Raw genomic sequence first — 126,123 nt, forward strand, 5'->3', positions numbered from 1 at the left:
TCAAATCTCACGGGGGAACTGTTTCCCCAGATGATCATGATCGAATCAATGATATGGACGAAGAAAAGGACCAGGTTCTGAACCCGGCCGAAGCAAGAGCACTTTCATGCGAAGGACCCTTTATAAACGTTGAGCTCATCTTCTCAGCCCTGGAAAGGCTCCCCCTGCTCCTCCCACCTTGCTCCGCCCAAGTCGCAGAGCAAGTGTCTGCAACACCTGAACAGGTAACAATCGCTGTAAAGACAAGGAAGGACTCTGTCTCATTTCTGGAGTATCTCCCCCACCCCCTCATCACTCACCTCTGTGGCAGCAAAGGGGTGGATTTTCCACCAGTCACTAAATGGACACAGGGCAAGGCCGGGATGTCATTTCATCGGAAGCTCTGACATCCGTTATGTCCCACCCAGCCCTGCCCCCGGCCCGGACCCTCCGGTTTTCCTGGCCACAAGCTGGGGGCAGCACAGCTTCCCCGCAGGGGCGGGAGCCACGGCTGTGCTCCCGCGGCTTCCTCGTCGTGTCTGCTAGGCTGTGTGCAGCCACAGAAGAATCTCTGGTAAACATTATAAGCCAAAACCTCTACAACAAACTCAATTAACTTTCTCCATAACAGAACTCATTAAACATCTCATAAAGGGCCCATTTTGCTTTTGCATCTCAGAGATCTTGCTTTCTGGGGGAGGAGAAGTTTCTGAGGGGCCTGGAGGGAGACCTCTCTAGAAAGTCACTCCTCCAACTCCCAGAAGTTAACTATCCTGACTCCAAATGCCTTCCAGCACCTCTTCCGGGCACCTGGCCCTGGTCACTGACCCCGATTGCCATCATGTCCCCCTCAGAACTCCTGCAAATGGCATCTGTCTTAGGTCAGCTTCCCCAGAAGCAGAGCCTGACGCCAGGATTCATTAAGGGGAGACCAAAAGGACATGGGGCAGCGGGCCCGGGCAGGGGGAGCCGAGGAAGGTGTGATTGCAGGGAGTCCGGGAGGGTGGCTTTGACCTGATCCTATGGGGTAAGTTACCCCGTGCGTTTTCCTGGCTTGGGGATAAGACGCCAGGCTTTCATAACCCTCACCTGCCTGCCTCTGGCCAGGGGCCGTCCTGGGCATGCCAACTCCCAAGTATCTCTGGATCTCTGGGCCTGCCCAGGCGTCACACGGCTAATCTCAAGGCAAGCCTCCAGAGACTGGTCATTGGAAACGGAAGTGTCTAGGAAAGCAACACACAGATCCTCGGGGACCCGAAAGGACATCCACTGTCGGCCACAGACACTCCTCCTACTTGGATGTTTCATGAAGTGAATATACGCCCTCATCTCAAGTCAACCACAGGCCTGGGAGCACCGGGCTTACATCAGACGTTGATTTTCTGCATCCCGGAGCCTAGCTGACCCTCAGTCTCCAGTGATGCGTAAATGAATTAATCATAAGAGGACTGGCCCCGTGACTGTCTGGGGTCAAGGACCCACACAGGGATGCCCTCCTGGCCCAAACCTGCCAGCCTCTTGTCGCCAACTTCCCTTTCCCCGTTGTTTCTCAGCTGGATGATGAGGGCCTTGGGTGACCCTAGGTCTTATACCCCTCTTGCATCGCAGCTGCTAGGTGGGGTCTCTGGACCAGCAGCATTACATCACCTGGGAACTTGTTACAAATGCAAAAATCCCAGCCCAGACCAAGGATCAGAAACTATGGGCGTGGGCCCCGAAGCTTAGACCACACCCAGCCCCTGAAGAATAAGGGCCTCAGATCCCGCACAGGGCTAGGGACACAGAGGGCACAGTTGAGACGATTGTAGCTGAGGCATCTGTAGTGGCTTGTGTTGGGGACAACAACCCATGGTCAGACCCTGCCTTTCTGCCTCTCCTCCAAGGCCAAGGCTCATCTCACCCATCGTTCATTTTGTACTTATCCACCCCACACTCCGTGCCGGGCACCGTCCTGGGTGCTGGGTCATCGGGAAGAACCACACAAGGTCTGGTGCCAGGTGTCCTGGTCACAGTGATTTCGAAGGAGGAGCAGAAGCCCACCCCCCGTCAGCTCAGGTGAAAAGGGAGTTTGTCATAGGAACGCACAGCACTCTCAAAGACGCCAAGGACGAGACGTACGTACACTGCGCCTCCGGAACTGGGACTGGGGATCAGGGGCCGCCCGTTCGCCCTGCGTTCCAAGAGCAGCGTCTTTCAGCTCTGCCCACTCTCTCTCTCTCTCTCTCTCTGAGACCCAGTTCTTTACATTTCTGCACTCCGCCAGCCGTGGGGTCTTGGCTTTGCCCTCAGTCTCCCCTGGAGGTCAGAAGATGGACCTTGAAGTTCCAGTTTCTAAACAATGACATCAGCGGAAGAAGGACCACCTCGTTTGTGCATCTTCCCTTTCTAGGAGCATGTGATGCTTTCCTGGAAGCTCCCACAACTCCTTGAAGGAAATGGATCACATGTCCACTCCTTAACCAGCCTTGCCGGGGCAGCAGGACCGCAGCAAACCTGCCACAGACCTATCGTCTTTCTCCCAGTGTTTCCCAAAGCCCCACACTACTGCCCGGACCATCCCTCCAAGCGGCTCTTCCTGCCTTCCATCTCCCCTCACCTGTGTCATACTACAAAAGGCTGTCAGACCAGCCTCCCAAGAATGTTATTTTCTGCATGCCACTCCCCTGCTCAAGAACCAACTGTGACTCCCCATTACCTACTGCATTTAATTGTAACACCTTTGTCTAGCCTGCAAGACCCTTCAAGACCTATGACCATTAGACACACCTGTCTATTGACAACTATCCCTGGCATATCCTAATGGCTACCATTTGGTCAAATCGGATTATTCTTGCATAGTGTCCAAACACATGCCAGTTTCTACTTCTTGACTTTTATCAAGCTTGTCCTTCCACCTGAAATGCCCTCTTCTCTTTTCCATCTAATAAAAACCTACCCATCCTTTAAATCTGGTTATAGTTGGTGCTGACACAAGAGCGGCATCCAGGATACCACACAGGCACAATAGATGCGCGACTTTGACACACAGTGTCATGGGTTCAAGTTCCATTTCTACCAGGACTGTGTGACCTAGGCATGCCAACAACCTGCCTGAGCTGTTTTCTCATCTTTAAAATAGCAACAATAAGACATAGCTCATGGTGCTGCCTGGAAGTTTAAAAAGGCAAAACACACAATAAGCGCCTGGCACACACTAAATCCTCGATAAACAGTACAGGTAATGAGAAATCTCCCAAATAAGCAAACTTTGGCATTACTGTTGCAGCTGCTGTTAATACTGGGAACCTTTCTTTTCCCTGGCCAACTTCTTGACCTCTTATCTCATCTGCCTCAAAAGCTGGAGTCAGTCTGCCTCTCGCCTCTGGGTGACTTTGTTCTTGGGTGTGGAGGAGAGATGCTTCCTAACAGAAGTGCCCAGGCCTGTGTTCACACTGGGCCTTACCTATGAGCCTGGATGAGGTGTGTGGTCTTGGAAGCGGGTTGAGTCCAGCCTCCCCGCACCTCCGGGCGGTTTGCTCCCCTTACATGATCATCGCTGGATGTCCTTTGCCCGGGGTCTGGCTCCCGGTCCTGCTCAGCCAGGTGACAACTGCAGACTCTGAAATTCACTACCTGTAGCAACCAGGTAGGACCAGTTCCTATGAAGCAGCACTGGGCAAAGGTGAGACCCCTTCTTAGAAAATCAAAGGTCAGCTGGATAGTCCTGACTGTGGTCCACCTTTCGCGAGAAGACAGAAGCTGCCCATCTCGGAGCCATCCCAGGATGAGGCAATGGCTCTCATTTCTCACTTTTCTCTCTACTGCCAAGGTCAAACCCCAAACTCGGAGGTTGACAAAGGACAAACACAGTACTACCTCCAGAGACCTTGCCTGAATGGGAAGATGCAAGATTTATGAACGTGTTCCCAAATCCCAAAAGCACCTCAGGTGTCCTTATGACCTCAGCGCCCAAGCCCACACGGAGAGCCTTTCTGTGTGTTTGGAATAGAGGTGAAATGGGATGAGGAGGTGTAGTGGACTCATGGTTGAACCAGAACAGAGCCCAAGGCTTCTAGCTCTCTGTGAGACCGTGGGCTCATTGCTTCAGCTTTCTGGGTCTGTTTTCTTATCTGCAAGGGTTGGATCACAGCAGAGATGGCAAGCAGATTCCACCTCCCCTGCCAGCTCAGGCTGATCAGTAGTGAGTATCTGCTGTGCTGGGTGGAGAAGGCTTCTGTAGCTGAATCTAGCGTTGGCAATGTTGCTGCTACTGCAGCTAGCTAGCAGGCGTTACGATAGTCCAGACAATGTTTGTTAAGCACTTTACACAGATCTCATTTTATTCTCACAGCAACTCTGTGAGGTAGTACTGTTTATGTCTATTTTGCAGATAAGGAAATGGAAGCTCAGAGAGGTTACGTAACTTGCCCCAGGACACACAGCTAGAAAGTGAAAGATCCTGGGTTCAAAGCCAGCCAGTCTAGTTTTGGAGCAGAAGCTTCTTAACCTCTGCACTTTGTGGAGTGCTCCAATCCATTAGTGATGTCTGCCACGGGTGCCTAAGTGGTAATGATGGTGCATGTGCTATGAAGAGCTAGCAGTGAAGTTTGTACTTTTTTAAATTACTCACAGTTAATGTACTATGGTATCTCAGAATTGAATCAGTTGGGGGACTGGTGTTATTTAACTGAAATGTGATCACTGGAGTTTGTGCATAGCAGAACCGAGCAAAGTGAGGACCTTTCCAAAAGGAGCCCCTGGAGAAAGACTGACTCCAGAAACAAATCAGTCAATGAAGGCTTGGTTCTCTGTTCTGCATATCCACACCCTGCCCTGACTCCAAGGCCTTTCAAGTCCCGCCTCCTCCAGGATGGCTTCCTGGTTTTTTCTATGTTCTCCCTCTCTTCCTAGTCCTACAACTACTTCCATTCCAAAGCACCTGGTGTTCTTGAGGGGGTGATGGTTGTTTTCTTCTGTCTCCCCATCTCAAGGCGCACCACTTCTGGTGTTGAGGGTACAGAGGGTGATGTTCGCAGCAATGGGGCACATGAGATGATCTCTAGGTGGTACACAGATGAACAATTCTTTTCTTGTAACAATTTTGCTTATTTATTTTTATGGCTATCTGCTATGTGTGGGAACTAATACTGGCTTTCCATTTACAGTAATGATAGAGAGGTTCTTTTTAAATAAGTGCACTTATCTGAGAAAGGTAAGTTGGTTATTCGTATAGATTGTACGAGAACATAGCGAAACTCCTGAAATGCCAAGCAAACGATGAAGACTGGGGAATGCTATAGCCTGAATGCACCCCACCAGAACCCATAGGTTGAATACCAGTCCCTAGTGTGATGCTGTTTGGAGGTGGAGACTCTGGGAGGTAAGTCATGAAGGTGGAGCCGTCATGAATGGCATTAGTGCTCTTATAAAAGAGATCCCACGGAGCTCCCTCACCCTTTCCACTGGGTGAGGACACAGCAAGAAGACAGCCGTCTGTGAATCAGGAAATGGGCTCTTACCAGACACTGCATCTGCCAGAGTCTTGATCTTAGACTTTCAGGCTCCAGAACTATGAGAAATACATTGCTGTTTGAGCCACCCTGTCTATGGTGTTTTTGTTACAGCAACCAGAATGGACGAAGACAGGAAATAGGGCTCTTGGCAGATTCTGGGGGGAAGGAGTTTGTCTCACACAGGCCCCCCCCCCCATCATCATGCTCTCTGTGACCACCTGGCTCAGCCCTACCCCCCACCACGGTCCCATCTCGAGCCTCTCCTACAGTGACCAACTTGTCTGTTTGCCCGGGATTCTCTTAGATTTAGAACTGAAAGTTCCAGAACTCAGAAAACGCTCAGTCCCGAGCCGGCCAGGATGGCTGGTCAGCTTAGTCTTTGCCTACATCCTAGCTGTCACCTCCTACAGTACCAGACCCGCCCCGTCCTGTATCCTGAGTGGAGGGTGCTGGGGAAGGCCCAGCGTGGCTGCATGGTTTACCCCATGACGTGGTCACAGAGCTCTGTGCCCAGGAGACTGTGACGGTTTGTGTGTGACACAGTGAGGGCACAGCCCAGCATGTGGATTTATCAGGACTCTTTCATGGGTGCTCTGGCTTAAGGTAAGGCACCACGCCATGGTTCCAACCCCGCTCCTGAGAGGCGGTCTCTCTCCACGCCTTGCCTGCACTGCCCCACCCTTGAGCCACTCTACTCGTCCTCAGTTGTCTCCCCCTGTGGAGAGGGAGCAATTCCAGACTTAATTTACATTGTTTCCCCCAACTGCCTTGCAAACAGATCTCTGACTTTATTAGGGTTAGCACTGCGCCCAACTAAAAATACCTCCACAGTTAGGGTTACTAGGTGACCCCGTTCTGTCAATAAGATATAGGGGACATTTATAGGGTGGGCCACAGGAAAGCTCTCCTCGTGATGCAGATGCGACAGGACATCACAGGGGTCAAAAATGGAGGCTTGGGAATGAGATTAGCTCCGTCCTAATCCTGACGCCCTGCATGATCTTGGAAGGGTTGCCAGATTTGGCAAACCAGAACACAGAACATCCAGTTAAGTGTGAGTTTCAGATGAACAACAAATGATTATTTAGTATACATGTGCCACAAATGGCACGTGTCCTGTGTTTCATCGGGCAACCCTAGCGAGTGCCTTGGCCTCACTCAGCCTCTCTTCCTGGATCTGGAAAGGTAACCTCATTAAGTGAATTCCTAATCTGGTGAAGAGTAAGTGATAGGACATCCCAGTCCCAGGCACATAGTCGGTGCTCCGTACATTATTTACTTTACGTTGCCACACCCAAAGTCTTGGAGGTTATGAGTTAGTTTTAGCTCCCTTCCACATACAGGAAAATGTTTATTCAACATTTATTGATTGACTCATTGAGTGATTTTCACAGAAAATGGAGACCGGAGCCTTCTGCTTGGTTAGAACTCGGGAGATAATAATGAAATTGTGGTTGAACAGTTACCAGCCCATTTTTCTAGTTACCAGCGTAGAAAAACCAGCCCTTATCCAACTCTGCCAATGGCGACAGAACCCGGATTATTGCCTCACTGGGTAAGAGGAGGCCGGAGAGGAGATTGTGGGAACAAGGCACAGAGCTGAGACCTGATTCCACCGATAATTAGTTCCCTGGCCTTGAGCAAATCATTTCAACTTCTGTGAACCTCAATTTTCTCACCTGTCAAATGGGGATAAATGAGGGTTGCTCAGCCTGCCACACTGCTCAGACAGGCGAAATGAAGATTGCCCCAGAGGGAGGAAGTGAAAGCGTTTTGGGAAATAAATGTGCCAAAAGATATCCCTTATTACTGGTCATCTCTGAGAGAGGTGGGCAGAAACCACGTGGCTTCAGAGGGTTTATCAATCACTCTCATCGGCTTTGTGAATCTCTGTCCTTCTCCGTAAAAGACTCCGGAACTTAACGAGGGCCATTGCTATTTGTTCCAGAGCCTAGCGCTGGAACATTATGCCATGCCTGGCATTACTGAATGAAGGAAATAGAATAGTAAGGATTCAGGGGCAGAGCACTGAGAAACACCCAGTGCCTTTAAGGTCCTCAGTTCGGGTTCTCTAGTGGCGCTCTGGAAGAAAGTGAAGCCTGGAGGGGTTACATGCCTACCCAGGATGATCCAACTTGATAACAGAGATCTACTGCCAGCAGCATCCTGTATCCGGAAGGAGCACAGCTTTTGAATCGGAATAATAATAATGGTGATAGTAACAGCCAGCTTTGAACTAGGGTGGATCAGGTGACCGGCTTGCTGGGCAGAGTTTTAACAGGTAGAATCTCCTTCAATCCTTAAACCCCACTAAGAGGCAGGAACTGTTATCCTCACTTTGCAGGGGAGGAAGCCGAGGCACAGAGAGGGGAAGTCATTTGCCCGCGGTCATCCCGCTGAAAGCAGAGCCAGGCCTCACATGCTGGTGACCGGAACTCCCACAGCACAAATTCTCCACCATTCTTTGCGCCTCCTTCTTCCCGGAGCTGGAGGCCACTTGCATCAGGGCTCCACCCCTTCTCGCTGGGGGGCCTCCCGCTGGGATGGAACCCTCTGAGTCTCCGTTCCCTCACCTGTATAGTTGGTCAGTAATGGTGCTCCCCCAGCGAGGCTGCCCAGCACTGCAGCCAAACGCAGGGACCCTGGAGCTTGACCAGCTGGGATCAAATGCCAGGACTGCCATTTACCTGCTGTGTGACTTTGGGCACGTGACTTAACCTCTCTGAGCCTCACTTTCCTCCTCTATAGAAATGGGAACTATGATAAGAGTGCCTACCCCATGGTCTATTGTGAGGATTCGATAAGCTACTCCCACATCTGGCACAGTAGCCTCACAGCTAAACACAGATTGCATTGTGCAACCAGCACACAGTGGGTTTTGGAGAAAACACTGTTCAGGGCAGCCCCCTCTCACCTTCCCTGGCTTCTCAGGTAAAGCTCTTCCTTCTAGCACCCTGCCCTCCCCCAAAGGAGGAAACCCCATCTACCTCTTCTGAATATAGTCTGTGGACGAAGAATGTGCATCTCTGCTGATCAAAAACACATTTTCCTACATGGCAAACTTGCTCAGCATCTTCATTTTAAATGCTGCAGAAAAAGCTAACTGTCAGATGCCTTTAAATATTCAGAATATGGAAAAATTTTTTTGACGTATCAATGCTATTCGATTGATCAGGTAATTTTCATTGTTTAAGAACAAAACAAAATATTTTGCTTGAAATGTAGTGCCTGGGAATCAGAAGACTTTTAATCTGGATTCGTTTTCGTTCCAGTGGCAACAGTAAGTGCCTCCTGGGGAACTGTTCTCCATCCCAGCACTCAGCTTTCTTCTAATTAGCGCCGAATAACAAAAGTATAACAGTAGCACCTTTCCTCCCAACTTTTCTAACAGCCTGTCAGAGACAGAACAGTGTGAAAAACAGCTCGGGTTTCTGAGCGACTTTGTCATTTTTTTTCTATTGAGAATAAAACACACCCACCCAGGGAAAAGGCCCCGAGGATCTCACCGCAGGAAAACGGGCCCAGGGTGGAAGCCGGGAGGTATGGGGGCGAGAAGGGAGGTGTGAGGCAAGGCGGGGGGTTGCACCTGCACCCACCATTCAATCAGAAAAGTCTGACTTGCTGCGTGACCTTGAACAGGCCACCTTCTTCCTCTGGAGGCAAGTTCCCTCCTCTGGAGTGACAGACGGATGCAGGGATGCTCAGACAAATAGAAACAAATATATCAGTACAACTCTGCGCTAGCACACCTGGATACTTCTAGGCCTGTTACATGCTTGGCCTCAGTTAATGTTCACAATCGCCCTGTGACGGGGGTGCTGGCGTTCTCCCTGCTTTCCAGATGCGTATCTGAGGCCCAGGACCACGACGTCAGGAAACAGCAGAACCAACGTCCCAGTTCTCCCCTCCCTGGCTTCATGCTGTCCCCATCCCTCCCAGTCCTGCCGGGGAGGCTGAGAGTTTGAGCCCACAGAGAGTTTTCTGTTGCCCTGGCTTCCGCAGAGACTAGCATAGTATTAGAAATCCTTCATTCAGGAATTCCTTGGTGGTCCAGTGGTTAAGGCTCTGTGCTTTCAGTGCCGAGGGCCGGGGTTCAATCCTGGTCTGGGAACTAAGATCCCACAGTCTGCGAGGCACGGCCAGGAAAAAAAAAAAATCCTTCATTCATTCAATACTCATGCACTCAGGCCTCATTACTGGACCCTGGGGGTTCAAAATGAATACGACAGGCTCACAGTCTGCAGAGGAAACCAGACATGTAAATAACTCATTCATTCATTCAACAGATATTTACTGAGCATCTACTATGTGGGTGGAATTTCTAGGCGTGGGGGACAGAGCAGTCAAAAAGATGGAGTTTACCTGGTGGGGTAGAGGGAACTGACAGTAGGCTGACAAACTTCGGATAATTTCAGATGGTGATAGTGGCCATGAATGAAATAAAGCTGATAGGAAGGGGGGCTGCCAGGAGTGATAAGCGAAGGCCTGCCAGAGGTGGCAGCACTGAGTGCAGACTTGATTTGTAAGGAGGGAGCCACGAGAAGATACTGGAGAGGGTAATCCAGGCAGCGGGACCAGCAAGGGCCACAGCCCTGAGATGGGGACTGGGCTTAATGGGAACCAGCTCTGTGTTAATCACAGCACAAGGGCTAAGCACCAAGAGGCAATGGCAGGAGAGTGGAGGCAGGAAAGGGAGGACCTGCAGTGATCCTTCATTAAAAGCTTCTCAGATGGAGCTAGGATAGTGTTTATTTTCCTTGCTTCCGACCGTGCACCTTTCTTGTTCATTTATCTACCCACCCATCCATCCTTCACTTCTTTATCTATCCATTCTGATCCAAGCCCCCAGGGACCTGGTGCACCCACCAGAAAGCCAATGGGAGAGAAGAGTTGGCCTCTGAACTTGAGGACACTATAGTCTAGTTGAGGAAACCCACAGCAACAACAATACCTAACATTTACTGAACACTTAGCGTGGGCGAGGCTGACTAAACCCTTTCACAAAGGAGTCAGTTGGTCCTCTTTTGCTGGGTTGGGCAGAAACTCCAATTCTAATTTAGGTAAAGAGGGGATTTATTGGTTTACACAAAGAAAAGTCCAGAGGCTTTGCGGCGGGGTGGGGGAGTTGCTCCATCAGAAATCAGCTTTCTTCCCATCCCTCAGCTCTGCTTTGCTCTGTATCAGCTGTCCTTCAGGAAAGCCCCCAGCAGCTCCCATCTTACAGCTTCCAAGATCAGGTTCATGGACAAGAGCATCTCTCACTGAAATCTCCCGGCAAAACCACTGTAGCTCCCATTGGCTCTGCTCAGGTCACATGGTGTCCCATGAGCCAATCGCTGTGCCTGGAGGAATATGATTCTCTGATTGGTCAAGACTGGAGTCAGGGATGGCTCAGCTCCCCCCACCCCGAGATGTCCGCTGAGAAGTCAGGGTTTAGTGACTGGACAGCTGTGAGTGGATTCCTGCTCTCGCCCGGACTGTGAAGGCTTGTTTCTCACTGTGAAGCCTTGTCTTTTGAACCTTCTCAACACGAGAGGGGAGCAGACATCATGACCACTTTTTACACTGAAGAGGGGAAGGCTCCAAGATTTTAAATGGCTTTTCTGAGATGAAATGACCAAGAACGGGGCAAACCAGGGGGTAGAAGCAGTTATCCTTACTTGTTTTTTCCCCTAAGTCAGTGGGTCTCAAGACCGGGTAGAGGGCAGGGATTGGTGGAGAATATTGCCTTCCAGGTAGGACTGCCACATTTAGCAAACAAAACTATAGGATGCCCGGTTGAATTTGAATTTCAGATAAACAAAAAATAATTTCTAAGCACATTCCAAATAATACCTAAGATATGCTATAGATAAAAGTATTCATTGTTCATCTGAAATTCAAATTTAACCCTGTATTTTATCTGGCAACTCAACCCCCAGGGGATGTTTGGCAAGGTCTGGAAATACTCTCTATTGTCATGCCTTGGGAGGTGGGGGACTGTGCTCTGGAGTTTCGTCTCGTGGATGGAGGCCAGAGATGCTGCTACACACCCTGCAATGCCCAGGACGGCTCCACAGCAAAGAATCATCCCGCCCAAACTGTCAATAATGCTGAGGTTGAGAACCGCTGCCCTAAGTGATGTGGCTGCCCTACCTCTCCAGCGCTGAAGATACAAATGCAGCGGACAAAGCCGCAATTCTTGGACAACCTAAGCGAACCCACATGGGCATTTGTGAGAACACTGTGTCCACAGTCAGCAATGAATGAGGCAGAGGAATGAGGGCGTCACAGCCGCAGCCATTAGCTTCATCCTAAATGGGACCTTCAGTTTCACTATTTGGGTTCCAATTTGGAAATGCTCAGAGGAAGTTAATGAGAATCTTTGAACTGGGTTTTGGCATCCACACCCTGGCAGGCTGAGATAAATATGATCTGCTGATGCTCATTGGAGAAAGGAGAACATTAACAGGAAATTAAAAAGTTGTGCTGTTCTATTTGTTGTCAGAATCTCCAAGAGACGGCTCTGAAAATGAATCACCATTTGCTAAGAAACGTGCCCCAGCCTCTCCCTCCTGAGTTCATCACCAGCCCCTGTGGTCAGGATGGATGTGCTGTGCCTTGTTCCAGGGCTGGGCTGGACGGGGGAGGTGGCAGGTGAGGACGGTCGGGTCCTCCCTTCCCACCCAGCCCACCTGGCCAGCTCTGCATGGGGAGGAACAAGGAAGCCGACCTTTTAGGCTGGGTTGGCGTCACTGTCTTAGGGACTGGAGAAATATTTATCCCGTCTCCAGTCAGACCTACTAATTTTGCCCCATGTTTCACAATGCGCAAAAGCGCCTGCAACATCGTGGATTGTGGCCACAATGTTTCAAACCGGCATCCACAGCCATCCCCAGGTTGCTAAATGAACTTTTTATTAGTTGGGGTTTTTTTGTTTTGTGTTGAGCTGTGTTTGAAGAAGAAGGAGATGGAGGGACATATTGGTTTTGTGTGTGTATGTGTGTGTGTGTGTTGCATGGACGTAGCTTTGTCTTTGAAGTTTAAGACCAGTTGTAAATTCCTTGAAGTTTGTCCTATTTCCTTTTATATTAGCATGTTAACAAGCTTTGGAAAACTGACAGAGCTTACAGGAAAGCACAGCTGGGTTGATCCTTCAGCCTGGGCTTTAATTCAAACCAGAACCCTGCCATGGCGCTGTGGCCGGGCTGGTGTTTACAAATGCAGCAGGAAGAGCCCTCTGCACGGTGATGAAGCCATCAACCGCGGATGCTTGCTCTAGACGAAGCCCCAGTTGGGATTAATTAAGAAAGGAAATGCCACAATGCTCTAAATTACTTCTCTAGAGGAAATCTTAGCACCAGATGAAGTTCAACAATAAAAATGGAAGAAGAAAAAAAAAAAGAAAAGAAAAAAAGAAAACACCTCCCAGAAACGTGTTTAATATGACTTTCAGTCTTCATCAGTGAGGGCAACCGAGGCAATAAGCTTCCAATTCCTTGCATGGGAATCATATGACACTTACACGTGGCCAGAAAGGAGAAGGCACTGAATACGTGGCAAAGGTTTCCACTTGCAGTTTGAAGCAGACCTCTTTGTCCAAGAATACATTTTGAAAAAAAAAAAAAAAAAAAAGAATACATTTTGAGCTCCATTCCTCAAAGGCTCTTTGGTGGCAGGGAATCAAGGTCAGACATCTTTTCATCTTGTAACAAGTCCAGACGAAGGATCTTCCTACCTGAGGATCACAGTGCCCTGCTGGCACAGCGGGGGACTTTTAAGAAAAAAAGTGGCCCCACTCACTATTTGTCTATTTGCTCATGACAGGTCTGATGGGGTTTGAGGACAGAGATGTGTAAAAATGAAGTAGCTCGCATGGCTGCAGAAGTTAAAGGTCAAAATTTAAGTGATGCTGGAAACACGTTTTCCAAAAGAACTGGTCCCACTCTGACATTACGTCTGCTGCCATCAGCCACCCTGCAGACACGCCCTCCTCTCCAAAGGGCATCTGAGTTAAGAGAAAAGGTCCCTCTTCCTCCCAACAATGAATGGCCCATGCATCCCACCCACCCTGCCGTGTATTTCCATTTTGCTGCTTTCTGTTCCCCTAACAGAAAATGATGTCCAAGGCACCTCCCACACACATCAGAAAGGGCTTCAGGGCAACGTGGTTGATTTTTATTTTGATGGGATTTCAGGAAAAATAAATAAGCCAAATGTAAACACTGATGGCGAACGTATACTTTCCATACAGCCCAACCTCAGCCAACATGTGCTGGGTTTTCACGCACCCTTGGACTTTTTGATTGTTACCAAATTCCACGTGCACCTGGTTATGGGACCAAAATACTCCGCCAGAAAGAGAAATAATAGCATTAGAGATCCAAGCTCACTGGAGCCGTCACGTTGAAGAGGCACCTCCTCATTCGAGGGGACCAGGAGGGGAATTCTTGTTCAGGCGAGTGGCTCCTTTATCACAGCTTCTACCTTCGAGGGGTTACAGGAGCAAGTGGCTGAGCTGGGGCTCCCGAATCAGACAGCTCTGGATTAGACTTGAACCTTCCCTTACCGGCTGAGTGACAACTGACCTTCTCTGTCTGTGCCTCATATTTAAAAGGGTGGTGATGACATAATCTACCACGAAGGGTTATTTTCAGGACTAAATGAGGGCATGTGTGGGAGTCCTTCCCAGGGCCGGCCACTGAGCAAGTGGCAGCCACGACAAGGCAAGCCCCCGGACAGGGGCAGAGTCCACGGGCCCCGGCCAAGGTCAGACTTTCTAGGAATAAGGCCGTTTCAGTGTGCCCAGAAACCTGGGGGGGATTCTAATTTTTCCATGCTGTTTACTCTGAATTATGAATCAAGGAAGGTTAATCTGGGGCCTATTGATGTGAAATGAAATTGGAGCGGGCTACTTGCGCTTCCCTTGCCTTCTTTTGCCCACCACTGAGTTGTTTTTCAGTGTATGTGTGTGTGTATGTGAAATATCTTTACTCAACTTTGTATTGTAAAAGTCTCGCCTGTGCATAACGATTTCAAAACATTGTAGGAATGTAAAAGATTCCCTCCCACTAAATGCTTTAACCCTAAACGCTCAAGATAACCACTTAGGGGGAAAGGGGGAGCATCTTAGGCTCTATTGATACTTCCATAAACATACACATGCAATTTTGTTTTTAAAAAAATGAGGGCTTCCCTGGTGGCGCAGTGGTTGAGAATCCGCCTGCTAATGCAGGGGACACGGGTTCGAGCTCTGGTCTGGGAAGATCCCACATGCCGCGGAGCAACTAGGCCCATGAGCCACAACTACTGAGCCTGCGCGTCTGGAGCCTGTGCTCCGCAACAAGAGAGGCCGCGACAGTGAGAGGCCCACGTGCCGCGATGAAGAGTGGCCCCCGCTTGCCGCAACTAGAGAAAGCCCTCGCACAGAAATGAAGACCCAACACAGCCAAAAATAAATAAATAAATAAATAAACATTTAAAAAAAAAAAAATGGGATCACTGTTTTCCGTCAGTCATACATCTTGAACTACCTTCACATCCATCCATGAATTTCTCTCATTTTTTGCAACAGATTTTGGTTTTTTTGAAGTTTTAGAATTACAGAAAAATTGCAGGGATAGTACAAAGAGTTCCCATATACCCTACCCCCTATTAATGATAATTTCTCCTATTTTTAGGAACTTACGTTAGTATTGTACTTTTGCCATAATTAACGAACCAACATTGATACGTTATTATTAACTAAAGTTATAGCTTATTCAGATTTCTCTAATGTCCTTCTCCTGGTCCAGGATCCCACGCAGGACACCATATGACATTTAGTTCTCGTGTCTACTGAGGCTCCTCTTGGCTGTGGCAATTTCTCAGACTTTCCTTGTTTTTTTGTGACCTTGGCAGTTTGGAGGAGTGCTGGTCAGGTATTTTGTAAAATGCCCCACTGTTAGAATTTATCTGATTTTTTTCTTGTAATCAGACTGGCATGATGGGTTTGGGGGGAGGATGACCACGGAGATGAAGTGCCCTTCTCATCACATCCTATCAAGGGTGCAGGCTATCAATGTGACCTATCACTGTTGCTGTTCACCTTGATCACCTGGCAGAGGCCAACTTCATTTTTAAGCAGCTGCAAAGCGTTCCATTGTTGGGAAGTATAATCATTATTTTAAACCAGTTGGGGGTTAATGAAGATAATGCATGTATAGCTCACATATACACCTATATGAAACCACGCCTCAGGGCACATCCTTGTAACCATATCTTTGCTCAGTATTTCAGATGTTACTGTGATATGATTCCTGGAAATCAACTGCTTGGTTGTGAAGGACAAGCTTCTTTTAAATTTTGCCAGATCCTGCCAAATTACCATCAGGAAACAGTGTTCCCACGTATCCACCCACTAACAGGTGCTAGTTTCCCTCATCTTCCCCAGCAACAATCCTTCCGTCTCTTTCATCTTTGCCAGTGTCGTGAGGGGCAGGGCGGAGATAAATAAAGGACATGCTCAGTCTGTTGGCTTCCCGGGAATCTGACTACTTAGGTTGGTACCCCAAAGTCTAATTGCAGAAAAGAATAAGTTGTTGGAGCCTGTCCCCAAAGAAAATCCTCTTAATGCTAAATATCTGGAAAACATAGGAGAAATATAAGAAATAAAATCAAATTGTATTTTTAATCTAAGAATTCCAAACCATCAAATCTCTATTCCTAAGCGTTTCTACTTTTCTAAATGGGGGCCGTGCCTGTGGGATGCGGGACACATTTGATCTTTCTTTGTTATCCTCCTTAATTTTAGCTCCGCCTCTAAAATGAGTTCCCATCTGAAAGGTTTGTATCTTTGAAACCCAGGACCCGTCCCTGATGCGGAGAGACCTGGTTTTCCGTGTGTACGGCTTCTACTGTGGTCCAAAATTTATACAAATCTCAGGGAACCAGTCCTTTCAAAATTGAAGATTTGACATCTATTTACACGCTGAACGAGAACCAAGCTATATCCACTTTTAAATGTTTATATCGGCTCGACAGCTGCTCCAAAGCAAAGGCAACGTGGGCACCCTGGAGGGCAAGCCCAGAGACGGCCAGCCCGACACCCCCCGTCCACTGTTTGACACGTGCCACTGGGGGCGAACAAAATGAAAGTCCCTGCACTCCCCCACCCCGACCCCGGGCCTCCCTCGTCTCTCTCCGGGATTACGACCTAGGCTAAGAAAGCACCCACCACCATCACCCTCTCTGCCCTGCCTCTAGGATGTTTTTCTTTACAGCCCTTACTGAATGAGGTGAATTATGCTGAATCTATTTACTTGTTTACTTGCTTTCTGTCTGTGTCCTTGCTAGAAAGTCTGTGAGGACTGGGACTTCATCTTGTGCACTTTTGTATCCCTGATACTTAGAACAGTGCCTGGCACACAGTCGGTGCTCAATAAACATATGCCCGCCTCCAAACCATTCCCCACTTGGCAGCCAGCGACACCTTTCCAAAATGCAAACTGACCCAGAGGCTCTCCCACTCAGCTCACAACCTGTGTCCCCCCATTGCTCTGAGGGGTAGATTCCAGCTCCTGAGAGTCTCTGGGTCCTGAGGGATTTGACCACTGCCACATGTTCATGTCATCACTCCTCCTTCCTGTGCTCCCGACACAGAGAGTATGTTCGGTTCTGGACCTCAGGGCCGTGTTCTTGCCTGGACCCAACTTCTGCACAGGCCAGCCCAGCCTCACCCTGTGCTGCCAGTGGGGTACCACCTCCTCCAAGAAGCCCTCCCTCTGCCCCTTTTCTGTGTCTCCCAATATGCCTCCCACTCCTGTCCCCTTAGCCCTCTCCAAGTAATCAGGGTCAACAGGGGGGCCAAGGACCAGGGGGATGTTTCTCTGGGACAAATCTGAGATACACAGGAGGCACTAAAACATGGAGGTTACAAGTTAGAACTCTGGAGTAGGAAATGGGCTCAGCTAATCCCAAGGCACTTAAAAAAATTTTCTGAGCCTCTGTTTCCTCATCTGCAAAGTGGAAATAATGATTTCTTCCTTGTAGGATTATTAAAATTAAGGTTTTTTTTTTTTTTTTCAGGTATTTATTTCAAAACATCCAATATATATGGCGATGGAGGACACGTTCCAGAAGGACGACTAATTCAAACCTGGACCCACATCTTGGTTCCAAGCTAAGTAGCTATTACTTTTGGCCGCTGGCACCCATTCCCCCGTTCACCATATTTTGGTAATAGATCCTGCCCGCATGATACATGACTCAGGTGAGACCAATCAGAGTGGCTTATTTTGTGGGCTCGGTATTGGTTCAGAGATGTGCATGTGATTTAAGCAGAGCCAGTCGGAGTCCTTCCCTGGGAAATGTACAGGAAGGTCGGGAGAGGGAGCCTTGTTTCCAACACTGTGACACATGGGGGGCAGGCTGCTGGGGAGTGTTCCCAACAAGAGGAGAAGCAGAGAAGGAAGACGAGGTGGGACGGGGAGAGAGCATAGTCCCAGCTCTAGTTCTTTTCTTTCTCACCTGCTTTCCCTTTCTTTGAGCTTCGCAGTAAATGTCCCCATTCTCTGAGCCAACACATCCCTTTTGGTAAAACAAGCGTTTATTAGGCTCAAGACGTGAATGACTGAGAAAGTCCCAAGCCCATACCATTTGAAGCAGGTCACTGAGACTCAGTCTCCTCATCCTTAAAATGGGCACTAATTCTAAATTCTAAACATGATTCTGCAAAGGTTCCTAGACAGGACCTGGGAATACACTGTAGCCCATCTACACGGGTTCATTTATAATTGGTATTAATTTATTATTTTTATGATGAGATCTTAAAAGCCTATAGTGTGATTTTCAAGACTTGTTGTATTGAATCAAAGGGGAAAAAAAGACAGTAATGTTTTTCTTCCTCACAAACAATTTAATGGTACTGGGACAATTTGGAAACCTCAATTTCATAGCTTCAACTAAAACGTGGGTTGTCTTTTTGTTTGTACCCCAAAATACCTATGACTGGAAGTTCTTAAGAAGACAAGAGCTCCCTCATGGCTGCCACTTGCTGGATGAATAATTTACTGAAAGTCAGGGAAAAGCCGGGGACACTGGGCCAGCTTCAAGCACAGCGACATCCTCACTCCCTAAGACAGTGAGTCGTTAATTACATTGAGAGTGCTTCTCAGCCAGGACGATTTTGTCCCCCAGGAGACATCCTTCACTGTCTGGAGACGTTCTTGGTTGTCATTCCAGAAGCATGCTACTAGCATCCTCCGACATGCGGCACGTGGTCAACGGAGGCCAGGGATGCTGCTAAACGTCCTACAGTACACAGGACAGCCCACCACCAAGAATTACTCGGCCCCAACTATCACTAGTGTCATGATTGAGAAACTCGAGTGCAGGTTAGTTATCCTGGCAGCCAAATGTTCAACTTAGCCTTAAGACAATGGCCATCAGTCAATTTATCACAACAGAAAGGATCAGAATAATTCCAGTAGGTGTAGTGTAAGTGGGGGAAAGTTCTTATCCCAAGACGCCCTCAGATCTGAAAGCAAGTATAAGCTAGAGGCAGAAAAATAAAGCCAAACAAAGAATAATGTCTACTCTGGCTTGGGCATTTGCCATTTCCAATATGGCAGGCTTTCCCACTCCGCAAAGCTCTCATACTAAATAAGCTTAATGGTACCAGCAAAGACTGGAACTTGAAAACCTGGGGTTCATTTCACAGGTATAACTGAGAGCCTGCTGTGAGTCAAGTTCAATTTGAAGAACTTTCAGGACTGGCAAGGTGGGGAGGCAGTGGGAGAGAAAAGACTCTATTGCTATTGGAAATGTTATTTATCATAAACTTTCCTGACTAACATGACAGTACTTATCAAAAGTCTTACTATGGGGACTTCCCTGGTGGTACAGTGGTTAAGAATCCACCTGCCAATGCAGGGGACAGGGGTTCGAGCCCTGTTCCGGGAAGATCCCACATGACATGGGGCAACTAAGCCCACGCGCCACAACTACCGAAGCCCATGCGCCACAACTACCGAAGCCCACACGCCACAACTACCGAAGCCCATGCACCTAGAGCCCGTGCTCTGCAACAAGAGAAGCCACTGCAATGAGAAGCCTGCACCGCAACGAAGAGTAGCCCCTGCTCGCCGCAACCAGAGAAAGCCCGCACGCAGCAACGAAGACCCAACGTAGCCAAAAATAAATAAATAAATTTATAAAAAAAAAAAGAAGAAGAAGACTACACCGTGTTGGTGGGCAAAGAGGGAACAAAAAGTGCGCATCAGGCAGATGGAACACCGCGTGCAAAGCTGAGAGACAGGAGAGGGTTGGTCTCCTTGGAGGAACCAGAAGTGGCTCAGTGCTGCTGCAGTGGAGAGTGCAAAGGGAAGGATGGAAGGGTCAAGGTCAAAGAAGACGTACGGAGGCCAGGTCGAGTGGAGTGTATAGTTAAGGAGCTTGACTCAATCTCAAGGGCTACGGTGAGCCATCGAAGGCGCTGAAGCTAGGAAGTGACGCAATCAGATTTACCTTTTAGAGAAACAGGCAAGGAGACCCGTTAGGAGACAGCTGTGGTTATTCAGCAGTATTTAAAGATCCCAAAGTAGGCTGCAGGTGTCACAAACCTGCAGTCTCTGACCCACCTCTGCCTGTCCTGCTGCCGCTCTTGTTTCGGGTCTAGACACCGTTGTGTTGTTTTGGTTTTTGTTTTTTAATGTCTTCCCCAAGCATAGCATCCGACCATGGCCCCTGAGGCTTTTCAGTTTGCATTTGAGGAGCTGAGAAACTCGGAGGGCAGTTCCAACTGCCCGGCCTGCCCCCTGCCCCTCCGTGCCCCTCTGCAGCCTGGCTGGGCTTGTTGCTAAGCCCATCCCTCACGAGGCCCCAGCCTCAAGAACAAAAGCCCCAGACCATTTCCAGTAATACAGTTTCATGCTCTGAAGCCTTTCACCACCCTCAGAGTCTTTTGATTCCAAAAAGAGAATGTTCCTGGGAAAGACAAAACAAAGTTCAGCATTTCTGTTTAGTTCCAGTAAGCGCTTTGAGAAGTCCCAGCCCTCCTTCTGACAACTGTGCTTCCTTTGTGAGTTGCAGCCACCAGACCTAATTGGTTTTTTTTTTTTTTCTCTTAAAATTGAGTTTCCTTTGCTGAAAAACTTTTTTTAAAAAATTATTAATCCTCTCTCCCTCTCTTTTTCCTTATCACTTCTATTCTTATGTGACTCTGCTTTGCTCTTGCTACTTTCTGAAGCCAAATAACTGGGCTTCGGGAAGTACAGGAGGGGACAAGCAGAATGCTGGCTTGGGTGTCATGCTGCCTATAGAAATGAAAGTGGGCACACTCTTGGCTTAAAAGGCATTTTGCCCTGGAAACAACCCAAGTGTCCATCAACAGATGACTAGATAAACAAAATATGGTATATATGTACAAAGGAATATTATTCAGCCTTAAAAGGAATGAAATTTTGACACATGCTGCAACATGGATAAACCTTGAGGACATTATGCTAAGTGAAATAAGCCAGACACAAAAAACACCAGTACTACAGAATTCCACTTATATGAAGTACCTAGAATAGGCAGATTCATAGAGACAGAAAGGAGAAGGGTGGTTGCCCAGGGCTGGGGGAAGGGGGATGGGGAGTTGTTGTTTAATGAGAACACAGCTTCAGTTTGGGAAGATGAAAAAGTTCTGGAGATGGATGGTGGTGATGGCTGCACAACAGTGTGAAAGTACTTAATGCCATGGAACTGTCTACTTAAAAATGGGTAAAATGGGGCTTCCCTCGTGGCACAGTGGTTAAGAATCTGCCTGCCAATGCAGGGGACACGGGTTCGAGCCCCGGTCCGGGAAGATCCCACATGCCACGGAGCAACTAAGCCCATGCGCCACAACTACTGAGCCTGCGCTCTAGAGCCCGCGAGCCACAACTACTGAGCTTGCATGGTACAACTACTGAAGCCCGGACGCCTAGAGCCCGTGCTCCGCAACAAGAGAAGCCACCGCAATGAGAAGCCCACGCACCACAACGGAGAGTAGCCCCCGCTCGCCACAACTAGAGAAAGCCTGCACGCGGCAATGAAGACCCAACGCAGCCAGAAAAAAAATGATAATAAATAAATTTTTTTTAAAGTGGGTAAAATGGTAAATTTTATGCTACGTGTATCTTACCACATTTTTTAAAGTCATTTTCCCTTGACAGGTTTTCACTGAGGAGTCAAATGTAGCTCAGGGCTTGTCTTCTGTGCAATTGCTTCTCCTAAGGGTAAGCGCAGGGCCGTGGAGGTGATGGCTGTTGAAGCCCTTGTTGCAGACGCTGCTGTGCTGTCTGTCCAGCAGTCACCCTCTTTTCTTCCACGGACAGCGCTCCAGTTTTCCTCGAAGCCTTTCCCACCCCCCCCCCACACACACACACATACTCCACGTCAGCCCACGTAGGGGAGTGGAGCTGGCCCCATCTCCACATCCAGGACTAGGCACGCCTGACCCAGGGCTGGCCAATTAGCATAATCCATCTCCTTGGTTATACAAGAGGTGTAGGAATGGGTACAGGACCCACCAGGCTGGCTGATCAGACCAACAAAAAGGTATTGTCCCCTTCGAGCCTGCATAGAAGATGCAACCATAAAGAGAAGGCTTAGTTGAATGTGTTGCCAATGGGAGAAAAAGAGACAAAAGATATATAAAGATCAAATCCTGATGACATTGTTTGAGCCCCTGGATCCAGCCACACCTGAAGCCTATTACTCAACCTTTTAGGGACAGGAGCCAAAGGAATCCCTCTTTTGCTTAAGCCAGTCTGAATTGAGTTTCTGTACTGACAACTAGTAGAGTCCTGTCTCAATTCCTTTCAGCAGCCCTTTGAGATGGGTGCTATAATCATCTTTCTCTATTTTACGAATTAGGAAACAGGTTCAATTTGCTTAAGTAATTTGCCCAATATCACCCAGACAGAAAGTAGTGGAGTCAGAATTCTAACTCCAGAGCTTGCATGTTTAATCCCGGTCCTGTGTGGCCTCATGGGATGATGTGAGGAATGTGGTTCTAGAATCAAAGAGTGGTACAAAGAATGTCTTGTGGCCTTGAACTCTTTACCACCTCCTCCCAGGTCTTCTCTGTCCAGTTTCTTTTGTCCTAATTTCCTTGTCTTTACGGCATAATCATCTTTATTTCTTCCCTCACTGGTCTTTTCTCTTGATTTGTTTCCTTCCTTTCTTGACCTCTTTCCTCAACCATCAGACTCCTGGAATTCCCATTCTGAGTACCTCTTGCTCTGGGTTTAGAGGCAGAAATCCTCTTCTGTGTATCAGAACTTCTTTAAGCCTTCTCTGCCCCAAACTCAGGGATGAGCCAGGGCAGGGGGAAGGTGGGTTGTGAGGGGAAAGAAGGTATGTCACTTAGAAAGTAAGTGGAGGTCAAACTCAAAATGCTTTAAATTGGGATTCCCCTGGTGGCCTAGTGGTTAGGATTCCAGGCTTTCACTGCTGTGGCCCAGGTTCAATCCCTGGTCGGGGAACTGAGATCCTGCAATCCTCAAGGCAAAGCAAAAAACAAAACAAAACAAAAAAAACCTTTAAACAATAAGAGGGGCTATTACTTCACAGAACTAGGATGGTTTCAAGATTGGCTAATCAGTGTCTCATAACATATGGCCCAAGGATCTTTCTCTCTTCCCATTCTGCCATCTTTGGACAACTCCCTCATAGTCACAAAATGGCTGCAGTTGCCCAGGCATTATCTCCTCACCGAGCTTTATCTGGAGGTAGAAAAAGACTGCATCTTCTTGACAATTTTCTTTCAAAGTCAGGAAACCTTCCTCAGAAGTTCGCTCAGAACACATCCCTTTACTTCTCATTAGCCAGGATTGGGTCCCAAACCAACCCCCAAACCAATCCCTGGAAAAGGGAATGGGTTTACCAGACAAGTCATGATTTACCACAGAAACCCAGTTACTATGGCTGTGTAACAAATGACCGCAAAATTTGGTGGCACAAAGACATCACTTATTATTCTAATGGATGCTGTGTCAAGAATTTGGATAGAGTACAGGAGGGCAAGCCTGGCTCTGCCTCAGGATGTCTGGGCCCTCTCAAAGGCTGGGGGCTGGAATCATCTGAAGGCTCGTTCACTCTCTTGTCTGGTGGGGACGCTAGCTGTTGGCTTGAGGCCTCAGTTTTTCTCCACATGTAACCTACCCACACGGGCTTGGCTGGGCTTCCTCACAGCATGGTGGCTGGGTTCCAGGGGTAAGTGTCCTACGAAAGACAGTGAGAGCTCTCCAGCCATGCCACCTTTTTTTGACCCAGCCTCAGAGATCATACGGCATCACTTTCACTGTATCATCTTCATCGAGGCAGTCACAAAATCACCCAGATTCAAAGGACCGAGAAATAGACATTGCCTCTTCACTGGGGCGTGGCGAGATTCTGGAAGAGCGTGTAGGACATAGCTGTAGCCATTCTGAGACGGTATCAGAGTTGGAGCCTCCCTCCCGTGAAGCACAGCCTCGCCTGGGGTGCTATTGGTAAGGTGGACGACGGGTGAATGATTGTCCAGGAGGTAACCGCATCTGCTACCAGAAGGGAGCCAGCTCGTGCACTGGGCTCCAGCCACAAGGACCTTCTTGCGCTCCTCCAGCATGCACGTTCCTCCTGCTTCAGGGCCTTGGCACCTGCAGCTCCTTCTTCCTGCAACATACTTTTTCCCAGCCTTTGCGTGTCTGATTCCTCCCCATCTTTCCAAGTGCAGCATCAAGGGCATTTCCTTAGACAATCTTTGTTTAAATTTTTTTTTTTTTTTATTAGGACTTCCCTGGTGGTCCAGTGGTTAAGACTCCGTGCTATCAATGCAGGGGGCATGGGTCTGATCCCTAATTGGGGAACTGAGATCCCACAAGCTGTGCGGCCAAAAAATAAATAAAGACAAAATAAATAAATTTTATTGAAGTACAGTTGATTTACAATGTTTTGTCAATTTCTTCCGTACAGGAAAGTGACTCAGATATATAAATATATATATACATTCTTTTTCCTATTCTTTTCCATTATGGTTTGTCACAGAATATTGAATACAGTTTCCTGTGCTATACAGTACGACCTTCTTGCTTATCCATCCTATATATAATAGTTTGCCTCTGCTAATCCCAACCTCCTATTCCTTCCCTCCCCTCCCTCCCTCCCCCCTCCCCCTTGGCAACCACAAGTCTGTTATCCTTAGACACTCTTTTTTTAAAAATTAGTTTATTTATTTATTTATTTTTGGTTGTGTTGGGTCTTCGTTGCTGCGCGCGGGCTTTCTCCAGTTGCGGCGAGCAGGGGCTACTCTTCGTTGTGGTGCGTGGGCTTCTCATTGTGGTGGCTTTTCTTGTTGTGGAGCACGGGCTCTAGGCGCGTGGGCTTCAGTAGTTGTGGCATGTGGGCTCAGTAGTTGTGGCTCGCAGGCTCTAGAGCGCAGGCTCAGTAGTTGTGGCGCACGGGCTTCATTGCTCCGCGGCATGTGGGATCTTCCCGGACCAGGGCTCAAACCCATGTCCCCTGCACTGGCAGGCAGATTCTTAACCACTGCACCACCAGGGAAGTCCCTCCTTAGACACTCTTGATGACCTCCAGACTAAATCAGGTCCCCTTTCTAGAATTACCCAGAATTACCCAGAATTACCCAGCCCTTCTCATGGTGAGCAGGACCTTATCCTTGGGGTGTACAAGGTCCTGGTTACAGGTGTGGCCTCTGGAGCCAGGGAGCCTGGGTTCAAATCCAGGCCCTGCTACTTACCAGCTGTGTGATGTCAGGCAAGTCACTCCACCCCTCCTGGCCTCAGTGCCCTAAATGGGGATGAGAGTAACCAACCTACCGATTGGGTTTCTATGAAGATTAAAGAGGGAGCCGGAGGTACAGCACTTAGCTCCTGACATGCAGCGGGTGCCCAGTTCACTCCTGCTCTGTGTCTGTCTAAAGCCTCCTCTCCCCTACAAGCTGGGTGTCTGATGTACTCACTTCCTTCTTCTTGATCTCAGGCTTGACCCAGCAGCCCACACAGTGGTGGCAGTAAATCAATATTTACTGAATGAATTAATCAATAAACAAGTGATTCTACAACAAGAGTGGATCTTCTTCTCCAGAAATGACCTTGGACTTGACTTTAAGGAGAAGCCCAGATGAATGTACGTGGGCAGACAATGCATTCTTTTTTTTTTTTTTAAATTATTTTACTTTTGGCTGTGTTGGGTCTTCATTGCTGCACGGGGGCTTTCTCTAGTTGCAGTAAGCGGGGGCTACTCTTCGTTGTGGTGCGCGTGCTTCTCATTGCAGTGGCTTCTCTTTGTTGTGGAGCGCAGGCTCTAGGCACGCGGGCTTCAGTAGTTGTGGCTCGTGGGCTCAGTAGTTGTAGCTCGCGGGCTCTGGAGCGCAGGCTCAGTAGTTGTGGAGCACACAGGCTGAATTGCTCCGTGGCGTGTGGGATCTTCCCGGACCAGGGCTCGAACCCATGTCCCCTGCATTGGCAGGTGGATTCTTAACCACTGCGCCACCAGGGAAGCCCAGACAATGCATTCTTGCCCATCGTGTGAATGCACAGGAATACGTGAAGCTCGGGGCGGGGGGTGCGCGGGGGTGGGGTGCAGTGCAGGTGTATGTGGGGAGGAGAGGGCTGGAGCAGGGGCACCCCACTTTTCCTGGGGAAGGGACGGTGGTGGGTGGAGCCTAGTCTGAAAGGTGATCTCACTTCAAAAGGCAGAGGCTGAGTGGCAAGTGGAGACACGTCCTGCTCCTGCACCTGGTGGCCCTCCCAACTCCCATCTCTCACCCCAGACTCACTGCCCCTTAAAGTGGGGGACGGCAGAGGCAGCTGGCACCCCAGGGTGAGGGGCTCTTCCTGCCCCACCCTCGCCCCAGACCAGCACTCAGAAGTGATTATCCGATGACACCTCCCGGCCATAAAATGAGGAAAGAAGGCCTTTTTCACCAAACAGGTTATTCCACAGAGGGAAGGTTTGTGAAATGGACAGATAAACATCTGAAGGGAACCAAGGGCTCTTACTCATACCAGGCTCTTGCCTCCCCTCTTCCTCACACACCCCTTCCCGTGCCAGCCAGTGATGGGCACAGATCCGAGGAGATAAAGGCCCCGGGAGAAGCTCCAAGAACAGATGGGGGAGGACCTGGGAGGGCAGGTTAACCTGGGTGCGGGCCTGGGAGGTTGCGGTCCCCAGTGATGGGGGGGGGAACCACATGTTCCTTCTTTGATTCCATTACTATGTGCAGGCACCAGGGACAGACATGACTGGTACACGAGGTATAGGGGGATGAAAGTCCCCACTCCCATGGCCTGTGGAAATCTCAGCAGGCAGGCGGGTAAGGATTCGGGGAGATAAGCACCGGCCTGTTACGAGTGCCAGAGAGCCCAGCCGGGAAGAACCGTCCTCACCTTGGCCCCAGCCCATGGCCGCTCCAGCCACCTCCTCCCTGCCCTGGACCCTCACTCTGTCTTGGACAAAACCACTGGGGAATTTGAACCCTTCACGCTGAACCTTCCCCCTGGCCGCTCCTCTGAGCAATAAGATGGTAAGCCTTTTCCAAGAGGGGCAGGGAAACTTAAGAGCACAGTTTTTTCAGAAGCACTGAAAAAAAGAAGCAGAAGCCCGGAAGGGCTGCAGCAGACAAATCAGTGTTGCCTTCACCTCCCCCTTCAACGGACACCCCCCGCCCACCTCCCCAAGGAGGCTCCCACCTACCAGCACGGGTCAGGGGAAGTGTCCCATCTGCAGATGAATAAGCAGAGGCTCAGCCACGTTAGGAAGGGATTTGCCTAAAGGTGCAGGGATGTTTTGGGACCACAGGTAGTGGAAGAGGTGGCCACCGGGCAGGAGCTATTCCAGAGGGATTTGTGAGTTTCTAAGGGCAACTGGAAAGTGAGTGAGAGGGACAGAGGAGAGTCACGGCTCTCCGGAGGTCAAGTCTAGCCAAAGGGGGTTCAGAACTTCTACAGAGGAGGGGCCCAGGGGTAAGTCAGATGGAAGCGAGGCTGGGGTTTGTCTTAAGACTGCACTTGCAGAGGAAGCCGTTTCTACTTAGAGAGTATGTTCATTGGCAGAAGCTGGGGGAAGGGTGCCAGTGGTGAGTGCGTAAGGTAACATCCCCAGTAAGGTTCTGGGGATGAGGACACGGACATCTTTGGGAGTCATTCTCCTTCCTACCACAGAGGCTGGAGCCTACGTGTGCATTTATCCTTTGTCTTATTGGAGGATTCTGATGCTGCTTCCAGCTTTTCCCTGTTTGACTGGGAGTTCCCTCCTTCTACCCTTTCTCTGGGGGGCCGAGAGCGATGGCTTAATCAGGGATGGTCGGCGTCTCACGTGGGTCAGGGACCTGCGGCCCCGCCGACACCCATTCTCAGCTTCTCATGCTCCAACCACGGGGGCGGCCTCAGGCACGCGTGGCCTCAGCAGGGTGGCCAGAGCGGGCACCTGACCACCTGGGCAGGCCCTGAGATGAGCAGTGGAGGAAACCGAGGCCCACTTGCCCACAGCCTGGATGAGAAAGTGCCGATGTTCACTGTGGCCTCTTTCCTCTGAGCGAGCGGAAAGGAGAAGCCCGAGGCGCCAGGGGTCACGTGCCGGTGGCGTCCTTGCAGCTGCCCCTGATGCTTCTCATCCTCTGATGAGCAAGGTGACAAGAAACAGTCCTAGGCCTCGAACTTCAAACCCCGTGCGGGTCACAAAGTTCCCTTCATTGCAAAACACTTACGAGCACATTTGATCACATCCCTCCCTTGATTAAATGTCTTGGCTGGCACCCCACTGCTCTATGGATAAACTGCTACGTCTCCATCGTGTGTCCCAGTGCGCCCCAAACAAGGGCCTTGCTCCCTGTTTTCCGGGGTGATGGCATTTCCTCGCACTCTGAGAATGTCCAGTCCCCCCACCCCGGGCTCTAAGGCCCCTTCTCCCTCCTGGGGACCCTCCCAAGCCCACCTCTTTCTCTTGACACTGACTTTCCAACTTCCCTGACCCACCCCCCACCCCACTCAGTTCCTCTCGGTTCCTGTGCCTCTCCCAGCCTCAGGACGCTCACCCACTCTGTTCCCTCGGCCCTCATGCCCTTCCAGTGTCCACCACCCGGCCAGCACGAGGTGGTCCTTAGAGAAGCCGCTTGACCCAAGCAGGGTGGGCCCCACCATGCCCTCTCGTCACAGCCGACGTGGCCCTCCTGACACTCATCCCAGACATTCTCTGGTTTACTGTCAGTCTCCGCCCGACAGCAGCTGGATGCCACGAGAGCAGGAAACGGGCGGGCCCTGCTGTCACTGCTGCAGCCCAGAGCCCGGCGCACGGGAGGTACATTTCTCGTGCAACTGATGAGCTGTGATTGCTGGGGGTGAAGAGAGGAGAAAGAGAGCTATCTGGGGCTCGAGACAGGGGGCTGCTGTGAGTCCAAGCCCTAGTTTTCCTCCCGTATTTGCACATCTCCTAAGGAGCTTTGGGCCCTACTTGCTCTGCTCTGAAGAACTTGCCTCTCTTTCTATCCATCAAGGTCACTGCAAAGTGCTCTGGCATCAAAGTATTGAGCGCCTACTGTGTGCCAGACACACTGCCAGGCTCTGGGGGGACACCATGCAGAGCAGACACAGCCCCTGCTCCTGGGGAGCTTAAAGATTAAAGGGATAAATGCCCACATAAAGTCATACGTTGTGACTGGATGCTATGAAACAAAGGGACGGGGACAAGCCATGTTAGCCAGGAGGTCAGGGCGAGCCCCTCCCAGGATCTGGGTGTAAGCCGACGTGTGACCGTGTAAAGGAAGCAGTCAGGGAACAGGTCCGAATGGGGGCGGGAGGTGAGATACTGAGCTAATACAGGCCAGGTGCTGTTCCCAGAACTTCCCACGAATTCGCTCATCCACAAGGTGGGGGTCTGTCTATGGGCTGCAAATAAGACAAGCACAGAGAGGTCAAACAATTTGCCTAAGGTCACCCAGCTTGCAAGCGGCAGAGGCAGGACTCAAATGCGGGCTGCCTGGCCCAGCGCCTGTGTCTTAACCACTGAACCATGGCACCCCTGAGGGGCAGGGCCCAAGCGTTTGGCTCAGCAGGTGCACGTGTGAGGGACCAGCTGCCTCCCAGCCACTCCCCTGCTCGATTTTCCCAGAGCAAGCGAGGCAAGGCTTCACCTTGGATTTGAAGGCACCCGTCTCCCTGGAAAGGAGCTTCTTGTCACCACAGGATGGAAGGGGGTGAAGGGATCGACTCATTACAAATGGGAAAACTGAGGCCCAGAGAGCGCTGGGAGATGTGGGTCCCGATCTGCCCATCAGTCTGTGTTCCCCTCACCTCACCGGCTGCTTCTCTCCTACTTTGGTCCCCCTGGGCCCCTGCACGGAGCCTGGTACCTGGTAGTGGCTTCTGGATGAATTCAGCTGGATTCAGGTGAGCCAAGGACTGACTGATGCTAAAACACATCCTGCCCCACGTGCAGTCCCATGAGGTTTTTGACTGTGAATTCCAAATGCACGCATGTGGTCACCACTTTGAGTGCATCTGTGTGCGTGCACGTGTGTGGGTGGGTGTGTCAATGACTACAAGTGAGTGTGAGCGCGAGTGTGCATGTGTGTGCCCACGTGCCTGAGGGCACTGTGAGAATGGGGGCACATGCGTGTGTGATGTGTGAGGGGGGGGGTGTGTGCGCGCGTGCATTGCACGGCCTGTTTTCCAGGGCTACCAGACAGGTCTTGGGTGTGAATGGGCCAATTGCTGATCCCAAAGGAAGAGGAGGGAAAGAGCCTTCTGTCCCGTGCAGAGTCTGAGCGCTGGGAGTTGATACTCTAAAGAGAGCATTTTGAGGGGAAGGGACTCCTTTCCTCACTGCAGATGCCTTGCATGAGGTTTCAAGCATGAGTGAGAATGTGGTTGCTTTAGGACTGACCCCACAGACGGTAAAACGTTGTTTTCTCAACCATGATTGATCAAATCACCTGTGCTTTACCTCCATCATTATTTCCTAAATGTAGAAAAGCAGGCTTTTCTGGAAGAGGGACCGTGAGCTCTGCTCTGGTGTAGAAACCGGTACAACTATGATGAGCAGGGTTTAAATAAGCAAAATCATAGAATGGGTTCAAGAAAAAGGACTGAAAAAACACAAGGGTCATGAGTTGACAGAGTGATTAATCAACAGGTTTCCTCTGAGCACCTCCAGGGATGGTATTTGTAAGGAGAAAGAAGCAGGATTTATTATTACTGGGTTATAAAAGTCAACCGCTGGGCTGATGAGTGTTGAGAAATGGATTTAAGCTCTTTGGTACTGGTTTCCTCATCTGTAACGTGGGGATGCTGGTAACATTTCATAGGGCTCTTCCGAGTCATAAAAGGAATACAGAGAGAGAGAGGTGTGCATGTGTGTACATAAATTCATACAAGCATACATGCCTACCTAGCAACATGCCTGGCTTGCGGCAGAGCCTTCACAATTAGAGATTATTGATATTTCTATTAGAAAAAAATAAAACCAGAACCCAAAATCATGGGTTTGGAGTGCTAACGGTGTTTTCACCAATATGCATTTTTCTAAATGAAAAATGTCCATCGGGGGACCACCCCAAATTACACTGCGGTTACCAGCCGCAGTTGAAAGACCACCCCTGGGGTCATGCCTCTCTTGGAACCCTCGACCCAGGGGAGGCAGGTGCCCGGCTCCCAAGAGGATGCTCTGGCGGCACCGCCCTCTTGGGTCTCGCCTGAATCCTCTTGACGTGCCCTCACCAGAGCCTGTCCCGTTCCTTTCTCCCCACTCCGGTGCAGCCAGCCCTAGCCCCGAGCTGTCTGCTCCCGTTAGCGTTTCCTGCTGCTGCTGCTGAGACGCCAGAGCGGACTGAAGGCCCTGTCAGGTCCTTTCCCACTACACTGAGCAGGCGGATGGATCATTTCTGATTTCTCCCCACCTCGCTGGCAAATCGGAGCTGTCAGCACTCAACTCAGAAAGCTGCCAAGGGGATCATCCATGGGGAGGCAGGTGCTGTCAGGGCGAAGGGCAAAGGGCACCCCAGTCCCCAAACCCACTGGTGGGGTCCAGCCCCGGCCGCCAACAAGGAATCTGGCCAATGGGGTCTTTTGCTTTGGGAAAGCATGAAGGGGGCATTAAGGTTTCAGGCAAAATGTGTTGCAGGTGAGTTAGCCTCATCCCAGCGGAAAATTCTTCCCCATCATTGGAGCAGAGTTTTCTAAATCACTCCTCCTTCATCAAACAAATCTCTTCATGTGCCTTTATGTCTAAAAATCACATTTAAATATTTGATCCACTGCCATGAGCCAAGAAGAAAAACTTCTACTGATGGATGCTATTCTGATGAGCTATTCGGAGAATGTGTCCTCACTATTCACCCGGCACGATTATGGACCTGCCTCTCCCCACTTGTGCACTTTCAAGAAAGTAAAACAAATAAATGCCAAAGAGCTCAAAGTGCATGGGCTGCTGGCAGGGATTAAGGGGCACAGTTCACAAGGAAGTCGCTGAATGATCTATTTTATCCAGATTGGGTCTATTGATTTTACTTGGGGCTTTTTTTTTTTTTTTTTTTCAGTAAACATCATTACATGGCAATGTGTGTTTTCATTTCTTTTGGGAGAAATGAAAGACATTTGTAACCAAAGAGATTAAATGACCAGGTTTTAAAAAGAATTTTTTTTTCTTTTTTTAAGTGCCAGGAACACAGGCAGGGACAAACAAAACCAGCACGCCACGGAGGTGCCCAAATCTCCTAATCTCCCCCCAGACCCCCCAGTGTCTGCCTGTCACGGCGAGAAGAAAGCTCTCCAGTGGCAGCCACGTGAATCAGCTTGAACACACTAAGTAAGACCCCCGGGATGAGATACCACACTGGGACATCCACCAGTTTCTTCATTTAATTCTGGTGACCAAACGTGAAATTTCTGTCTTCCTCCAAAAGGGTCAGCCTTTTGTGGCATTACTAAAATTCACAACTGACCAGAAAATCCATAGGGAAAGGAAATGCTTGTTTAACTATGTTGGATGTGGCTGAAAGAACTTGTCCTTTTCCTTTCTTTTTTTTTTTTTTTTCTGATTTGATCTTTTGGATGTTGAATAAACTCAGAACTCACCCTGCTTGGGAAACTGTTGGCCTGCTCCTGGTAGGAAGAGCCCCAGGGGTGCATCAGCTAAATTCTTTGCCCACGGCCAGCATCCAAGGTACCTGGCAGACTGAGCCACCTGCCTGGAAACAGCTTTAAGTCTGAACAAGAGCAGACTTCCTTACTGTCATCGGTTAGGTACACCCACCCCTTCTGCCCGTTTGAGAAAAGTTATGGATGGTAGGGATGTTTGCTCATCTGGGGAGCCCTGGGCACAGCACCAGGCTGGGGGGCACAGTAGGTTCCCAATAAATGGTGAACCCATGGCATTCATGGATCTGCCAGTATCCAACCCCTGGATACTAACTGAGAAGGGAATTTCCATCTGCAGCCCAGGAAACAACCACTCTCAGCCTGTCGTGCTGGCCCCTCAGGGCCATTGCCGTGTGATCCCCCTACCCGGAACACATCCTCCTGGCCCCTTCACCTGCTGTACTCCGGTTTTCCTTCCTCTCTGAACTTGGTCATCATAGCTTCCGGGAAGCCCCCTTCTAACCTCCCTGGGTGATGTCCTTCTGCTGGGCCCTCCAGCACCATTTCCTCTCTTTCACAGGACTTGAGGTAGTTGTGGTTTTACATTTATTTATGTCTTTGACTGATGCCGGTGTCTGTCTGCCAAACCAGACTACCGCCCCCAAGGGTACAAGAACTGCCTCCGTTTTGTGTCCCCCCATATCTGCAGCATCACACGTTTCCAGGCACTCAACAAAGATGCACGGTGTGAACACGTGATGTTACTCTGTCTGATGGGAAAACAATATAAAACCCACGGTAAAACAACCGGATCAATAAATGGGCATAATAAGGAAACCCAGAAGTCCCAGCTGGCAGGTAGGTGGGACGGGATGAGGAGGCAGGGCCCTGCCTTCTGTCCCAGGAAACTCAGAACCTCCATCCTCCCAGAGCCCAGGGGCAGCCCCACCAGGAGCAGCCTCGTTTCCCAGTGCCGTATCTCACACCTGATCTACATACAAGTTTCCGCTCCTTATCAGCACGTGGCCGACAGACACGCAGCTGAAACACAGGTGGACCTGCTCCAGAAACTGAGGCTGGGTAGAAAACGTGCCAAAACAGGGCCGGCCACTGCTGGGAAAGCTGATGACTAAAAGAGGCTGTCTTTCTGCTCAGAGGCAACATAAGTCCTGGGCCAGACAGGGTCAGGGACTCTCTGTGCTCTAGCAGGAATTATTTGGCAGCAGGAAGTCAAGAAATAGTCATTGAGGTCCTACTGTATACCAGGCACCGTGCTTGGGCTGGAGAAACAGGAGTGAACTCACTAAATCACAGACCAAGAAAAAAATCAGATGCCCATTATCAAATACACAAGTAAATGAATAAATTATAGTTGTGATAAGGGTATGAAGGAGAGGTATAGGGTGCTAGGAGAGCATATAATGGGAGTAGCTGACCTCACCTAGGCAATCAGGGGAGGCTTCCAGGAGGAAGTGACATTTAAGACAACACTTAATGGATAGCAGTCTCAACTCCATTCTCCTTTACTTACTCCCTCTATCAAGGCTGCCGGAATTAAATACCTACCTTCTCAGCCTCTGTTGCAGCAGGGATTGCCATGGGACAATTGTGACTAATGAGATGCAAGCTGAAGTCTGTTGGCTCCACTGTCCTACTTCTTCCTGCGTTAAATAGGGATGGGATGTCTGCAGCTCAGGCAACCATCTTGTGGCCCTGAGGGAAAGGCCAAGAGGATCCCAGAGATAACAGCCCTGAGTCACAGAACCAATACCCAGAAACCAACTGCCTCCAGACTGTCTGTTTTTATGTCATTACAACTAAACAAAAGCATTCCTAACTGAAACAGGCCTCAAAGATGAGTAACTGTTAACCAAACAAAGAGTGGCAGGATGAGTGTTCCAGGCAAAGGAAACAGCAAGTGCAAAGGCCCAGGGGTGGGAAAATCCATTGGAAGAATGTGGAGAAGTTCCAGATATGGTTGAAGCATAGAGAATAAGGAGGAAGATATTGGGGTCATTTGATCGAGGCTGGGGAAGTAGACAGATCTCAGAGAACATGGTGAGTGGTTGGGACATTGTCAAGGACCTCTGTAGAACTCCACAGAAGGGTTTTTTCGACAAAGGAGTGCCAGGACACCAGATTTGCTTTCTAGGAAATCTCTCTCCAGCAGGTTATGGGGAATAGACTGGAAGGGTCAAGAGGGAATGGAAAGACCAAAGAGAGGATTCCTGTAGTTGCTGAGATGAGAGAATGGTGGCCTGGATCCTGGTGGTGGTGGCAGAGGTGGTGGAAAGGGACAGAAGTAAGGCTTCAAACCAGTGGTTCTCACCCGGGGCCGGTTTGCCCCTGATACTTGACAATGTCTGGGGACGTTTTTAGTGCCAGAATTTGGAGGAGGTGCTATTGGCATCTCACAGGCAGAGGCCAGGGACGCTGCTAACCCCCCCCCACAGTACACAGGACAGAGACTGAGCCAGCCCAAAATGTCAGTAGTGCTGAGGGTGAAAATCCCTGTTTAAATATGTTTCTATTTAAGAAGAAAACTGGACCCGTGCTGGAAAGGTGGGAGGCTGAAGAGAAAAGACCCAAGACCAGGCCTGGTTAGGAGGTGGGTGCTTTAGTCCCGGCAAGAATCAGCATGGGCTGAGACTGCAGGCTAAGGTCACAAGGATTGAATCGCCCTCCTGGAGGCTGAGAATTCAGACGTCCAACTAGAAGGCACCCATGGCTGGGCTTGCCAAGGATGGAATATAGCTGGGAATATTTTACGTCATGCTGGAGCATCTGCCCAGCCCCCCGTCCTTGTAGAGGGGTCCCCACTGCCATATCTGTAGTCTGTGGCCCCATCTCTGGCCAGAGCTGACTGGGCACGGAGGGGACAAGTCACTCAAGGGTGGCCCTGATTTTGCTTTGGGGAACTCCATTCTAGTGAGGCGGCCAGTCTGAGGTGACCCAAGCTCAGTCAATCAGAGCCTCTCCTAGGAATGTGAAATTTGAGCAGCCTTAAACAAGGATGGGAAATGCTGATTTTATCCCAGCAGAGGTGCCCAAGGGATCATCCCTCAGATTTGCTCTCTAAAATCCCAGAACTCTCCCTGACTATGGTCTTTCCTGAGTTTCTGTTCTGAGTTGGAGTTGGAGGCTACTAAAAGGCCTTCCAATAATTTTTTTTTTTTTTGTTAGTGGGTGAGTTTCCTGCAGCTGCTGTAACAAATTATCATCAACTTCATGACTTAAAACAACACACATTTATGATCCTATGGTTCTGGAGGTTTGAAGTCCAAGATCAGTCACTGGACTAGAGTCAAACGATGGCAGGGCTGCATTCTTTCTGAAAGTGGCAGAATCCACTTCTTGCCGTTTCCAGCTTCTAGAGGTTGCCTTCATTCCTTGACTTATGGTCCCTTCCCTGAATCACCCCAAACTCTGCTTCCATCTTCACATCTCCTACCACTGACTCTGACCCTCCTGCCTCCCTTCTGATGACATCAGCCTCACCTGGATAATCCAGAATAATCTCCCTATCTCAAAATTCTTAATCACATCTGTAAAGTCCTTTTTACCATGTAAGATACCATATACACAGGCTCTGGGGATTAGGGCATGGACATCTTCAGGGACTATTATTCAGCCTACTAGAAGAGTCTGTTTTTATTGCTTGCAACCGAAGAATTCTGACTGATACAGCAAAAGTCACAAACCTAAGGTCTAAAGATATTGCATTTTGTTTTTAAATTTGAATTAGAAGGCTTTAGGAACAGCTACAACCCCACAGTTCACTGAAGCCCTGGGACATTTTTTTGCTTTCAGTTATTTAAGTTACCTGCCTATCCCCTGAGGGCACTAGGTTTGCCATCCCTGTAGTAGATTTATGGCTATGGGTTCCAAAGACTAACTCCATCTCACTACTTGAATACTTTAGGACTTGGCAGATGGATACAGTGGGATCAGTGTCCCTCTTGGAAATTCCAGCCAAGGATAGAAGGATGTATATAGACAGAAGGATGGATGGTTGGATGGATGGATGGATGGATGGTGGGATGGATGGTGGGATGGATGGGTGGATGGTTAGAGGGATGGATGGATGGATGGATGGATGGATGGTGGGATGGATGGGTGGATGGTTAGAGGGATGGATGGTGGGATGGATGGGTGGATGGTTAGAGGGATGGATGGATGGATGGATGGATGGATGGATGGATGGTGGGATGGATGGGTGGATGGTTAGAGGGATGGATGGATGGATGGATGAATGGATGGATGGATGGTGGGACGGATGGATGGATGGTAAGATGGATGGATGGACGGTTAGAGGGATGGATGGATGGATGGATGGATGGATGGATGGATGGATGGATGGATGGTGGGACGGATGGATGGATGGTAAGATGGATGGATGGACGGTTAGAGGGATGGATGGATGGATGGATGGAAGGATTGATGGATGGATGGTGGGATGGATGGATAGTGGGATGGATGATCAGATGCATGGATGGATAAGTAGAGAAAAAAAAAAAAGATTATCAGGGGTTTACCAGAATGAGGCCCAATAAGCAGGAAAGATATTGAAGAAAACACAAATAGAATATGTTTATGGCATACACAGAAATAAAAGGAGATGGAAACTTTGCTGTTTTGGTTTGTGCTGGAAATAAAAATTCTCTTCAACATAAATCTCGGTCGGTTTTGTTTCTGCAAAACAAACAGGCTGCTGCTTACAAGCTCATTACAGAGAGAATCCACGCCACCCACCCACAGCCTCTGCAGTCCATTTGGAAGATCCGGTCCAGTGAACCAAGAACGCAGAAAGGAGACCGGGAGTGGGAAGAAGATGGCATCAAATGCTCTCAAATAACTATAAAAAAACCCGCGGTTCAGGGAGAAAAAGTAATCATCCTGTAATTGACTGTTTACTAATGGAATCTATTAATTTATGGCCACAAAAGAATCAGCTAATTTGTGGTTAATGGCATGTAAAAGATAAACAACATCGATTAACTCTCTGGAGCACCACCCCAGTTCTTGAGGATCTTCCTGCACAGACAGCTCTCGACTTGGGAGAGGGAGGATGGTAGTGGTCGGTGGTCAGCTGGGAGGGGAAAGATTCGGGAGGGAGCGGTGAGTCCCAACCCCCAAAGGAGCCTTATTCACCTTCTGGGGTTTCCATTCAAATGGTACATTCTCCCCTCCGGACCCCAAATCACCCCTGCTGCTCTTCCACAAGATCCCACACGCACAGCAGGCCCCAAACTGCCATGTCCATTCCCACCTCTGGGCCTTTGCTCCTGCCGAGCCTGCTAACTGGGCTGCCTTCCCTCCCTTTCCTGTGAAAAATAACAGATTACTGATAGCTAACTGAATGACTGTTCACTCGCGTCGGACACCACGCTAAGTGTTTCACACACATTATCTGTCTCAAGGGTTCCGCCACACCCCACGAAGCTGGTCCCAGTCTCAGCCCCATCTTACAGGTAAGAAAGCTGAAGGTTTAGAAAGGTGAAGCCATTTGCCCAAAATTGCATCGCGGACGCACAGTGGGTCTGACGCTGGAATCCAAGTAAGATCCCAGAATCCAGGCTCTAGACCAGCATTTCCCAAACCTGACTCATTCTCATTACGATATTTTTCGCCATTTCTGCAAACCATTTAGGAGCTTTCTTTAAATTGACTCTTCCCCCTCCTTTTTTCTTTTTAATTTTCACTTCATCCCTGTCCATATTATCCAGGTCTGATAAGTTAATAACATATTTGTTTTGAACACAGATTTGGAGTAAACACTTGACTACTAAAATACAGATTTGCCTGGTTCCTACCTTATAATCTTGTAAAGTACCAGTGGTACAAGAACTATACAAATCCCAACCATGTATCCCAACAAACCATCATCAAATGGCTATGCGGGGCTTCCCTGGTGGCGCAGTGGTTGAGAGTCCGCCTGCCAATGCAGGGGACACGGGTTCGAGCCCTGGTCTGGGAGGATCCCACATGCCGCGGAGCAACTGGGCCCGTGAGCCACAGCTACTGAGCCTGCGCGTCTGGAGCCTGTGCTCCGCAACAAGAGAGGCCGCGACAGTGAGAGGCCCGCGCACCGCGATGAAGAGTGGCCCCCGCTTGCCGCAACTAGAGAAAGCCCTCGCACAGAAACGAAGACCCAACACAGCCAAAAATAAATATAAATAAATAAATAAATAAATAAATAAATAAATAAATAAATAAATAAATAAAAGATTACCATTAAAAAAAAAAATTAAAAAAAAAAAAAAGGCTATGCGTGCAGTTGACCATAGCCGGCATCCTGCACGCACTATCGAATTTTACCCTCTGCAAACCGTTGCCCGATACAACCCACCCTTTGAAATGCACTAGAAGCCTCCCTTGCCTGATTTGACTCCTTCAGTCCACAGACATCCTTCCCTTTGTGGACAGAAAATTCATGTCATTAGCAAACCACAAAAAGACAGGATGAAAATAAGGATATAGGATTTGTTTCCTCAAGTAAATTGTAAGATCCTGGAGGACTGAAAAAAAAAAAAAGGATCTTCTATATCTTGAAGGCTGAACTCTGGGAAACAGATGGAAGAACACAGTCAGCGACCAATACAGCCTGGGGAAGTGGCTGGTGGGGCTACAGCGTGGAGAGCAGCATGACGTCGCTGCCACGGCTGGGTCTGGGCTGGCCTGAATCCATCCTCCTCCTTTTGCCAGCAATGCTCAGGATTCACCTGGGAGCACATTCTCCCTTCTCTCAGCCCAGGGCTCCTGGGTGGGCCTGCGACCCGGGCCTGGACAATTGGTGCTGAATGTCCCCTAAGCCACTGCCAGTGGTTCAGAAATCGGCCTGTGACCCAAAACTGGCCGAGGGAGTCAGGCCCAGGACTTTCGTTCAAATTGCTAGGGAAGGAGAAGCAACCTGTCCTGCTGAGCGTGACTCTCAGGAGGCAGGCCTGGAGCTGCTGTAGTCATCTTGCTCCCACAAGGAGCCTGAGATCTAAAATCCCCATGGAAGAGGCAGACACATGGAGAGAGGGCAGGGCTTGGTGACATTGTTTGAGAACCTGGATCAAGACATTCCTGAAACAAGATCTACCCTCAGATTTTTTTAGTCAATCAAGTTTCTTTGGGCATAAGCCTTTTTCGAGTTGAGTTTTCTGTCACTTGCAACCAAAACACCCTGGAGGAGCCAGAGGAGCCATTGACTAAGAGTCAGGAAACCAGACTCTGACTGTACCTCCGTGCGATCTTGGTGAGTCATTTCATTTTGCATGACCGTGACCACTCCTTTAAGGCTGCTTTCCACCCCTCCTCCCCCATCACTTCCCGTCCCAGTCCAGCCCCATCACTCCCCAACATCACACTCTGTGTTCCTGACCTTGTTTGCTAGTCATCTGTCTCACTTACTGCTATACCCCTGGCGCTCAGAACAGTCCCGGCACACGGGAGGTCCTTGGTAAATAGTTGTTGCACAGTCCTGCCTTGGTTTCTCCACCTGTGAAACGGGAGGGAGGTGCTGCATTTTCTCTCAGGAACCTCCCAGCAGGGCTGTGCTTTGTCTCCACTGCTGCTTCCCAGGCCTCTGGGAAGGTGGGGAGAGGGTCTCACCCACAGGCACTGGAGTGTCTCCAAGCTAACCGCCTCTTACTCACAGGGAAGGAGGTGGTGTGACTTTCCTCCTTTGCTCTTTCCTCTACCCACACAATCTCGTTAACCAGGAAGTCCCTCTTGACATCTGACCCAATCCTTCATGCTGCAACTCAAGTCCTTCCTCAGGCCTGTAGTTCAGCAGACATTCCAGGCCACACAGAGCAGAAAAGAACCAGTTTAAAGTGAAAATGAACCCTGTGAAAAAATAAAAGTTCCTTTGCCTCGACGATGCCCCCATTTTCTTCCCACAACCGGTTTCTGACTTTGCAGAAAGTCCCCTTCTTGTGTACACCTATGAACAAAGCTCTTCTGGACATGTGGGTGCAAACGACAAGAATAATATAAATAAACTATCTGTTTAATCATTCCTATTGTCAAAACAATGGCTGGGCCAAAATACCTATGCTCTGATTCATCCAACTGACATCCCTTGGGAGGGAGGAGGCTGGAATTGAGGGAGTAAACAGTTCTAAACCCATTTTCCAGATGAGCTCAGAGGTTCTGCAGTGACCCCGCAGGAAACAACAGAAGTGAAACCACTTCCTTCCCCGGCCCAGGCGTTCCATCTCTGCTCAATTTAATGGAAGGCGCGCTCACCGCCTAGGATGCAGGTTTCATCATTGATTCGTTCATTCCTTCACGAGAATAAGAAGCCTGCATTGAGCCCTGCCGTGTGCCGGGCTCCTGTCACCCTCCCCCACCCTCTGGGCGAAGATGAGCAGGAATTATCTGTCCATTGGCTGGGTCGGGGAGATCTCATGATGTAATGGTTGGAAATATTCTTCCTAGCTTGTTCTTTCTCTTTTCATTGCATCTGTGGTCTTTCTTGACATCCAGGAATTTTGAATGTTTATATGATGTCATCATTTTGTCTTTCTTTGGGGGGTCTGGCTTTATATGCTTAGCACAGGCTTCACTGGGGAGTGGTTTTCAGGGTCCTGTTTAAGGTCATCCTATGATCAAGCAGGGGTGAAAGGAAAAGGTCCTGATCATTCCTTCATTCTAGAAATGAGGGGACGGAGGCTCCGTGGCGAGTTAGCAGCACGGCCCAAGGTCAGCGGCCCTGGCTCTGCCCAGTGCTCTTTCTGCTACATGGTTAGGGACAGATTCCTAACAAAAATTAAGAAAGACAAGAGGGCTTTTGACTGACCGGCTGCATTGCCAAGTGATCGTCACAGCTCCCCCAAAATCAAAGGCCATTTTATTCACTGTACACGTGTGACATCATCTAGCTCAGTCTGGATATCTGTCTAACTGTCCACTGTGGCAACGAGCCCTAAAAATCATTCCCCCAAAAGACACCACAAAGGAAAAGACAAAATGATTCAACACAAACATTAAAAACTCCAGGACATCAAACACCACCACTAATAAAATTTTAAAAACACGTAACAACTAGGAAGAATAGTTCCAACATATATGACAAAGTATTAAGACTCTCAAAATATACAAAGCTCTCACAGATCAATAAAAATGGCTAAAGAAAAATGAGAGACAAATCTCAAAAGTAGAAATGCACATGGGCAATACACTTATGAGAAATGTTTAAATTCATTAGCAGTCAAAGCAATTCAAGTGAAAACTATAATGAGATAACTTTTCATGCCATTCAGAGTAGCAATATTAAAAAGAACAGAAACACACAGTGATGCAACTCTCAGATTACTGGAGGGAAGATGGCCTTGGTCTTTCTGAGTTTTGTAACATGTATTAAAATCCTTACAATGTGCATTGTTTTTGTTCTAGCATTTTCTGTTTCTAAGGAATTACTTAGAAACTATGGATAATGAAGGAAATTTACTCCCATACCATTTATATGGGAAAAGTCGGAAGCAGTCTATACATTCAGCATCAAGGAACTGGTGAGGTATGCTACAGTACAGATTTCCAGTAAAATAGGATGGAGTCAAGGAAAAGAAGGATGCTTCATAAAAGATAAGGACAGTATACTGAATTCAAAAATCAGGGTACAAAACACTATGTATACATCATTCCAGATCTGAAAAACACACATATATCTACAAACATATGTGCACAGAAAACAGTCTGGAAAAAATATTCACCAAATTGTTAACAGTGTTTTTCTCGAGGCGGTAGAATTATTACTTTTTTTTTTTTTTCTGTGTTTCAATTGGTATCTACCAGGACTGGCAAAGTCGCAGGGGAGTGGGAGAGAAAAGACTCTATTGCTATAGGAAATGTTATTTATCATAAAATTTCCTGACTAACATGACAGTACTTATCAAAAGTCTTACTACGGGGACTTCCCTGGTGGCGCAGTGGTTAAGAATCCGCCTGCCAATACAGGGGACACAGGTTCGAGCCCTGGTCCGGGAAGATCCCACATGATGCGGGGCAACTAAGCCCGTGTGCCACAGCTACTGAGCCTGCGCTCTAGAGCCTGAGAGCCACAACTACTGAGCCCGTGTGCCGCAACTACTGAAACCCACGCGCCTAGAGCCCGTGCTCCGCAACAAGAGAAGCCACTGCAATGAGAAACCTGCGCACTGCAACAAAGAGTAGCCCCCGCTCACCGCAACTAGAGAAAGCCCGCGCACAGCAACGAAGACCCAACACAGCCAAAAATAAATAAATAAATTTATTTTAAAAATAAAATAAAAATAAAGCTGCTTTAAAAAAAAAAAAAGTCTTACTACGTGTGAATCATTTCACCAGTAATTTTTCTTCTAGGAATTTACCCTAAGGAAATAATCAGAGATGTGTGCAAAGATTTATGTACAAGGATGTTCATTGTAGAGTTATTTACAATAGCAAAAAGTTGGAATCAGCCTAAATATCCAACAATGCGGAGTTGTTTAAGTAGGTGTTGGTTTGCTTTCCTAGTGAAGGGCTCTGCAGTCATTTAAATTGATGTCGACTATCGAATGAGACGACAAAATGTTCTTGATGTACAGCAAAAAAAAAAAAGTTTAAACTGGCACAGGCCGTTTGATAGCAATATTGTAAAATACTATACACAATAAATTATGAATATTTATGTACAAGAGAAGGCCGAAATATATCATGTTTGCAGTGATAATCACTGGGTAATGGGATTCTGGGTAAGTTTTATTTTTTCTTTGTATTTTCCTACATTTTGCCATATCATGTACATGTTGTCTCTCACAGTCAGACTTTTTTTTTTTTTTAAGGGGAAAAAAAATCCCAGGAACATTTAGATGAAAACAGACTTGTCATTTTTGTCTGTAAATTCCAATTTCCAGGCCAGGCTGGTAGGTGTTGACAATCGTGTAGCTACTTGGTGTTCCTGATTAAAATAGATCCCCTCTGGACATCCTCTCTCGATGCCACCTAGAATCAGTCGTCCCCACGAAGCCATGCCCAGCCCATCTACAAATCTTTAGAGGGCTGAGAAGAAAATTGACCTGTTTTTAATACATATTCGGGGACAGAATCCGGTCAAATCCAGCTGGCGTTCACTGCGTCTGACACTTGCTCAATCACCTCTGTGTTGTGTAATGATGAAGAATTAGCTGTATTCCCAGAAAGCCCATTATCAGGACAGGACAGACGTTTCCAAATACGTGTTCTGGGGCTCATACCTTTTTCCTGTGGGGATGATCAACCCATTTGCTAACGATAATTAAAGTCACAGAAAGCCTGCGACCGCTTCCCTGTTGTCTGGATGTAGAACCCAGAGGATCCCGACTCAGACAGAGAGCTCTAAAAATCTAAGTGAACCTCCCGCTGATGAGGACCAGAAAGGGGGGCAGGTTGCAAGGGGAGAAGCTACAAAACAAGGGATTAAGTGACTCACCCAAGATTACTGTCAGCCAGGTGGAGTGGGAGGAAACAGGGCAAGAAGACCCAGAGGAGGGCCAGGCCAGGGAATCAGGGACAGTGGGCAGCCAGGGCACCTTCTAGAAGGAAGCAGCTGTCCTTGGCAGCTGCCTTAAATACTGGATTTGGAGGGAGAATTTCTGGGCTCACCAATGGGTTCTTGGGGGTCCTAGCAGGGCAGCTCCTGGCGGTGTTGACCCTCCCTTTCTTCCTTCTTCCCTTCCTTCCTTCCTCCCTTCTCCCACAACTATCTACCAAGCACCCAGCATGTGTCAGCTCTCTGCTTAGTGTTGCATTTACAACGATGAGCAAACCCAGAGAGATGCAGACAGACCCCTGCTCAAATGGCATGTACCATCTAGCACAGTGCTGCCCATTCAAAATGTAATGCGAACCACATATGCGATTTAACATTTTTTAGTAGCTACAATTAAAATCATTTTTTAAAATAGGTAAAATTAATTTTCGCCATCTATTTTAACACAATATATCCAAAATATCATTCCACAGGTAGTCAACATTTTTAACTTATTAATGGGATATTTTACATTCTTATTTTCATACGAAGTCTTTGAAATCTGGTGTCTTCATTTGGTCCAGCCACATCTCAAGTGCTTAACAGCTGCTGTGTCTAGAGCAGGGACTACTGACATTTGGACCAAATACTTCTTTGCTGTGGAGGCTGCCCTGTGTATTATCGAGGCTTTAGCCGCTTCTCTAGATGCCAGTAGTATCCCAAACCTCCAGTTGTGACAACCGCAAATGTCTCCAGACACTGCCAAATGTCCCCTGGAGATGGAAGCAAAACTGCCCCTGGTTGAGAACCACTGGTCTGGTGGCCACCACACAGGTCCAGCGGGAGAGACAATGCAGTGAGCAACCGTGACGCACTGGGGATGCTCAGACGGGGAGCATGTCGGCAGCGTGACGGAGGATCAGCATCTGACCGAGGCTGGTCCAGGGAGGCCCCCCAGAGGGCTAGGGTCCCGGCCAAGACCTTTCTCAAGTGTGACAACCATATACGCCCCAGAACGCTGAGCAGACCCATCTCTGCTCTAAGCCTCGGTTTTCCTGCCTGTGAAAGAGGGACAGAAATGTCCATCCCACCTACACATCACCTATGCACAGGAGCTCACACATGATTTTGGATGTGAATATAATTAGTGAAGAATAAAAGCGTGCTTTAGACAAGACGCATTAGCACTGTTGTTCTCATGGGGATACGCAAACACTCTTTTTTTTTTTTGGCTGCGTCGGGTCTTTGTTGCTGCGCGTGGGCTTTTCTCTAGTGGCAAGTAGGGGCTACTCCTCGTTGCGGTGTGTGGGCTTCTCATTGCGGTGGCTTCTCTTGTTGCAGAGCATGGGCTCTAGAGCGCAGGAGCAGTAGTTGTGGCGCAACGGGCTCAGTCAGTTGCTCCGTGGCATGTGGGATCTTCCCGGACCAGGGCTCGAACCCGTGTCCCCTGCATTGGCAGGTGGATTCTTAACCACTGGGCCACCAGGGAAGTCCGAGATTTTTTCTTTTTTAATATTAAAAACTATCTGTCATCTGTCACTGGATTTTATGATTATTTAATCTGTGTTTCTATAAAATGACCTTCCTCCAGAGCAGACTTCTTCACTAGACAGTAGGCCCATGAAAAAAGTTTTAAAGAGTCTTTTAGAATCAGAAGAAACAAATGACCTTTTAGGTTGAAGAAAATGTTTTAATATTTAATATTAATGTATTTATTTTTATATCAAAGCAGTCATAAAATATATATATATATTTTTTTTGGCCACGTCATGCGGCATGCAGGATCTTAGTTCCCTGACCAGGGATCAAACCCGTGCCACCTGCAATGGAAGCTCGGAGTCTTAACCACTGGACCACCAGGGAAGCCCCGCAAACACTCTCTTCTCTGCTTCCCTCAAAGTTCCAGGACCTCATTCACAAGAGGGACCCAGACTCAAGCCTTCTTGAGTCACTATTACTTACCCAAGGTGTGACCTTGGGGAAGTTACTTAACCTCTCTGAGACTGTTACCTCATCTGTGGTATGAAGTCAACAAGGGCACCTACCATGAAGGGCTGTCATAGAATTAAAAGAAGAAACAGGGACTTCCCTGGTGGCGCAGCGGTTAAGAATCCACCTGCCAATGCAGGGGACAGGGGTTCAAGCCCTGGTCTGGGAAGACCCCACATGCCGCGGAGCAACTAAGCCCATGCACCACAGCTACTAAGCCTGCGCTCTAGAGCCCGCGAGCCACAACTACTGAAGCCCACGCGCCTAGAGCCCGTGCTCCGTGACAAGAGACGCCACCGCAATGAGAAGCCCACGCACTGCAACGAAGAGTAGCTCCCGCCCGCCTCAACTAGAGAAAGCCCGCGCACAGCAGCGAAGACCCAATGTAGCCAAAATATAAATTAATTAATTAATTTTTTTAAAAAAAGAAGAAGAAACATACACAAAGGGCTTCTCAGACTGCCAGGCACATAATACAGTAAAACTGAACCAGCATCAGCTTTGATTGTATGTGTTTAAGCTGATATTCCATACAGCTATCCATTCATTCATTCCAGTCATTTATTGACCATTTCCTGCATGTTGCCGCTCTTTCAGGCACTCAGGGGTATGCATAGTGCTCCTGAAAACGGACATTTTCTCTGCTGGGGTGGATCAGAAAATACACAAGCAAAGTGATAAATACACTGAATAACTTCAAGAGGGGATAAAGTTTACAAAGAAAATAAAACAAGGTCGTGAGAGAGAAAGTGCCAAGGCCGGGGGTGGGCGAAGGCCTCCTGGAAGAGATGACCTCTGACCTGAGGCAGGGAGAAGGTGAGGGCCTGCCTGGCAAAGATCTGGGGAACTCTTCCCAGGAGGAACCAGCGAGGGGGAAAGCCCTGAGGCCGGCACAAGCCTGGTGTGTGTCAGAAAGGGAGGAAAGGCCGCTGTGGCTGCAGCAGTGAGGGACGGGGCCAGCGAGAAGGACAGGCCAGTTCACCCGGGCCCTACGGTGTGATTAGTGACCGCTGACATTTGCTGAGTGTGCACCGTGCGTTCGCTCATTTCACTCTCATGACAGCCCTGTTAGGAAGACACTACCATTGCCCCCAATTTACAGAGAAGGAATCTGAGGCCTGACGAGGCTAAATTTCTTGGCCAGGGTCACTTAACCAGCACAGGATGGAAGAAAATGAGAGTTTGATTGCAAGCAGTCTAACTTCAGTGACCTGACTCTTCTGTTAAAAATAACAGGCAGGGGCTTCCCTGGTGGCGCAGTGGTTGAGGGTCTGCCTGCCAATGCGGGGGACGCGGGTTCGAGCCCTGGTCTGGGAGGATCCCACATGCCGCGGAGCAACTAGGCCCGTGAGCCACAACTACTGAGCCTGCGCGTCCGGAGCCTGTGCTCCACAACAGGAGAGGCCGCGATAGTGAGAGGCCTGTGCACCGCGATGAAGAGTGGCCCCTACTCGCCGCAACTAGAGAAAGCCCGCACGCAGCCCGCACGCAGCAACGAAGACCCAACGCAGCCAAAAATAAATAAATAAATAAATAATTTTTAAAAAAATTTTTAAAAAAATAAATAAATAACAGGCAAAAGAAAGCCCCTAGAAGTTTCTTCTGCCCTCAGTGTCTCCCCGAAAGCAGGCAGAGCCTTTGCTTTCCAGACGTGTGTGAGCTGGTGGTGGACAGGCTGGCATTCCTGACCCTCCCTCCATGCCTCTCAGAGCCTGAGCTGGCCGCCTGGCAGGGGTCACGGCTGGGTGACTGCACAGTGCCGCCCCCTCAAAGCTGATGGAATGAAGACGACAAGAAAGAATCTGTGTCTCTGCAGTCAGGCTTAAGAATCCAGGACCCTCAGCCTCCCTGTTCGAAAAGGCAAATGGAGTCAGCTAGTTGGGTTCAAACCCAGAGGCTCTTGTCCCCAGACCAGAAAATCAGGGCGAGGAAAACCAGTGAGAGTTCGGACCTGGTGTTTTAAAGCCTGAGTCCTTGGCCCACACCTGGCTGCCTCCACGGCCTCTGGCCGAAAAGATAACAGCAGAGGCTTTGTGTGATGGGAGGCAACACCTGGCAGAGAGGCAAGGTGGGAGAAGCCCAGTGTATTCTCTGCCTTCACGGCTGTTCTGCTCAGACAAAGGCAAAGTTGAAGGTTGTAGGGGGAAAAATGTAACAAAAACAAAGACCTCACACCTGTCAAGGCTAACCGGGCTTTGGAGCTGGGCTGGGTGGATGCAGGCATTGGACTTGGAGGGGAAGGACAGAGGTGTCACTTCCCAGGGAAAGTGGTAAATCAAAAGCGTGAATGGATAAAGAAGATGTGGCACATATATACAATGGAATATTACTCAGCCATAAAAAGAAACGAAATTGAGTTATTTGTAGTGAGGTGGATGGACCTAGAGTCTGTCATACAGAGTGAAGTCAGAAAGAGAAAAACAAACACCATATGCTAACACATATATATGGAATCTAAAAAAAATAATAATAATTGGTTCTGAAGAACCTAGGGGCAGGACAGGAATAAAGACACAGACGTAGAGAATGGACTTGAGGACACGGGGAGGGGGAAGGGCAAGCTGGGACGAAGTGAGAGAGTGGCATGGACTTATATATACACCACCAAATGTAAAATCGATAGCTAGTGGGAAGCAGCGGCATAGCACAACGAGACCAGCTCGGTGCTTTGTGACCACCTGGAGGGGTGGGATAGGGAGGGTGGGAGGGAGACAGACGCAAGAGGGAGGGGATATGCGGATGTATGTATACATATAGCTGATTCACTTTGTTATACAGCAGAAACTAACACACCATTGTAAAGCAATTATACTCCAATAATGATGTTAAAAAAAAACAAAAAACAGTTATAATAGTTGAAAGACAAAAAAAAAAAAAAGTCTTATATGGAAGGCTCCAGGGCTGGAGCTGAGGATGTAGGGCTGCCTACCCCTCCCCGAGCATCTCTCCCGAGCTGAGGGCCTCAGTTTCCCCGTCTGCAGCAGGGGGTGATAATACAGTGGCTTAACATGTGCCAGGGACTTTGCTTATATTATTCCCTTTAACCTTGATGGCGACTCAACAAGGTGAGTCTTTTTGATTCCTTTTGTAGATGAGAAAATTCACTATTCCAAAATTTAAGGGAAGTTCTTAAACCCAGTTCATCTAACACCAGACCTGTGCTCCTTAATTTCCCAATGCTTAGGAAATGCTCCTAAATATATCAACAACCACAACCATACACTGTGGGCACTGGACAGAAGCTGAGCCTATCAAAACCCTTGACTTTCCATCAGGCCTGGAGAGAGGAAAACTAATTTCTGTCCTCACAAAACAAAGAATGTATGCAAGCAACGGCCTGAGGTCATGATCTCAGCTTCTCTGGAACAGTCTGAGAAAATAAATACAGACCGAGAGAAGCAGGGGCAAGAGAAACAGCCCTGACTGGATTGGGTTCTGGATCTAGTATCCCTGGTGCCCCTTAACTTCCCATTTCTCAGTTTCCTTACAGAAGCTAACAAATTCCCCTTCCTGGTTTCAGCTGGTTTGAACTTGGTTTCGGTCACTTGAGACCAAAAAATCTCAACTGATAAACCTCAACATGAATGGACCTTGGCAGGATTTGAGCAAACCTCCTGTAAAACGAGTTTTTGAGATAATGGGGGAAATTTGAACGTAGACTGGATATTATGTGATATTGAGAAACTATTATTGTTTTAGTTAAGTGTGATGGTGGAATTACGGTTATTTGAAAAAATACTTATCCGTTAAGGATACATACAGAAGTATTTTGGGGTGAAATGATTCAATGTCTGGGATTTGCTTTAAAATATTCCAGCACCTCTGTCCCCACTCCCCTGATAAAAGAGGGAAGGAAATATGGGAAAGGAAAGTCAGAATGATGACAATTGTTGAAGCTGGAACAGGTGTATGGGAGTTTCTTATCCTATTCTCAGGTTTTAAATAGTCCATTCATGAAAAGTTAAAAATAAATAAGAAAGGGACTTCCCTGGTGGCGCAGTGCATAAGAATCCACCTGCCAATGCAGGGGACATGGGTTCGATCCCTAGTCCAGGAAGATCCCACGTGCCGCGGAGCAACTAAGTCCGTGCGCCACAACTATTGAGCCTGTGCTCTAGAGCCGCCAGCCACAACTACTGAGCCTGCGATCTAGAGCTTGTGAGCCACGACTACTGAGCCTGCGCGCCTAGAGCCTGTGCTCCGCAACAAGGGAAGCCACCGCAATGAGAAGCCCGCGCACCGCAACGAAGAGTAGCCCCCGCCCGCCGCAACTAGAGAAAGCCCGCGCACAGCAACAAAGACCCAATGCAGCCATAAATAAATAATAAATAATTTTAAATAAATAAATAAATAAGAAAGAAAGAATGGAAAGAAAAGGCTGCAGCCTCCAGAGAGAAAGCAGTGATTCAGCATCCATGGAAAAGGAGTAGGAAGCAGAACGCCTCATTCATTCATTCATCAAATTAACCACCCACTGAGCCCTGTACTGGACACACAGGGGCAAATATGACATTGGTCTCCTTGCCCTCAGGGAGCTCCCAGCCAAGCAGAGACCAGATAAGATGACTAGAAGTAAATTATCCCAGGTTTGCACAACTCACAGACAAGCCAGGCACTGTGAGGGCACGATGAGTTTTTGTCTCTCACGTCCAGTTTGAAAGGGAAGGATTTTGATCGGCCCAGCTTCTGTTCAGTGCCTAATCACTGTGGCCAGGGGGCGGGGCTGGGGGGCCAGCAAGGGCTGAGTAGGGACCTGGATGAATCCCGCCATGTGAGGCCCGTGGCCTGTTTGCAGTGCATGCAGGAAGGAAGAGGGACCTAGAGGAAAGAGAGACCGAACAGCCTTTGCTGGGGCCTTTGCCTTCTGGGAAGAAGAAAGCCATGTTGCTCAGGAATCATGACAACTCACGATCCCAAGAGCTTACCAGCCGCTGGCGTGGTGTTAAGTGCTCCATGTACATTATCTCACGTGATCCTCCAAATGCAACCCTCTAAAGCAGAGACTGACACTGTCCCTACTTGGCAAAACCGAGGCCCAGAGCAGCGGAGTAGCTCTGCCTAGGGCTGCAGCGTTTGCACCTGGTCACTGGGTCTTCCACACCCAAACTCCCGGCCTCTATCTTCCACTGCTGCACAGAGGTAGCTTTGCAAGGGACCAGACGTGTCCAGATGCTCTCATCAAGGTTTCTGCCCTCCACTTCCCTAAATCCTTCTGCAAGAAAAAGTGTCCTCGACAAATAAGCAGAAGAAGCGGGTGGGGCTGGTGGGGCTGAGGGACACCCAACCCACGGCTACCATGTGCATTTCTGATGCACAGACAATTCCCAGAACTGGCCCGAACTGCTGAAAGGATAAGCAGGGCAGTGGCTGCAAGGGGCAGTTGCAATGCTCAGCTCTGGGTGGAGAAACTCTAGTCCCTTCTCTTTAGCCCTTTCCCTTGGGGAATCTCCTGATGGGGCGGAGGATGTGGACACTGGAGGCTTGGACCATGGAAGGTACGCTCAGACCAGGGACCACGGCTGCTTCTCCTGTGGCAGTGGCACGTGACCGGAGCTAAAGCTCTCCAGCAGGCTTGCCCTTCGTCCCCTTACATGTCCCCATTTGTCCAGGGAGAGTCCAGAGAGAAGCAGTTATGGAGAGAGGAAAGGAGCTTGCCCAACTCCGCACCAAGTGACCTCATAGCTGTGAGCATGTTTGGTGGTGGTAAGGGGGATAGGGTTGGTGTGGTGCGTGCGTGGGCTCTGGAGGCAAAATGCCTGGACCCCTGTCTCAGCCTTGCTGCTTTCTAGCTGTGCGATCTTGGCCAGGTTAAACAGCCTCTCTCTACTTCAATTTCTCTGCAAAGTGAAGGTAACCCTAGTGCATCCTTCACACGGCTGCCGTGGGATTACAGAAGCTAATCCATGGAGCACAGACGCAGTGGTTGTAGTAAGTGCTCCATAAAAGATCCCACTATTATCAGTACCCGCGTGAATCCACATTTCAGCACTGAGCCCAGGGGTCCGCAGAGATGTCGTTACCTGAGGAACAAATGAATGAACTAGCTCATTAATCAATGTTTTCTGGATGAAGCTGCTTGTTCATCTATTCAAAAGTACATTCAATGCCAATGTTTGGTTAGATAGATGGGATCATTCTTTCTTTCCAAGTCTGAGTCCTTGGGAACAGCTTAAGTTTCTCTAGTTTGCCCCCAGACTAAAACACAGGATGACAGGAGGGCCTTAGGAGTGCTAATTGTGGTAAGCAGAATTCTAAGCTGGCCCCAGGATTTTCTTCCCTTGCGGTAAGTCCTGTGTAAATGCCTTGCCTTGAGTGTAGCAGGACCTGTGCATATGATGGGATGTCAGCCCTGGGATTATGTTACATGACAAGGCAAAGGTGACGGAATTCCCTGGCCGTCCAGTGGTTATCACTCCATGCTTCCAGTGCAGGGGGCACAGGTGTGATCTCTGGTCAGGGAACTAAGATCCCGCATGCCGTGCGGTGTGGCAAAAAAAAAAAAAAAAGGAAAAAAAAAAAGGCAAAGGTGAGGGGATTTTGCAGATGTAATTAAGGTCCTGGAACAGTTGACTCTGAGTTCATCAAAAGGAGATTATCCAGAGTGGGCCTGACCTAATCAGGTGAGCCTTTTAAAGGAGGGTCTAGAGATGAGAGATAGAAGGAGGCAGATTCTTAATAGCCCCAGGGCACTCCTGTTGCCCTGGAAGAAGCCAGCTGCCATGAGTTCCACAGCTGCAAGGAAATGAATTTGGCCAGCAACCGCATGAGCTTAGGAGGGGACCCCGAGCGCCCGAAGAAACCCCAGCCCCCGCCAACACCTTGACTGTAGCCTTGTGAGGCTCTGGACAGAGGACCCAGCAAAACTGGGCCTGGAATCTTGATCCACAAAAACAGTGAGATAATAAATGTGAGCTAATAAACAGGTGTTGTTTTAAGCCCCCGGGTCTGTGGGGTAACTTGTCAGGCAGCTCTGGAAATGCACACACTCATCATTTGTTGCCATTTCTCAGGGCTCACTCCGCCAAGTATGGTGTGCTGAGAGCTTTATGTACTGGATCTCCCGTGATGTTCTCAGCAACTGGAGTAAGTGCCCGTGATCTCCCTATTTTACAGATAGGGAGCTGAGGCCTAGGGAAGTCCCATGAGTTGCCTACAGCTAGCTGGCAGGAGAGGCAAAATTTAAATTTAAAATTTAAATCCAGGTCTGCCCCCAGCACCTGCTGTCAGTTACTAAGGCTTGCAATATTTTGACATACGTATGAAAATATTAAGTGTTTAAAGTTCTGAAAGGGTGGACATTCACACGCTGGTGATCTGGATGGTGAGATGAGAGGGGATGCTTTGCTTTTGTACTCGTCCTACAATTTCTCATTTCTTTTATGGTAAATATTATTTTTTAACAGGAAAAGGTAAATAACAAATTTTTTTAACAGAAAAAGAAAGGCAAGAGCGCTCAGCATCCACGGTGACCATCTCTGAGTGGTGGGGTTACAGGCCACTTTTTAAACTTCCTTCTCTGTTACTAGCTCAAGTCTGTACAACAATCTCAGCTGTCCACAAGAAAGGTGTGGCTGGTGCAGTTTTGAAAATGCGCCAACCAGAGAGGACCAGGGAATGCACTGCAGGATGTGAAAGCAAAAGCAGAAAAGGGGACTCTGCCGGGGCCTGGCCCCAGACACTCAGTGCGGAGAGGGCCAGGGTCTAGAGCTTGAGCAAAAATAGTGTCTTGTTCTAACAAGAGCAAATTCGCTGGCCAACTAGAAATGTGGCTTCAGGTCTTCCAAAAGAGGTAGCTGTCTCACTCTCCCAGCAACTGGGCTTTTATTAAACACTTGCCGCTTTTTCTGCAAATGCTGTCATCCGAAACTTGGTTATTTTCATTGGTAGCTATTCCTGTGGGCTCCTGCTGAGAGAACGAAAGCTGCTAAGAAATCAGGGCTCCCAGCAACTTTTCTCCGATGTAGGGAAGGGTAAGGAAAGGTGTGTTCACCAGCTCCCAGCAAGCAGGCTCTGGATAGAGATGACATTTTGATTTAAAGCCAATCATTAATTACTAGCTCTGTGCTGGGCCTTCTCCATGGAGTCTCTCATTTTACCCTCCCACATCTGTATGAAGTGAGCCTAGCATTGTTCCCATTTTACAGATGGGGAAGTGGAGACTTAAGGAGACCAAATAATAATACTAATACCAGGACTTCCCTGGTGGCGCAGTGGTTAAGAATCCGCCTGCCAATGCAGGGGACATGGGTTCGAGCCCTGGTCTGGGAAGATCCCACATGCTGCAGAGCTACTGAGCCTGCGTGCCACAACTACTGAAGCCCGTGTGTCTAGAGCCCATGCTCCGCAACAAGAGAAGCCACTGCAATGAGAAGCCCACGCACACCAACGAAGAGTAGCCCCCAGTCACCACAACTAGAGAAAGCCCTCATGCAGCAAGGAAGACCCAATGTAGCCAAAAATAAATAAATAAATAAAATTTAAATTAATAATAATAATAATACCATGTTTCATTAAACCGAAGACATTCTATAATTTTATGTGCCACACTAAGAAAAAAAATACACCCAGCTATCATTGTAAGACAGTATTGACTATAAGATGAATCTTGGTCCTAGAGACGTTAAAATATGCCTCTAGAAAACCCATGGCTAAATGCAATGTGGTATCCTGGGTCAGGTCCAAGAACAGGAAGAAAGAACATTAATGGAAAAACTAGTGAGATCCAAGTAGTTTAGTTAACAGTATTGTACCAATGTTAGTGTGTTCGTCTTGACAAACGTACCGTGGGTGTGTAAGATGTTCATATTAGGAGAAGCTAGGTGAAAGGTAGAGCGAAATTCTTTCCACTATCTTTGCAACTGTTTTGTAAATCTAAAAGTATTCTAAAATACAGTTTATTTTTTAAAAATTAATAAAATATAGTAAGAGCTAACACTGATACAGTACTCATGCCTGGGCACTAGTGTGGTTTCGATAAAAGGGCAACACATAGACCAATGGAACTGAATACAGAGTCCAGAAAGGGATCCACACATACAATGTCAACTGATTTTCAACAACACTGTCAAGGCAATTCAGTGAAGAGGGGCGAGTCTTTCAGCAAATGGTGCTGGAACAATCGCACATCTATATACAAAAAATGAGCCTCAATCCATACCTCACACTATATACAAAAAAAATAAGTTAAATGGAACATAGGTTTAAATGTGAAACCTAAAACTATAAATCTAGAAGAATACACTGGAGAAAATCTCTGTGATTTGGATTATGCACAGGCTTTTTTTAGATAGAACATGAAAAACAGAAACCATAAATGAAAAAATTGATAAATTGGCCTTTAATCAAAATTTTAAACTTCTGCTCTTCAAAAGGCACTGTTACAAAAATGAAAAGACAAGCCACAGATTGGGACACTATAGTTACAAAAGATACACCTTATAAAGGACTGGCATCCAGAATATATAAGTAACTCTCACAATAGAACAATAAGAAAACAAGAGACTCTATTAAAAATGGGCAAAATATGTGAACTGACATGTCACCAAAGAATATATATGAATGTCAAAATTAACAAACGAAAAGATGCTCAATATCACTAGAACGGTTAAACAAACAAAACAACCCACCTGACAATACCAAGTGCTGACGAGGTTGTAGAACAACCAGGACCCTGTCACAGTGTTGGAGGGAAGGCAAAACTGTACAGCCACCTTGGAAACCATCCTAGATCTATCCTCCATATTTACCCAAGATAGATGAAAACATACGTTTACACAAAGTCCTGTATGTGAATGTTTATAACGGCTTAATTCATAATCGCCCCAAACTGGAAACAAACTGAATGTCCATCAACAGGTGAAAGGATACACTAGCTGGTATATCTATACAATGGGAAACTATTCAGCTATAAAAAGGAACAAACTACTGTACACACAGCAGCACGGACGAATTGCCACTGCATTGTGCTCAGTGAAAGGAGCCAGACTCAAAAGTTAGCTACTGTATGTTTCCATTTCTATGACATGGCTACAGGAGGCAAAACTATAGGGACAGAAAAAGATTATTAGTTGCTGAGGGTAGGGGTAATGGCTGACTAAAAAGTGACACAAGGAAACTTTCAGGGATGATGGAAATGTTGTATAGCTTGGTTGTGATGATGGTTACACAACTGCATATGTTGCAAAATTCGTAGGCCTGTACACCTAAAAAGGGTGGATTTTATTGTTTGTAAATTATGCCTCAATAAATCTGACTTTAAAAAGAAAAGTAAGATCCATCTCATAATTGTGTGTTATTTGACCCATGTAATTTGGGGGGGGGTAAATTTGAATTCATTATCATCATTTAAAAATCAGCAGATTTCATCTAAAACTGTCTCTATCCACTTTTTCTGGATAAATCTGAGGCTCTGCTAACACTGAGCTCCTCTTTTTCACATGACAAATATCAACTAGATCTGATTTGTAGGCAGCTGGAGACAGAACACGAGTTCCCCCGTCTGCCACAATCCCCACCACTCCCTATTGCCTCTCTGCCTCTGAAGCCTACCGCATGTATTTAAGGACACCTGTTCATGGGCATGTAAGTGTGCGACTCTTGCTTTAAACCCTGCATTCATGATGGCTTCAGAAAAAGAAAAACAAGGGACTTCCCTGGCAGTCCAGTGGTCAGGACTCAGCGCTTTCACTGCAGGGCCCGGGTTCAATCCCTGGTTGGGGAACTAAGATCCACAAGCCATGCAGCATGGCCTAAAAAAAAGGCAAAACAAAAAAACTCCATAACATAGACTGCTGGATGCTTTCCCATTATCCAGCTTCCTTCCTCATCTCAAACAGAAATCCTGAATCATCAAAGCCTAAGATGAGTTTGGCTGAAGGACCACATTTTGATGCCTCCTTTGCGAAGTGTGTGGCCAATGTTATATAAGCAGAAGTCAGCGGGTGTGGCATCCATGAGAGTTCTTTAAGGGGCTGACTCAGCTGGAAGGTAGCCCTTTTGCCACTCCCCATTCCTCATTCTTCTTGACTGGAATATGGATATGATGGTTGGAGCACCAGCGACCATCTTGGGACTAAAGGGAAAGGCCAAAGGAAGCACAGCCACCTCGGCTCTGGCACCAGGGAGCCTGTAACTGAATGCCAGCAACTGCCCATCCCTGGGCATTAAGTTGGAAAATAAAGTTGACCCTAATTTCTAACTGATAACAGTAGTAAACGTTAATGGTGTTTGCTGTGTCCCAAGGATGATTCTAAGACTTTTCATATAATAACTCAATCTCTACCACAATCTCATTAGATAGGTGCCCATTTTACAGATGATGCTTACCCATTTTACAGTCCTTACCCATTTTACAGATGAGACAACCAAGATGCAGAGCCCAAGGTCACACAACTAACAAGTGGCTTGAGCCAGTAGTTTAACTGTAGCCCTCTGGGTCCAGAACTCACGTTCAGGATACTTAAGTCTAGGCATGGTGAAACAGGAAAAACTGGTACAGCTAAGGATCAGGAGACCAGGTGCCCATTTGGGTGTCCCAATAAGCTGCATTGTCACCATGTCACATACTCTCTCATTTTCCCCCTACAGTGATGGGGCTGATCATCCAGGCTCTTATGAGGCTGTTACAAGGCTCCTCTGAGTTCCCAAATTTCAACAGTTTTTAAAAATACCAGGAGCAGTGCAACTAGGAAGCATTATTCTCCTTAAGCCTCATTAATCACAGCAGAAATGCAAAGCTCCTTTCCTGCCACACCCCTGCCAACGTCCTCTGAGGGAAGGTCCACACCCTCTTTCAAACACATTTGCTCCTGGAAATCCCAGTTCCACCAAACCCACGAGAAGACTGGCCATATAGAATTTCCTGCATAAGCAGGGAAGACAAGCCCTGCTGACATTTTTTGAATCCCTAGATCCAGCCAATCCTGAACCCCCCAAATTAAAAACATGGGTCCAGAGTTATTCAGACCCAGGCTCAAAACCAGCACCTGCTACTTATCAGCTGTGTTATGTGGTGTGATGGCCAACAGGCACCCCCCTTCTTCTAATAACAGTGTCTGACTTGCTTTGGAGAAACCATTCCTCTTTTACTTTTGGTCCATGTGGCATGCGGGGTTTGACCTTATCCCCTGGCCAGACCAGTCACAATGATTGGGTCATAAATGGGTACATGACCAAGCTGACCAATAGGAGTCAGCCCGGGGGTCTGGCTGGGTGCTCTGTCTGCTGAGTTTGCCTGGCTAGAAACTGCATCTAGAGCTGCTGGTGGCTAAGAAGGGAGCATTGTGGAAATCAGGGTCAAGGGACAGACAGAGATTCTCCCCATGTCCCTGAAGCACCCGGGGGCTGACTTTTCAGTGTCATAAGCCAATTTATTCCTTCTTTGTTTTTTTTTTCCTTCCAGTTTTATTGAAATATAAATGACATACAACACTGTACAAGTTTAAGGTGTACAACATAATGGCTTGACATATGTATACATTGCAAAATGATCACCACAATAAGTTAAGCTAATGTCCATCACCTCATATAGTTACAAAAATTTTTTTTTCCTTTGTGATGAGAACTTTTAGGATCTACTCTCTTAATAATTTTAAAACGTACCGTCGGCAGTGCTGACTATAGTCACCCTGTTATACATGACATCCCCAGGGCTTATTTATCTTACAGCTGGAGGTTTGTACCTTTTGACCACCTTCATCCATTTTCTCCACCCCCTACCCCCCACCTCTTGCAACCACCAATCTGATCTCTTTTTCTGTGAGTTTGTTTTTTTTAGATTCCTTATACAAGTGAGATCATACAGTATTTGTCTTTTTCTGTCTGACTTATCTCACTTAGCACAATGCCCTCCAGGTCCACCCACGTTGTCACCTTCTTTTGTTTGCTTAACCCAGTGAGGGTTCACTTTCTGTCACTTGCAACCAAGAGTCTAGACTTGGATAACATTCTGCCACTCAGCCAGACACCAACTGCCTCTTCAGTAGCATGTGATTTCACAAGCTCACTGACACATCTGCTGCAGACTCTCTTTAGAGGCTGAGCTTCAGCTCTCCTCGCTGGAGGCAGGGATGAGCCAGCTGTGCCCACGAGGCTCCTTCTCATAATCCCCAGAGGAAGGTTAAGGACCTATTTCTGCAACATCAAAGCAGAAATTGCAACTAAATGTGTCAGGTTTTGCCGGAGGAGATTCCTCCACGCGCAGAAGCACCAAACTTCCAAGCAGCAAACCTCCCTCCTGTAAGAGGTCACTGTGCACACAGACCTGACCAGATGGGCTGCCACTCACTGATACATGCGCCTTTTCAGGTGCTGAATAGGACTCCTTTATTCAAGGCCTTTTAAGGAAGACACACCCTTTTTCTCCTGGCTGTGCCCTTACTTGGATGAAGTCCCTTGGCCAGCTTCATAGATAGCGAAGCAAAGGATTGTTCCTGTGACCTGGCCCAGCTCTGCTGGGGATAGAAGGAGAGATGACAGCTGGTGAGCTCCATTATAGCCCATGATGACCAAGTCCCAGCACTGCCAACCGGGTGCCCCAGCCCACAGTTCCTGTTCAGCCTGCAAATTCTCTCTTAAATCTTGAAATTGGAAGCCAGCATCATTCACACAACAATCTGTATTCCTGCTCTCTCATAAAGCAGAGACCTGGCAACATCAAGCCCAGGTGGCTGCCAGCTTTCCGGGGGCGGAGGTGCCCCAGCTGGCCACATCCCCCCTGCCCCCCCTCATCTTCCTGTCCGACACCCATAGGAATTTGGACCTGTGGTCTAGATCCCGCCCATTCCAAACTCATCTCGTCCCTTTCAGCCCCAAACCCACCAGGCTCAGTGTCATGGTTCTCTCGGCTACTCCTTAAGCAGCTCCAGGGCCTTTGCACATGCTCCCCTACTGGACCACTCACCCCCTTAGCCTCCTATGGCCCAAAGAGTTTTCTGCTTAAATGCCATCTCCTTAGAAAGACTCTCTGACACTGTGTTCTTTTCTTCTTTCCCTTCTTTTTTTCATTTTCTTTATCTTTTGGTCTTTTGTATTCCTTCCTTCTTTCTCTCCCTCTTTTTTCTCTCTCCCCTTCCCCTCCCACCCTTTCTCTCTTCCATCCTTCGTTCCTATTTTTTTTCTCCTCCTTATCATTATCGGAGGCACTAAAAGTATACATTTCCATTCATGTCAGCCCACTATGGAAACACTCAATCGTCCCCACTCACATTCATCTAATAAAACCAACATATTCCACTTTTATAAGGAAACTTGCCTTTTGCAAAGGAATCCCTGGCTTTTCTCTGAAACCCCTCCAGCTTCCACAGGCGCCCAGAGCCTCTGTGCTCCCCAGATCCTGGCGTCAGGACCCCGAAGGAGGCGAGACCTGCCGAAGACTTCCCACTCCACAAACAAGGCAAAGGACATTAGTATCTACGGTCACCTTCATGCCACAGCCCTCCCACCAAACACATCCAGAGAAAAATGGCCTCCAACACCCACTCACCCCACCTGTGTACTGTTTTCTCTCTGAAAACAGTAATGGGGCTCCCAGCTGTTCTCCTGCCACCTCAGGAGACAGGAAGACCCATGGGGTGGACGTGGGTGAGGGTGGCAGGATGGCGGGAGCCCAAATTGAAATGGTGGGGAGTGGGGGCCCCCTTTTCAGCAGAGCTCTGTTTAAAGGTGAGAGCTGACTTCACAACTCACCCCCTTTCCCTCTTGGCCACACTCTCCCCTCCTGATGCACAGAGTAACCGTCAGAGGCCGGGTCCCCCTCGGAGCGGGCTTGCCGGTCCAGCGGGCGTCACGGCGGCCGGCTGGGTCCCCCCAGGGCTGCCAAGGAGCCCGCGCGTGGCCCGAGCTCCCTCCACGGGTCCCAGGAAAGAGAAAGGTGAACGCAGCCAGAGCCCTGGCCAGCCCCCCACGCACGGCCTCCGACAGAGGGGCTGGTGGGCCTCGCTGGGCACCCCCATTCCTCAGGACCCGCCGGACCTCCAGGGCCGGACGCACCCATCGGCTCCCTGGCCCGGCACCCGCCAGGACGACGCCTGGGTGAGTCACCATCCTCGGAGGTTCAAAGAGGCGCAGTGGACAAGTCCACCGGAATTTCCACAGCACCGATGACAGCCGCCGTGACAGCGGCCCGGTGGGCAGTTCCCCGGGGCCGCAGAGGGCAGGCGCGTGACAGGTCCCCTCAGTTCCTCGGATCCCCACTGACCTGCCTCGGTGAATGGGTTCAACAGCAACCCCACCACCAAAACGTATGTCCACCTGGGACCTCAGAACGGGACCTTATTTGGAAATAGGGTCTTTGCAGATATGATGCAAGTAAGGATAGAAATAAGATCACTGTTGATTAAGATGGACCCTAAATCAAACGAGAGTGTCTTTAGAAGAGATAAAAAAGGACACGCAGAGACACCCAGAGAGAAAGGCCAAGAGAAGATGAGGCTGAGCCTGGAGAGATCTGGCCGCAAGCCAAGGGACTCCAGGATTGCCAGCATCTACCACAGGCTGGGGGAGAGGTATGGGTGGGTTTTCCCTCAGTCTCCAAGAAGAATCAATATTGCCAATACCTTAATTTTGGACTTCTGACCTCCAGAACTATGAGAAAGTAAATGTCTGTTGCTTTAAGCCACCCAGTTAGTGGTAACTTGCTATGGCACCCACAGCACATAAATTAACTCAGGGAGCAAAAGAACATTACTCCATATATTTCTGTGGGACAAAATGACCTTTTAGCGGGTGGAGAAGGGTCAGCAAAATTAGAGCTAGAAACAGTACAAGATTTGCTGTTATCCTCATCACCACCACCATCACCATCACCATCATCATCACAGGCTACCATCTAGTGAGCACGTACTAAAGGCTGTGTGCTAGGCACTGTATATCCCTCCTTCAGTCTTCCCAATGATGCTGCAAATCAGCTTTAATTGCTTCCATCTTTCCAGACTAGGAAACTGAGAGATTATCCAGGAGTTCTGAGCTCAGACAGCGTCCCCACTCTACATGGTTACTAGCTGTGTGACCTCTGGCAGATTCCTTACCTGGCTGATTCTCAAATCCCACACAAGGGTGCCCACTTCACAGAGTTCTCCTGGGGGTGAATGAGACGATGCCCCCTTAAACGATGCAGCTGTTATCCTGCTCTTGCCCCATCAGCTGCCAGAGGAGGAAGGGGGGTCCTTTCTGTCTCCAGCCCCACATTATTAACTCCCTTCCCACCCCCAGAAATCTCCTGAGTGCAGGAACCAGGAGCTGTAAGGCCCCCTAGGAAACCCGGTCACTTCCAATTGCCCCAGGACCCCCTGCAGACCCTCCAAAACCGGGATCTAATCAAGTCCCACACCCCCAAGGTCAGGACTGGCTACATAATTTGCAGGGCCCAGTGCAAAATGCAAATGTTAAAAATTATTAAGAATTTCAAGACACTGACAGCAAAGCATCAGCAGAGCAGGGTCTCTGTGAGCACAGGGACGGGGTAACCACACAGGTGACACGCTCTTGAAGCGGGCCCCGCCCAAGGACTCTGCTGACCTTCACGGTTACCCACAGGACTCTTTGCTGTTCCTACATGTACTTGGGCAACACCTGCTTTCTCTCTGTGACCCCACCCAGGCCAAAGGTCTGTGCTGACGCTGTCGGGGCGAAAACGAATCTTCCCAAGCGGTTGAGAGCGGAAGTCTCCGGCACATGGTCGGGCTGTGGGAGCTGGCACAAGAGTAGAGCCACTGATGAGACCATGAAACCTCAGCAAACCTGTCACACACCCCATCGAAAAATGTAAGTCAACACTGATGCGGCCTTTTCTACGTGGGGCTTCAAGCTGCGGCGTGCCTAATCCTGTGTTTGATTTGGTCTGATTAACCTGATTCGACACGCAGAAAGGGATAGTGGGTGAACCCCAAGCCTGCCCCTGATTAGGGCCACATTAAACTTTCTGTGAAATCTGTATGAAGAAGTAGCCAATATTGGTTCTGCAGTTTTACCTGAACAGGGAGCACAGCTGCTGAGCAAGCAAACAGAAAGGTCGTCGGGGAGGGGAGACATAGTGAGGAATTAGAGGCTCCCAGCCCTGGAGGATCAGCAAGAGAGGCAGGGAGAGGGACCGTTACTAATAATAAATTGCAATTTATTGAGTTCCTTCTATTTATCCAGGCTTTGGGCTATGGCAGGAGCTGGCAAACTTTTTCTGTAAAGGGCCAGATAACAAATATTTTAGGCTTCGCGGGTCCTACGGTCTCTATTGCAACTACTCAACTCTGCTGTTGTACACAGACAGCCGTAGTGCTACACACAAGATGTAAATGGATGGGTGTGGCCGTGTGCCAATAACCCTTTATTTACAAAAGCGGGTGTCAGGTAGGTGGTTCCACAGGCCGTAGTTTGCCGACCCCGGACTAAGTGATTTAGATATAGTACGTCACTTTGTCACCTCCCCAACGTCTGCTTCCCACCTCCTTGCCTCACTAGCACCTACCCTCGTCTGCCCCCACCACGTCTACTTGTTCACTGCTACAAACCAGCACCTGGAAAAACAGATGTTTAGTAAGGATTGGTTAAATGAAGTTAGTAGTTCATCCCCAACTTGCAGATCAAAAAACTGAGGTTTAGAGAGAGGAATTAACTTGCCTAAGATCACAAAGCTAGAAAAAGAAAAACCTAGTTCTTCAGAGATTTTGCTCAGGGAATTTGTTGTTGTAAAACCTAGGACATGCAAAGGCAAATGCTTACAGAGGCCAAACAGGAAATGGGAATGAATGAATGAAGGGGGCCAGGGGTAGGGTGACAGGGGTGGTGGAGACGGTGGCCAATGAGAGTCTTACATTCCGTCTAGAGGGGTCACTGCTCCTCCGCTCCAGCCAGTGGTGACCATGTGCAGCTCTGGGCCCAGCAGGGCCAGATCTTATGGTTTTCCTAGAGAAACCGGAAATCCGTGCTTTCATATGAAATACTCCAGTTTGCAAATGTTGACAAGCGTTTGTTTTTCTTTTTTCCTAAATTCCTTGCTGGCCAAAAAAGGCATGCCATCGCTTTGTGGCCTCTGGCTTCAAACTATTAAATGCTTGAAAAGTTTTGTCCACGAACCTTTCTTCTTTGGTGTACCCGTCAAGCTATGCAGCCAGCCTTTGGACTGCCAGATGCACAGAATTAGAAACTGGCACCAAGACTGACCCACGGGCTCCAGAACATTCTCTCACCCTCTTAACATGTAGAGAAATCAGAACCAAAGTCATGCTCTGGTCATGAAAACAAGTTTCCTTTTCTAATTTTAAAAAAAATACTTTATTATTTATTTATTTATTTTGGCTGCGCCGGGTCTTAGTTGTGGCACGCGGGACTTTTGTTGCAGTGTGCAGGACTTTTAGTTGCAGCATGCGGACTCTTAGTTGCAGCATGCATGTGGGATCTAGTTCCCTGACCAGGGATCGAACCCGGGCCCCCTGCATTGGGAGCACGGAGTCTTACCCACTGGAAGTCCCTCCTTTTCTAATTTTTAACATTCTCCTGAGAAGGCAGCTAGGGTCCCTGAATATGTGGAACCCCCTGTAATTCCCTGTCCTTAAATGAAGCCCACACCTACGTGGGCTAACTTCACAAGAAGATGCTGGGTGCCTTCCCACTTCTCCAAGTGAGAATACCTTCTCCTGGGTGGTGGATATCTTGCTTTATTTCTGCCCAATGCTCCTCCCCAACTCTGGTAAATGACTCCCTTCTACCTTTGGGGAGTTTGCCCCTCTCTCCATGTAGTTCTGGTTGGGCTGTCCATTATATACTCCCCTACCACTCCCCTTAATGAAAAACAGTAATCCAGGCCTGGCCAATCACAATGCACCATCTCCCTGGTCATTCTGATTGGCTTAGGCATATGCACATGATCCAGGCTAGACCAATCAGAGCCCCGCCCTGGGATTTTATAGGCAGACCCTGAGAAATCCAAGCTCTCTAGTGCCTCTGTGATGGCCATGGGCAAGTTTGCCTTGTGTGTAAGGCTGGCTCTGTCAATGTCTATGACCCTCCCCACCTTTGCCCAGTTGCAAAGGAAGGTGCCTCTGTGGGAAGATATCAAGAGATCAGATAGAGACAGAAAGAGAGAGAAGAGCTTAAAAAAGGGAGAAAGAGAGCGCTCTGATGGAAACATATGAATCCATGAATCCATCCTTGTGTTTCCAAATTCTGTGAGCCAAACAGTGTCCTTTTTTGGCTTTAACTAGTTTTAATTGGGTTTTGTCCCAGAAACCAAAAAACTCTCCTTCTAAATGCCCCATCAGTGCTAATAATAGTCTAACTCTAGCCTGCTTCTCTGAGGGAGTTCAAGATCAAAGATGTCAACTCCTTCCAGAAATCAGTCTCACAGTAAGAATTAAAGAGAGATGGCCAATTGGCTGGGTCCCACTTCAGGGTTTTAAGAATACCAGTACTTCATAATTGTGTCCACCAAAATATTCCTAATTGCAGAGAGAAAAGCAAACAAGTTATCTGAGGGTCTAAATGAATTGCCTGGGGCAGGCTTGACATTTTTTTGAAGTCCTGTGTTTTAACTTAAAAATCTATGAAACCGTTTGTCATCCTACTCCACGATATATTGATACTTGTATTAAATTGACTTAAAAGGGTTTCTAAACAGCTTTGAAAGACATGCCATGTTTAAGCTATGGCTGTACCCTGGCACATAACTACCTGCCCCAGACATGACCACTTTGGGAAGCTGGCTAAAAGTTCTACTGGTTTTCAAGCCTAGAAGCAATGCCAGACAGGACCCCAAGGTTTATTCTCTAGAACAATTCAGGTCTGGCCCACACTTGCATGCCCTACTCAGCAACCCCACAGCTCACCGGCACACCCTTCTATGGAGGCAGTCTGGTGACAATCAATTATTCTTTGAGGGAAGGTTTCATCATGACAACCTAAGTTAGTATCTGAGGAATGCTAGCAGCCTCTGTGGCTCCTTAGCTAGCCCATCCTCTAGTCCAGCTCTGCCCCCCAATAACCTGTGTGCCCTAGCCTGTGTGCACCTCCTTCTTCTCCCCTTCAATCAGATGTGTGAACACAAAACTCCATCAAAATAGCATTATGGGGTGCCATCTACATGCATCAATACTATTTCATCCACCCTCCCTGGGAAGGCCCTAGAGATGCAGATGAACTGAACACAGTAAGTCTCCAATGAGATTCCAGGCTCCTGAGCCAGTGGTGACCCTGCTGGGAGATGCATGGTGGAGACGGTTGGTGTTTAGCGCTGTGAGTTCACAGGGAACCGAGGAGCCCTTGCTTCCCATCTGCTGAGTGTTGTGTATATTCGGGGCAAGAGATTGGAACATGAAAGACACCTACTTGGACTCAGGGGAGAGGGGCTTCTATTCTAGACAGATCAGAGTGCCTATAGAGAGGCTCAGGATCTTTCCATCTGCAGAGAAACACAGGAATGATTCTTTACCTTGCATTTCATTTATTCAACAAAGTTGGTGAAATTTTATTGAGCACCTACTGTGTGCTCAGCACTGTCGTAGACACTAGGGATATAGTGGAGAATACGACCAAGTCCCTGCTCTCAAGAAGAATACACTGTAGCACTAGAACAACAATATACTACTCATAGTAATAAAATAGTACTCACGTAGTGCTCACCCTGCACCTAGCTCAGTTCTAAGTTCTTAGTCATTTAATCGTCATAATAACCATGTTTTACTACATCTCCATTTTGTAGTCAAGAAAACTGAGGCTCAGAGAAGTCAGGTAACTTGCCTAGAGTCACAAAGCTGGTAAGTGGCAGAGCCAGGTAACAGAACTTAGAAAGCCTGGCTTTGGTATCTACCACTCACTAACACTACTACTACACTAATTATTCTTGTTATACCAATAGTTTAAATCTCATGAACTGCTGTCATGCCCCAGCACTATCCCAAGCACCTTATGTATATTCGAACAGGCGTTGAGCATCTATTATTTGCCAGGGACAACAATTTTATGAGAAAGTTTTATTATTTCCGTTTTTTTAGCATGACTGCATTTATTTTTTTAAAAACTAAAAAGTATACACATGTATTGACATTTGAATGTGTATTTGTATAAAAGAATACCTAGAAATTGGTCTTATTTCCATTTTTTAATGCAAGTAAACTGAGGCTTACAGAGGATAAGGAATTTGCCCAAATTCTCAGGGCTGGTAAGAGGCAAAAGGAAGACTAAAACCCAAGTGTTCATGACCCATGCACTTGACCATTTAAATACACACTCTACAGCCTCCCCAGGATATAATTTTGGTTATTTGGAATGTTTAAACAGATGCAGTGAATATTTAAACAAATCATCCATATTAAATTTTAGGTTGCTGCCCTTCAATTATGGCATCTCTCGGCTCTCCCATCCCGGAAACTGATATTTTCTTATTTGCTTGCCTGGAGGGCCACTAAAATGAAGATCAACACAGCTCAGAGAGCAAATACCAATTTTCACTTTTGGAAAACAACCTGACATTGCCTCCAGGATAAGGTGGTGCCTTTTGCTCTGAACCGGAAAGAGGAAAAGAAAGAAAAAAGAAAGCATTTCGTAAGTGACTACTCATGCCTTCTCAGCAAAGCGTGCCCTTCTCCTCCCGGCATTCTGAGCCTGGCAGCTGGGAGGGCTGTCTGCCTCACAGGCTGCTAAGCCTGAGGGTGAAGGCAGCTCGTCAGCAAGCCCTGGAATCCCCGTGGAGGGACTGTCCGCTGCCTGCCGCAAACAGTGAGGTGTCGCTCTGGACCCTGTGTTTCGGACATGAGTGGAAGGGAGTCAATTCTCCCTCCCAACTTGCAACTTCCTTTCCTCGGGGAGAGCAGGGTGACACCTACAGCTCCCCCCGCCCCCGCCCAGCTGCAGGCCGGAAAGACCATGTTCCTTGGCCACTGAGTGGACCCCCTGTGTCACCAGGCTGGAGAGACTACTGGGCATAGACTCAGACGACGTCATTATCTGACAGTGGCAGAAACTTTCATGGGCTTAGAGACATTCCAGGTCATACAGCTCCTTCTTCCAGGGGGGCCTCCCCTCCCGCTTCCCGTCCCTCTTGTCTGGCCAGCTCGTGCCCATCCTCCCAATCTTAACACCTGCTGTTCCGTCTGCCTGCAGTACTCTTTCCCCAGACTCTCCCAAAGCTGGTTCTTCCCCCTCATTCAGGGCTCCACTTAACAGGCGTCTCCTCAGACAGCTCCTGCCTAACCCCACCCGAAGTGGTCCCCTTCTGCCACCTTACCCTGCTTTCTTGTCTTTTTAGCACTTATCCCTGGGTGAGAGTATCTTGACTCTTTCCTGTCTGCCTCTCCCCCCAAGAGTCAGGATGAGAAGGAACTCTCATTCCTCCCCAAGTCCAGGGATCTTGCCCATTGTAAGGGTTAACAGTGCACTGCTTCACTCTCATCTAAAATACCTCAAAAGATAGATGATTCCAGGCTTGCTGGAGCCAACTCACTTTGTGGAGGATCCAGGGAGCCGGAAGTAAAAAAGAATAAGTCTCCTTCTCCAGCCAGCTTGAAATAGACCTACGGGAACCAAACCAAAACCCAACAGAATATGGAAACCAGGAGGGGAGGCTCTGTCTGCCTCAAGGCCCCATCTCACCCAAGAAACCACACTCTGCAAACCTTCTCAAATCCCAGATCTGAAGGGAGGCAGTGAAGGGCAGTGGTTAGAAAGCTCTGGAGAAAGAAACACAGGTATGGGTGCCAAACCCACCACTGCAAACAACGTGCCCTGAGGCAAGCCCCTTGGCCTCTGCGCCTCAGGGGCCTCTTCTGTACAACGAGGCTTTAGGGAAGATGATAGATAATAGGTTTCAGTGCACAGAGTGAGCCCTCAATAAACCACGGGTATTGACAACAATTGTTAAAATCTCTGCCTCAGAAGCCTCCAGGGTCTTTTCCCTTTTCCCTAACCCTAACCCTGCTTCCATTCTCCCTTTGGCTCTGCCTTTATGAGAACTTAATTCCGATGCATCTGGTTGGCTCTTGTAGGAGGGTTTCAAGTCTAGTTTGTTAAGAGCTATTTGAAGTACAATTTACTACTGGAGTTGGGATTTGGGCTTTTCTTTTTATGAGTTTTTTCTTCCCCTTTCTTCTTTTTCTTTAAAAAAGAGGTGGGGGGGGTCTTTTATTTTCTTAAGAGAACTCATGTTTTGCCAAGGAGAAAACAATAAAAACCGTCCAGCCTCCAAACTGCAGCAGTTAGGGCTGTCCCTGAGTTCAGGAGAAGGTGTGGGCTGAGAACGTGGTGGAACCCTCGCTTGGGGATGCGGTTGTGGAGTAGGGGGATGCGGTGAAGGAGGTGTGGGGTGCAGCAGAGGACATGGTTCAAGGCCCAGGAAAGCAGAGCCCCAGACCGCTGGGAGGAAGCCAAGATGGCCCAACGGCTACTCCCTTCACTCTAAAGGCTGCACCGTCCCACACGGGGAGATGGCACAGCCTGCCCTCGCCTTGGGGACCTCACAGGCCAGCAAAACTTTCGCAGCCCGACTCCCTGCCTGCAGCCACCTCCACCTGCCTAAGCCAATCAGAATGCTCCCTCCCGGACTTCCACCATGATTGGTTCAAGAAGTTCAGACCTAAGCCAATCAGCATGTGGCATTTCCCTGGCCGCGGGCATTGGTCAGAGGTGGTCCAATCAGCATGGAGCTCTGGGCTTTCGGTCCAAGGATGGAGAGAATTCTTTCTCTCCCTCTTGCCTTCCCTCTTATTTAAGGTGGCACATTTTATAAGAATAAAAAAGGTAGAATTCAGACCCAAGTCCATCCAGCTCCAAAGCCCATATAAACTATGCTGTCCACGACACCACCACCACAATTACACTTGGTACAGAAATGCTTTGGTACCTAGTCAAGAAGACACACCCCCAAATGATAGCGGTGATTGTAGTAACTTGATAGGATAATGGGTGGTTTTGTGTCTGTTTTTCTACATAGCTTCTAAGAAACAGTCCAGTAACAAAACAAAAGTTGAAAGCAAATAGAAACTTTACAAGTCTCTTGAAAATGCCCAAGGGAAGGATATTGTCAGAGCGATGAGCAAAATTCTTTGAAGTCCCTCACTATCTTTGTGCCTCTCAGAATTGTCCTCTCAGTATTTTTGTAGATCTATTGAGAAAAAGTCATCTTTCTCTTTAGATTGCAAAAAACCTCTGTGAGCCCCTGAAGGCTGCTTCATAGTCTAGAAAGCAGAAGAGAGAGAGAATACTTGAGGAAGTGAGAGAGAAAGAGCTTTCAAAAGCGTGCGCGCACACGCGCGCACGCGCGAGAGAGAGAGAGAGAGAGAGAGAGAGAGAGAGCACTGGTGACATCACTTAAACCCACGGAACCAGACATGCCTGAAGGCAGATCTACCTCCTGGATGTTCTTGTTTATGGGAGCCAACAAACTACCATTTTTGTTGAAGGTCGTTTTTGAGTTGGGCTTCAGTTAAAAATCAAGAAAAAGGAGAATAACCCAGTGGCAATATCAGCGTTTTCCTTAGCCAGTTGTATTTTTAAAAGAGGTCATGTGTTTATATGTTGTTTTTTTCCAGTCCTATGTAAAATGTGATTTAACCAGTTTTATAACAAAACAAAGCTTTTTTTAAGGTAGAAACTGTTCCTCTTCTTTGGAATTGCTGTTGAGCTCTTTCCTGAAAGCCTGAGGCTCAACGTGCTCAGAAACCAGCCCTCTGAGGCAGGACCTGTCCCCAAGCTCCAGGGTCCCTCTGGCCTCAGTCTCTCCATCTTCAACAGAAGGCCTGATCTCCACGGGAGATGGTACAACTGAAGGCTTGGGAATCCTCCTGAATTCAAATTAATTAAAGCATGGAGCAAGCGGCAGATGAAAGAAGCTTGTAGAACTCTTCAACAATCCTAATGAAGAATTTCCCCTTCAATTACAGGATAATTTTCTTCTCACGGCATTCGCAGCCATCACCAAGCAGTTTTCTGGGCCGCTTTCCATGTGGCTGGACCAGTCTTACTGGAATTCCTGCATTTTTTTTTTTTTTCTATAAGAGACTCAGAGGAAGGCAGGGGGATGAAAAGAAAGGAAGACAGTGGGTACATTTTAGGAATGACTATTTCATGGGATTTGAGAGGCCGTTGGAAACAGAAACAGATGGAGACAATGTGAATCACTGCAGCTAACAGGTTTCCTGCACATCCTGGTAGAGAAGGATTTCCTTCATTTCTATGCTGCTCCTCTACCGTCTCCCTTCATTCTCACACACCACTCCCAGGCCGTTGGTCACTTCTAGACGAAATCAAGACCTTTCTTCTCTTGTGGTCTTCGTCCTTGTTCCCGTGCCTGAAATTCTCCTCCCCTCAACACACACACATCACCGGCCTAACCAGGTTAACTAACTCCTTCTACTTCAGACTTCAGCTATCAGTCCTTCTTCAGTCCTTCCCTGGCCTGCCCCAATTAGATTAGGTTCCCCCATCCTATGCATTCATAGTATCCCATACTGCTTCACAGCACAAAGTACAACTGTAATTAATTAATTACTTTTCGCTAGTTCTTTTTTTTTTTAATTAGTTAATTTATTTTTTATTTTTGGTTGCATCGGGTCTCGGTTGCAGCACGTGGGATCTTCGTTGTGGTGCATGGGCTTCTCTCTAGTTGTGGCACACGAGTTTCTCTCCAGTTGTGGCGTGCCGGTTTTCTCTCTCTAGTTGAGGCGCACGGGCTCAGTAGTTGTGGCGTGCGGCCTTAGTTGCCCCGCGGCATGTGGGATCTTAGCTCCCTGACCAGGGATCGAACCCGCGTCCCCTGCATTGCAGGATGGATTCTTTACCAGTGGACCACTAGGGAAGTCCCTCGCTAGTTATTTCTTATCTCTGTCCCCTACTAGTCCTGAGCCCTGTGAGGACAGCTTGCTGCTGCATCTCCAGGGCTTGGCACATGGCAAATGACTGATAAATACTTGAAAAGGTAAACCTTTAAAAGAATGTATTAAGCATCTAGTACAGGAGGTCAGCAAAAGTTTTCCTAAAGGGCCAGATAGTAAATATTTTAGGCTTTACTGACTAAGAAATAACATGGAGGCTGTTAGGTTAAGTTCTCATGTAACCATTTAAAATGCAACCACTGAAAAATCCAAGAGCTGTTCTTAGCTCATGGACTATAAACAAATAGGCAGCTGGCCAGATTTGGCCCATGGGATGTAGTTTGCTGACTTTTGATTAAGTATATGCCAGGCCCTCTGCTGGCTTGGGTGTGTGGCAGAGACTGCTGTTTATCCCTTAGTGTCACCATTCTCCTCTTCAGCAGGAACAGAATCCCTGCACTTCAGGTGGGCACATGGTATCTTGGAATAAAGACTACATTTCTCAGCCTCCCTTGCAGCTAGGCATGGCCATGTAACTAAGCTTACCCAATGAAATGCAAATGACAGTATCATATGAAAGCTTCTGGGAACCTTTCCCAAAAGGGAGCTAAGATATAGCCTCTCCTCAATTTTTTCTTTGTCCTTTTCTCTTTCCTGGTGGTTGGAATGTGGAAGTGATGGCTGGAGCTCCAGAAGCCATCTTGGTCCATGAGTTATCCTCAGGAAAGGAATCCCTATGTAGTAGGACAAAAATACAGAAGGGTTCACTCCATGGAGTGCTGGTCACATCAGACATGGATTCCCTTTCTGGTGATCTTGTAAGCATGTGACAGACATAAACACTTCTCTTGTCCAAATTTCTGTGATTTGGGGGCTTTAAATTCCTAGCAGTTCATTCTAGTCTTAACAAGAGAGGGGGGAGGGGGAGAAGGATACCAAAGTAAGTAGGGAACATTCCCTTCTCCGTTCATAGCCTAATTAAGAGAAGACAAAAAGGCACCTAGGTCTAACCAGTGGCCCAAACTATTGTAAGTGCCCAGTACAATTTACTGGGTTAGCTCTCAGGGATCGGGGAGGTTTCACAGAGGTAAAAAGTCAGGCAGGAAGTTCCCCGTGTGTCAGATGATTTAATGAAAATGTCATAAGCTAGGGGGCTCATGAGCCAGATATGTATATATGTCTACTGAGAACATTCTCTTACATAACCACAGCATAGTTTTCACACTATTCAGTTTTAAATATTATATAAATGTTGCACATATTAACATGATAATAGCACATGATTATACTATTATCTTACCAACACAGTAGTACACGTACTATTACCTAATATACAGTCCATGTCCCCATGTCCCAAGCTGTCCCAATAATGTCCTTTGTAGTCCCTTGCCTGGCACCCAGCTGTCATATCTCCTCAGTCTCCTTTCATCTAGGACTATTCTTCTGTCATTTTTGGTTTTTGTCTTTTAAGACATGGGCATTTTTGAAGAGTCCAGGTTAGTTTTTGGTAGAAAGTCTCTTAATTTGGATTCGCGTTTTTTAAAAAACGTGAATTGCTATCAACCTTTAAAAGTCTGACATTTATCTTTAAATCTGAAGGTCTGCTGTCGATGAGAAGTCAAAAGGGTATAGCTGGATCTGAGGGGTGATGGCCCCTTGAGACAGATTTTGGCTTTTCCTGGGAACCCCAGTCATCCCCACTCTTGCTTTTCTTTCCCCAGCTCCTCTGTACCCACATCTGCAAACCCTGTTTTAAAAGAAGAGCCAAGGGCTTCCCTGGTGGCACAGTGGTTAAGAATCCGCCTGCCAATGCATGGGACACGAGCCCTGGTCCGGGAAGATCCCACATGCCACGGAGCAACTAAGCCCGTGCGCCACAACTACTGAGCCTGCCCTCTGGAGCCGGCGAGCCACAACTACTGAGCCTGCGTGCCACAACTACTGAAGCCCGTGCGCCTGGAGCCCGTGCTCCTCAACAAGAGAAACCACCACAATGAGAAGCCCGCGCACCGCAATGAAGAGTAGCCCCCACTTGCCGCAACTAGAGAAAGCCCACGTGCAGCAACGAAGACCCAACACAGTCAAAAATAAATAAAATAAAATAAACATTTAAAAAATTTTTTTAAAAATAAGAGAAGAGCCAAGTATTGTGAACACATGTTCAGGGACCCTGGAGGTCTGAGAGGAGGGAGACAAAACCTCAAGGTGGCTGGAGATTTGGCTGGGGAAGGAGGAGCTGACACCAGGTCTGGCCACAGAATCTGCGGGGCCCAGTGCAAAATGAAAATGTGGGGTCCTTTGCTCAAGAGCTGCTAAGAACTGCCATCACACCAACCATTACAAGATGCATAATGAGTTGCTTCAACTCATTTTCTCCCTCTGCTGCCAGACACGTATCCTAAATGACTTAGTTGAATATTCTTGAATAATTTACCTTTTGCTTAAGTTCACTGACAACACATGTGGATACACGTGAACTTTTCATTGACTAAGTCATGGTGTGTTATTTTCAAATCCAGCGGTTTTCAAAAATTTATTTCAGGTGTGGAGACATATGTAATGTGACCTAACCAAAAAAAGAGCAAGTAATGATATATAAGGAATGATGTGAAAATAAATACATAAATATGAATTTCCAGATGGCAACAGCAGAGCCTTTAAGCAGCACTGGGCCCTTCTGAGTGCTGAGCCCTGTGTAAATGTCTGTGCATGAAACTGGCCTGGGTAAACAGATGATAAATGGCCTTAAAAATCAGTCCAAGAAGTCTGAATTTTCTCGATCACCCATTTGGAGGTAGGGTGCTTCAACTGAAGAATTTTATAAGTGGGAGAGCTCCAAGCTCAGTAGGGCACTGCAGTAGTTGATGATGAGGAAAGCTTCATCTTTGCACACCAAAGGTGAGTGCCCTATCGTGGCACAGTCAGAAAATGATCCCAGGCCAAGGCCACAGAAAACAGGCCAGCTGTTGATGGGGAGTTCGGAAGGATTCTAAGAAAGCAGCCCCGGGACTTCCCTGGTGGTCCAGTGGGTAAGACTCTGCGCTCCCCATGCAGGGGGTCAGGGTTTGATCCCTGGTCAGGGAACTAGACCCCGCACGCATGCTGCAACTCAGAGTCTGCATGCCACAACTGAAAGATCCTGCATGCCACAACTGAAAGATCCTGCATGCCACAACTAAGACCCAGGGCAGCCAAAATAAATAAATAAATAAATAAATAAATAAATAAATAAATAAATAAGGATGGAAGGAAGAATAGAAGGAAGGAAGAAAGGAAGCCCCTTCTCAGTGCTCAGAGGCAGGAATCAGAGGGAAGCTGCCCTGCCGTGTGTCCTGTACCTGGGGCCTAATACCCTCCGATCACAGTGAGGATCTGGACCATCCGAGTCTGCCAGCCCTCGGAGAAGACGTAGTGACGGGCAGACTGGGCCCCAGAGATAGGAAGGGAGTTGCCAGGGTGCCAGGGTCACACTGCCATCGGCTAGGGTGAGAATGGGAGATGTCCGCGGTCAGTACGCCAAACATTCCCCAGACGTCGGACATCCCAGTGCCCTTCATAGCATTCCCCCCATACCTTGCCACCTACACTGTATTTACTTATTTTTCTTTTAAAATGACTTACTTTAGGGAGTTAAATGTATTTTGAAAGGAAAGTTTATGTCACTGCTGTTAACCAGTATCACTTGCCCTTCCTGGTGACTATTAACTAAACGAATACAACAAAACCGAACAATATTGTTAAATCCTAGCTAGACAAGCAGTGCCAGCTGAAGGGTCTAAGTTTGAGGCCCTTTTTGTTTTTGTTAAAAATAATAATAAGTAAACAAGGAGAAAGATTAGCAAATGTTAGAGAAGCATGAGGACCGACTAACCCCAAACTGAAACTGTCTCCTTGATATAATCAGAAGAACCGGAAAAGAATTTGAAAACAAGAATAACTCTTTTGATGGAATGCCATGTCACTTAATACCATGCCTGTAAACCACCTAAAACGATCTCAGATAGATTCTGTAGTGTCTGACACACACGCTTTGAGAAATATGGCTCAAGGTCAGTGGTTCTCAATGTGTTCCCCGGATCACCAGGGAACTTACCAGAAATGCAGATTGTCAGGCTCTGCCTGAGACCTCTGAATCAGAAATAGGGAGTGGGCCCAGCGGTCTGTGTTTTAACAAGCCCTCCAGGTGATTCTGATACACACTCAGGTATGAGACCCACTGCTCTAAGCCCTAAGGGAGAGCAGTGACACAGCCTATCATTCATCTAGGACCAGCTCTCATTAGGCAAGAGGAAAACCCTCTCTGTGCCTAGCTGTCTGTGTCCACAAGCCAGAAGGAAAGTAAACACGTTCATCTCAGAGGGCTGCAGTGACACAGGTGTCAGGGCTCGGCACCTGCCCAGCAGCACCAAGGAAGCTTTGCATAAATAGTAGCTGCCACTGGGACTTCCCTGGTGGTCCAGTGGTTAGGACTTGGTGCTTTCAGTGCTGGGGCCCAGTTCGATCCCTGGTCAGGGAATTAAGATCCTGCAAGACTTGCAGTGCAGAAAAAAAAAAAAAAAAAAGTAGCTGCCATTAATAGCAATAACAGTCGTAGACAAGTGAGATCCTAAGTAGGAGAGGAGGAATATTTCCTTCTCTGCAGTGTGTTGTTTGACCTGTTAACACTAAGCATGTATTCCTTTTGAATTTTTTCAAAAAATTTAGTAAAATAATTAGTTAAAAGAAAAAACATATAAAATAGTATAAATATGATCATTTGTATTAAAAATTAAATTCATATGTGTTGTTTGTGCATGTGTGTACTACGTATTTGCATAGGAAAATCTCTGTAAGTATATACATTTAAATGCAAACACGGCTACACTGGAATTTCTGGATAGTTATTTCTTCTTTACATTCTTCTATATTGTGTGATACAGTGTTTGATTTGGGTTTTGCTTACAGTAGGCATGGATTTTAGTTATAACGTGGTTATATGGCGGGTGGATTTTGGCCCACCAGGGAAACTTGGCAATAACTGGAGACATTTTTGGTTGCCTCTACTGGGGGGTAGGGGGTGGCGCTACTGGCATCTAGTAGGTAGAAGCCAGGGGTGATGCTAAACACCCAGCAGTGCACAGGACACCCTACAGAAGAGAAGGATCCAGATCAAGCTGTCAATAGGGTCAAGGTTTACATGCCCCGGTTATAATCAGAAGACAGCTATAACGCATACTCCATTCTGAAGTCCCACAGCTGCTCTTAACCGGGCACGGTTTACCCCACTAGCTTGTTTCACCTTGTTTCACATCAACATTATGAGCTGAAAGTCACCCTCCTATTACAGATGAGGAAACTGAGGCTCAGAGAGTTATATGCTTTGTCCCGAGTCCCGCCATCATGCCCCCACCCCCATCCTGACTCTCAGGAAGTTTCCCCTGCAAAGGGACCCCCATGTATCTGTGGGCTTGAGCCCCCTCTCTGAGCCCATCAGCGACCAGTGCCCAGCCTAGGCCTGGGTGTAGAATCCTGCAGAATCACTTCCCCAGCTCCTCACAGGGGCTCCTGGTATCCTTTGCTCTCTTGTAAAGAACAAGCTTTGATGTCGGCTTTTGGGTCAGGCATTAACCCCGCCTCGCCCCTGTTCATATATGTCCCCCAGCTCCGTGTGACACCCTCCTGGGTTATCAGCTGAAAGGCCGGGGATGCAGCCACCTCTGACTTGTTTAGGGTTTAAATCTCAAAGATCACAAGTATCTCTTGCCTCAGTTCTTATTAAATTTACATCATTTTTTTTCTTCTTCACTCCATTGCTCTTCAAAACCAGGACCAAGCTGTTGGCATCAAAAATTAAACACTGAGAAGATCCCCCCAAGAAATCTAGTTCCACACTGCCCCCTCACCCTCACCCCAGCTCTCCCTCTCAGCCGGTCTTGTAAAACATCACTGTGGCTTTTAGCAAGGAATTCTACAGGTCCGATTTCTTCTAAATGATACCCCTTACCCAGCGGATCCAGGACACGCTGCAGAGTGTTCCCCTAAAGACATACCGCTTTCCCAAGGGACAGGGTGGGCCCAAGTTTCTCTGTGCGTCATTTTTTCAGGGCAATTGGTTCCAAGAGCATGGTTTGTGCAAAGCCCACCTGACTGGCAGCGGTAAACAGCCGCCGCCCAGGGAGTTTTAGGAACAATAAAAGGAGGGAAGACAGGATGAGACTGGAGTGTCTCTGGGCTCAATGTGGTAATAATCATTTCTAAGAAAAACAACAAATTAAACATTTAAAGGAGCTTCCTGCTGCATGTTTTAAGATCTGGTTTGACTGGAATTACTTCAAAAGGCACACAATATAAACATTTCAGAGTGTCTTTCCCGGCCTCCGTCCCACCCACCCATACTCCCCAGAAACACATACAAACACACACACACACACAGAGCCACCGACAATCCAATGTCAAGACTGAAAGAGAACTTTAAAGTCATGTGGGCCAGTCCCCTCCCTGGAGTGACAGGGAAAAAGGCCAGGGTGGGGTGGTCGATCACAGGTGGGCAAGGGACTTGCCCCCCCAAAGAACACCTAGTTATGGGCAGGGATGAGGACAGATGCAGGCTGGCCGGACAGCAAATGTCTCCTCAGTGCCAGGCATGTGGCCGGCACTTTGCAATGATCAACTCCTTTACTCTGATCTGCCCCACAAGACAGATATCATTCTCACCCCTATTATACCAATGAGGAAACTGAGGCACAGAGAGGCCCAATAACCAAGCTAAGATGCACACTGGGACCGGGAACCATGCTCTTTCTTGCTATACACACTGTGAGAGGTGGACTAATGTCTCCCCAAGCTGTCCACGTCCCAAAGCCTGAAATCTGTGAATAAGTCACCCGACATGGCAAGAGGGACTTTGCAGGTGTGATTATGTTAAAGATCTTGGGGTGGGAAATGATCCTGGATTACCCCAGTGGACCCAAGGTGATCACAGGGGTCCTTGTAACAGGGAGGCAGGAAGGTCAGAGTCAGGAGAGATTAGACGATGGCTGGCTTTGAAAGTGGAACAACGGCCCACGAGGAAAGGAATGCAGAAAAAAGCTGGAAAAGGCAAGAAACAAGATTCTCCCCTATAACGACCAGAGGAACACACCTGCCGACACCTTGATTTTAGTCTAGTGAGACCCATTTCGGTCTTCTGACCTCCAGAACTGTAAGATACTAAATGTGTGTTGTTTCAAGCCACTAAGTTTGGGTAATTTGTTACAGCAGCAAGGAGAAACTAACACACACACCTCGGGACTCAGGCTCTGAAGGACACAGGGTTGCTATCTTGCTTCTGGTACTTTCCAGCTGCGGGACCTTGGACAAATTACCAGTTTCCTTGTCCATAAAATGAGTATAGGGAAAGGAGTTTGTCACTGGGTCGTGACAAACGTGTCACTGGGTCTTGTTCACGGTTGTCTCCCCAGTACTGAGAGGGGTGTCTGCACACAGTAGGTTCCCAGTTAATCGATCTGAATGAATAGAAAGTCAAGAATCCCAGAATCTTGATGTTGAGGGAAACCAATACGAATCTGTAGGTACCTGAAATGTACCGTAGCCGCTGAGTTGATCTCCACCGTACCTCTAAGTCAAGTGGGATGTCCTTTTCAAGGACAGGACAAGCAAGGAGGCATTTCTGATCACATCCTCCTGAGAGGAACAATCACTGGATGGGAAGCACACGCCTTTGCTGCTCCTGTTTGCTCTGCTCTCTTGCCTTTGCCCCTTTGCACTTGCCACTTCTTTTGCCTGGGGTGCCTCTCCCCACTCCCAGCCTCTTTACGTGCAGCACACACCTGCTTCCTGGAGAGGGGCTGAAAGTTTTCCCACAGGTAAGGACACCTCTGCAAAATTCCTGACCAGCTCCTTCCTCCATGCCTCCATTCTACCCCTTCCCTGGGGAACTGTCTTACAGGGATCTAGAAAATGCAAGTGTTCATGGGTCCCCTGAGACCCAGGTGTGAGCCTCCAGGAACAAAGGTAGGAGAGGGAGGGGGAGAGGATGGCTTGCTTACTGAGCATCCCTCTGTCCTTGGGCAGCGGGCCAAACAACTTGCACACGGGATCGCATTTCATCCTCCCAACCCACCGTGCAAGTCAATCTGATTGCGATGGTTGACCAATGCAAAAATGGGGTCAACAGGTCATGTTCACTCAGCTAGTAAGTGGTGGCCTGCACTTGAACCCAGCCCCCCAATCCCAGGCATGGGCTCTGTTCCTCAAGGCCACACTGCAGGGTGGGTTTAGTCCGTCCCTCACTCAGCATGAGAGAGTGATGAGGGTAGGGGGCAGAGGAGACCTGAGAGGAAGGACTGTCCTGGTGAGCGTGTGTGTGTGTGTGTGTGTGTGTGTATGTGTGAACATCACTGACTCTACTCAGCACCATTACATACCACGGAAACAATAGAAAATACACACAGTCCTGAGGTCGACTTCACTCATTCATCCATCTGTTTATTCTTTGCATCTTTTTTTTTAAAATAATGTTTTATTTATTTATTTTTTTAATTTATTTTTGGCTGCATTGGGTCTTCTTTGCTGCGCGTGGGCTTTCTATTTGTGGCGAGCGGGGCTACTCTTCGTTGCGGGGCGCGGGCTTCCCATTGCAGTGGCTTCTCTTGTTGCAGAGCACAGGCTCCAGGCGCACGGGCCCTAGAGCATGCGGGCTTCACTAGTTGCAGCGCATGATCTCAGTAGTTGTGGCACGCGGGCTTAGTAGTTGTAGCTCGCGGGCTCTAGAGCGCAGGCTCAGTAGTTGTGGCGCACGGGCTTAGTTGCTCCGTGGCATGTGGGATCTTCCCGGATCAGGGCTCGAACCCATGTCCCCTGCACTGGCAGGCGGATTCTTAACCACTGAGCCACCAGGGAAGTCCCCTATTCTTTGCATCTTTAATAATGGTTATAATTTGCGTGCTCCTGTCACCGGACTGAGCACATAGCTCCCATTATCTCATCATATCCTCACATCCTATGACGTTGGGACTTTGGGATCCTCATTTTACCACTAAAGAAACTGAGGCTCAGAGTGACTGAAGACTCCCCCAAGGGCACACAGCTAGGAAGTGCCCAAACCACATATTGAAGTCACCCGTGCTGGTCATCACCAGGCCCTGCAGCCTTCCAGGCGGGCTTACATCATCCCAGAGCCTGTGCTTGGAGCTGGGGTCCAGGGGCTGCCCCCAGGGACTTACAGCTTAGAGGGGACAACAGTCAGGGAGGGGCCAGGGATGCTGTTGGTGACATGATTACCCAGAACGGTGAACAGTTCTTGATAAAGTTCCAAACAGAACAAAATATATTTCCTTTCATTTTACACAGTAGATATATTCCTGGAAAAGCCAGTGGATATTAACACTATGCAAAAAATACTTTGTGTTTCAGTGACTTATGGAATGGGGTTCTAGACCTGGGTAATGATAAATGGTTCTTTGCCTACAGGAGTGGCTGGGGGGTCGGGGTTCAAAAGCACGTGGGCAGCAGGACAGGTCTCCTTGGAGAGCTGCTCTGTCTTACAGGACATTTGGCATCCCTGGCCCTGGCCCACAAACGCCAGCTGCCCTTCAGCCATCATGACAAGCAAAGATTTGTGCCCCCCAAAATTGCCAATGTTCCCTGAGGGGAGGTATCATGGCTCTAGAACACAGTTGTCAAGAGTCCCTGTGGAACTGAGAAAAGAAAGAAAATCAGGCCATATGGAAGTAGACCACGCCGTATAGATGCCAAAGGGTCAGGCCATACGGATGCCGACGCCTTCTAGCTGTCCTTCTAAATTCCGAGGTCAGTTTTGTTCCTGCTCTGACATGTATGCTTAACAATCCCATCCTGGATGAAATGCCAGTGAGCTCAGGTGGTAACTGAAGAGCTGGCAACCCACTCCCACCCCCAAATTTTAACTGTTTAAACAAATTATTCTGGTCCACAAAATCCCAAATCAGGGACGCCTGGGGTATAATGGCAAGCACAGAGAATTTGTCGTCAGGAGAATTTGTTCAGCCCCGTTTTCCCATTAGCAAGGTAAGCAGCCTTGAACTGGCCTCTGAGCTTCTTGCTGCCTGTGTTTCTTCGCTAACAAAACAGCAGCTGCATTACGAAAGCTCATCGAGGGTGTTAGGCGCTGTGTGACTTGAGTTTCGGGTCTTAACTCCTTACCATCCTCACAGCAATCTAAGGTATGTCTGATTATCCCCATTACACAGGTGAGAAAATCGAGGCACAAAGAAGTTAAAATGAGCGAGTCGGGGAGCCCAACACAGGCACGTGTCCTCTGAGCCTGGGCCCTAATCTCCGGAGAACACATGGCCTTTGGAGAGAGCACAGTATCTGAGAATTAGCCACAATAACAGATATTAAGATGTTTTTGCAAAGGCAGGAGGCTTATTGTTCCATTTAAGAGTTTTATGCAGAGCTTACTTACAGAATAAAGAGAGGAACTAAACCTTTTTCCAACCCAACTGGGAGGCTCACATATGCAGATGAGGGATGGAGCCGAAAGGACAATAGACTCCTGGGGGGCGGGCAGGCGGGGCCCGGTGTGACGGTGGCCCTGTGATGTCACCTCATCCCTCAGCGTCAGCTAAGGTTTGGGGGCACCCGTTTGGTGCCAGGCTAAGTAGTCAGGAGTCTAAGGAATCCGGAGGCCATGGCAAGCACTGTACCAGTTTTAGAAAGCTCACCCAAACGTGGGGACAGTAGAGGGGGGTGGGTAGAGGTGTAGCGTGAAGATCAATAACGTGGCAGAGAAGTGATGGCACCCGGGGGCGGGGGCGGGAGTGGTGGAGGGGGGAGTGCAAACCCTAGTGCTCAATGTCAGGCCCCGAATGAAAGGGCAGACCCAGAGGTCCCCAAACGAGAACACCACTCATCCTACTTCCTGCCAGGGTCTCCTCTGAGACTCATGTGCCGACCACACCCTCGCCACACCCACTCTCCCACGCCCCACTATGTAGGTTTTGTACCACAGAGAACACTCCTGCACCTTGCTTCTCAAAGCGTGGTCCACCTCCCCGCATCACTGCAACCTGGGAGAGGATCCTGGGCGCCGCCCCAGACGTACTGAACCGAACCCTCGATTTTAACAAGGTTCCCCGCTCGGCGCGTGTTCTCTCAAAGCCGAGGAGCACCGCTGGAGGGCATGTCAGCCACTGCTGAGCGCCAACTAGCTGCAAGGCCCTGGGTGAAGAAGGACAGACCTAGGAGCAGAGAGTGAACAGATTTCAGGGAGCGGTAGGTGTTGGGAAGAAAAATTAAACTAGGTAGTCGGAGAGTGAGGGAGGCTTTTCTGAGATGATATTTGACCTTGGAATTGAACGTCAAGAAGGAGTCAACCAGTTTGGGGGCGAGCGGTTCCAGGCAGAGGGAACAGCACGACCAAGGCTCCGAAGCTGTGTGGGGCATGTGGTGTTGGGAGAACGGGGAGAGGGCCGGCGCTTCTGGTACCGAGGAGTGATGGGAAGATGCTGTGTGCGGGGCTGCCTGCCTCGCAGGGAAGCCTTGGCCGAACCCGCCAGCACCCCCAAATCTAAGCGAAAGCCTTGTTTTACAATCACTCGTGCAAGGATTTGAGCACGACGCCTTTTACTGGCCTCATTTTATTTAATCTTGCAGGAGCCCCTGAGGCAAGTCCCCATTTTGCATGAGAAAGCAGAGGACAGGGGGGCGCCCTAGATGGCTCAGCCCCACACACCTACATTTCGTTCGCTTTCTACCTGTTTCACTCTCCAATCTCCAAATTCAGGCCCAGGGTCCCAGTCCTAGCATGGCGCAGACGCTCCAACCAGGTTAAGGAAGAGCCTGGTTTCCCAAAGCTGAGCTTCTGTTTCCAAACATGTGAGAAATCCAAGATTTGTATTTCATTTCCCTGAGAAAGAAACTTAAAAACCAGACCTTTCCGGAGGGCTGAAAATGTTCAAGAAAGGAAGATAAGAGAGAAAGACATGGGTTGCTGGTTCTCTGGCTCTTTGTAGCCTTCATAAAGTTTCAGATGATGGGTGGGTCAGGACATATTAAAATCACAAAAGAAGGGCATACTTAAAACTCTCAGCAAGGAGGGTTTTGTAAACTGCAGGTTATCTGAGCTTCCATCAGCATGCATAAGCAGCCTTTTTATCTGGTTTTACAGCTATACCTGGGCAAGCAGAATCCCCGCCCCACCTACACACCCCAGAGTTCCCAGCCTAGGCCTTCTTTTGTCGACTTGAAACAGTTTCCTTTCCCAGAGTGAAGGGAGGGAAACGGCAGGGTTGGGGCCAGAAGAAAATGCTGCCTTGGCCAGGGAATTACCCCCAAAAACAGTCAAGGGTGTGCACAATGCTAAAACCATAAAGATATGAAAGATTCAAACAACCAAAATGGCCATCAATAGGGGTTCAGTTTAAAAACTGTTAAAAATCCATACGCTGAAGTCTGATGCAGCCATTGTACAATGACACTGAGGATTATATATTAATGTCCGTTCCCATGTGCTGTGAGGTTAACAAGCAGCAGGGCAAGTATGGCTTCATTTTTGTAAAACAAGCGTATAAATATAAATAGAATTCAGAATGTTGAACTAATTATAGCTCAACTTTGATTACACCCTTATTAAAATAAGTAATTCACTTAAATCTATTTTTAAATCTCACTACATTACTGCGAAGTTGGGGCCATTATTATCTCTACAGATGAGAAATCAGGCTTTGCCGTCATGAATATTCTGCCCAAGATCACCAAAAAGGATTAGAGCTTCTATTTACGTGTGTTATCTAAAAGTAAAAAAGTACATTTGCATTTCTTAATACTTTAATTATTAAAATTGCTGGGGGGTTAAACCTCAGGAAACTGTAGATATTTGGCTGTTATGACCTACAGAAATGGCAATTTCATATGTTTCAACCTAATACATGTATATAATTTATGAATGATTTATAACTTGTAGTAAATAATACAATTATAAATGAAAATAGTATGTGTTGCTAAATTGTGTACATATATTGGGGTAAATGGTCAAAAATAATGTCCCAAAGGAATGTACAGTATAGCAACTTTAGACACACTGCCTGGCTCTCTGGAAGGTGGGATCTGGAGCGTGTCCACTGATGCGGTGGGGCAGAAGTTCTCTCACCAACTCTATTTCTGAGCCTTAACCAGAATGTTGGGTAGAGAGTTGGAAGGGCTTGAGGGGTTAACAATGGTATCTGGGAGACTTCAGCTTTGTAAACCCAGTTTTCTGTGGGTGTCCTGAAGTGATAATGATGATCATCGTCATCATAGTGATACTACCTGCCGTCTTTTGAGGGCCAACCAGGAACCAGGAACAGTCCTGAATATGTGTATTCTTTGCATCTTCCCAATGACCCTATGGGTAGGGTACTCTCATTATACCCGCATTCTATAAATGAGGAACACAGGGCCAAGGTCACCAGGTGGAGAATGGTGGAACCAAGACTGAAACCCACTTTGAGCTTGGCCACTGCACATACCTCCTGCGTACTGTCTCCCCTTGGGCTCGCCCCTCCTTCCAGAATCAGCGTTACCAAGGAGACCGGATTATAGGGAACAGCATCACCATCAATTCTGAGCTTTCCACGCACTTCAGCCCTAGACTCTCTGAGGCCAGTGCCATGCAGTGTGCATTCCGCTCAGGTACCTGCCGTTTTGAGGCAGCTAAGAAGCAATTTTGGCTCAGCCTAAAATGAACTACAATGTAGACAATAAATCCCCTACTCCATCAATGAGCTATGGCCCAAATAAAATCCACATCAAGCTTAGACAAAGCCAAGTTCCCAAAAGTCATGTAAGAAAGCTTGTTTTATTATATAGGTGGGAAATTATCCTACTGATAGACATGTGAAGATCTCTCTGCAGGAAGGTTCATCCAAAATCCTCAGTAGTACCAAATAGATGAAAACAACCAAAACATTGTTGAATAAATTGTGAATCATCTATGCAACTTTTTTAAAGAACAAGGTAGAACTTTCTGTTCTCATTTGGCCCCTTCAGCAAGATATGCTATAAAGTGTGAGGAGGAGGGCCTGGGATGGGAGGTACAGAACTGCATAGTCTAGAATTGAGGACTGGGAGCCAGAATGCCTGACTTTGAATTCTAGCTTGGCTGCTTACTGTGTGACCTTGCGCAAGTTATTTAACCTCTCTGTGCCTCACTTTCCTTATCTGTAAAATGTTGTGAGGATTATATAAGTTATTATATATAAAGGGCTTAGGAGAGTGTCTAAGTAGGGCATTTCATAAGGGCTATAGAAGTATTAGACGGTATTATTATAAAGCAAGGGCACTCTGTGCTTGTACATTTTACCATCCCATGAACTGCTTTCCCAATCATTTTTTAGGAATTTAATAACAGCTTCAAGAGGAAAGCTACCATGTACATTTGCTGGTGTGTTATCCACAGGCATAGGACGGGTGTGTGCATGGCAAGGCCCTGGAACACAAGGCAGCTCAGATCTGGTCGCTATACTCCCTGGCTACGGGTCCTCATGCAGGTCAGTCTCCTCTTGGAGCTGCAGCATCCGCATCTGTAAAATGCTGATAATCATGGTGCCAAACCACATACGCCACGTCAAGCTCTCAGCACAGTGTGTGTGCGTCTATGGTCTAAAGCATGTGAGTTGTCATCACTGCGTCTCACATTCTCAACAACTTAGAAAGCCATGCCCATTAGCCTCATCAATGCTCCTTTTCCTCATCTACAGAATCATCTTCGCTTGTGATCTTTGGAACCCTTGCTCTGCCACTTAAAAGCTGTGTGACCTTGGACAGGTTACTAAATTCCTCTGAGCATCAGTTTGTTTACCTTTTAAACTGGAGATAATGAGGGTACCTATCCTTGAAATGGCTGGAAGGATTAAGTGATATAATGGATGTAAGTGTTGAGCACCATACCTGGAATATAATACAATGGTGGGCATTATTACTACTTCTAATCTTCATGAGCTGGGTCCACCATATAGGGGACTCATTATAATGGGCCCCATTATTCAACCCGAGGAAGCTGAGATCAGAGAGGTTAAATACATGCTTAGATCACACAGGTAACAAGCAGGAAATGTCTTGTTAACCTCTCACTGGTTCTTGTGTTTTTGCCATGTTTTCCCACCTACTATGTGGTTCCAAGGTACCTTATAAACTTCGGTGTTGGCACCTGGTGGGTACGAATTAGCTCTGTTCATCGGATGTAGGGAGAGATGAAATGCCTTTAGAGCCTGGCAAGCCCAAGTTTGAATCCTGACTGTGCCAAACTGAAAACTCCCACTAGAATGTAAGTTCCACGTAGGACTTGACCTTGGCTGTCTTCTTGCTGGTTCTCTCCCCAGGAATCACCTTGTCTCCCCAAGAATCACCCAGTCTGGGTTCTAAATCAATGCATTAAAGAAGAACTAGGTATGGTCAGAATTACTCTGGGACATCCCATCAATCATGTACACAATCCTGTAAAGAGGGTTTGTGTATACAAGCCCTTCCGGGATAGGGTAGGGATAATGGGTGGGAATGAAATGGATCCCCCTCCATGTGAATGCAGGGTGGATAAGGCATTGGAATGGTGAGAGCAGCCTCTGAAGAGTACACATACATATGCAAAACATGCAGCCAAGGATTTCTTTCTTCTTCAGTGCCTATGTAGTTAAATTGGCTGAAGTTAAATGCACATTTGATGGGAGTCTGCTATAGTGTTAAAACGTTGGTGCAAACAGGAAGATAAGGGGGCAGAGACAGTGACACAAACACTAAGATAGAGATCATTTCATATGTGCATATTTCTCAAATTACCTGAGGAGGATAATAGGCCCTATGAAAGTCTGCACCCAGTATTTCCTTCCCGAGAATCTCGCAAACATTTCCTCCAACCATCAAGTTCTGCAAGGTTCAGCCCTGAGTCTGGGCTTCAGGCCCAGCTCTGGCAGGAAACCCCACGGGGCCCAGCAGCCTCCTCTATGACTCAAGTGGATGGCAACGGGGTTTGGGGCTCTGTGGTGACGAGCACACCCCACTGTCCACAACAGGCCAGCAGGAAGGCTGGCCAGCTACTGCCCCATCTCCCGATATCTGGAGAGAAGCTGGAAATCCTGATAAAGCTCTTGATTTCAAATGTTGGTAACTAATTTGGATTTTTTTTTTTTTTAGTTGTATGAGCCAAACAGAACACTTTTGGTCCAAATCTGACCTGCAGTCCTCCAGCCTGCAATGCCTAGGTTACAATTTGGAAAGTGATTTGTCATACCAACTTTTTAGGGCTCTCTGTTTCATGGGACCAAGCGGCCAAGTTTCCTGGTCACTTTCAACAGTTTCTTTCGAGAGCCTTAATTACCTTTCAAGATTCACTAAAATTGGGAACCAAAGGGGGAGAAATGTTTTAAGAACTTTTCACAGAGTTCCATGTCAATATAGCTGGTAATCAAGAAGATTCCAAGTCCATCACCAAGGGGGGAAAGTGCAGGGGGAGGGTGGTGGTGTTGGGATGAATTGGGAGATTGGGGTTGACATATATATACTAATATATATAATAACTAATAAGAGCCTGCTGCATAAAAAATAAATAAAATAAAATTCAAAAATTCAAAAAAAAAAGAATATTCCAAGTCAATTTGAAAGAAATCCACAGATATGGAGATTAGCTAAGAATCCAAAGGTCAGTCCAGTCTCCTGCAAAGAAAAACAAAGAAGCGGGGGGGTGGGGGGGGGATGGGGAAAGGAAATACCAGAAGGAAAAATACACACGTTAACAATATGTGAGGAGGTAAAGTTATGGGAAGGGCTGCCTGTTAACCTGTTATGAACAGAATAAGATATCTGACTTTTCTTCCCAAGAAATAAACTGAGAAAATGCGAGACATAGAAACAACTGGAATTTTCTAATTACATGCTCATTATTACGTTAATGTTAATCATTTTGTCTACTCTACTACACCCCTTCTGGAATCTGAGCCCCACTTCTCTCTTTTTGCTTTTGGCCACACTGCACGCCTGTGGGATCTTACTTCCCCGACCAGGGATCAAACCCACACCCCCTGCACTGGAAGCATGGAGTCTTAACCCCTGGACCACCAGGGAAGTCCCCGAACCCCACTTCTTCTCGTCAATGCTCCTCCCTCCTGGACCACATGGTTTCCATGAGGGTCCCTGGTTTCCAGGTGAGTCAATCCCTTAGCCTAGGGGTGGTCACCTGACCAGAGCTGAGCCAATGGGAGCCTTCCCTGGGCTTCAGGCCCCACAGAGTCACTGACGGACGAGGCAGAGCTTCAAGGCCATCCTTTCTCCAGATGAGAAAGGTCCACTGTGCACGAGCTGCCCATTTTTCCTGACTGGAGAATATCGCTGACCCATGCTTGATCGCAGGCCACCTCAGAGGCCCAGCAGCACCGCAGTTCTTGGTTATTTGGCCCCTCCATGGATCTGGGCAGCCAACGAATGATCACTTTGTTTAAGTTATTTTGATCTGGGTTGCAGTCACGTGTCATCACTGTCTTTCACCAGAAGAGTGCTGACGTGTAGACACTGTGTAGACTACTGTCACGTAAAGCTATGACGTGGGCACTTGCATTGTGTGCTAAGCTACCCAGGAGCTTCCAAATTACCCAGGGAAACAAACTGCCTCCTCATCAGGGTACCAAATTCCTACTAGCAAAATCCACCTTTCCAGGCTTAACCCAGCTACCCAGCAATGCACAATATTCTCCTTTCATAAACACACCCTTCAAAACAGTGCTATCCTTCATCTCATCCTCCCTTCCTTATACCTCAAAGTGCCTTTTTAAAGCAAGCGATATTTGGCAGCTTTAGCAAAGCAAAGAAAAAAGGTTGGCTGCCATAAGTGAAGAATGTAAATTTTTATTTAGCCCCAAAATTCCTTGAGGAAAAAAAAAAAGAGAGAAACAATTGGCAGGTTGTTAGGGGAACAAAAGTGGGGGGTGGTGGAGAATGGGGGTATTTGTTTGTTTTTAAGTGAAACTTCCAGTTATGTTGTAGGAAGGCTTAAGGACTTGTCTGTTTAGGCAATCATTTATTTCTAAAGCACACTTCCTGTGTCCACAGAGAACTCTGGAGTCCCCAGCCATCTAGGTCACTTTTTTTCCCCCATAAATTCGCAGTACTTAGAAAACTGGAAACTTGAGAGAAATCAACTTCTTTTGATAAGCCATTGCAATATGAATATTGTCACCATGGAAAAGAAACTAAATTTCATTCTAGATTTTATTTTTGAGGTAACAGTGCTTTGGACAGAATGCTTTTTTCCCTTAAGAAAACCACATATTTTGAAAAGAGGTGTTTTTGTTTATTTATTTTCTAAACCAAAAAACTCTGCTCCAAAGGTATTTAAATTGATATGACATTCTATTTTGCCTTCTTGCATCAAATGCAAGATTATGTCATGGGTCCTCTACAGACCCATGACAATGACAGGTTAAGAAAAGAGTTGTCAAGAAGGAAAAAAGGTAACTTCACAGTGAAGAAACCTGGCAAACATGACCTGGGTCAGGTGATCGAGTTTACCATCAGCAGTAAGTCATATTGATAGTATGTACCCTTGATGTGATGTGATGAGAAGCGCACTTTACCACTGGGGTCTTCCTCCCTAAAACCTATCCCCGCAGCTATAACATAGATAAATCCCAAGTGAGGGGCATTCTACAAAATCCATGGCCAGCACTCTTCAAAACCGTCAAGGTCATCAAAACCAAAGAAAGTCTGAGAACCTGAACCAGCCAAGAGGAGCCTAAGGAGACACGAGGATTGAATGTCATATAGTGTCCTGGGTGGGATCCTGGACCAGAAGAAGGACACTACGGAAAAACTAAACAAATCTGTATAAAGTATGGACTTTACTTAATAATAATGTATCAATAGTAGCTCATTAATTACAACAAATATACAATGTATATACAATTAATATTCAAAATGTTAACTAACATGTTAACCAAAGGGGAAACTGGGTGTGGGATATATGGAAATTCTCTGCACCATCTTTGCAATTTTTCCGTAAATCTAAAACTATTCTAAAATAAATTTTTTTAAAAAGATAAGTAAATATTGTAATCTTGTCTGATATGCTTTTCACTTCTTAGAAGACAAAAATATTTAAAAAATTGATTTAAAACGCCAAATGTTCTATGTTGAACTTAAGACTTAATTTAGATCATATTTCTTTCTTTTTTTTTTTTTAATTTGGCCGCACTGTGCAGCATGCAGGATCTTAGCTCCCCGACCAGGGATCGAACCTGTGCCCCCTGCAGTGGAAGCATGGACTCTTAACCACTGGATCGCCAGGGCAGTCCCTAGATTGTATTTCTAAATTTCCAGAATCAACCATATTTTAGTTTTTCATTAATAATTCTTATCATTCATCCAGGTTTTAATTTAAACCATTGGTAAGGCTAAATCTATGATCTTTAATTTTTCCTATTTAAAAAGTTATACCTGACATGGCAACTATTAAAACATGTGTTCTCTACATGGGCCACCCATTCAGACACACTGCCTCTTGAGTGGTTGTGATGCAATATCAAAATCATGCAAAGCCAAATGACCTTACACTCAATTAAAGATTTCTGGGAACTTTATCTTCCCCTAATCTCCCTCCTCCTTCCCACCATTTACCAATATATTCAAAACCTTCTTCAGAAATTTAAAAAACCTTTAGCTATTCTTTTTAACTGAAGTTGGAAATAATTATTATTATCATTGAAGTCTATACACTAATTGATGATTTAGAAAGAGGCCAACTCTAAAAAATTTAGTTTGGATTTTCATTGCTAAACCGAGGAAATTCTGATGTTCTACTGATAATCTAATGGAAGTCCAATAAAATGTTTGTTAAACATATAAGATAATAAATAAATACTGACCTGTTTAAAAAAAAAAAAAAGTTATACCTGGGCTTCCCTGGTGGCACAGTGGTTAAGAATCCGCCTGCCAATGCAGGGGACACGGGTTCAAGCCCTGGTCAGGGAAGATCCCACATGCCACAGAGCAACAAAGCCCATGCTCTACAACTACTGAGCCTGTGCTCTAGAGCCTGCGAGCCACAGCTACTGAGCCCACATGCCACAACTACTGAAGCCCGCGTGCCTAGAGCCCATGCTCCGCAACAAGAAAGGCCACTGCAATGAGAAGCCCGCTCAACGCAACGAAGAGTAGCCCCCGCCTGCCGCAACTAGAGAAGCCCGTGCGCACCAACAAAGACCCAATGCAGCCAAAAATCAATAAATAAAATAATTAAATTTTAAAAAGATAAAAAAGTTACACCTGCTGTTTTGGTTACTAATCCATCGCCTTCTTAATCCAAGGATAGAAGTGAAGGAAAAGAAGTGGACTCAGTGAGGTTCAGCCCCTCTTTGGAGATGCTTTGCTGTGAAGGGAGCAGAAAATGCCCCAGCGACAGAGGCAAACCTGTGGTGAAGGGGGGTGGCTCCTTTAAAGAGGGTGAGACCAGGCACGTTTGAAGGTCTATGCAGAGGTTCTCAACCTGGGTGCTTCTGCCCTCCCCGCCAGAGAACACGTGGCACTGTCTGCAGACGTTTTTGTTTGTCACACTTGAGTGGAGAGCAGTACTGGCATCTAGTACGTAGAGATCAGATCCCATTAACATCCTACTATTTATAGGTCAGTCCCCCCAACAGAGAATTAATCCACATGTCACTAGTACAGAGGCTGAGAAACCATGGTCTACAGGAGCAACACAGGATGGGTGTGGAGGTGCAGGGGAGCAAACATGATGCCAGAGTCGAAGGCAGAGGCCACAGGAGTGAAGTCCTCCAAAAAAGCGATGCACACCAGGACACCAATATGGGAGTCTGCCTGAGACAGGAACAGGACACCGCTTCCACTGTGGCAGGAAGGAAGGTGACCGTGACCTTCTTCTCAGAGAATCGGCTTCCATTATTCCTATCGGGTGGACACAGGTCATGTGTCCTGTCTCCTGGCCACAGCTGATTGGATTTAGGGTGGACCCTCACCCAAGCCAGCCCAGTCGGGTGCTGTCTCCTGGGAATCAGAGGGGAGCATGGGCTTCCAGTGACCTCTGAGCGGCTGCCAAGAGGCTGCAAGAGCGGCTGCCATGTCCTGCAGTGAGCATAGAAAAGTAAAGCATCAGATGCAGAGCAGGAGGAGACTGAAGTCAACGCCCAAGGAGAACCAGAGATCGCAGAGAGAGAGGGATGCCACGTTGATTCTTAGCGGATTTCTGATTTCTTCTTCCCATCCTCACAAAGTCAGGCCTCACTGTGACCCTTAAATTCCTTAAAACGACAATTTTTTGCTTAAGCTACTTTGACTGGATGTCTGTTGTTTACAACCAAATTATCCACATCTAGACCCATGTTCATTGTTTAAAGTTTGGGAAAGGGAATTCCCTGGTGTTCCAGTGGTTAGGACTCTGCACTTTCACTGCTGAGGGCGCAGGTTCCATCCCTGGTCAGGGAACTAAGATCCTGCAAGCCACGCGGTATGGCCAAATTAAAAACAAAATTTTAAAGAAGTCTGAGGAAGACTGGAAAACATAAAGAGATTTTTTTTATTTTAAAGTACAAGCAGTTGCATGGACAGCTATCAGGTAGGTAGCGACCAATAGCAGTGTCATTTTTGCCTGCCCAATATCCATTTTGCTTGAAGTATCTACAGTAATAGGATGTAAACCTGAAGTTGATGGTGGGTGTTTTATCTCCTGGAAGGGATAATCTGTCTTAGAATGAAGTCAAGAGAGGAAAGCCAAATTGAGAGATAGAGAATGATTGCTTATGGTATCTTTTAGATCCTGGATCCAGCTGTACCTGAAGCCACTGGCCTTTTCAATGATATGAGCCAATAAATTCCCTCTTTTATCTGAGCCAGTTCGCATAGGGTTTCCATTCATCCGCAATTAAATAAGCTTCAAGAAGCTTCTTGGGTCAGGAACCTGTGCCGAAGGATCATGAAACAGTGCTCCTTTTCAACCCTAAGCCAGGAAGAAAGACTATGGAGTGCTGGCTGGAAACCTCTGGCACCTGCCTCCTTTTTTCAATTTATCTGAGGAAAAAACACATTCAGAGTTTTGCACTCCAAGGATTAAGGAGGGGGCCAAGAGGAGAGATGAGGGGGAAGACAGAACCTTCTCTCTGAATAAGAACAGGGACATTGTTGACACCAGAAAGGCCAGGCCAAAAAGGAGGGCCATGTTGACAGTGGCTTAACACACCCGCCGGTGTCAAGAGCTGGAGACAGCGCCAGGCAGGTGGACGCGGAGCCCGCAGGTGGGCTTGGGGGTGGAGTCTGGACTTGAACCCAGCCAGCTTGGAACTCATTTTCTTTTGGCCCGCTGTAACTTCCTGTTTCCCCAGGGAAGAAGGCACTTTGTTAAAGACAAACCTCTCCCGGCTTAGCAGACAGCAAGAATTTCTCACAAAACACTATTTTGCCGCATTCAGTGTAGATGAATCAGACGCCAACGGATCCAATTTATTTTATACAAAACAGAGTCTGTGATGATGGGAAGGTCCTCACAAGGCCGGTGGGTTTTATTAAGAGCAGAAGACTAAATTAATCATTCCAAGATGTTAACTGGGAAGCACACCCAGTTTCCCTTGTCGAGACTGGGCTGGTGCTGGGTTGGCTGTGGGCCTCTCATCCAGGAACGTTTCCTTGCAGTGAGGTCTTGGAAATGTTTTATCTCTTTATCCTCAAGGCCCACTTGGGTGCTGGAAATGTCAGTCTGCCATAAGCTCGGCTTCCTGTCTTTACCACCTAACTCATCTCAAATCCAGGGCTCTTACAAGGAAACATATTCTTATTTCTAAAATTTCCAACCTGCTCTCTATACCAATTTTGGGCCAGGTCTGTGGATATCACCCAACCTTCAAGCTATGGCCCCATTTCACTCTAAGTAGGAGAACAACCAGGAAAAACAAGCTGAATGCTTTCTCAAGGTCCCATCTAGGTCCAGGGGGATTCAGAATTCCCCCATGTGTTTCTGGGGAACTGGCGAGGCCCTGCAACGAGGGTGCTCGTTTGGCCGGAGAGTGCTGTGAGAGTGTTTCCTGCTGTGAATGGGAATTTAAGCATGACCATCCTGACGTACGTAAAGAAACAACTGTGAAAGGAGAGGGATACTTGGAACTTTTGTAGGCAGCATTCAAATCTGTCTCCAGATTATCCCTCTAACTCTGTGGCTCTCAACAGGGGATATTTCTATTCGCATCTCCACCCTCTAAGATGTCTTTTGGTTGTCGTAAGCTGCAGAGAGGCATCTAGTGTGTAGAGGCCAGGGACGCTGCCAACCATCCTACAATGCACAGGACGGCCCCACCACAAGGGATTATCTTGCCCCAAATGTCAATATGGCCGTGACTGAGAAACCTGCTCTAGCCACATGCCTGGATCTTAGAGAGAGGAAGGCCCTGGAATAAAACCCAAAAAGCTATTTCTCTAAACCCTGCAGAATAACAAGCCCTGAGCAGCACCAAGAAAGCGTAACACAGGGAAAGGAATTCTCACTGGCTGGCTCATGGCCTCGCATAACCAAAGACTTTGGTAAGATTGTTCAGGGGACACCACCGGTGTGTTAATCAGGAATGTTTCAGGATGCAATTAAGAGAATACATGTCATCATAGACCTAAATGATGAGGCTTCTTCATCCATTATGGGAACTCCAGAGACAGATCGTAGTTTCACAGATCCACAATGTCAGGCTTTTTCCGTGATTCTCTGGGCTTTCCACTCCTGAACACAGACAGCTGCCTCACCTCTCTGAGCCTCTGTCAACAACTTGTGCCAGAAGTAACGGTGCGCCAGTTCCAAGCTTAATCTCAAGAGACTTTGGGCTCTTCTACTCCATTTCTTGGTCCACTGTGTCTTCCCTGAGGGCAAGCCCAGGCTAGCCTGCTGGAGGATCGGAGCCCATAACGAACAGGGCCGGACCTCTCAGCCTAGAGCCAACCAACCCTGCGACCTGCAGGCAACCCTGGAATACATGAGGGAGCCCACATGAGCCCAGAAGAATTACCCAGATGAGTCCAGCTTAAATTGCCAACTCACAGAATCATGAACTAAATACATGGTTACTGTCTTAAGCCATTAAGTTTTGGGTGGCTTGTGATGAGGCAAAAATTACCTGATACATAGAATGACTCCTCCCATCTCTCAGCGCTTGTGGCACACCTGGGGCTGACCCTCAGGCCCCAGCACAGAGTCACGTTGGCCAATTGGAGTGAAAGACAGGACTTTGGCTGCAACTATCAAGAAAGAGGTGCTGGAGTGTAAAATGGTAGACCATGAGCCCAAGTTGCCTAGGACTATATGGTACCATACAGAAGAGACTATATGAAATGAAGCCATCACAGAGGAAAGCAGAACTAAGAGACAAAGAGAGATTCCTGGCTTTATCTGAGTTCTTTAATCCAGCAGTGCCTAAAGCCAGAGGACCCTGGTCTTGTCAGTTACCGCCACTTGCAACCAAACAATTCCTGATTCACACACGTGGGCAAGTGATTTCTACCACCTGAGTCTCAGTAAATTAGGAATAAGAATAGAACCTATACCTCATAGGGTTGCCATGAGAGTTTCATGAGACGCAACATGGGAAACGCCTAGTGGATAGGAAGTACTGAAAAGACAGTCATTATCTTTACACACTGTCATTCCTATCGATTATAATCTGAATTGAAACAGAGACATCAGAATTGAAACGCATTACCCAGATTTCAATGGAAAGACTTCCCTCTGGGCTGTTGCCTGGACCAGTCCTTGACAAAACCAGCCCTATCCTCAGAGAGGAGGTGGGGCAGGTAGACTGGAGCCTCTTAACATTGATCTTGACTCTCTGATATCTTAACATTGTAAGTTGAAACGACTGGTATAGATAAGGTACAAGACCCACGAGTGGTAAAGTGTATTTTCTCCAGGTGCACGATCTTCCAACAACACTCTGATTCAGTGGCTCTCAAATGTTTGAGTCCTCCACAAAATTGTGACCTAGTGCACATAAACTAAAAGAAAAGTTTAACAAACAGTATTTCCCTTACTGTGAGAGAGGTACCCCGATCCTGATATTTTCTATTCTATTCCTTTTTTAAATTCAATTTTTTTAAATATGGAATGCTTTACAAATTTGCGTGTCCTCCTTACACAGGGGCCATGCTAATGTTCTGTGTCGTGCCAATTTTATTTTATTTTTATTTTTTTCTATGTTTTGGCCACGCTGCACAGCATGCAGGATCTTAGTTCCCTGACCAAGGATCAAACCCACGCGCCCTGCAGTGGAAGCGCGGTGTCTTAACCACTGGACCGCCTGGGAAGTCCCGTGCCAATTGTAGTATGTGTGCTGCCAAAGCGAGCTCTCTATTCCTGTTTTTAAAATTGCTTGTCACAAACAACTAAATAGATTCCACGAGCCGTGATGGGTCATGACGCGTTTGAAAACACTGCTCTCATCCGCAGAGATCTCATCTGCGACAACGAGCTGGGTCCAGAGACCACAGAAAGAACTGTCTTGAGCTCTGTATGGGGAAGTGGCATCCCCTGATCCTGGAATGTTCTTCTGGCGGCAAGGGATTCAACGTATTGGGTAGAAAATGGCAAATAAATATCAGCAGGAAAACTTTTTCCCATCAGCCCAAGGTACCGCCTCCAATATGGACAAAAGACTTCTACTTTTAGAACATGGGTAATTAGCTGGAACAAAAAGACGAAATCCACTCTGTGCAAAAGAGCCTTTCTAGTAGCCAATTAGTAAATCAAGGCTCCCCGCCTTTGCCCAGCAGATGGTGGAACCAGTAGAGAACAATGATGAGAACATCGGCTCTGGAAACAGATGGACCGTGGGTTTGAATGCCTTCCTACCTGGTGCTACCTGTGTGATCTGGGGCTAGTTTCATAACCCCCAGCAGCCTAAAATGAGGATAATAATTGTTCCTACCTCTAGAGTTGGTGAGAGGATTAAGTAAGGTAATAAAGAGCTTAAGCTCAGTGCCTGGCATATAATAGGCACTCCGTGATATAAAGTACACACACACACACACATACACACACACACACACACACACACACACACACACACACACACACACACACACACACACACACACACACTGATTTCCTCTCTGTAATGTCTCTGTTTAGAGAGTCTATCATTTTGTAACAAGACAAGGTGTAAATAAATAAATGAGTGTATTTCTTTCTTGAGATTGTGTCTATGAGTTAGAGATGATGAAGAAATGGAAGGAAATTATGACTGTGTTACCCTGACCCTCCTTCGGGGTTCGGCCCTCATGTGTCTGATGCACTAACGCAGTGGAGCTCTGTTTTTCCCGCCAGAGTCCCACAGGCATCAGGGTTCTGTTGTTGTTAATGTGGAAGAAACATGGTTTGCTGGAAAGAGGCAGTTACAGGTGGGGAAAGGCTGCCCATCTGGGGCATCTCTCCCTGTACAGTGTCCCCACCGGCTGAGCTCAATGCCCCATCATTCGACCCCTGAGACCACCTGACTCTCCTCACCAACCTCTGGGCTCCCACTTTTGTCCATTTCAACACAGCAGCCAGAGAGGTCTTCTAAACCCTAAATCAGATCATGGCACGCCCAAAGCACTTTAGATAAAAATCCAATTTCGTCCTGGGGCCTACTGGGCCCCGCAAGTGGGGTCTGGTCCCTGCAGCCCTTTCCAGGCTCAAGTCCTTGCTCTCTCCCTGGAAGCAGCCTTCATTCTGTTCCCCTAACAAGCCAAGCTTGTTCCTTCCTTGTGGCCTCTGCCTCTGCCGTTCTGGCAGCCTGGAGGCTCAGCCTGAGGATCATTCCCCAGCTCTCTCTGGCCACATAGATCTGAGCTCAGGTGTCACCTCCTCAGAGAAGCCCTCCCTGACTACCCCATTTAAGAGTACCCTCCCCACCCTCATGCCCCCAACACAGTGTCCATTGTATTGTCCTGTGGCACTGATCGGGGTCTGAAACTGCCTTGTTTATTCATGTATTTAGTGTCTGTCTCTAAGAATGGAGATTCCACAGAGCAGGGACCCAGAATCCCAGAGCCCAAAAGAGTACTGGGAACGTAGCAACTTTGTTGAATGAATGAATAAATGAAGATCTGAACTTGGCCCCGCCTTTTCCTAAATCCTAGACCAGAATGGGTTGCAGTTACAATGGGTATCCCGGGATTTCGCAAACCTGCATACGGCATTTGGTAAAATGCGATAGAGGTGAAATTTAATCTCTCCTAGAAGTTTAAAGTCCTGCCCTAGAATTTTTTTTTTTTTTTTTACTAAATTTGGGTGTTTGGGCTAAAAAAGCATGATGGAATAAGAACCTGACATCTATTCCCAAAGGGATTAGTTTACTTGCCTCTCCTTAAAAGTTGACAAGCCAAAGAAGTAAGATATTAAGGATCAGAGAGGAATCGGGGAGAGAGAGAAAGAGAGGGAATAGCTAGATTGCTTCATTCATCTCCTCAGCCCAGAAGCAGGCCTTCAAGCATTCATGGCTGCCTGTCCAGTGCCAACTGGGGTTGCGTGTCCAGTAAGTGCATCACCACAAGGCTCATGGGCCCCTGATACGGAATCTCTGTTTTAAGCGATGGTGGCACCTAACCGGGGCCTTGTGGGCCGCCATCACACACAAATGAGAGAAGATTAAATTCCGGCAGGCAAGTAGCCACAGCTGCCTGCCTAGTTCTTGTCCAAACCCAACAACTTAAGCCCCTAGTGGAAGTGAAATAATAAAAAAAAAAAAAAATGCAATGCCAAATCCAGGCCAAAATCTGTTCCAACAATCACCAGGCTTTTACATTTAAAAATGAAAGAAAAAAAAAAAAACCCTTTCTGTCTTTCAACTGAGCTGCCTTCTATGGCTCTTACTGTGTATAATGTGTACAGACACATAAGCACGGGGCCCTCCACCCAGCCCAGCCTGCACAGTAGAATAGGGAGTTTACAGGAGTGGGAGTGTGGGGTGTGCACCCTAACATCACTGGAGCCAGTATTTGCTTGAGACGAGGTCTTTCTAGATGTGAGTCTCTCTGTCCACACCCAGGATGTTCACCATTTCACTTGGCTGTCTGGAGCACTGTCTCAATCATTCCACAGATGTTTCTTGAGGCCCTGCTCTGTACAGGAGGCCATGGGACCACAGCAGGTGAAGAGCCGGCTTGGGCACCGGACAGAGGAAGGATTCTGGGTAGGAGACCTAGGTTTGCCAAGCCGTGGATGGAGAGTGTCCAGCTAGGCTCTCTTGAAGGGAGGAGGAGAGCGATGGCCACCTGACCTGACCCCCACCCTTTACCAGCTGTATGACCTTGGGCACAAGACTTGACATCACCCAGCCCCCGTGTCCTCACCTGCATCTTAGTTTCCCTCTGTCCCCTGGAGTGATCATAAGGATGAAATGAGATGAAGTATGGAAAACACAATACCTGGCACAGAAAAACTGCTTCTAATAATGGACCACTTACTGATACCCTTTAGACCCACCCTTTGCAAACTATAATGTGCCTGCTGATTACCTGGGGATCTTGTGAAAAGGTAGATTCTGATTCGATTGGTCTGGGGTAGGGTCTGAGATTCTGCGTTTCTATCCAGGACATCGGAGCTGCTGGCCTGAGGACTTACTGTGTGAGCCCTGGAGGAGTGGAGCTGGTTGAGCAGACGTGGGCCCTGCCCTCTGTTCCTCCAAACAGTAGGTGTTGTCCTAAAAGAATGCCCGAGTGGGGTCTCTATGTGGTTCCACGACCTCCTACCAGGCCCACCGCATTGGAACCTCAGCCAGGCTTCTGGTAGATGGTCCGTGGTCACGAGCCACCCTGGGTGAGGGAATCTGCCCAGCTCGGTTCAGAGCCACCCATGGCCAAACAAGTAGAGGCTTTACAGCTTCTAAGCCACATCATCAAACATGAAGGACAACTCATGGGCCCCAAGAGCTCTGTACAAATTGTCCACAGTCTTCCTTCACATGCCCACCCGCATAACCCAACCCCACCCCTTTACTTTCAAACGAGGCGCCGCGGGAAGGAATGCTGGTGAGTGAACAGGACAGTCGACGGGCCTGGCAACCGTGGCGTCCCGCTGGGTGGGCTGGTGGCAGCCTGCAAGGCTGGGGTAACATGGCAGAGCCGCGCACTCGCCCGCTGCTGGCCCTATGCCTCCCACACTGCCTCTTTGTCTCAGGCTGAATTTCCCCTGCTTTTTCCCCTCCTGCAGATGGTTAGCTGCTTCGATTGTTTCACTCGTAGGGCCAGTCCAAACCACAGAGCTTGGCACTGCCTTCAAACCTCCCATTTGCCAACGTCTGTTTATTAGATCCAAGGCGTGTTCTTTGGGGCTGATGGTCTGACAGGAGCCCTATTTTCCAGCCGCGAGGGACATCCAACTGTTACATAAGGCTGCACCAGCCCCATTCATTCCTCCAGCGTGAAGGTGCTTTTGGCAACAGCAAGGTAATTGGCAAGACGAGAACCACTGTGTGGTGGGCTGGTTCAAACGGAACGACAGTCACTTCTGTCACGGCAAACCCCAGCCTCCCTGCTCCCTGGCTCCAGTCCAGGGGTCTTAGTGGGCGGGAGAGGCGGGGAGGGGACGGGAAGGAATCTTTAGATAAACTCTGAGTGGATCATACAGCAGCCAGAGTGATCTCTTCAGCACGCAAATCATGTTAGCTAAAGCCCGTCACTGGCTTCACAGTCTCCAAGACTCCAAGGGTAAAATCCTGAACGGCTGTAGACAGCGTTTCCCAGTCTCGTCCCCTGTGAGCTCGTCTCGCTGGCCCTGTGCATCTTCTCCAGCACACGTCCCCCCGCCCTTGTGCTTTTGCACACGCCAGGCCCTCTGCCTGGAACACTGGTCCCTCCCTTTGCACCTGGCCAAAGCCTCCCTGTGCTCTGGAGCTCCACTCCTCGGAGCCGACTAGGTCAAAACCTCCTTTAAAAGCAGCCAGAGCACCTCTAACCTCTCACCTCTCCTTCCCACCATGTGTTACAGCACATTTATTCCTTGGATCATTTGATCAACCTCTCCCCAGTTATACCATGAACTGCATGAGAGAGACCAAGCTTTTTCGGCCTCAGTATTGTGTCTCAACATCTGGTACAGAGGAACCGCTGGGTAAATGTTTCTGAGTTCCTCTAGAAGTCTCCTGCATGTTAGAAAAGTTCCCCACATGAATCTGTTCTTGAGAATCCCAAACAGAGGTATTTGTTTCCTTCTAGGCTAAGTCCCCATAGCTTCTCCACTGCTCCTTGGGCCTCCATTTAAAGCACTGGTCACCAGTATGGGTTTTACCATCTGTCTTCCTTGCCTACATGCCGTGGGGGCAGACAGTGGGCTTCTAGAAGACGACCTTGAGGCAAGGATCTGAATGCGAGGGATTTGGTTGGGAGGTGCGTCCACAGAAGACCTGGCGGAGGGTGGGAAGGGAGGGAAGCCAGCGCAGGAAGCGTCACCAGCTACCACCCGAGTGTCTGAGTGGCTGGAGCTCAGCGGTGTTGGGGGTGCTGGGAGCCGGCCCACTGGAAGGGACTCATGCACCGTTCCTGTGAGTCACCGGCTGAGGACCGCTCCCAGGGGGCAGCAACTCCCAGCACTTCAGCTGGCCCCAAGAATGGCAAATCTCCCACCGTTACCACAGGAAGCCCTTGGGCAGAGACATGCAGGTGCTGGTGGCTGGTGTGCACGGACACGGGGACGACGACGGTGGGGCACCTCCAGCAGAACTTCACCTCCCTTCATTGCCAAGGCAGGAAGGGGTCAGGGTCCCTGATGGTTATTTCCTCACTGGACCGTTCCTGGGACATCCATTTGGTACCCATGCCCGAACTTCCCAAGAACACCCCACCTTCCTGGCTTGGGGCAGTGGGAGCTGACAGGATGCTTTTATCCCTGGACTGCACTATGCCTCTGACCGGCCAGGAGGTGAAGGCTGGGGGTCCCTACCTTCGTGGTTGTGTGCTAATGGCTCCATCAAACACCGCCTGGTGATAACATGGCTTTGTTTTCCCATGTCCTTTCTAAACACCTAATGGCCCTGCTACACCACGTAGGGAAATGCAAGCAGATGTAGCTGATTTAAACTGAGTGGTAGAGACAAGGGAACCCTCCTACACTGTTGGTGGGAATGTAAATTGGTGCAGCCACTATGGAGAACAGTATGGAGGTTCCTTAAACAACTAAAAATAGAGCTACCATATGATCCAGCAATCCCACTTTTGGGCATATATCTGGAAAAGACGAAAACTCTAATTCAAAAAGATACATGCACCCCAATGTTCATAGCAGCATTATTTACAATAGCCAAGACATGAAAGCAACCTAAATGTCCACTGACAGATGAATGGATAAAGAAGATGTGGTGCATGTATACAATGGAATATTATTCAGCCATTGAAAAGAATGAAATAATGCCATTTGCAGCAACATGGATGGACCTAGAGATTATCATACTAAGTGAAGTAAGTCAGACAAATATCATGATAACACATATGTGGAATCTTAAAAAAGAATACAAATGAACTTATTCACAGACTCAGACTCACAGAGAAACAGACTCACAGACACAGAAAACAAACTGACGGTTACCAAAGGGGAACGTGGGGTAGAGGGATAAATTAGGAATCTGGGATTAACAGATATACATTACTGTATATAAAATGGATAAACAACAAAGGCCTAATGTGTAGCACAGGGAACTATATTCAATATATTGTAATAATCTATAATGGAAAAGAATATGAAAAAGAATAACCGAGTCACTTTGCTGTACACCTGAAACACTGTAAATCAACAGTACGTCAATTTTTTAAAAATTAAAAATAAAATAAATAAAAATAAAAAATAAATTGAGTGGTAGAACCACAAGGGATTTCTTTGTTTTCAGACACCTTATCTGATCTTCCCACTTATTCTATAATAAATGTCATAAATGAACAAAGCGATGGATGAATGCATGATGTCCATCGTTATGGATCTGGCCAATGCTTGGAGAAATGCACACATCGAGATTGTTCTTTGGCAGGTAACTCCAGGCCTAGCCCCTTTAGCCACTCAACCACACCCAAATGAAGGCAAAAATTCTCTTCCTTCTTGGAAAAGACCAGAACCCACACTCAAGCCCACCCTAGGACAACCTGTGCACTTACCAGCATCAAATCTTCTCATCCCGGCTCCACACATGACCCTGGGGTCCACATGTTCTTCCAAAGGCGGGATTCTCCCCCCACCACCCTGCCCTGCTGCTCTGGCTTGAGAATTTTTGCAGAAGAGAACCAGAATTGCCCACAAATGGCTTTGTCTTTTCTTCCCAAATCCCAGAATTGTTAGGGATTTGCCCTGGACTACACTTGTTAGTGGAAGATTAACGAGTAAGAGAAATCTCCAAAATTAACACCAAGTCACCCCATTCTGCTTTTCTCATTAGACAGCACACTTTTCTTAGAAAATAAAGTGAACATAAAGATGAGGGTGGAAAAATTCCTTCTCTCTTTTCCGTCCCAACCCAACTGGGTCTCACCTGAAAACTCATGTGTCTCCTGGAGATACCACTGGCCTCATTTGTAAGTGAATTGATGCCCGTACACCTGCAGAGACCTGTGTCTTTCCATTTGTTAAGGGTCTCCTGTAGGCCTTGCTCTGTTCTTGCAGCTTTACTGCCTTAATTTGTTTAACCCACAATCATCTTGCAAAAAAGGGACAGTTACAGTCTGTGTTTTACCAACGAGGACACTGAGCTCACAGCACTTTGGGACTAACTTGCTCACAGTGTTGGAGGGGGCGAGGCCAGGGCTCATGGCGGGTAACCGGGCCGAATGCAGCCAACGAGGGAATGCACGAGTGTACGCGTGAAGGCCTGGATGCACACACAGCAGCCGCCGGCTGAGTGCCTGCGCACACCAGGTGCTGAGAATCCACAAAAGGCAGCAGGAGTGTTCAACGTCTACCATGGGCCCTGCATCCCGCCTCAAGTCCTGGACATCACAGCTGGTGCTTCTCCCAGAGCTGCTGGGATGTTGTGAGGTCTGCTGAACTCTGCCTCCACAAAAACCCAGCGCTCACAGGGACATCCTGATGCCATCCAGGTGTCCGAATGCCCTGATCCCCTGATGTTGGCGCAGAGGATACAAGAAAGAAGCAAAGCAAAGGTCCAGATTCATGACAACAGGAACAGCAAAACAATAATTGCAGTAGCCCAACGAGGAGAAAACCAAGACGGGTGCCTGAGCAAATGCATGTCTGGGCTCAGTCCCTCCCTCTCTCCCTTTTTGCCTCTTGGCCTCAGCAACTTCAGAGTCACTCACTCTCTCCCTCAGTCATTCATCCAGTCAGTGGACATTTTCTGAGTAACTTCCATGTGCCAAGAGCTAACCACTTGCCAAACGTGAATTAAAACAAAAACAATACAGGCAGGGGACTTCCCTGGTGGTCCAGAGGGTGACACTCTGCGCTCCCAATGCAGGGGGCCTGGGTTTGATCCCTGGTCCAGGAACTAGATCCCACAGGCATGCCGCAACTAAGAGTTCACAGGCCACAACTAAGGAGCACTGGAGCCGCAACTAAGGAGCCCGCCTGCCACAACTAACAACCGGAGCAACCAAAAAAAAAAAAAAAAAACACACAGTACAGGCAGCTCAATAGCCCCTCACAGAAGTAGTCACCATCCATCCTGGTAAAGGTGCATTCATTCATTCATTCATTCATTCCACAAATAGGTACCGAACATCAACTCCAAGCCAGATGCTGTGGGACCCCATGCTGAACATGGAGGCATGGTCACTGCCTTCACTCGCCAACAAAGCAACTTGGGATAGAAATTACGAACATAGGACCTTGGTCCTAAGTTCAAATCCCAGACCCCTCCTCTTTCTAGCTGTGTGTCTTTGGTCATCCTACCTAACCTCTCTGCGCCTGAATTTCCTATACTACAAACAGTAGATGACGATGGTCCCTAACTCATAAGGTGTTCTGAGTCTTGAATGAGTAAATACACACAATGCAACATATGGAAGCAGCCAATAACTGTTAGCTTGATCATTTCAAGCAAGCGGAGAAGACGGATATATTAACAAGAAAATGCATGATTCCAAATGGCCATAAACGCGTGGCAGGACGGAAACCTTCCACCTGTACAAGTACAACGCCTAACTAACTTGCAATTGTTGCTGTTTCTTTGCTGTATCAGAAAACTCCAACCTTCGTCATGAGGACGGAAGAACCGCTCCCCTTCCCCTTCCCACCCCACAGCCCTGCCTGGAACGGCAAACTCTTCCCTTACCTGCAGCAGCCGGTGCCCGTCAAGAGCATCCACTCTCCAATGTTCCGGAAAGAGAAGCCAGGTTCGGTTGTGAATAATGTGGGCTTTGTCGTGTGGACCTTCGTGGTCTGTGGCAAAAGAAAAAAGGAGATGATGGTGTCTGTGGAGAAATGGAGAGGGCGGGAGCAAGGCAGGCGGTGGCCGGACTTGGGTGAGCATCTCCCACAGCTCCGGCCTTGCACTGCATGTCACTTGTTGACTTACTTTCCACTCAGTGAAGGAGCCGGGGCACCGGTGCTTTGCTCCTTGCTCACGGCTGTCTCCACAGCACCCAGAACTGTGGTAGATGTTTAGCGCAAAGGAGCTGAAAATTGAATGAGACGGAAAGTGAATGAATGGTGGGATGAATTGCCAGCACATGGAGGCTGTGTCCGACCCAAAGGGATGGGAGACCCTGGGACACCTGGCAGGGTGGGAGGGGGCCTTCCGACTGTACTTAGGGGCAGGTTGCACCCCGTCCTGGGCCCGGCTAGCACTGCCCCATCACATGCTCCAAGGGGAGGGCCGTGCTGACCTGACCCTTCCCACAGGCACGACCACTCTTCAATCCCACCAAGGCCCCATCACACTGCCCTCGGTGACTGGCTTGTTTTATTTCCAGAAGCTTCTTTTCTCCCCACCCAACCCCCCTCGATTGCCTAGAAGCCTCTTGAGCAGCTTTCTGAGTTTCGAACATCTGTGCATCTGATGACAGGCAGCACCATCGCTGACACGCTCCTGCCGCCTGACGAAATCACACCCAGGAGCAAGAACGGACTCAGGCCGGGCCCAGAAAGCTGGCGCCGCCCCATGTGGCTCGGGGAGACCCACTGGGGGCAGAAGCCCCTCCCTGAGAAGAGGCTTCTCGCAGGAGTCTGCAGTTGTTACGTGGAGGAGGGGGGATTCCTCCACGTTTCCCTTCTCCCCCACCTCTCCATTTCTGTTGGCCCAGCCGCTCTCTGCGGAACCCAAGGACCCAGGCAGAGCTGGTGCTTTTCTTTTGGGGGTGACAACTAGCTACTGAAAGCCTTTACACAGCTTGCAGACTGGTGGTCCTGGGAGAACCCAACTCAGAGACGTGTCTCTTTGGCCCAAGCAGTGGGTTTGTTGTGGTGAATAATGTGGTTGAAAACTTGTCGGCAGCAACTGCAATTGGGAGGAATTGTGTACTGTTTGGTTTTAAACTTTTTTTAAAATTATATTTATTTATTTACTTATTTATTTTTTATTATTATTATTTTGGCTGTGTTGGGTCTTCGTTGCTGCGCGTGGGCTTTCTCTAGTTGCAGCGAGCGGGGGCTACTCCTCGCTGTGGTGCGTGGGCTTCTCATTGTGGTGGCTTCTCTTGTTGTGGAGCACGGGCTCCAGCCACACGGGCTTCAGTAGTTGTGGCTCGCGGGCTCTAGAGCACAGGCTCAGTAGTTGCGGCGCACGGGCTTAGTTGCTCCACGGCATGTGGGATCTTCCCAGACCAGGGATCGAACCCATGTCCCCTGCATTGGCAGGCGGATTCTTAAGCACTGCGCCACCAGGAAAGTCCTGTGTATTGTTTGAATCACATGGAATTGCCATTTCTGTAGGCCCCAAATGCTCAAATGTTGGCAATTTTATCTGGTATGGTAACTTAAATTGAGATTTCTCACTCAGTCCTGAAAAACTGAAGACCAGGCAGCAGTGGGCTGGAGTGGAACAGCAGGTGCCTCCTTTAGACGGCAACACATCGGCTTACCCCAGGCCTCACCCCTCCCTTTCGTTCAGGAGTCTAAAGTTCACAGCCTGCCAGGTGCCATGGACCAGCATGGTTTAACCTATGCTAGAGTTAGCTTCTTTCTTTCTTCCTTTCTTCCTTCCTTCCTTTCTTTTTCTTCCTTTCTTTCTCTTTCTTTCTTCCCTTCCTTCCTTCCCTCCTTCCTTCCTTTCATTCATTCTTTTCTTTCATCTTTCATTCATTCATTCATTTGTTCATTCATTTATCTGTTAGTTCACTCATTCATTCATTCACTCATTCATTCAACAAGATGTTCCGAGTGCTTACCATGAGTCAGGCACTGTTCTCAGCACTGAGGATACGGATGGGAACAAGACAACAAAAATATGGGGGGAAACAGGCAAAAAATATATAAATGCACGACATGTATAGACTGTGGATGGTGATGAATGCTACTGCAAAAATCAAGCAGAGAAAGTGGGCTAGGAGTGCTGGGGGGTGGGGGAAGCGAAGAAGGCCTCCCTGAGACGGTGATATTGGGGGAATCCTGCAGGAGGTGAGGGGTGAGCTGGGATCTCTGAGGAAGAGCATGCCAGGTGGAGAGACCAGCAACAGCAAAGTCTTGAGGCTAGAGTGTACTGGGTTGGTGCCAGTTAAGAGGAAAAGGGAATATTTCTTGTACTCTTACATCTGTCAAAGAGTGGAGAGGGAGGAAGATTGCTGGAGCATAGGGTCATGTGTCTCAAGAGAAAGGAGAGAGCATGTTTTTCTTACATCACCATTTCCACGATCCATCTGGCCCCTAAGAACCTGTGTTTGTGACCCCTACATGATGGTGGTCTCGTTAAAATGGGACAAGAGCACCAAGAGGCTGGGAGGGCATCAGGCATAGAAAGCGCCCCCCAACTTTCCTGTCTCCTATTGGTAGAGCAGCATCCCACTCTCATCAAACTGGGACACTTCTACCACTGAGCCCACACCAGGACCAGAGCCCCACCACCTCGTCCTTTGACCTCGGGGCCCCCTTGCTGATATTGTGGCTGCTTCTCTGCTCTGGTCCCTTCCTGTCCATACTTAGCAACCCCAGACCTGAGATGAGCTTAAGAGAACAAGAGCTTTCTCCTTAAGAAAGAGGGTGAGGGTGTAGGGACCCAAAGAGTCTCCCACATCAGTGGGAGGGGTGAAAATTAGGACATCGCTTATACTGGCCAATTAGGAGAGATGTTTTTTCAAACATGCGTGACTCAGCAAGTCCAAAGCAGGGAATCTGTCTTCAGAAACAAATCTTTATATGAGCAAATACTTTATATAAGCAAATACACGGCTTCAAGGATATCTGCCACAGCATAACTCAAAATACTTTTAAATGGAAATTAAGTAGTAGGAGGGGGTTAGTTAAACGTTATGATCTATTCATCTAATTGAATACAGTCATGCTGTGGGATGCAAAATTACATGGAGAATACTCAAGGGCATTCTGATGAGTGAAAAAAATAGTCTCAAAAGGTTATATACCGTGTAATTTCATTTATATAACATTCTAGAAATGACGAAATTATAGAAATGGAGAACAGATTAGCAGTTGCCAGGGGTGGGAGGTGGCCGTGGCTATAAAAGGGTAGCAGGAGGGGTCTTGAGTGGAACTTTTTATGGACTGCATGTCTGTGTCCCACCCCACCCCCCAAAATTCATGTTGAAATCCTAACCCCCAGTGAGATAGCATTAGGAGGTGGGGCCTTTGGCCTTTGGGAGGTGCTAAGGTCATGAGGGTGGAGCCCTCATGAATGGGATTAGTGCCCTTATAAGAGGCCAGAAAGCCCCCTTGCCCATCCACCGTGTCAGGACACAGCGAGAAGTTGCCCTGTGTGGAAAGCAGGCAGCAGGGTGCCTGGCATTGGAAGGTCTCGTGAGGGTGAGCACAGCCACTAATAAATTAACAGCAGTGGGGACTTCCCTGGCTGTCCAGTGGTTAAGACTCCATGCTTCCAACGCAGGGGGTGTGGGTTCGATCCCTGGTCGAACCATGGCCACGCTGTGCTAAGACCCACATGCCAGCGTGGCCCAAAAAAAAAAGGTATAAAAATAAATAAGTATTTATTTATTTATTTGGTTGCGCTGGGTCTTAGTTGCAGCAGGCAGGCTCCTTAGTTGCGGCATGCGTGTGGGATCTAGTTCCTTGACTAGGGATTGAACCTGCGGCCCCTGCATAGGGAGCGTGGAGTCTTAACAAATGCACTACCAGGGAAGTCCCAAAATATAAAAATAAATTGACAGCAGTGAACGCTTAGGTGGAGAAGTCTGCTCTATGATTTTTCATATTTTCCAAATTTCCTCCCAATAAATATGTGTTATGCTAATATAATGAAAACAAATTTCTTGGTGGAAAAAGGAAGAAACTTACAGATCTCTCATTGAAAGGAGGAAGCACTACTTTGCCCAGACTCAAAACCCTTACCCATCCCCAGAACAAACTGTCCACTTCCTGATTCCCCAACGCACCCTGATCCCGCTACCCCAGAGCTCACCCCACTGTCCCTGTACACACCCCACCCTCTCTCCATAATACATCAGTTCATATATTACCTTCTCCAGGAAACCACCTCAGGGGCTGACCCCAAGGGGCCTCCCCAAGCCAGCATGCCCCTCTCCATGAGGAATTCCTCAAGGGTGGGGCTGATCTTTCTTCTCTTGGTCTCCCTTACTGGCCAGTCCCCTATCAGGGGTCCGTAAACTACCATGGAAGGATGCAGTGCCATGGCTAAGAGCACAGGAGCAGGTGGACTCCCGATGCCACCCCCTCCAGCTGTGAAACTGTGAGGCTCAGAGCCTCAACTTCTTCACCTGTGACGCTGGGACAGCTAGGACTTTCATAAAGATAACACGATCCCTCACATAATGATCATTTTACAAAATAATTGCTGTAAAGTTTGGAAAGCAGGTATGTCAAGTGCCCAGCACAGCAGCTTGCTTAGTCCCTGCTTGTTTGTGTTAATAATCAAGAATGACTAAAGAAGCAAGCTGTGGGTGTGGCTGAGATAGGCATTCCATGCAAAGGTCCCCAACACTCAGCGGGTCAGAGGGCTGAGTGTCGTGGCCAAGGTCGACTGCCAGTCCAGGAGCCTCAGAACTAAAGCAGCAGCGGTGACGATAAAGAAGAGAATGTGGGGTGGGGGGTGGAAAGGAAGCAGGAAAGTGGGGGAAGAGGGAGAGAAATGGGGGACGGGAGGAGAAAGAGAGAAATATTCATGGTGGAAGAGGAGGAGGACGAACAAGGGGTAGAGGGGAAGTGGGAGGAGAAAGAAATATGCTCCTCTTATTCAATCCTCGTAAGCACCGATGAGCACCTCCCAAATTCACCTCCTGGTCCCAGGTGGCTGCTCCAGTTCTTTAGCCATCACATCCAACTCCTGACCAGCAAGCATGAAGAAAGAGGAGGGGAAGGACACTGCCCAAATATTACACACATCCCACTGGCTAGAGCCTAGGCACATGGTCTCATCAAGCTGCAAGGGACCCTGGGAAATGCGGTCTTTATTCCAATGACTTTGTGGCCACCTAAAGTTTGGGGGTTCTTTCATTAAAAGCAGAGTCTCTGCTATTTACACATGAGGAAACGGAGGCACAGAGAGAAAAGTAACTTGCCATGCAGACTGTAAGTGAAGGAGTTTGTAGCAGGCAGAATAAAGCTACCCTCCACCCCCAACCAAATATATCAGGTCCTAATCCCTGGACGTTATATGGGAAAAGATGTGATTAAATTAGGGATCTTGAGGGACTTCCCTGGTGGTCCAGTGGTTAAGACTCCACGCTTCCACTGCAGGGGGCACGTGTTCGATTCCTGGTCAGGGAACTAAGATCCCACAAGCCGCGTGGTATGGCCAAAAAAAAAAAAAGGTAAATTAGGAATCTTGAGTTGGGGAGATAATCCTGGATTACCCAACGGGCTCTAAATGCAATCACATGTACCCCTACAAGAGGGAAGCAGCGGGTGCTCGCTTCGGCAGCACATATACAAGAGGGAAGCAGCGGGAAACTTGAAGATGCTGTCCTTGAAGATTGGAGCGATGTGACCACAAGTCAAGGATCACCAGCAGCCAGCAGGAGCTCGAAGAGGCAAAGAAGGATCCTCTAGAGGGAGCACGTCCCTGCCCACGCCTTGATTTCAGCCCTGTGGCACTGACTTCAGACCTCGGGCCTGCTGACTGTGAGAGTAGAAATTTCTGTTGTTTTTAAGCCACCAAGTTCACGTTAGTTTGTTACTAACCCAAGCACAGGGAACTAACCCAGACTCCAGACAAACCCAGGCTGCCTGGCTCCAATGATCATGTTCCTTATCTCTATGATACCAGGAGCCCCCAGAAGGAACTGCAATGGAAAAACAGGTTGGGGCCTTTCCCAGCACTCTGAGTCAGAGATCTGGACTCTGAACACCTGCGCCTGTCCCCTGTGTCAGGCCATGTCCCCTAGCACTGGGCTGCTTGTCCCCTAGCACTGGGCAGTCCCAGCCCCAGGGCCACAGGATGCTGCATTCCGTCACATTGCCAGCAATTTCCCCAGTCCAGGGGCTGGAGTGAGCAAGGAGGAGAGACCTAATTTAGGATGAGCTCACTGGGAGGGTTATTTATTCCACTGCTGGGCCATCAGCGTTTCCACGTGGTGCCCACGCGCCGAGCCAGGAGGTTGTGAGGTGTCCCCAGAGAACTGCAGCTTGTGGGCAAATCTCATGGGGTGTGAACAAGCCCAAGCCATCTTCTCTTTAATTTTTTTTTCTTTTTTCCCTTCTGCATGTCTATTTTGTATCCTACCCTATGTCTCACCAAATTGGGTTCACTGACAATGAAACAGACCAGCCACGTGGAAACCTGGGGCATATTCATACGATCTCCCTTTCCCTCTGCCCACATCCTGTCCATCACCAGGTCCTGTTGATTCTGCTTCCCAAGCATCCTTGGACTCCATCCACTTCCCCCCATCGCCACCAACCCCATCCTAGCCCAGGTTCCCTCCACCTCTCTCCTGCCCACCAAGCTGGCCTCCTGCTTCCACACTGGCCTCCTTCAATCCACTCCTCGTGCTGCTGGAGTCCCTTGTGCCACGTGAAGATCCTATCAGACCACCACTATGAACTGAAGTGTCCCCCCAAACTCAAGTCCACCTGAAACCTCAAATACAACCTTTTTTGGAAATAGGGTCTTTGCAGGTGTCATTAGTTAAAATGAGATCATACTGGATTAGGGTGGGCCCTAAGACCAATGACTGGTGCTGATAAGAGGAGAGTACACACAGGGACACACATAGAAGAGAGCCATGTGAAGACGGAGGCAGAGATCGGAGTGATACAGGTGCAAACCCAAGAACAGCAAGAATCGGCGGGAACCCCCAGAAGCTGGAAGAGGCCGGGAAGGATCTTTCCCTAGACCCATCAGAGGGAGCACGACCCTACTGACACCTTGATTTCAGACTTCTAACTTTCTGAATTCCAAAAGAGTACATTTCTCCTGTTTTAAGCCACACAGTTGTTTATTATTACTATTATTAATTATTAGTACTATAGCAGCCCCAGGACAACTCATACAGCCCCTCCCCGCCCCTGCTCCGCCCTCACTTCACTCCCATCAAGGGCAGCCTGGCTCTCTCGGGATAATGATGAGGCTCATCTCCTTGGCTTCCAAACCCCTCGAAGATTTGGCCGAGCCCACACCCATGCGCATCTCCCACCGGGCCTCTCTCTCCGCTCCAGCCTTCCGCTTTTTGTCCCCTGGCTTTTCCATGCTCTTTTCCTCCACGCTCTTGCCACTTGCTGCTCCCTCTGCCTAGAACTCTGTACTGGAAGTGGTCTGGGTGGCTGGGAGAGGGCTGGGCCTGAGAACCAATACCTGGGGCCTCAGTTTCCCCTGGTTCCCCGTGGGGTGCCTCCAGCCAGAGTGGGGGTGAAGCCTGGAAGAGAACTTGGCTCCCACCGAGCGCTGACCTTGCAGAACCTTCCATGGGTTTTCAGTTTCTGAGTATCCAGCCCAGTGTCCTTCACTCCAAAAGGTGTACCTGCCATGCTGGCCATATATGGATTTTTTTTCTTTAAGAGCGTGTCTGTTTTAGCTCCAAATTCTGAACATGACCTGTTGGGTATTTTTCATCTGGCACCTCAACAACCAAATTCTGTGACTTCCAGGTCGTCCTGCATCTACTTGCTTCATGTTCTCCCTGTGAAAGGCCCTTTGTTGCTCTCAGGAAGTGTCCCAATAACAAAGGACAGGTAATTTCACTCCTCTCTCTGGGCTGGACACGGGCCAGAAGGGAGGGGAGGTGAAGGGCCACTGGGATAAGGGTCAACGTCCTCTCTAGAACATAAGCTCCGTGAGGGCGCAGGGTCCAGCTCGCCCTCTGCTGCACCCAGAGCAGCCCGAGGGTGTTGTGCGAACTGATCATGGTGGACAGCTCTTCTTCCACGCCCAGCACCTGCTCACCTCTGTCTACGGTCCTTGGTTCCCCTGATTTACTTTATTCCATAATTTCTCTGGCTCAGCCTGTGGGGAAGCTGTGAGAGCCCAAGCCAATCAGACCATCCCATTCCACGGGTTCAGGGAGAAGCGCGTGACTCCATCAGAGCCAGTGACTCACAAAGACACTGTCACTGGGGCTTCTGGGAAACTCCTTGTTCCCCTCGTTCTGGAATAAGGAAGCTCACATTGCCCTGAAGCTGCTGGCAGCCATCTTATTAGACTGAAAAGAGGGACCGATGAAAGGAAGGGAGAACTCGGTCCTTTTTCTATTCTTAGAGCCCCGGATCCAGCTTTCCATAAAGCCAGATTTGATTCACCCCCATGGATTACTGTTGTTACATAAATTGTTCATTTTTTTCCTTTAAATTAGTTTGCATTGGGTTTTTGGACATATACAGCCACAGTAGCCCTGCCCACTTATTCATATGAATGAATGAATACATGAATGAAAAAAGAACTAACCTCCAGTTCAAGCCAATGGATATTATCAGCGCCCTGCCCACATATCCAGAACACAGGGCTTTGCACTGTGCACTGAGAGGGAGGCTTGGACCCCGTCCTCAGAGTTCAGAGTTTAGGGCCACCCAGATGTCCACCGAGGCCTCCTGGGCCTTGAGATGACCCTGGTCCTCTCATTCCCTGTCCCATGAGAGTCCAAAGCCCTCCCAAGACTTCTGTGAATTCCAGTTCATCTGAGCTTCTCACGGGCCCCTCAGATGCTGAGTCCTCTTCACTGAGTTAACATGGCAGACGGACCTCCTGCCGCCTCCTGTGCTTTCCCTCTTCCACACCATGAAGAGCCAGATGGGGAAAGCATCTCTTTGCACACGCTACCCCCTTCTCCAGTCTCCCGAGTCATTCACAGGGAACGGCGTTGGCTGGGACGGGGTGGGCTCAGGGCCTACAGCTCAGCCTGCAAAGAGTTTCTAATTGATCTTCAGACATCCTTGTTCTAGGAAGATGTTCAGCCACACCAGCCACTAGGGTTCGTCACCTATCAGCTCCATCACGTGTAATTCTCAGCCCGTGCAAATTCTCTGCCTCCTCCCTGCTCTCCTGCAGATTCCTGCCGCCTGCAACGCAGACACAACCCACCCTCAGGCCTAGCCTCACAGCAACTTAGCACTTTTCACAAACCAAGACAGTTTCCTCCCTAATAGTGATACTCGGGCCACCATGACGGTCTTTTTTTTTAATATACGTAAATTTATTTATTTATTTGTTTGTTTGTTTTTTTGCCTGTGTTGGGTCTTCGTTGTTGTGCACGGGCTTTCTCTAGTTGTGCTGACCAGGGGCTACTCTTCATTGCGGTGCGCAGGCTTCTCATTGCGCTGGCTTCTCTTGTCGCAGAGCACGACTCTAGGCATGCGGGCTCAGTAGTTGTGGCACATGGGCTTAGGTGCTCCACGGCATGTGGGATCTTCCGGGACCAGGGCTCGAATCCGTGTCCCCTGCATTGGCAGGCAGATTCTAAACCACTGCACCACCAGGGAAGTCCCACCATGAAGGTTTTTAATTGTTTCCACTCTACTGCAAAAGTTGAAAGCATTGCAGTTGCCATTTAGAGGGAGCAGCAACAGTATGCCAAACGCTGTTCTGGGCCTATCCTGCAGATGACAAAATTGACGCTCAGAGAAATTAAATAACCTGCCCAAGATCACATAGCTTGTGAATGGAAGAGCCTGAATCCCAAAGTCCAGACTCCTTACTTTTCCAGTTGAAAAACAAGTCCTCCCGTGGTGACTTCTTATAGAGGATTGGGCCAGAGTCTTCATTGAGGCCAATGTTGCCCAGGGGAACTCTCTTTGATGGTGGAAATGTTCTGTATCTGCACACGAGGCTCTCAAGCACTTGCAGTATGGCTTGTGTGACTGAGGATCTGAACATTTTACATCATATTTTGATTAATTTAAATTGAGATTTACATTGCCACACATGGCTAGTGGCTACCATTAGACACCATTTTAGAAGAAGCTGTTAATATGACTTAGACTGAGCTTTGTACAAGGGAAAAGGGAAACCCTACTGTCTTAAAGAAGGAGGGACACTGTCCCAGCCTCTCACCGGACCAGTCATGGTGGACCGGTGGCCCAGGAGACAGCCACGCCATCCCATGAAGCCCGTCTCTCATGTCTCCTCCTAGGACCTCACTCCGTTCCTGGCCGGGGCCGTGCTCTGTCCGCCTTGCCCAGGCTGGGCCCTCTGTCTAGAGGATTCTCTGTTCTCTCTCTCCCCTGAACCGTTGGTCTGGTTACCTCCCACTCATCCTAGTCTCAGCTGACAAATTATTCCCACCAGGGAGCTGTCCTTGACCCCGGGGTTGGGTCCACATAGCACACCACCCTTTCCTTTCTAACGCGCAGCACAGTTGTAACTAAGTTTGTGTGAACTGCTTGCATGGTAACCATCTCTTCCACTCCCCTTGAGGGCTAGCAGTGCGTCCGCTTTATCCCTCGTGTATCCTTAGCAACCTGCTCAGAGCTTGCTGCATAGAAGATGCTCAGGTAGTAGCTGTCAAATGAATGAACCAGTTAATTGAGCTAGAGACTGAAAATGCCAAACCTTAAATTCTCTAACACTCCGCTCTGATCTAGATGAGCGGGCAAAGTTTTTCTTTAAAGGACCAGGTAGTAAAAATGATAGGCTTTGTGGGCCATACAATCTCTGTTGCCACTACTCAACTCTGCCCTCATAGGACAGAAGCAGCCACAAACACTATGTAAATGAACGGGCATCGCTATTCCAATAAAACTGTATTTAGAAAAACAGGAGGTGGGCCAGATTTGGCCTCCAGGTGGTAGTCTGCCGACCTCTGTTCTGGACTTGAACGGGGAACATCGAGCGAAAAGCAATGAGAGAGGGGCAAAGCGGAGACTCAACGGCTCCAGTGCCTGGAGGGAGGATGGCCGGGCATGTCCTCCAGCTCTCTGCCCCTCCACTGATGGGAGCAAAAGGAAACTTCCCCAGTGCGGCTCTTGGGCAAGACTTTGGGGATGCTTCCCAACGCAGAGGAAGGGAGTAGATGAGCCCAGGTCCCCTGGTTTGAGACTCTGGCCAGGGCACAGAACCAACTCCCAGAGCCAGGGAATGTGTGCCTACAATGGAACCCATTGATGGAGAACAAGGGTGGTGTTGAAAGCTGGTGCGTTGCTTGTCACAGTTTGCCAAGGGGATGCGGTAAGCTGGGCTTTCTTCACATCCTGATGTTGCTGACAATCTGGCGCAGGGGGCCTTCCTGTCCTCAGGAGAGCCCCCCAGCCCTGCTCCGGGGTCGGGGAGCCCCGCTCAGGAGTGCATTCAGCCCTTTGTTCTGGCTGATGGAGCCGGGAGCTGGGCTGCTCCAACTCTAAGACATACCAGTGACTCCTCTGGCTGCTGGAGGCCTGTGCCTCTGCCCCAGCCTCCCTCCCAGGGACATGGCTACCCAAGTGAGAGATGCAGGCTTTTTTTCCAACTGCTTCCTTGGATGGGTGTGCTTTGCAGCTGTTTGTTTAACTGGCACATTCTGCTTGGTGTTGGGCAAAGGGACTTTCTCTTTCATGAAGGAAGCTCTTTGTTTCACAGGTATTCCTAAGAGTCGCTTCCATTGTGGTCCCCAAAGCATCTGCCCTGAGGGAGGAGGGCGGGGAAAGAAAGAAGGAAAGCATCCGAGGCCTTGGCATGGGGCCCTCTGCTCACCCCGTCCTCACCCACTGGAATGACAGAGGTACACAAAGGGTTGGTTCTCCTGAGGCAAGACCAGCTCCAAGGCAGGGGACTCCCCTGAAGGGGGGCAGGTGTGCATCCCACAGGCCAGTGCAGAGACCGCAGGGCTTTCTGGCAAACCCTACTGGGCTCCACCTTGTTGAAATCTTAGGCAAATGCCTGAGCCTCCAAGAGCCTCATCACCCCATTCTCCTTCTCCCATTATAATGCTGGCGATGCTTCAGGGAAAACGCGTGCGGGGTGCCTGCCACATAGGGGATGTCCAATAAAGGGGCCATTGCTATTCTAAGGGCCTTCTATTCTATGGTCTTTGCTTCTCTTGGTGAGCCAACTTTGTTCTCTCAGAGCAGCTGTTCTCTGGGGCTGGAACTGGCCCCAGCCTCACAGTCATCTGACATCATGAGCAGGAATTAGAGAAATCTCAGGGAAGGACTCCGATTGGCTTAGGTTGTGTCACGTGCCTGGACCCACCACCCTGGTGCTCAGTCACCTGACCACACCTAGACTCCAGGAGAGAACACTGTGACTGGCCATTGCTATCAGAATCACATAGATCAGTTTCCCAGAAGGATGGCAGTGCAGTTCAGGGAAGACATGGCAAAGTGAGTCCATTACACACTCCCGTGTGGCACTTCATGGGAAAGTACTGCCCAGCAGCCTGGGATTGAGGCAGCCTTCCTTGGAGAATGTCAGGAAAAGCCCAGAGACATACACGGGGCTCGTCTGCCAGGAAGCTGCCAGCGTGGTGACATCCAAGTGGTACCACACCCCAGCTAAGCTGAGGCAAGCAGGGGGAGAGGGTGTCTAGAGCTAGATGAGAGCTTCTGAGGCTGCTGGGAACTAGGAATCCGGCCCAACTGGGGGAGTTATCACTTGTGAAATATACCCCCTGCATGTCCAACACTGAGGAGGTACGGTGGTGAGTGAGACAGACACGGCCCGACCATCAAGCCATGCCAGTCTAAGAGGGGAGGGAGATGGCTGTTACACAAATAAAGGCCCAGTTAATATATAATTACAAAGTGAAATTGATGCTGTGAAAAAAAGACGGTCAGGGATTGAACCTCAGAGGGTCAGAGAAGTCTTTTCTGAAGGTGTGTCCTTTAAGCTGAGAATCACAAGTGAACTGGCTCTAACCAGGTGACAGGCAGTGAGAACATTCCAGCAGAGGGAACAGCATGTGCTGTGGCTCTTCCCATCACCGTGAGGCACAGGAACACCAGAGGCTTAAAGGACCGGCCCTCTGATTGGGGAAGCAAGACGTGAGTCTACCGTGAGGCTCTCGGACGTGTCACTCACTGCGCTGCAGAGTCAGAGCCAGAATGAGAAGGGCAGAGACAGCAAGAGTCTCGGCCTCCTCCAGGGTGCTCTTTGCTTGGCTGCGATTTCCCTGGAGCTGGGAAAGCCGAACGAAGGATTGGATTGCCACAGAACTAGTTCATAATTGACGCGGTGAGCATTTGCTGCTTAGGTCTGCCCCACACTCCTCTGAGGCGCTATCATCCATCCCGTCCAAAGCAGAGTGGCAGGTGTGACCCAAACTAAGCCAATTACAACACCCTATCCCTTCTATCTGTCTGAGGCAAGAATGGGAATGGAGCTAACACTCAAAGAAAAGCAGAGCTGCTCAGAGCTGAGTGATGAGAGAGAAATAGAGACAGACATCATTTGAGGCCCTGGATTCAGCTGCACCTGAAGCCAGAGCTATCCCTGGCTTTTTTAGGTTCATGCGATGATTACATACCTTTTTAAATTTTTTTCTAAGTAAATCTCAATTTAGATTCTAACATTTGGAACCCAAATGTACATCAGAATTTAGGATGATCCAGATTGTAGAAAGGTAATACATTGCATATGCTATACAATGGGGAGACATCTCAGTATCAAATATGATATTTCTAGAGAAGAACATAGGAATATTCATGCCAATTGGGATCCATAAAGACTGTAAAATAGCCTCATGTCAGGGTTTTGCTGCCATACGAATTTGCACCAAACATAAGAAAAGCACCTTCTATTTTCACAGTGGTTTAAGGTTTTGCACTTGTAGCTAAGGGACTGCAGATCCTGAAATATATCAGAAATTCATTCAAGTAACACTTATTGGACCCCCATTAGGGGGTCTGGGCACTGTGGTCTGGGCACTGTACCAGGTGTTTTCTGCAGATAACATTCTGAGCCTTTGGAACTGGACTGCAGAAAGATGAGTGACACTGCCAATGTCACACAGCCCTAAGTACCAGGCTTAGTTTCCAAACCAAGGTTTAGCACCAAAGTCTGTACTTTTCTGTCACCCCAGTGGTTCGCAAAATCCATTCTGTGGTGAATTCTCCACTAGCACAGCACAATGAGAAAAATAAGGGCAAGATGTTGACTTTTTCAATAGATAAGATGTACTTAACCCTGGGGATTCACTTCTATTCTGATTGTCTACCTGCTTTCTAGTGCTCAAATGTTCTCTTGAAGAAGAGACAATGGTAATGGACTCAAAAATGCCTTCACACAGCAACAATAACCTTTACCAAAGACCAGTGAGAAAACGGTACTGGTCTATGCAATTCAGAAGTCCAGGAGGCCCAGAGCCCACGGGGCTGATGCAGCATCCATCCACCAGGACACAGGTCTTCGTGGAAACCACAGGCAGCCTCTGCTCCCCATACCTGCAACCTGTGGTCCTGACGCAGAGACCAACGGGAAATACAACACGTGTGCTTGAGACCCAGCTGATTCCTGCCGTGGCTCCCATCAAAAGCAGTTTTCTCTCTGCGGGAATATCTGTCACGTTCACACCGTGCCTGTCACAGAAGCAACTGCGGAATCCGTTCCCCAGGAAGTGCGAACCTGCCTCGTTTGCACGCTCAGGTCTCTGGGGATGGGAGTGCTGCCTGTCCCCATTCTATCCCCAGGGTTGTCCACATCTCGTAGGAGTCGTCTTGAGGATGACATGAGATGAAATCTGTAAATCCCTTAGCACAGTGCCTGACAGGGAGTAGGTGCAAGGCAAATGCCGGTTTCCTTCCCTCTGCAAACTGATGCACAGGATCGTATTAATTTTTAAAAAAACAAAAAAACAAAAAAAAACACTTCTCAAGTTGTGTGGGAGTCTGTTTTTGGTCTCATCCAACAGAGAATTTTTTTTTTTAAAAGAGACTTAATTAAAACCACAATGAGATGCCAATCCACATGGACCAGAATGGCTGAAATCGAAAAGATAGACAACGTGCGGCACACGGGAGGATGTGAAGGAACTAGAACGCTCATACCCTCCTGGTGGGAAGGTAAACTGATGTATCCACTGTGGCAATCTGTCTGTCAGTATCCATTAAGTAGAACATATACCCTGTAACCCAGCAACCCCACAATTCCAGAAATGAGCGTTTATGTCCACCAAACAGTAAATACAAGTATATTAACGGCAGTTTTATTCGTAATAGCCCCAAACTGGAAGCAACCCAAATGTCCATCAACAGTAAAAATGAACAGTAGTATATCAATACAGTGCAGTATTACACAGCAAAGAAGAATGAACTACTGCTACCGAACCACATGGATGAACGTGGACGTAACAATGCTGGACAAAAGAAGCCAGACACAAAAGAGGACATTTCTATGGTGTCTGTGACAGTTAATTTTATGTGTCAACTTAGGTGAGCCACGGTGCCCAGATATGGGACCAAACATTATTCTGGATGTTTCTGTGACAGTGATGATATTAACATCGATGGATTTTGAGTAAAGCAGATTGCCTTCTCTAAGGTGGCGGGGCTAACCTCATCAGTTGAAGGCCCGAAGACCTCGCAGAGTGAGAAGGAACTCTGCCAACAGACGACCTTCACACATGAACTACAACATCGGCTCTTCGCTGGTCTCCAGCCTGCCAGCCACCCTCCATAACTGCACAAGCTATTGCCCTAAAATAAATCTTTCTATATATATTTAAGTGTACTATTGGTTCTGTTTCTCTGGAGAAGTCAGACTAATACAACATCCACAGCCAGCAAAGTTCATCTGTGATGACAGAGATGAGATCAGTGGTCACCTTTGGGTGGGGTGTTGAGTAGGAGGGAGAGGAAGGAGCCTTCTGGGGGTGCTGGCAATGTTCTATGTCTTGATCTGGGTGTTGGCTACACAAAGGATTATCTTTGTAAAAATTCAGCAAGCTGTGGGACTTCCCTGGAGATCCAGTGGTTAAGACTCTGCACTTCCAATGCAGGGGGGTGTGGGTTTGATCCCTGGTCAGGGAACTAAGATCCTGCATGCCGCGCAGCTTGGCCAAAAAATGGAATTAAAAAAAAAAAAAATTGAAAAAAAAAAAGAATTAAAAAATTCATCAAGCTGTATACTTAAGATCAGTGCATTTTATTTTATGTGTGTTATATCCCAATAAAAAGCGTAAAAACAAAACAAGATAAAAACATTGTTTGTCATTCCCCCAGGCTCCATCCAACACAGGGAACTTATCTTTCTCTGCAAGGAGATCCAGGGCATTGGCTGGGAGATGGCCAGGCACCAGCCTGTGGGATGAAACTGCTCAGAATTCATTCATTCATCCAACAAACATTCAGCAACACTCTACCTGGTGCTAACCACTGGGACACACGAGACTCATTCCCCGCTTGTAGGGAATTTATGCTCCTTTGTAAAGTTGCATTTTAAGGAAAGAATCACACACACAAACTTAAGACTACAACCGTTACAAGTGCTGCAAAAGGAGATGCTACAGTGAAAACCGAGATTTAAGGGGATTCGACCCATTTGGGCAAATCAGAATTTCTTGAGACAGTTGCAACCGAGCTGAGGTCTGAAGGATGAGTTAGGGGCAAAGAGGAATGGGAGTCTGGAATAGGCCCTTCCCAGAGGAACAGCAGATCCAAAGTCTCTGTGGCAGAGAGACCAGAGCGGCTGAAGCAGGGAGAACAAGGGGAACCCCAGGGCTGGGCGAAACCCAAGGGGTCTGTGAGAGCCAGGCCACTGGACCGCACTGGCCTGGGAGGCCGTGACAATGCTCTGGGTTTGATTTAAGGCAGTGGTTCTCAACTGGGAAGAGGGTAGTGTGGAGGAAGGGCGACCGTTCTAAGGACCATTTGGCGATATCTGCCAACATTTTTGGTTGTCCCATCTTGACGGGGGTGGGCAGAGTGCTACTGGTATCTAGTGGGTAGAGGCCAGCTTGGTAAACATCCTACAGTGCCCAGGATGCCCTACAAGAGAGAATTATCAGGCCCAAAACGTCAATAGTGCTGAGGTTGAGAAACCCAGCTCTAAGAGAAAAAGACCTTTGGGGGTTACAAGCAGAGAGTGGAGGGTCATGTGACCAGAGTTGCATTCTGGAAACTTCCTCCGGCAGCAGTGTGGAGAAGGGAACAGTCTAATAACAACAACAGCAGCAAGCACAGCAGCTCCCTCTTCATCGAACACCTACTGTTTGCTAGACACCACGCCAAGCACTTAATGAGCATCACCGCGCTCAATCCCACGAAAGCCCCATTTTACAGATGAATAAAGTGAGTGCCAGGGAGGGAAATTCATTCACCTAAGATCACGCAGCCGGAAAGTGGCGGACTTGGGCTCTGGAACCCTATGCTGCTTCTTCAGACATGCAGCTGCTCCCGCCTGACCTGCGCGGGAACAGGATTCCATCTGGTCCAGCCGCAGCTCAGAGATACTTGCTCCATCCTTCCTGTGGACCTAAGGGGCTGGTTCCTGTGAAGCATCACGCCTCCCAGCCACAAACTGTTCAGACATCATGCTTCTCCCCCGCAAATTACATGAGAAGGACACAACTAATCATGCCTGCCGCATGGAATTATTCTGGAGAGTAAACAGGTGGAAACCCACCCCTTGGTCAATTAGGGCTGCCCTTTAATCCTGCCTGTGTTGTTAAACATGCTGTATTAAGACCACATTTTTTGTAGGCACAGAAGAGGGAAATCATGTAATGGCCCCCAGAAGGAGCTCCTGGTTCCTTGTAGCAGGCTGGCTTCCAGCCCCCCAAGGGATGCCCCTTCCTGGCCTCCTTTGTTGCATTTCTGCAGAAGGAAAGGCGGGCCCAGCACCTACCAAATGCTGGGAGGCCCCTGGATGGCACCCTGCAGGAAGAGCTTCTCTGGGAGAGGTCAGATCCCGACAACCAGGTTGCCAGGATTTGGGGGCCTTCCCTGGGGTAGTGTTAACCCAGAAGAGAGGGGTAGAATTGTTGGGGACCCCATCCTCTTTTTTCTGGTAACAGCACCCATTTTCATTTGGGAAGCCACCTCTCCATCACTTTCAGTCCAAATTATCTTCCGCAGTTGACGCGACGCCCCGCCCAGTCCAGGTCACATGATCTCATGTGGCCAAACAGCATGTTCCAGTCCGGTCCAGGGAATCCCTAGGGACTGGTTCCCCAGGCACCTGCCCAGTCGCCCACTGATGCTCAATCCTAGGCACTCAGAATTTTGTAGAGGAAGAAAATCTCTTTCCACTGAGACTGCTAACTTGGAAGGTCTTCATCTGACCAGGGGTCCCCTCACAAGGACAGCCAGTCTGAGAGTGAAGCCAACAGAAAGGTCAAGACCACACCTGAAAAAGTCATGTGAGCCCCTAGGTCAGCTTGTGTACTCTCGGACTTTTCACATACCCAAGCCAATAAGTTGCACTTTTTGCCAAAGCTACTTTGAACTAAGGTTTCTGATACTTGCAACCAAGGAGTTTCAACAGTGATCTTACCTCAGTTCCACAGGTATCTGCTGCGTGCTGGGTCAGGCTCAGTCCATAGCAGCCACTACGGGTCTTTACGGTGAAGTAGACTACAGGTCTTCAGCCACGAGGAGATGACAGAGAAGAAAAACCTTTTCTATTACCTGCATCTGGGCAATAAAAGGGATCAGAAGTAAAAGAATCAGGCCAGTCTCCTTCCACTGTGAGTCACAGAAATCTGACTCATGTGTGTCTAAGAAACAGTGGAAATTTATTGGCCCGTAAAAAAGCAGTGTCGGGACTTCCCTGGTGGTCTGGTGGCTAAGACTCTGGGCTCCCGATGCAAGGGGCCTGGGTTTGATCCCTGGTCAGGGAACTAGACCCCGCATGTGGCAGTGAAGATCCCGCATGCGGCAAAGAAGATCCCACGTGCCTCAACTAAGACCCGGCGCGGTCAAGTAAATAAATAAATAAATAAATATTTTTAATAAATAAATAAAAGCAATGTCAACTTTAGGAATGGCTAAATCCAGGTGCTCAAAGATGCTTTCAGGAATTCCTCCCTGCACACACACACACACACACACACACACACACACACACACTTGCTCTCACATGGATTCTCTCTTACTTACACCCTCTTGCTGTATCTCTCTCTTCATCCATTCATCCATCCACATTTCATTGATTCTTCAGTACACATCTTTTCACACATTAATATCTCTGAAATCAGAATGTGACTTATAGCCAAAGGCATGTCGTAGCTTAACTGGCAGTCTGTTTTTCTTAGTTGTACATAGAATAATGAATTGTATGTCTTACAATCAAAGGAATTCCTTTTCTATGGCTAGCTTCTCTAGGTCTGAGCCTCGCCCACTGCAGAGGGGTTTCTTCCACGTGGTGGAAGAAGAGGGAGCGTGGCCAGAGACAGCTCTAACATCCCAGAGGCAAGGGAGAGCTGATCTCCCCCATGTCTGTGTATAAAATGACAAGGAAGGCTTCTGATTGGCCCGGCATGGGTCATGTTACAATCCCTGGGGACTTGGAAATGGGGAGCTCTGATTCTCCAGGCCTGGCCCTCATGCCCACCCCATAGCCTTGGGTCCAAGCTTCCATGATTGTCAGCTCCACCCAAGCCACAAGGAACACAGGAGGGCATGTGAGGGCCTGGGGGCAAGGGATGCTGGACAAACATCAACAAATGTCTTCAACCAATTGCATTTATGATCCTGATTACTATTCAAGCTAATGCATACTGACCATAGAAAAATGAGAGAAAACAAAGGATGAAGATAGAAATCACCCTCAATGCCACTAATCAGCGCTCAACACCATTAACTCGGGTGCATTTTGGAGTTTTCTGGGACAAATCACTAAATGAAAAGCTGGGTTTGCTGGCAGTCGTTCTCTTAGCAGACCAGCCCTAGTCCCAGAGGAGCCCATTAACATTGGCTTGGACTCTTCAGCCCAGCATGTGGCCTGGCCCAGCCTGGCACCTGGGACAGGGTCAGACAGACGGCCTTGCCTGCC

General features: G+C 48.1%; 1 long non-coding RNA gene across 1 annotated transcript; it reads right to left on the reverse strand.

Annotated features, from left to right (window-relative positions):
• Window positions 1-5,829: 5,829 nt before the first annotated feature.
• Window positions 5,830-111,693, reverse strand: LOC309612982. Its single transcript, XR_014235450.1, has 3 exons — window positions 106,228-111,693; window positions 105,985-106,091; window positions 5,830-10,813 (listed from the first exon to the last, which is right to left on the reverse strand). It is a non-coding gene; the product is annotated as an uncharacterized lncRNA (long non-coding RNA).
• Window positions 111,694-126,123: the final 14,430 nt, after the last annotated feature.

Source organism: Balaenoptera borealis (genome assembly GCF_965194805.1).
Source record: "Balaenoptera borealis genome assembly, chromosome: 16".
Classification (NCBI taxonomy): domain Eukaryota; kingdom Metazoa; phylum Chordata; class Mammalia; order Artiodactyla; family Balaenopteridae; genus Balaenoptera; species Balaenoptera borealis.